At 42.5% G+C, this 124004-nt stretch overlaps 2 protein-coding genes and 1 pseudogene across 3 annotated transcripts; 2 read left to right on the top strand and 1 right to left on the bottom strand.

Moving 5' to 3' along the window:
• Positions 1-1015: 1015 nt before the first annotated feature.
• Positions 1016-4830, top strand: LOC129495335 (protein PET117 homolog, mitochondrial). Its single transcript, XM_055302827.1, is given in 3 exon segments — positions 1016-1328; positions 4683-4789; positions 4791-4830. Coding segments are annotated over 3 exon segments (243 nt in total). The 5' UTR covers positions 1016-1232.
• Positions 4831-5135: 305 nt separating this feature from the next.
• Positions 5136-39756, top strand: KAT14 (lysine acetyltransferase 14). 2 transcript variants are annotated; one of them, XR_008661494.1, is made up of 11 exons: positions 5136-5400; positions 7349-7467; positions 12508-12629; positions 18558-18739; positions 20810-21226; positions 21360-21928; positions 33245-33381; positions 34892-35067; positions 36402-36592; positions 36920-37073; positions 39052-39157. XR_008661494.1 is itself a non-coding variant. In XM_055302825.1 (10 exons), exons 1-10 carry the CDS (start codon positions 5142-5144, stop codon positions 39223-39225), a joined length of 2346 nt encoding a protein of 781 aa, XP_055158800.1. In that variant the 5' UTR covers positions 5136-5141; the 3' UTR covers positions 39226-39756. The 2 variants fall into 2 exon arrangements, 1 of the variants encoding a protein (XP_055158800.1); XM_055302825.1 differs by lacking the exon at positions 36920-37073 and having other exon boundaries at positions 39052-39756.
• Positions 39757-74351: 34595 nt separating this feature from the next.
• Positions 74352-74952, bottom strand: LOC129522510 (trafficking protein particle complex subunit 2-like; annotated as a pseudogene).
• Positions 74953-124004: the final 49052 nt, after the last annotated feature.

Raw genomic sequence — 124004 nt, forward strand, 5'->3', positions numbered from 1 at the left:
AAATGACATGGACAAAATGTGATTCGAAAAGAGTATTTACATTTTTTGTTTCATTACAGTTCTTAAAAGTGATAATCCCCTCGTGCCATTTACGTTGAAATAACAGAAGCTGGAATAGCAAAGCCCCACAGAAATGAACGACAGAGAAGCCCCTGGGTGATGCTGAGCAAGACGCGGCCCTCACACTGTCCACGGCTGTTTCCACAGGAAGCAGCTTGCTGCGTGTGAATCCCAGTGGGAATATCCCACTAACTCCGGTACTTCATTGCCTGCTCTGCCAGATACTTTACAGTTTCTGGAAAGCCACACTTCTTCCCACCACAAGGAAAAGTGAAAATGACGCATCCTATCGTTCATCCCTTCATTCATTTTCCTAGAAACGTGGGAATCAGGAAGCCCGTCTCGCTGGCGCAGGGGCTGAGGCACCCAAGCTGTCCCGGTGACCTCCCGAAGATGGCGAGAGGCAGAGGCGTCGTGGCCGGTTCCTAAGCTCTTTAGCCAGAAGGCTCTTAAGGAAGGTTTCAAGGAAGACCAGAGACTCATCAGCCAGCCCACGGCACCAGGAGGGAATCAGTCTTTTTTTTTTTTTTTTTTTTTTTTTTTTTTTTTTATAAATTAATTTTTATTGGTGTTCAATTTACCAACATACAGAATAACACCCAGTGCTCATCCCGTCAAGTGTCCCCCTCCGTGCCCGTCACCCATTCACCCCCACCCCCCGCCCTCCTCCCCTTCCACCACCCCTAGTTCATTTCCCAGAGTTAGAAGTCTTTATGTTCTGTCTCCCTTTCTGATATCTCCCACACATTTATTCTCCCTTCCCTTATCAGTCTTATTATGAATCTTCAAGCAAAAACTACATCCTCCGGGGGCACCGGCCCCGCCAAAGGGGCAACGAGGCTGCTGCGGAGCGAAGGCCCCGGCGGGTCGGCGTCGCGCTCCGAGGAGGCGGGTCAGCGCGCGCCGGGGGGGGGGGGGGGGGGAGGGGGGGGAGGCCGGGGGGAGGGGAAGCGGCTCTCCGTCGCGTCCCAGGGCCGCACCCGCGGGCCCGCTTTCCGCGGAGCAGGCGCCGCTCGGCTCTCGATTGCTCGCGCCTGGCACGTCGGCGGCGCACCGGGCGGCCGGGGCTCTGCGCTCGAGCGGTCGAGCCTGACCCGCACCCGCGGAGACTAGCTCGGCCACGGCCCCGGGCCCCTGGCGGGGAGGAGGAGGCCGCAGCGGCGGGCGCGGGGATGTCGAGGAGCTCGAAGGCGGTGCTGGGCCTCTCGGTGGTGCTGACGGCGGCCACCGTGGCCGGCGTGCATCTGAAGCAGCGGCTGGACCGGCAGGTCGGTGTCACGTGACCGCCTCTTCCGGGGCCCGCGCGGTGCGGCGGAGACGGCGGTCTCGGGCCCTCGGGTCTGCCTCCGCGTGCTTCTCCGCCGCTCTTCGTCTCTCCCTCCCGCGCTCTCGCGACTGCGGCCGGGCCGCCGCGTCCTGGCCCGGAGCCCGGAGCTCCTGGCTCCCGCTGAGGCGCGCGCGCGCGAGGTGGTCGGCGGCCGCGTCCCCGCGTCCCCGCGTCCCCGCGTCCCGCGTCCCCGCGTCCCCCGTCCCCGCGTCCCCGCGTCCCCGCGTCCCCGCGTCCCCGCGTCCCCCGTCCCCGCGTCCCCGCGTCCCCCGTCCCCGCGTCCCCGCGTCCCCCGTCCCCGCCAGCCTACAGCGGCGCGGATGTCCGGCGTCTCCCCGGGCCGCTGCGGAGTCGAGGCGGGGAAGGGGTTTGCGTGGGTTCCCTCAGCCGGGGGTCGGCTTCGCCCCAGCCCAGCCCCAGCCCCGAGGTTGAGGCGCCATCCTAACGTGTTTCCGTGCCACTGAGATTTTATCCCAGGATTAACGAGGCTTCCCGCATCCACTTTCCGTGCCTTTGCCCAAGGTAACTTGGTGGATTCCCGCCCCCCCCCCCCCCCCCCCCGCCGCCCTCGGTGTTTTAAGGAGCAGTCTGCTAGGGAAGTCCTTTCTGGGAGCTAGAGATGCCGGCCTCCATATTTTCTTTTTTCCGTACCCTTCCTTCTGGAAATAGCCGTGGCTTCCTGATGGGTAGACTGGCCGTCCATTCTGTCTCTCTCAGTTCATACTTTCTCTACTCCGGCTGGCAGATGTCTAATGACCCATCTCTGTGTCGGGCACCACACTAGGCACGTGGGGAAACAAAGATAAGGACCGGCCTTCCTGGGTCTGCGAGTGATGCACAGCAGAGCTGAACGCCGACTGAGCACAGGCACCCAGGCCGGCGCGTCTGTTAGGGTTGAGCCTAGTTTGCCAAGGGTGAAAGTAATGAACGGGGTGAATCACTAGTAAACGGCCTTTTCTTGCATCGAGCTGGTCAGTGTGCTTAGTATGCAGAGATGAAGCAGATGAGGTCCTTGTCCCCCTTCGAAGTCTGGAAATCCGAGAAAGGTGTGATGGTGTAAGGATTTTGGGGAGGGGATATTGAGGTGAATGGTGACAGCGTGAAAGAGGTTAGAGATTTGGGAATAAAGTATGACTTCTAGGGGGGTAGCTTTTGGAGTAGAGGCAGGAGAGTCCTCTTCTAAGAAGTGAAAGGAAACGAGGGTTATCAAAAGAAATTTGAGATGGAGCAGAGAATGGTGTGTCCATTGTAGCGCTGAGGTCCGAGAAGGCAGGAATTTTCAGAGTATGGGTAGCGTGGGTAAGAACTTGGTTCTGGGGATCCCTGGGTGGCGCAGGGATCCCTGGGTGGCGCAGCGGTTTAGCGCCTGCCTTTGGCCCAGGGCGCGATCCTGGAGACCCGGGATCGAATCCCACGTCGGGCTCCCGGTGCATGGAGCCTGCTTCTCCCTCTGCCTTGTGTCTCTGCCTCTCTCTCTCTCTGTGACTATCATAAATAAATAAAAATTAAAAAAAAAAAAAAAAAAGAACTTGGTTCTGAACTAGCTGCGCCTCTCATGTTCCTGGGAAGTTTTTACGACATAATAACCTTCTCCAGATCTTTTAAATCAGAATCTCTTGGAGATGGAATGGGGGGAGGCTTAGGTGCGTTTTAAAAGCTACCTAGAGAATTCTGACATGCAGCCAGAGTTGAGTATCACTATGCTAGAGAGTGGAAGAACAGAAAGATTAAGATATTTGGAAGTTAGATGAAGAAACGATTGACTAGAATAATCTGTGTTTATTTTACGTCTGGTCGTTCATTCACTGTGGACTTTCTCTCTAGCCTGGGAAGGAGTAAAACAAATGATTGACATGGTGGGTGTGTTGGAAGGTTCAAGGAAACAAGAAATAAAATAATGACCATAGTTTTCTCTCTCTTTTTTTTTTTTTTTTTTTTGACTGCCTACTACGTACCAGGCACCGACATTGATCCTTACAGGAACCCTGTGAAACGAGTAGTACATGAGTAATGGTGAAGAGGTCTTCTTGGTGGTTAGTAAGGCGGTTAAGGGGAAGTCACAGGCAATCAGAGTATATTAGAACTTGGAGGAAGATAGCAAATGGTGGCAGGAAAGCAGGTTCCTAAGCTATATGCTGGAGTCTGAGAAAGGAAGGGTAGGATCTCAGAGGCAGGTATGGAAAGAATGATTCCAGCGGATGGCCTGCGCTTTGGGGGGCAGGGTGGGATGTGTGGGTGGGTGTGTCATGGTATAAGGAACACAGGACCCAAGAACTGGAGAGGGAGGAGGCAAATGTCTTTGCACATCTAGCCAAGGAGCGGTGTTCCAAAAAGTTGATTTTTGGTTGTGTTGTCTGTTCCAGCACGCTTAAATTCCCCAACTCCTCCCTAATAATGAATGAAACTCTAGGTCTGAAGGAGGTCTGGCAAGTAGGTATTCTGTGAGTTTTTTAAATAGACCTAATAATTTAAAACAAAAAAACGAAAACCCAGGCCCTGGACTCCACTCTCATTAATTCTACCTCACAAGGCCACTGTTAAAGACATCAGTTTGTGACCTAAAAGACTATAAAATGGTAGTTATTAGTAATGACTGGATTTTTGCTTTGAAAAGTCTCACCTTAGGCGCTAGGTCCATGTTCTGGAATTTTTTTTACCAGTCTTTAGTGCTTATCAAAGTATCACTGATGGGTCTTTATTTTTTCCTCTGCCAGTAGCATTGTATTTTTTTCCATCTCTCTCGGTTATATAATTGGTTAGTAATTCTGTATAATTTTTTACTACTTCTCTTTACACACTAGAAGAAGCCAAGATCTTTCCTTTCTTGTATCCTGACTATTTAAGTTTCTGTAATCTTTTCTTTTTCTTTCTTTGATGTTTTATTATTCAGCTACAATAATTGATGACAGGAAAGTAGTTCATAGAGTTACTATAGTAAATCTCACCAAGTCTTTTAAAACCTAGAATACCAATTAAACTTTTAAAGTTCAACACAGGAGCAGTTTTTTTCTTTCTTTTTGAATTAATGTTATTTCCCATTAAGTTCTATACTGAATGTCCAGTTCAGGAATTTCTTAAAACGTAGGAAATCATTTCTACTGGTGGAACACACTACCAAATTAATCTGATGGTTTATTACATTTTATATTTATACAGAAAGTTGAAATAGTAATTGGGCATTTGGAGTCTGAAAGTTTTAGTGGTTTTTGGTAGCACTGTTATTCCTATTGAATGGCACAAGGATGGGAACCACCTGTTTAGGGTGTTAACTAAAATCTGTTTCTTACGTTTTTAGAGGCTTCACGATGGAGTGATCAGAGACATTGAGAGACAAAATCGGAAAAAAGAAAACATTCGTCTTTTGGGAGAACAGATTATTTTGACTGAGCAACTTGAAGCAGAAAGAGAAGATGTTATTGGCAAAAGGATCTCAAAAAACATGACTTGAAATGAATGTCACATATTAATGGGACAGTGTTGAGTGTGGTTGTGCCACTGTGGATGGAGAATAGCTTAGTGAGGTCTTCCAAGTTTGCTTTGGTCACAGTCCTTTCAAGCTTGGCCAAAGAAAAGGACAGTGGATCATATATTCTAAATTATTGCTTTAAAAGTCCCTTCTCAGTAAATCAGGCAGACACTCTTCTGAAGAATTTCTGTCGGTTTGTGTGATCCTGATAGAAGCCCCTTTGTAAGCTTGGTGTCTAGAGTTTAGGATTATTAGCGAAAAGCACCTTGGAACCTGTGAGAGGAAGGGATGGATAGTAACATCCACCTGAGTAGTTTGATAAGCCGGCATGATGATGAAGCCACCAGAACATCTACCTCAGAAGGGCTGGAGGAGGGGGAGGTGGAGGGGGAGACTCTCCTGATCGTGGAATCGGAGGACCAGGCTTCAGTGGACTTGTCTCATGATCAGAGTGGGGATTCCCTCAACAGTGATGAAGGAGATGTGTCGTGGATGGAGGAGCAGCTGTCCTACTTCTGTGACAAGTGCCAAAAATGGATACCGGCCAGTAAGGAGCTTCTTAATTCCTTTGATTTGTCAATTACTACGTGAAGGTTTGTTTTTTTAACCTGTGAACAAAACATGAATGTAAAATGGACCTAAATAAAAAGATAATTATTATATTTATCATCAGTTTAGTTGGCTAATGACAGATTTATATAAAACATAGATAACATTTGTATTAATAAAAATTACTATCAACCTCTCATGTTAAATTAACATTTTTGATGGCAATCCAATAAAAATCAGAAATTTGGAAATTCTGCGTTATTTAAAGAATTAGCCACATTGTTCTAACAAGATCATGTTATGGATTTGGGACCAAATAATAGGCCCAGTATAGAATTAAAGTTCAAGTTACTCTGGTAATATTTAACTCCCATGGAAAACTATTGTTATATGCTGGAGTCAGAGTTAGCAGATTTAAAGTATTTTGTGCTCTTTTTCTGGGACCATTCTTGTTTTCCACTTGCCGGCCTCCTCGATCTGCTGGCAAGAGATACATACACACACATTCCCCTGATACCACACTCTTTCAGCTTAATCTTTGCATCTGCCAGCTTCTTGGCTCTCAAGGAGCATGCTTTGCCAGCCATCATGAGTCTTACCAAAACAGGATTTTCCCATTAGGCAGAGACTAGTAAAGACATATGTACCAGAAGAATTCTTTGTGTAATAGAGTTTGTAACTGGTCAGAGAAATTTCTGTGTATGTATATGTACGGATACATATACATACACACATATACATATACACATATGTATGCACATGTTGATGTGAAGGGGGTCATCTTCTGGTACGTGGAAATGTGTCTAACATAAATTTAACTATTCAGATTAAGTTACTAATAATAAATTAACATTGTCATAGGAAACCTTCTAGAACTTGCTATGCATTAGCTAGTGTTTGTTTCTGAGCAGTTTCTGATTATTGATTCATGCACCTGCCTGAAGATCTCAGTGACATTCCCCTTGTCCTCTAAGGATGTATTTTAAACTGTCCTTCACAGTTGTCTCCCTGCTAACTTCTTCAGCTTCTCTCTGTGGTGTCCTATCCCCACACAACCAGAACTTTGTATTAGAGTAAGCTTTTAATTCTCCACAAACAACTCTTTTCTTATCCTAAGATCTTAGCATCTCTCAATTTCTTCTCTGGAATATGTGTCTCTCCAGCCCCCTGTGGCCTCCCTGCCATACACACAGGCACCCCTCTTCACCTGGCCAATTCTAGTCATCCTTCAGGTTTCCCGTAGACCCCACTTTTTCTAGCTCTCCCATCTTCCCAGCATGGTTTGGGTCTCCCTTCTGTGTGCCCTCTCGTTTCCCTAAGCCCACACCACATTCTGTTCCCGAGGTTGTCCTGTCTCCCAGAGCATCAGCATCACCTGGGGAACAAAAAAATGCAGAGACTCAGACTCCGCTTTCAGAGATTGATTCATTCTGTGTGGGATAGGCCCAGGCATTTAAAAACAAAACAAAAAAAACACTCCCTGGGTGATTCTGATGCACAGTGAGGATGGAGAACCATTGTGCTATTCTGATGATCTATTTTCTCATCTGTGGCCCTTAGAATTTATAAAATGCCAAGAGCAGGCTTTTGTATTCCAGTTCCTGCACCAGTGCCTGCCATGCAGTGGGAACTCAAATACTGCTTGAAAGAATGTATAAAGACATCCATAGGAGTCAGGAATGTTAACAGTTGGAAAATCCAATGACAGTAATAAAAACTTGCTTTTCCAGTATCTTTCTCCTTAAAATTAGGGAACCATGATCTCAACAGGCATACACTATGTTAGAAAAATAGAAATCTTTTCTTCTGTCTTCCCTGTTCTTATCCTGCTATCATGGGTTGGCTGAAAAAGAAGAAAAACATGGAAAGTGTGGAAAATCTGGTTGATAAACTGATAAGTACTGCTGTAGATAAACCTATGATGTGCCTTTTTGTTTTTCTCCTAGGTCAGCTGAGGGAACAGCTCAGTTACCTTAAGGGTGATAATTTTTTTAGGTTCACTTGTTCTGATTGCTCGGAAGATGGCAAGGAGCAGTATGAAAGGCTGAAGCTCACGTGGCAGCAAGTGAGTAAAAAGCTTTTCCCCTCAAATTCATGAATTCGATCCCCCAAAGAATTCAGTGGAATGAATATTCAGAGAATGAGGACTTCTAGGCTCTTGAGCTGTTTTGGGGTCGTTGAGCTGTTTATTTCACAGTGACAGTGTAATGAAGTTAGACACTTCAAATACATGGAGAAAGGACTTCTTTGTAAAAATACTCAGTGCTAACTTAGTGAATTAGGTTTGAGATTCTTGAAAACCTCAGACACAGAATTTCATTTATATATAATACCAAGTGATTTTATTGGAATTGAAAAGGAGGTCCACATGTTTCTGGCAGCCATGTTTAGAACAATAAAACCATTTTAAAAATATAAAATTGCCACATTAGAAATAGTTTTGGGAGGTATAATGTAGCTCAATTGCAGAAACTGACATAAATCCAGATTTTCTGTATTTAAACCCAGACATGCGTGATTTTTTTTTTTTAAGATTTTACTTATTCAAAAAAAAAAAAAAGATTTTACTTATTCATGAGAGACAGAGAGAGGGGCAGAGACACAGGCAGAGGGAGAAGCAGGCTTCATGCAGGGAGCCCAACGTGGGACTCGATTCTGGGTTTCCAGGATCAGCCCTCAACCGAAAGCAGCGCTAAACCGCTGAGCCACCCAGGCTGCCCTTGAATATATATATATATATATATATTTAATTTATTTTTTATTGGTGTTCAATTTGCTTACATATAGAATAACACCCAGTGCTCATCCCATCAAGTGCCCCCCTCAGTGCCTGTCACCCAGTCACCCCCACCCCCTGCCCACCTCCCTTCCACCACCCCTAGTTCGTTTTCCAGAGTTAGGAGTCTCTCATGTTCTGTCTCCCTTTTTGATATCCTTGAATATTTTTTGTTTGAGGTATACCTTTGTCCACCTTTTAACCATCTCTAGTACCAGCACCCTAATCCAACCCAACTATAGCCTGAACGATAGCTTTTTCGTGATCCCCAGGTTGCCTTAATTTTTTTTTCTTAAATTACTATGTCTATAACAGGGTACCAATGTCAACAGTAAGTTCTAAAAATGAACGAATTATACGTTACTTTCTCGGTATTTATGTTTATTCACTTTAACAAATAGTGCCTACAACAAACCCGGTACTGCTTAGGCCTGGAAACTGCTGTGCTGAGCGAAGCAGCTAGGTAGCTGGCCTTCTAAGCATTTATTTTAGACAATAAGCAGACAAACACGTTAATTACCCATAGCACTTTTTTTTTTTGCCATGAAGGAAATAAACAGGGTAATGAGGAAGAGAGATTAGATGAAATGATCTTAGCCACTTAAGATATTCCTTATAAACTGCAGTTGCTGTAGCAGCTTTGACTGTTATCTCAATTATCAGTGCTTCACTGGGAGATGTGCTAATGAAATCTGTCAGGGGTGAACTTAGGGAGGATTTTTTGACTTAGTTGAAAATATGCAAGTAGAAAATGAAGGGAAGTTTGTACTGAGGATATAGTCTCAAATTTTATAAATGTGATATGTTTTTCCCATCATGTACATGGGATATTATTTCTAGGCAAGGTCAGATTGATATTAACAGATTATTCTGAGGCATATACCCATGGCAGATTTGCTTTTGATCTGCAGGTAGCTTCTCAAAAAGCTGTAAAATGGAAAAATAGCAAATATGTATAGTTCACTTGCAAGAATATGAGTTTTCTGTCTGTGGAAGTTCTTTTGAAAAGGACAACTGGCTTTTGGTTATATTGCTCAGAAGATGTAATGTTGGTTTAGTTTGCATATTTAATTAGGCCAACATCACTTGAAAATTATGTTTTCATTACCAGAAGACAGATTGATGGGAGATAATACCCTGGTATGATGAAGTGGTAGATCAGACACATCTGGTTCTTGGTAAACTACTGAGCATATTTCTAGTTGCACCTAAAAAAGCCAGCCTCTCAAAGAGCTGAAAGAAAAATCAGATGCTTTTGGTTAGAGTCTATTGATGTCAGCAAACGGTGTACTGGGATGTGGGTTTTCTGTCTTTTTAAATCTTAAATTTTGTATTTGTTGATTTATCAAAGTAATAAATGGAAATGCATATTTGATCACAAAATACCATTTGTAAATAGGTCTGGTCTCCTGAACTTTCTTCCGTGCCCTTTCTTTGTGTCCTTTCCACCTTAGTGACTTGTGAACAACAGTTGGAAATTCAGGAGGAACTTTATCCTGTGTTTGGGAAAGATAGGGTACTTGTTACATTCTCATCCTGGACACTTATTCTTACATGGCAGGTGAAGAATGTACCATGATCTGTACTCCTTTTTCTAGGTGTTTTCCAGTAGGGACTTGTGAAGTAGCTACTGAGGCTGTCAGCCCCTGGGCTCAGCAGCCCTGGGGATACCCTGTTACTGATGGGATTGGGTTGGTAAAAAACAAAGTATGAGAGCAGAAGACTGAAGTAGGATTCATTTCTTTAAGATTATAAATTCCAGGAGAGGAGGAAAACCAGGTCTTTCATATATTGAGTTTGCAGTTTGCTCATAAATATTAAGTCATTATAGAAAAAGTTATTTTCAAGTAAATATGTGAATTTCCACTTTTTAAAGTCATGAGATATTTCAAACATACAAAATAAAGTAGCAGACAATGTTTCTACCCCTGAGATTAGCTGGAATACGTGTGTCTTCCCGTCCTCTAGGGGTCTGGGAGTAGGCAGAAGCAGCTCATTTCAGTCTGTCCTTAAAGTATTTCTTGAATAGTAACTGTTTTAAGTTGTGGTAAAATATAAATAACATGAGTTTACCATTTTATCTATTTTTTTTAAAGATTTTTTTAAAATTATTTATTTATTTATGATAGTCACACACACACACAGAGAGAGAGGCAGAGACATAGGCAGAGGGAGAAGCAGGCTCCATGTACCGGGAGCCTGATGTGGGATTCGATCCCCGGTCTCCAGGATCGCGCCCTGGGCCAAAGGCAGGTGCCGATCCACTGCGCCACCCAGGGATCCCTAAAGATTTTTTTTTTATTTATATGACCCAGCACAAGTAGGGGGAGCAGTAGGCAGAGGCAGAGGGAGAAGCAGGCTCCCCATGGAGCAAGGAACCCAACATGGGACTCGATTCCAGGACCCTGCAATCATGACCTGAGCCAAAGGCAGATGCTTAGCTGATTGAGCCACCCAGGCACTCCCATTTTATGTATTTTTAAGCATTTAATTCAGCGGCATTATGTACATTCATGTTGTTTTGCAACCATCACCGCTATCCATTTCCAGAACATTTTTATCTTCCCAAGCTGAAATTCAGTATCTGTTAAGTAGTAAGTCCCTATGGACAATACCTGTTTTAAGGAAGATGTTTGTTGGCTGATACGAACCTGTTGCTAAAGTGCATGAAAGAACTTGAAAACTCCGTTGATGGGATTAATTGTTTGGTGGGCCATCTACAGGATTCCTGAGTCTAAGGAGTGGGGGAGCTCCATTACTGGAAGTGTTAGCATTACCAGGCCCTCGGAGTCAGAGGTCCATTAGGGTTCTTAAGCTGTGGGTATAGGTACTGGGGAGCCTGAGTTGCAGCTTACTAGCCCCCTTACACTTTCAGAATCCTCCTTCTGGAAAGAGGAATCAAGTTAGATTCTTTTTCATGGATTCTCTGTCTCCTTTGTGATTTCAGGGGCCCCAAATCAATCATTGTTTTTATTAGGTTGAAATGTAGTTTTGAATAGGTGATATAGTTTTGTCCATCTACATGACATAATGTAATTCAAAATTGCGGGCAGCCCCGGTGGCTCAGCGGTTTAGCGCTGCCTTCAGCCTGGGGTGTAATCCTGGGGGCCCAGGATAGAGTCCCGCGTCGGGCTCCCTGTGTGGGGCCTGCTACTCCCTCTGCCTGTGTCTCTGCCTCTCTCTCTTTCTCTCTCTCTGTCTCTCACGAATAAATAAAATCTTAAAAAAAGAATTGCATATAGATGTAAGAAGAAATTCCTGAAAAGATAGTAATTAAATATGTCAGAAGTGATTCATTCTTTCTTTTTTTTTTTTTTTTTTTTAAGATTTTATTTATTTATTCATGAGAGATACAGAGGCAGAGACACAGGCAGAGGGAGAAGCAGGCTCCATGTGGGGAGCCTGATGTGGTACTCGATCCCGGGTCTCCAGGATCAGGCCCTGGACTGAAGGCGGCACTAAACCGCTGAGCCACCCAGGCTGCCCGAAGTGATTGTTTCTTGAAGGTATATCTAAAGTGATTTTTACCTTCTTCTTGGTTCTTCTCTCATTATTGAAGTCTTTTACAGGGAACATATGTTAACTTATATTTCTAGAAAACGCTTCCCAATTCGGGGCCATGAATTCATTACCTGTAAACAAGCAAGGCTAAACCAGATGAGAAGTTTTCACATGGAGCTCTTGGAGCCTCTGAAAGTGGGCTGAGCAGCTAGGCCTCTTGCCTCTGGGCCCCTCTTTAATGCTATTACCGTCTGAAGAAAAGTTTCCACAAATGAAAATGGCTAACCACTGCATAGATGGTGACTAACATTATTTTCAGCTTTGAAATTCTGAGAGTCTTTTGTTTCTGCTCTCTAAAGAGCTTAGAAAAATACATAGGCTGGGGTGACTTTCAGAATATTTAATAAAGGTCAGCACCATCAGTCAGAAAATGTGGGTCTAGAGGCCTGCAGGCTGGAGGTTATCTAGAGCTGCATCGTGTAAGATGGAGAGATTCAGGGACAAGGGGTGGGGGGGTGGGGATGGTGTTGGCCAGGTTGCTTAGGATGGTGGTTGTTTATCATCATCGGTTCAACCACACCTCAGCTCTGCGTGTGCAGCATGCCAGCAACAACTGCACGTACTTAAGTGGATTAGTGCTATTCATCTAATGAAAGCAAAACAGGGAATAAAATTCTTTACTGAGTCCATTCCAAGATATTTCTCCCCCCCCCCCCCCCCGTTCCCTGCCATTTCTACTCAGAATAAAAAAACAAGGAACTGATTCCTCTGCAGGGGAACATCCCCAATCATGCTTTTCTCCCAGCCCCTGTTGTGTTTGTGTTCCAGGTTGTCATGTTGGCAATGTACAACTTGTCCCTGGAAGGAAGTGGACGGCAAGGTTACTTCCGATGGAAAGAAGATATCTGCGCTTTTATTGAGAAACATTGGACCTTTTTACTAGGGAATAGGTAATGTGATTTTTTAAAATATTAGACTTGCGTGAACAGGTAAAGAACAAGGTACGTGAGATTTGAGACAGCCTGATGAAGCCCTTTAGGAATGAGTACTTGTGGCAATTACAAAGAATGTTTTAATTCCAGAAAATGTTGTTATTTTTTAAATTAAATAACTTGTTTACTATGGAAAACCGAAGTGGAAGTATATACTATAAAAGTATAGGTTTCCAGGGGGACCTGGGTGGCTCAGTCGGTTAAGCGCCTGCCTTCGCTCAGGTCATGATCTCGAGGTCCTGGGAGTGAGCCCCGAATTGGGCTTCCTGCTCAGCTCCCTCTCCCTCTCTTCTGCTTGTGCTCTCTCATTCTCAAATAAATAAGATCTTTAAAAAAAAAAAAAAAAAAAGATAGCTTTCTAGACTTTTCTCATCCTACTTTATTTTTTTTAAATTATTTATTTATTCATGAGAGACACAGCGGGGGGGGGCGGGGGGGGCAGAGACACAGGCAGAGGGAGAAGCAGGCTCCATGCAGGGAGCCTGACATGGGACTTGATCCCAGGTCTCCAGGATCACTCCCTGGGCCAAAGGCTGCGCTAAACCGCTGAGCCACCCAGGCTGCCCTTCTCATCCTACTTTAGAGGAAACTCTTGGTTTCTACGGAGCATGAAGAGATTCTTAGAAAGTTAAAAAACAGAAAGTTGGATTGCCCGAGGCTGTTTAATAGTTGGATGAGTAACTATGTAATGTAAGGATATAGGATCATTATGTCCTTTTGAAATCAGTGTCTTACAGAAGGTCAGAGGAAGAAACGCAATGGCAGTGACAGGCTGTATCTATTTAAATTGCTCTTTATTAATAGACTCTTATCAGTATTTGTTTTTATTAACTAGAAGGTAGAACCTGTAGATACGTTTCAGTATCACAGCACTTAGCTAAGTCTAGGTGCATTAATACATATACACCTTGTTCATTCATTCCACTACATGATAGTGCATTGACTTACTGCTGAGCACATCTCCTTGGTGGTGGCTTTGGCTCGTCAGACCTATGTATTCCAGTGCACCGATATTGAGACCACATGTTTTAACTAAAGGTCCATGCAGCTCAGCAAGATTTTTATTGCTATTAGGGATCAGTGAGTTTGCAAGTGCATTGGCGAATTGTATGAGATGCTGATTATTAGTTTGCCGTCTGAAGTCCCATGTGAGTTTCATAAACCTTGCCTAATTGGGTCAGTGTAGATGTGCTACAGACTCTGATCACAATCAGAAGAGGGAGTTTGTACCTGCCCTACTCTGAAGGCATTGTAGCCTGTTTCCTTGGGCCCTGAGAGGTCATAGCTCTGCCAGCATCGTTTGGAGCTCAGGGAGGGCAGACGAGAAGAAAGGCAGCTTTCTGAAGGCTCGCTGTGAGGAGAAAATAGAAGAGATTCAGTACATTTTTACAAAAGGGGTTATTTTTGTTCTTGAGTTATTTAGTGCTACTAAGAAAAGAATTGACAGTATAACTGGTTCTTTTCTTAAAGAAAGGAAATCTGTTGTCTTAGTTTAATGATTTAGCACTATTTATGGAACTTAATATACCCCATTTATAAGGCACAAGAAAGGGAAAAAAAAAACGATAAAATTAGATCTTGGAATGTTTTCATGATCTCTCAGTGCCATTCTGCTTAGTAGATTGTCTTCTGGAAGAAATTGGATTTAAATTGCCTGTTTGTAAGGATTTTGTCTTATTTTAATATAAGTTCAGTTGTTTCATTTGTTCATTTGTAGAGCACGTCTAAGAAGAATCAGCCAAGGCTTTTTTTCTTTTTTTTAATACTTTACTGAAAGGCATTAATTACTTTCCAGTTCCTATGTAGTTTAACCATTAAACTCTTGGATTTTGGCTGTGTTAGTGTATCACTTGAATTACCATTTACTTATTTAAATCAAGTCCCTTTTTTTCTGATAAATACATTCATTTTAAAAAGGAACTTTATACTACCATAAGTGGAAAACCCATATCATTTGCCATACATAGAATGACGCTATAAAAATAGATGTGCTAAAAATAAAACAGTGCTATTAAATTATAGCTGGATCCCAAGGCCTGTAAAGGCAATCGAGGCCCTCTGTCTTGACCTAAAAGGGCAGCAGCGTGTGTTAGGGAGAATTTAAAGCAACAAACTTATTCCTTGATCTAATGGAGGAAAAAAAGATCATTAAAAATTACTCTGTGAGGGGCACCTAGATGGCTCAGTTGGTTATGCTTCTGACTCTTGGTTTCAGCTCAGATCATGATCTCAGGGTTGTAAGAACCAGCCCTGCCTGCTCCATCCTGGGAGTGGATTCTCTCTTTGCTCCTCCCCTGCCTGCTTGCACCCATGTGCTTGTGCCTGCACGCTCACACGTGCACACTTTCTCAAAAAAAAATTCCCTGTAATTCCTTGTCAGTTTCCTGCCTCAGTACTGTCCTTCACTTTGGGAACTGCTGTGAACATCAGTGACTGGAAAAGTCACCTGCAACCCCTCACCAGAGGCAGTCACCATGTGCTCATGGTTCTCTGAGAGCATACACAGAATCACTATGCCCCAGGGAAGCGGCCCACAGAGGACATGCACAGTTAGCCTTTTTTCATAGCTACTGAAGATTTTAATTCTGCTATCCACAGAACATTCTTTAAATTCTTAAGGATAAGCATTTCTCATTTGCCATAGGATCTAAGAGTATAGTATATACTGAGTAATGAAGTACAAGATTTGAATACATTTTCTTTCAGATGTTTAGGCTCTTTCAGGCTTTTCTTTTATGGCTTTAAGAAGTTTAAATATGAAAAAAAAAAGTTTAAATATGTAAAGATTTATTTTACTATGTACCTATTGTGGAAACAAATTTAAACATATACAAGAGCTTTAATTAATTGGTGCAGTTTAATTGCCTTTGTATGTGTGATCATTTAAGCTGCTTTTATAATCCTGGCCTTGAATTTTTCCAGCAGGTATAACTTTTTTTTTTTTTAATTCCAGTGTAGTTAACATACATTGTTCTATTAATTTCTGGTATATAGTGTATAGGAGGTATATCTTTGATTAGTGAAGAATACTTTGAATATTTTTCTCTATTACCATATTTCATTGATTCTTAAGATGCACACATTTTAAATTTTTGCATCTTTGGCAGCTGGATACAATTTTACAAGAGGTAGTATGTCATAATTGATGGCTAGTTTTTTTGTTGTGCATAAAATGATGTATCTTAAAGTCAGTGGGTCTTACAGTTGATGAAATATGATAAAACACATTCATAGTATTTAGAAAATTTTAAATGATACAACAAGGATTTCAGGAGGATGGCAGAGTCAGAAGCACCAGAAGTCTTTCCCCACCTAAACTGTAGTTGCAATGGTAGAATCTGTCTCATGTAACTATCTTGGATCTCCGGAGCTATATTGGAGGTTTGCAACTGCCAGGGTGATGCTTGGAAGGTAAATTGCAGTTGATTTTGATGGATTTCATATCTTAGCACAGTGACATTTCCCCATTCCTCACCTCTCAGCCAGCAGCGGTGCACTTGTTCCCCAGATAACTCATACATAGCTTGTGGGATCAGGGTAGACAGAGGGACCCTGTCCTTCAAATATTAGGAATCTGCTCTGATCACTGATTGCTGCTTCTGATCACAAAATGTAGATAAAGAGGTGGGTTGCACCTCCCCTGAATTGTTGCAAACCTTTTTCCCTCTGGCTGAAATGACCTTGAGGGGACATGAAGGGCTGCCACTCTCCTCCCAGCCTTCATTTTTCTCTTTGTCCCATTTTTGGAGTCAGACATTGAAAACTGAGACAATCAAAAGTAACCAGACACACAGAGGGAATTAGAAAGTCACCATGCATGCCCATGGGAAGGCACAGGCTTAGAGATGACCTGAGAAGAACTTAAATTTTTACCTCAGGCTGATCTTTGGTACAGAGACACCCTACAACAATCAAAAACAAAAACCTTTAAATCACAGAGAAGGAAAAGAATCTGATCTCCAGAGTTACTACACTATTAAATTCAAATATCCAGTTTTCAACAAAAAATTATAAGGAATACAAAAACAGGAAAGTATGGCCCAAATCAAAGGAAAAAATAGTAAACAGAAACTGTCCCTGAAAGCCACCTGCTGGTGGATCTGTCAGACAAAGACTTTTAAACAACTGTTAAAGATACCCAGAGAAGTGGTGTGGAAAAAGTCAAGAAAATGATGTATAAACAAAATGGAAATATCAACAGAGAGATTGAAAACCTAAAAAGAAACCAGAAAGAAATTCTGAAGCTGAAAAGTACAGTAGCTGAAATGAAAAACTCCCGGGAGGGATTCAGAAGCAGGTTTGAATGGGCAGAAGAGAGTAAGCTAATCTGAGGGAAGGACAGCGGGAGTTACTAGTGGTCTGAGCCACAGAAAGAAAGTTGGAAGAAAAGCTGGCAGAGCCTGAGGGACCAGGACAGGTACAGGAGGAGGGGGCACAAGCAGCTGGACTACCATACCCACTGTTTGAGGAAGCAAGTGGAACATGCCTCCCCTCCTGGCCCTGCCCTCCCCCCCCCCCAAACCCTTTGGGGAAGAGGGGGCTTGGAAAGGTTAGAAAAAGGTACAAGGACTCCTGGGTGATTCAGTGGTTGAGCATTGCCTTTGGCTCAGGGTGTGATCCCGGGATCCTGAGATCAAGTTCCACATCAGGCTCCCCACAGGGAGCCCACTTCTCCCTCTGCCTATGTCTCTGCCTCTCTCTGTGTGTCTCAGATGAATAAATAAATTCAATCCTAAAAAAATAATAAAGGTACGAATGTGAGAGAGGTGCTCTGGGACCAAACACTGGGGCAGAAGCTAAGGTGTCAAAGAGTGGTCCTGCCTATTAATGTTTATATTTGTGGTTTTTCTTTGTTTTCTAGCACTTCTTTGTCCCTAAGAATGCTTTTTTCTTTTTGCCTCCCTAGCAATATTTTCCAACAGTTAAGTCTGGTCGTCTTAGGAAAGACTGGTTCAGGATTTCTGGTAATTATGTTTTCAAGGTGGAAAGAGAAAAGTTGCCTTTAAAAGAATTTTCAACAGGAATCTGGATAGTTGACATTTTATGTATCATTTAAAATTTTTGTTATATATTTCTTCTTTTTTTTTTTTGTTATATATTTCTTCTTTTTTTGCCCTCCCCCCCCCCCCCAAAGTTCAACTCTGTGGAACATAACATAGTTTTATTCCACTCTCCTACGTACGGGCATATAGGAGCAGACAGAGGTACATCCAACTTCTGAGGTAAATGAACTGTTTACCAGGGCTAAGGATTCTCTTGCTTGCTTTCTTGAGAGCTTAAAAGCAACTCAAGTTCATTTCAGTTAGCCTGTGGAACTCCATAATCATGATGATTGTGATAAGTGTTTTATGAGCTTTGTTTGAATTATTTCATTTTAATCCCCATGGCAACCTTATGAAGTAAGTTCTGTTATCCTGATTTGAAAGAAGAAACTGAGGCATCCAGAAGGTGGTAGAGCAAGGACTTGAAGCTGGACAAGCTCCAGACCCTCTCTCTCTTTTTTTAAAGATTTTATTTATGTATTTTGAAAGTGTATGAGTGCATGCATGAGTGAAGGGACCGAGTGGGGGACAGAGGGAGAGGGAGAGAATCTCAGTCAGACTTACTGCTCAGTGCAGAGTCCCACGCAGGGCTGGTCTCATGACTCCAAGATCATGACCCAAACTGAAACCAAGAATCAGAGGCTCAATGGACTGAGCCACGCAGACACCCCCAGAACCTCTCTCTTGACTCTTAGGCCTTGTTTCTTCAAAAAATTTGAGGTTCTGTAGCATATCATAGGCTTTGAGTCCTAGAGTATATGGAGAATGTTATATTCTCCATATATGTTATACATAACGATAGAATGAAAAGGCCAATAATTTTTGAATTCTTGGACTTTTCCAGGAAAAAGACTTCGACCTGGTGGAGCACAGTAGCGGGTTGCCTCAGTGTGGGAAGTCCGATGTTCTTCCGTTCAGGTGCTCAGGAATTTGGAGAACCAGGGTGGTGGAAGCTTGTTCACAACAAGCCTCCAACAATGAAGCCTGAAGGAGAGAAGCTGTCTGCCTCGACTCTGAAAGTAAAAGGTACTCTTGTGAGAGTGGTACAGGATGTGCTGGCCAGGATGAAGTCAAGCAAGTATGAGCTTATGAGACATCCTGCTTGTACTAGGCAAGCCCATCTGCCTCTCTGGAGCTCCTCTATTTGGCCATTTCATTATGGCGTGTTTTGTGTATGCTATAAATAAATATTCTAAAAAATTTTTTATCATTTCCTAATCAAGTGGCTAGTTGTATATGTGCTCCTGAGGTGAGCATTCAAGTTACAAGTTCTGTAAGTTTCCTTTGGTATCAAAAAGGTTCTCTATTTCCAACCTTATTTTGTTTTACAATTTTTAATATGGAAATGTTTGGTTTTTAATTTTTTTTTAAGATTTTATTTTTTTATTCATGAGAGTGCAGAGAGAGGGCAGAGACATAGGCAGAGGGAGAAGCAGGCTCCCTGCAGGGAACCTGATGCGGAACTTGATCCCAGGACCCTGGGATCACGACCTGAGCCAGAGGCAGATGCTTCACCACTGAGCCACACAGGTGCTCTATGGAAATGTTAAACATATACCAATATGAATAGAATAATGTAATGAATCCCTGTGTACCTTTTACCTCACTTTGGCAGTTAACTGCTACCAGTCTCATTTCATTTAGACTCTTGGGTACCTTCCGTCAACCCTCCACCCATCCCACCCATTGGATTATTTAGAAGCAGATCCCAGGCATCAACATTTAATTCTTAAACATCTCAATCTGTTATCTTTAGAAGATAAGGAGTCTTGTAGCCTAACCATGATGCCACTCTCACACTTAAAAAAAAAAAATTAACTCCTTACAGTCACACATTGATCTGATTTTTTTTTTTAAATCTAAAAAGTTTTAGTGAGCAGGATGCCTAGGTGGCTCAGTCTGTTGATCATCTGCCTTGGGCTCAAGTCATGATCCCAGGATCCAGGGATGGAGCCTGGAGCTCTGGGTCTGGCTCCCTCTTACTCTGCCCCTCCCCCTGCTTGTGTGTGCACATGCTCCATTTCTCCTTCTCTCTCAAATAAATGAAAAATAAAATCTTTAAAAAAAAAAAAGGTTTTAGTGAGCTTTAAATTTTTAAAAATATAATTGAGAAAAAAATCAAATAGAATTGAAAAGTAGAAAGCCTGACAATGTCCCCCTCCACCAGAGTAACCACTGCTGTCTCTTGTGAATGCTGTTAAAAATTATCTCTGCATATTTAAGCTTTTTATTTATTTATTTATTTATTTAGAAAAAATAAACTCATACCGTAATATCTGTTCTCTATTGCCTCTTCCCCTCACTTGGATACCCTGGACATCTTTTCAAAGCAGTACATGTAGATCTACCTCCTTTTCTTTTTTTTTTTTTTTCTCATTGTGTCCCTTTGGGTGGTCTTAATATGGTAATATATAATAAGCCATTCCCCTGTTGATGGATGTTTTGGTTACTTCTTCCTCTTTGCTGTTGTTATTTTAAATAATATTACAATTGTACACATTTTTGTGTAAATTATTTGTGATAAATTCGGGAAATGGTTGCTGTTTCAAAGGGTGTATTCATTCAGAATTTTAATTGGTATTGCCAAATTATCCTGCAAAAAGTTGTGGTAAGACTTCTGCCTTACTAGAAATGCATGAAAGTACCCATTTACCCATATTCTTGCCAAACATTACCAATCTTTTTTTTTTTTTTTAAGATTTTATTTATTTATTCACGAGAGACCCAGAGAGAGAGGCAGAGACATAGGCAGAGGGAGGGGAAGCAGACTCCATGCAGGGAGCCCGATGTGGGACTTAATCCCGGAACTTCAGGATCATGCCCTGAGCCAAAGACAGATGCTCAACTGCTGAGCCACCCAGGCATCCCACCAATCTTTTAATATTAACCAGTTTTGATAGGCACAAGATAATATTTATCATTTAAATTTGCATTATCACTTTTTTCTTAAGAAAGCTCTAAGACTTAGTTTAGGTCCATTCATTGACATTTCTCTATTTTGAACATAGTAGTAAGTTCATAATAATAAATTAGCAAAAGAAACTGAAGTTGAAATATTTATTCTTTAAAATTTAGATATTTATTTTTTCCTGGCAGCCTCAAAGCCAACTTTAGATCCCATCATTACTGTTGAGGGCCTTCGAAAACGGGCAAGTCGAAATCCGGTGGAATCTGCCATGGAATTAAAAGAGAAAAGGTCTCGTACTCAGGAAGCAAAGGACATTAGGAGAGCCCAGAAGGAGGCAGCTGGCTTTCTTGACAGGAGTACTTCTTCAACTCCTGTAAAGTTTATAAGCCGTGGCCGCAGGCCAGATGTGATTCTAGAAAAAGGAGAAGTGATTGACTTCTCATCCTTGAGCTCCTCAGACCGCACCCCACTGACCAGCCCATCTCCGTCTCCATCTCTGGATTTCTCTGCCCCTGGGACCCCTGCCTCTCACTCGGCCACACCCAGCTTGCTTTCAGAAGCGGATCTGATTCCAGACGTGATGCCACCACAAGCCTTGTTTCATGGTAAGACTTGTTCTTGCGTCCTTTGCTTTACGTGTGGGCCATGATATCATGCATGCATTTTCATCTTGTGGGCAGTGTGCCCTGCATTCCTTCCTTCCTTAATCTTGATCATACTGTCTTGCCCTCTGTACAGATGATGATGAGATGGAAGGTGATGGGGTCATAGACCCAGGGATGGAGTATGTTCCACCCCCTGCCGGGGCAGCAGCTTCTGGGGCAGTAGTCGGGGGCAGGAAGAAGGTCAGAGCGCCAGAACAGATAAAGCAGGAGGTTGAGAGTGAGGAGGAAAAGCCAGACAGGATGGACATTGACAGTGAAGACACAGACTCCAACACATCTTTGCAAACCAGGGCTCGAGAGAAGAGGAAGCCTCAGCTGGAAAAGGAGAGGAAAGCTAAAGGGCCCAAGTTCACCCCGGTGAGCATCTATGAGGAGAAATTGCTCCTGAAGCGGCTGGAAGCTTGTCCCAGTGCTGTGGCCATGACACCAGAAGCTCGCAGACTGAAGCGGAAATTGATTGTCAGACAAGCAAAAAGAGATAGAGGATTACCACTTTTTGACTTGGATCAGGTTGTTAATGCTGCTCTTCTGTTAGTTGATGGGATTTATGGAGCCAAAGAAGGAGGAGTTTCTAGGCTTCCAGCTGGACAAGCCACATACAGAACGACCTGTCAGGACTTCAGAATCCTTGACCGATACCAGGTAAGACTCTTGGGGGCGCAGTGGAGGTGGGACAGGCAGCACCATGAAGTGTGCACAGCTGTGCTGGGACTTAAAATTCTGAGTGATTCTGAGAGGGAGGGAAAACAGCAAGGGAGAAACATACAAAAATTACTGGGCTTTATTTTTTGAAACTGAATTATTCATTATGAAAACCCCTTAATACATCTGGGTTTGTTTGTTTCCTTTTGGGTGTTCAAGACAGAGCCTTGACATTTTCTTTGCCTCCTCTAGTCCCTGGCGGGGACTGAATTTACACATGGTTTGTGTCATAGCTCTGAGTGACCTTTTTTTTTTTGAGGACATATGATACACCATTCCATATACTGAGCAAGATTGGAGGACACATAAACATCTATGTAGGTCGGAGACAACACATAGAGGTAGATAAGTGCATGTCAGCGCTGCTTGAGAATATCCAGAGGAATCCAAGTCTGTGAGTGCTCCTGGGAATGATTAATTCCACTCAGAACTTCAAGAATATACCTTTCCACAGCACGAACAAGAGGCCTTATTTTCCTGAATCTTTGCTAGCACTTGTTCATAAGCAGCCTTTAACTACTTCAGTTAATCTCATGGCTGTGAAGTGAAATCTTATTTTTTATTTACATGTCATTATTTACAAATGAGTTTAAACATTTTTCATGTTTCCAAGTTGTTTCTGTGTCAGTGAATTGCCTATTTGGATTATTTGCACATTTTTCTGTCTCCTTTGGAAACTAGTGGGCTGTTATTGCCAGTGTTCTGATCTTATTCTGTGATGTACCATGTGTGGAGCTTTTTCTTCTATTGTGTTGGGCATGTGGTGTGTAGGCCTTTTCAATTTGAAACTCTTCTGGAGTTTTCATTTCCTGTCTTCTATTTTCTCTCTCCTGTCTTTTTAGAGCACACCTATTATTTGAATATTTGACCCTCTAGACCAGGGGTCAGCAGGCTTTCTGTAAGGGGGCAGACAGTAAATGGTTCTGGCTTTGCAGGCCATTATACTCTGAGTTGTAACTACTCAGCTCTGCTGTTGTGTGAAAGCCAGATAAAATGGATGGGCGTGACACATTATTTACTACAACAGGCTGGATCTGGCCTATGAGGTACAGTTTGCTGACAACCCCTACTCTAGATGGATCCCTTAATTTTCTTTTTTTCTCCTGTTTTGCATCTTTCCTTTCCTGGGAAGTACTTACCTACCTGCCTGCCTGCATACTAGGGGTGGGTATAGAGGGCCAGGAGCCTACCATTTAGCTGGCAGACTTCCCTGAGCCTCCCGGTTTTCACTCCCACCCTTGGCTGTGTCCAGAAGAGATTCTGGACACTGGGGCATCGGGCAGTCTAGTCTTCTGCCCATGGAGGAAAAGGTCGTTTTTGGATGTGGGCAGTGGGCGTGTAATCGGAGGCTTTAACCTCTTAAGTAAAGAGACTCTCACCCACAGTCCCTTCACCCACTCTCAGTGTTAGCAGGACCCACTGCCTTGCTGCCTTTCCTGAGGCCCTTCATGTAAATCATGCTGTTCCTGGTCTGTCTTCATTGCTGCCTTAGGCTCTGGTTCTCTGGTTTCAGCTGTTTGCCACTTACTCATAGTCTTTTGTTGTAGTCATCTGTTCATTTTTTCTTTGTTCCTGTGGGTTTGTCTTTTTAATGCCTATACTTAATTTTATAAATTGTGAAATGTGTCCAATGACAATAGAAGGATACATAGAACATATCTGTATGATTTATAGATTAATAAAATAAGTGCTTCTGTGTCTATCTCTTGGGTGAAACAGAACATTACAAGCACGTTGGAGCTTCTGTGTACTGCCTACTCCCTCCTCAAAGGAGCCACTCTGAGTTTTTTATGTCACTAAGTAGGAGGCACTGATCTAGCTGTGTAAGGACTTTGCCACTATTAGAGGAAGGCTTTCAGGAGAGGGTAAGCTGAGCAGTGCCTCCAGGTCATTGTTGTAGAGGGAATTGTGCCCTCCCAAAGGACATATTGACATTTCAGCCCCCGGTACCTGTGAGTGTGACCTTGTTTGGAAATCGGGCCTGGGACACCTGGGTGGCTCAGTGGCTGAGTGTCTGCCTTCAGCTCAGAGCATGATCCTGGAGACCCGGGATTCAGTCCCACATCAGGCTCCCTGCATGGAGCCTGCTTCTTCCTCTGCCTGTGTCTCTGCCTTGCTCTGTGTCTCTCATGAATAAATAATACCTTTAAAAAAACAAACAAAAAAAGGAAATTGGGCCTTTGCAGATACAATTAGCTAAGTTTTTTTTTTTTTTTTTTTTGTCATTTAAAAGATTTTCTTTATTCGTGAAAGACACACAGAGAGAGGCACAATTAGCTAAGTTGAGGTCACATTGGAACAGGGTGGACCCTTCATCTAATCTGACTGGTGTCCTTATAAGAAGAGGAGGAGAGACACAGAGACAGACCCAGGGAGGCCACCATGTGATGGCTGAGGCAGAGCAGTGAAGCTACAAGCTAAGGGACATCGAGGATTGGTGGCATCACCAGGAGGTAAGAGAAAGCTTGGAACAGATTCTCCCTTAGAAATTCAGAGAGAGCACCGCCCTGCTGACACCTTGATTTCTGACTTCTGGCCTCTGGAACTATGGAAGAAGTTTGTTGTTTAAGCTACTGGTTTGTGGGCCATTGACCTAGCAGCCTGGGGAAACTCATAGTCATACTCTGGCTCCAGCTTCCATGACCCCTTTCCAGAGAAGTCAGTATCCCAGGTTATTAGGCAGTCCCAGGAAACATGAGGCTTCTTACAGTCTGACCATCAGGCAGGGCTGCTCTGTGTACCACACAGTGTGGCAGAAATCTGGGCAGGGGCAGCAGGGCCCTCTCTTTCTTGCCTCTGGACTGATGTGCTTCCTTCCAGCTTGTAGGAAGCCAGTGTGGTTATTTGTGGGACCCTCTCCTGATCCAGGGAGTGGGCATGGGGGGAATAGAGGAGTTTTAGAGTACATGGTGAAACCCAGCTGAGCACTGATGATATTCTGAGCTACAAGTCCCTGGGTTTAATAGAGGATCCAGTATACCTTATGATCCAGCAGTCATACTACTGGGTATTTACCCAGAAAGTACAGATACACAAACTCAAAGGGCTACGTGTATCCTGATGTTTATTGCAGTATTACTTACAATACCCAAACTATGGAAGCAGCCCAAGTGTCCATTGATAGATGAGTGGGTAAAGAAGATGCGTTTAAAAAAAAAAAAAAAAGAAGATGGGTTTTACAGGTATACATAGGTGTATATAGATACACACACACACAGAGTAGAATATTACTCAGCCATAAGAATGCCATCTTGCCATTTGCAACAACATAGAGAGTTATAATGCTAAGCAAAATAGGTCAGAGAAAGACAAATACCGTATGATTTCACTCATGTGGAATTTAAGAAAAATGAAGGAGCAAAAAAGGTAAATCAAGAAACAGACTTTTTTTTTTAATGATTTTATTTACTCATGAGAGACACAGAGAGAGGCAGAGACATAGGTAGAGGGAGAAGCAGGCTCCTTATGGGGAGCCTGATGCCATACTTGATCCTAGGAACCTGGGATCATGACCTGAGCTGAAGACAGATGCTCAATGACTGAGCCACCCAGGTGCCCAAGAAAAAGATTCTTAATTACAGAGAACACACTACTGCTTGCCAGAGGGGAGGGGGAAATAGAGGATGGGGAACAAGGAAGGCATTTACAGTGAAAAAAAAATAAAATGACAAAACTAAATAAAAGGTGGTGTGCTGCAGCAGGGACTTAAGATGATGGCCTCATTGTGCATGCCCCTCAAGTGACACTTGTCACTCAGTAGTGCTGGTTACACTTTCTCTAGAGAAAGGACCTCCAGACGTCTCTGGGGAGGCAGCCACCCGGCAGTAGGGGGTTGAGGATTTGAGGATGGAACTGCTGTGCACACAGCTTTTACCTGCTCCATATTCTACCACCCCATTTATCCCTAGCTCCAGAGGAGTCTGGTGCTGCTGCAGAGTTTTAGGAGGATGCTGCAGTACAGATTGGTCTGGTTCTCACCTTACCCAAAAACAACTTGGAATTTTGGCTTTAAAGTAGTATTTGTCCATCTGCTTCCCAGATGTTTCTTCCCATGATCTTTCTATTTTTGTGTGCTACTCTTTTTTTTTTTTTTAAGTCTGATTCTGTAGTTTTAGTGGGTTTTTGGGAAGGAATAAAATTGTGTGATTAATCCCCCATCCTGACCTGTGATTTTCATATCATTTTAATGTGGTGACACATAAGAACAGCTATAAACGTATTTGCTCAACCCATACCCTTTCTTGTTTTCAGATAAATACAGTCATAGCTATAAATGTACCTATAATACTGATTTAGCTATGACTTATGACTTTAGATATACAGAATTTTTAAACTGTCTTTTAGTAATTGATTTAATTTCTAATTAAATTACGTTGTGGTCAGAGAAAATAGTGTATATGATGTTGATTCTTTGCTATAAAGAAAGTTACAGGGATCCCTGGGTGGCGCAGTGGTTTAGCGCCGGTCTTTGGCCCAGGCCGCGATCCTGGAGACCCGGGATCGAATCCCACGTCAGGCTCCCGGTGCATGGAGCCTGCTTCTCCCTCTGCCTGTGTCTCTGCCTCTCTCTCTCTCTCTCTGTGACTGTCATAAAAAAAAAAAAAAAAAAAAATTAAAAAAAAAAAAGAAAGTTACATGCTCTATTTTTATTCTTATAGGCCCTAACTCAGGACATATTTTTCTCTATTGAGTTTTTAATAGTATCATGTAGTCTTCCCTCCAAATAGGATATTTTTGCATGCTTTTATCTGTTTTTTTTTCTTTTGTATTTATTTAAATAACAGTAAACCTCACTAACTTGTTTATTACTCTTATGTGAGTACAACGATCATGAGTAGGAACTTGCCTTCTAATATGTCAAAATACATTATAAAATATATTAATTAAAATAATGTGTTATTGGCATAGAAAGTACAATATACATCAATGAAATAAAAATAACCCAAATATGTGTATATGTACACACAGTATAAATGAATATAAGCCTAGATTAATTTCTTGCTAGACTACTTCCTTTAACAATTTTTAAAAATATGGTTGTTTTGAGGTTAATTTTGAATACCTATATGCCTAAAAATACCTTCATTTCACTCTTGTATTTAAATGATAGTGTAGCTGGATATAAAATTGTCATTTTGGTTTTTCCTTCAACATTTTGAAATTATTACTCTATTATATATATAATGTTGCTGAGAGCAGGCCCCTCTGTTGGTCTTATTGTTTCTTTGTAGGTGGTCTCCTATTTTATTCTCCCATACCCTGGAAGCTTTCAGAATTTTGTCTTTGTTTCTAATCTTTAATTCTTTCTGTGCATTTAAAGTATTTTCGGTCTCCTTTATTTTGTTTGACACCACTTCGCCTTCAGTCACAAGTATCTAATATGCTGATTTGTTGACGAAAACCACTAACCTCTATGCTTCAGAGCCAAGTACAGCACAAAGACAGAGTTTGGGATAAAAAAGGAACAATAGTTTTGTTGCTTTACTAGGCAAAGGAGGTTGCAGCAGGCCAAGGTCTTTAAAACTGCGAGCCCGCCCAGAGAAAAGATCTAGCTGGTTTTGACAGGATTTGTGTATGTGCTGCCAGCCTTGTTGGACATGTCTTCAGGATCGTACTGGGTCCCTAAAACAAAAGGCTGAGAAGGGAGGAGGAGAGGTGTGTGGAAGAGAGGGAGAAGGTTACTTTAAAATCGAGCTTCACTGAAGCGTTAGTGCAACCATTTTGATTTTTGTTCAACTTTATGCTTTTCAGCGGTTTCATCTTGACATTTTTTTTTACATTGCTTTTATTTAAGTTCGATTTGCCAACATACAGTATAACACCCAGTGCTCCTCTCATCAAGTGCCCATCACCCAGTTACCCCAACCCCCTTCCCACCTCCCCTTCCACAACCCTTTGTTCATTTCCCAGAGTTAGGAGTCTCTCAGGGTTTGTCTCCCTCACTAATTTTTCCCACTCAGTTTCCTTCCTTTCACTATTTCTTATATTCCACGTACTCATCTTGACATTTATCCTACTTTTGTTCTTTGAACTTTCCGGATTTGTGATTTTGGTGTGGTATCTGATTAATTTGGTGAAATTCTTCATCGTTACTACTTCAGTTATTTCTTTTCCTTTCTCTTCTTTTTCTGGTATTCCTCTTAAGTGTATTTTACACCTTTTGTGGTTGTAACACAGTTTTCGATATTCTGTTTTGGTTTTTTTTTTTTAATTTTTATTTATTTATGATAGTCACACACACACACAGAGAGAGAGAGAGAGAGAGAGAGGCAGAGACACAGGCAGAGGGAGAAGCAGGCTCCATGCACCGGGAGCCCGACGTGGGACTCGATCCCAGGTCTCCAGGATCGCGCCCTGGGCCAAAGGCAGGCGCTAAACCGCTGTGCCACCCAGGGATCCCCCTGTTCTGTCTTTTTTAGTCCTTTTTTCTCTTTGCTTTTCAGTTTTGTAAGTTCCTTTTGACATATTCTCAAGCTCAGAGGTTCTTTCTTCAGCCCTCTCTAGTCTACCGATGAGCCCACCAAAGACGGTTTTTCATTTCTGTTACAACGTTTTTGCTCCCTAGCATTTCTTCTTGATTCTTTCTTAGAATTTCCATAAATTGCCTATCTATTCTTGGGTATTGTCTGCTTTATCCGTTAGAGCCCTTAACATTTTAGTCATAATTGTTTTATATTCCCAGTCTGATAAGTCCAACATCTCTGCCATGTCTGAGTCTGGTTCTGTCTCTTCAGGTGGTGTTTTTTGCCTTTTAGTGTACCTTGTAATTTTTTATTGAACTCCCGAATATGATATCTTGGGTAAAAGGAACTGAAAAGTAAGCCTTGAGTGGTACAGTGGTGAGGTATAGGGTGAGAAGGGTTCTGTGGTCTTATGATTAGTTCTCAGTCTTTTAGTGAACATGTGCCCCTGGGCTGTGACTATCACAGTGATTCTCAGATTTGCCTCCTCAGGTGACATGGAAGGTCTGGTGGGAGCTGGAGGTGGCTAATTCCCTTTCCACAAGTGGGTTAGGCTCTGGTAAAATAGTTTCTCTTGTGGGCAGACCTTGTTAAGAATAAGGGACTCTGACATATTTTCAAAACAGCTACCTTTTCCCTGCCAGAAGTCCAAGGGGATTTTTCTTTGATCCTTACAATGAGAACCTGGTAGAGCTCCTGGAGGTAAAAGTCACAAAAATGTGCCCCCTTCTCCAAGTTTTTTCTTTCTGCATTATCCACACTGTGCCTCCAGCAATTTGTCCATTGCTGGGTAGGTTTTTCTACCCCAGCACTGGTTCCTGGAGGTTTCTACTCTGCTAAGTTATGATTCCCTGTATTCACCTGTTTGTCTTTCTCTGAGATCCCAATTCTCTGATGGGTCTATGAAGAGTGATTTTCAGTTTGTTCAATTTTTTACTTGTTAGGATACAGTGACAACTTCCATTCTCCTTATATGCTGGTTGGGAAACCAGAAGGCCTTTTACATGTTCTTTAATCTGGGAAATTCTTCATCATTGCTTCTTTAAATATATTCCTCTTTTACTTTTTCCCTCTTTTTCTGGACTTCTTATATGGATATTGACACCATTAATTCTTTCATTTATCTCTTCCTTTGCCTCTTTGAAGAGTTCCTCAATCTATCCCTAACTCATTCACTCAGTGCTTTATTTCAGTGATCATGTATTTAATATCCAGTAATGAATAAGAGATTCTTCATAACTATACTCATTCCTGTTCCCAGGTTCCTTTATTATCTTGGAGTCTACTTATGCTTTTTTTTTTTTTAACAGCCTTTTTGAGATACAACTCCCATACCATACAATTCCCCCCATTCAAAGTGTACAGTTTGGTGGTTTCTGCTATATTCACAGAATTGTATAACTATCATCATAATCAATTTTAAAACATTTTCATCACCCTGAATGGTGTAGCTATTACTGGCCAACCCCCCATACCCAGCCCCCATTAATCTATTTTCTACCTTTATGGATTTACCTGTTCTGGACATTTTGCATAAATAAAATCACATAATAAATGATCTTTTCTGACTGTATTCTTTCACTTAGCATGTTTTCAAGATTCATCCATGTTATAGTATATATTAGAACTCCATTCCTTTTTATGGCTACATAACAGCCCATTGTATGGATGCACTACATTTTGTCTATCCACACATCAATTGATGGACACTTGAGTTGTTTCCAGTTTTTGACTCTTGTGAATAGTGCTGCTTGAACATTGGTGTAAACGTCTTCTTGTGGACATAAGTTTTTATTTCTCTTGGGTATATACCTAGGAGTGGGATTCCTCAGTTAAATGGTAACATATTTAACATTTTGAAGAACTGCCAGACTTTTCCAAATTAGCTGCACCATCTTATATTTGCTCCAGCACTTTATGAAGACCTTGACTTCTCCACATGTCATTACCAGGACTTGATACATCTTTTTGATATAGCCATTTTAGCGGGTGTCAAGTGGTATCTCATTGTTGTCTTAGTTTGCACTTCCCTGTTCACTGTTTATTTGCTTTTTAAAAATTCTTAGTTGACTTGTAAATTAATTCTGCCCTTTTCCAGTACAGTTTGTTTACTTTCTTTTGCACTGCTTGTTGACATATCTTGATTTTTTTTCCCTTGTGAATGAATATTCCCTTAGTATAACCAGGTACCTTTGCTGGTATATACACCTGAGGAAAGGGCAAAAGTCTGGTTCTTAGCTTGTCACCCTCTTGGCAGTTTTAAGGCTCTAGCACTATCCTGTTGTGACCCCTCCAGCTGACACTTGCTGGCAAAGTTGATTGGCAAAGATCCATTCAGAGCAGAGCTTGCAAGAGAAAATGGCCTAACTAGGAAGTGCCCCCATCCCTACCTGTGATGGACAGCCTTTCTCTGCACCAGGCTGCCCTTTGCTGCCTCACCTACCCGGCCATCTTCGGTTGCTCCTGGGGTTTCTCACAGCCTTTTTGTTCCATCTTCCCTCACTCTTGTGGCATCTTTCAGGATGGGTTTGGGAAAGGGACCCAGCAGCCCACCTACTGCTCTATTTTGTTTAGAAGTTTGAAGAAACCCATGTAACATTTTCAAAACTGTTTAGCTTTGGGATGCTTCCCTCCTCCTCGCCCCACACCATTTCATCATTCAGCAAACATAAGTTGAGTACTTGAAGTGTGCCACACACTCCTCTAGTTGGGGACACTGCAGTGAATAAGGGCAGAAGGTGCCTGCTAGATGGAGCAGGGAGATACTCCCATGAACAGGAGATGACGGGACTAACTAAATGGGATCATTTCCTGCAAGGTGGATGCGGCAATGGGTGGGAGAGCAGAAGGCAGTAGTATCACTTGGGACAGGGTGCTTGAGGACAGCCTTTCAGTGGAGGTCTCACTTGACCCCATCCTGGTCCACAAGGAGACCCAGATTGAGGAAGGTTCAAGGCAGAAGGCCCAGGTGCACACTGGAAAGCACCAGATAGTTTGGTGTCTGGAGCTGGAGCATGGTGACTGCAGAGGAAGTGGGTGGGAGATGAAGCCACAGAGGTTAACAGGCAGATCCTGCAGTCGCGGGTAAGGACTATGAATTGTAAGGAAGCTGTGTAGGAATTTTGACGAAGGAAAGGGAATTTATTTATTTTTAAAAGAAACATCTAGCTCTGTGTGGAGAATGGTCAATAAGGGGTGAAAGTGGGAGCAGGGAGACTGATGGGGAGCAGTGGTAGTGATCTAAGCTGAAGTCAAGGAGGGGCTAGATGGAAAGAAGTTAGGGTACTAGATAACGTCTATGGAGTTCCACACAACTCCCCCTGAGACATGAACCAAATTGTCTATTATGGGAAAGTGGTTTGTTGGCTGGTGTTTCAGTTATCTTTTGCTGCATTATAAGCCACTCCACAACTGAGAGGCTTAATATTTAAACTTTCTTCTGATTCTGTGGGTTGACTAAGGCTCAACTGGGGGGTGGTTCTATCCCATATGCTGAAGGCTGAGGTCATTCACATGGCTGCCTTGAGCAGGTAGCTGAGTCAGGATTGGAATGACCAGGATGGCTTCCCTTCCTCCAGAGCCCATCTCTGTAGCCTGTAGACATTCATGGCTCCAGCCTGGACACCATGGCAGCTGGACTCAAAGAGACAGAAGGTGGAAGCTGCTGGTCCTCTTAGGGCCTCGGCTCAAGGTCCCAGAGTGTTGGACGCCTTATGATTGGTCTGGCCCACCCAGATTCAAGGGGTGGGAACAGATTCTGCCGCTTGACATGACATGATGAGCCACACGAACCCACAGGCACAGGAAGAAGTGTCGAGGCTGTGTTTGGAAATTTTATGCCTGGCTCTGAATTTCCCTCTGAAACTTACTGGAAAGTCTTAGAAGAATTTCAGAGTCATCCTTTGAAAGTTTTGGTGTCCAGTTGGGGAAAGTAATGAGAGCAAATTATAAAAGAAGGAATTCTTGCTCTCCTGACAACAAAGTTATTTTCTAGGGTAAGGAGCAAACTGACTCTCCCACAACAACTCAAGTTTCTAAACTTCATCCAGGCCTTGGCAAACCACTTTATAAATGTGCCTTTTAATCTTCCATCTGGGCTCTTTGCTATAAAACCTTAATTGCACATGTTCTGTTACTACATGGTGAGGGCCCTGGAGCAGTACTCCCAGAAGCAGGCGTCTCTAGTCAGGCTTCCAGGGTGAAGCCCACCTGTTCTATTAGGACACCCACCTAAGGAACACAGAGCCACCTCCTCATTCAACCCCTGGTAGGGCCTCTCTGCTCTCATGATTTGTCATAGGAATGATAGTCCTACGCCTGTTAAATTTACTCATCGGAATAGAGGCATTTTTTAATAAATCTGTATACAGGGGCAGCTGTAATTGGTCCCTGCTGCTCTGTGGATAACAGAATACTCCTGCAGCAGAACCCACGTTTTTAGTGTGTTAATATCTGATGACTGTGGATTAGAGATGTTATTAGGCAGAATGAAATTTACAGAAACCGTAAATCCAGTGCTCGGTTTTGAATTTCACTCACTTAAATGACTTAAAATCTTTAGCTTAAAAATTTTTTTAATTATTTCAATTTTAAACTGTTAGAACCAAGATTGGTTTTTCATGTCTAATTTTATGTGGTACCTGTGAGGTTTTTATTGAAATCTGAGCGTTCCAAATAAGTAACACAAAAAGGCCTACTTTCTGACACATTAGAATATGTACATACTAATTATCTGAAATCAAACCAATCCTTTCAGTGACTTTATCTTGATATAACCAGCGTTTCTTTCTCCTAGACTGCCTTGCCATCCAGGAAAGGATTTCGGCACCAGACCACTAGGTTTCTATATCGTTTGGTGGGATCAGAAGATATGGCTATAGACCAGAGTATTGTCAGCCCTTACACCTCTCGGATCTTGAAACCTTATATCAGGTATGTGGAAAAGAGCTGTGATGTTGAGTGTGTTGTGAGGAATGCTATTTGTGGCTTCTGCACCCTGGTTTCCCATTGGAGCAAGTCTAGACCAACCCCTGTGAGCAGGCATTGACACAGACTGAGTCTGTGCTCTGTGTTCAGTCTTTTCTTTTGTTTGCTTCAACTATACATTTTTTGCAGAAATGATGGTCCTTTGAAAGAAATATAAAAAGCAGGGTGCCTGGGTGGCTTAGTCAGTTAAGCATCTGCCTTTGGTTCAGGTCAAGATCCCAGAGTCCTGGGATCAAGCCCCATATCAGGCACCACGCTCAGCAGGGAGTCTGTTTGGGATTCTCTCCCTCTGCCCCTCCCCCTGGCTGTGCTCTCCCTCACTCACTCTTTCTCAAATAAAATCTTTTCTTTTTTCTTTTTTTTTTAAGATCTTACTTATTTATTTATGAGTGAGACACGGAGAGAGGCAGAGACATAGGTGGAGAGAGAAGCAGGCTTTCTGCTGGGAGCCTGATGTGGGACTCGATCCCAGGATCATGCCCTGAGCTGAATGCAGATGCTCAACCACTGAGCCACCAAGGCATCCCTCAAATAAAATCTTTAAAAATAAAAATAGAAGAAATTAAAAAGCAAGGATGTTAACTCCATTAGACTTCATTATGAGTATTATACTCATTATTGAGTTTCTTTAAATTTTAAAGTTATATATATTTAGTAGTCTGTGAAATGAAAAAAAAAATCGGAGAGACATCTCAGTTGGGCTCATATTTGAGGGTGATGATGAGTCTCATGGTCTAGGCAGTGCTGTGGAAGCTAAGCTAACTAGAGAGGCCCCTAGTGCTGTCTTGAGAAAGTTGTGTTGTCTTGTTGACCATGCTTTCTCCAGATCACCTGATCCTCTTTGCCCAGCACCGCCATCCCTGGCAGAGCCTGTGAGAGACCACATGCAAGCCTGCCCCAGCAGCCCCGTTGGACCTGCACCCTCCCTCCTCAGGCTCTTTCCTGGGCCAGAGCACGCAGGCTGGAATCAGGCTGCTGTGTGTTCCCTCATTCTGTCCATTAAGGCTCACCAGCACAAGTAGGGTTCCAGAGTACAGGTACAGAGTGCTTTGGTCTGATGCATGTTAATAGAGAGAATTTTATTTTTAAAGTTTTATTTATTTGAGATAGAAAAGAGTGAGAGAGAACATAAGCAGGGAGCAGGGGGAAGGAGAAGCAGAATCCCTACTGAGCAGGAAGCTGGATGCAGAGCTCTATCTCAGGACCCTGGAATTATGACTTGGGCCGAAGGCAGATGTGTAATTGACTGAGCAACCCAGGCACCCCTAACAGCGAATTTTAAATTTCATTCCAGAAAACTGTCAGACTATCAAGTTACCAAGCTGTCTGCCATAGGAAGTAGCACAAGTTAGCTTAAAAATTTCAGGCAGAATAGTTTAGTTGTGAATGACTTGGCTAGGAATAATAACGGGATATTTTTCTTAACTTGAATTTGTTGTTTTCTGTGATCCTGGAGGCGTGACTATGAAACAAAGCCACCCAAACTGCAGCTCCTGTCACAGATTCGTTCCCATCTGCACAGGAGTGACCCTCACTGGATGCCGGAAGCTGAGGCACCTCTTGATTACTGTTATGTCCGGCCAAATCACATCCCAACGATAAACTCTATGTGTCAGGAGTTTTTTTGGCCTGGTATGTTCCCCTTCAAAACTAAGCAAATCAGTGTTTTGTGTAGTTCACTTTATTGATTTTTTTTTTTAATTAATGTATGTCGTGTGATTCTAAAACCTTTACTCATGATTTCATTTAGTTTGTCTCTACTAAGATAGAAATAATAAAATGTAAACACGTTTTTTTTTCCTGAGATCAAAAAGAAGCCAGCCATTAAAGTAATAAATAGTGTTTTTGTATGTTTCTCTTCCCTGTCTCTGCTTCCAGAATAAAAGTTTCAACCTGTTTTGCTTCTACATAAGTTTAGATACCAAATAATGTCTACCAGTGATACACTGGTAGCTTGGGCATGTCTGGACACTTTTGATTTTTTGCTTAATAATTCTGTGATTTTGTTTATTTAGCTATTCCTTGGGGAGAGTGTTAGTACAGCCAAGGCGTTTTTAAAAAGCCAAATACCCCAATTGCAGACTTTGAAAATAAGAGTAAACCCAGTGTGATTTGTCATTTTATCAGCCTCAATATGTTGTCTCTCTGAAGACCCAAGCCACCAAGTAAAGGAATGAATGCATTTTCGTCACTAAATATAAACATGTTCTTTGTGGATCTGCCTTACTGCGCTGCTTTGAAACGCAAGAGAAATATTACATGTCTTCTAGATGTTAGATAAGATATCATCGGGATTAGTGCTGTGTCATCTTTCTTGTCTGATAGTCAGGTAATAGTGCACGTGGTGGTAGAGTTGTGCTCATTCTTTTAGGAGTGGTATGGGGGCCAAAAGGAACATTCCAGAAGCATCTGCTACTTCTGACCTTACTCTGGGTGCCTTCAACATTATGCATACAATTATTTTGTGTTTATCCCCTTTATTGTAAAATGTAGCATTTGTACAAAAGAGCTTGTCAGCTGTATATGTATAAGGTGAAGAACAGGACAGTATGGGCTCTCAGGATCTTTGCTCCCACCCTGGGAAGTCTAGATGTGCAGACACTGAGGCCCATGTTTAGAAAAGTGCCGGCTGACACATGTTGTAGAGGAGGCTAGGTTCACAGCCAGGTATGTCCAGTTCTAGACCTGTGCGCTCTGTGCTACTCACTGTACCCTGCTTCTCTTCTTTTAAAATGTGGACTTAGAAAAAATGGTGTTAGTTTTGATATTTTCTAAAATTCATTTTTATTTTTATGATCTGAAGGTATGTCTATGCATATATCTTCGTTTTCAGTTTTGTTTTTGGTTTTTTGTTTTGGTTTAGTTTTTAGCATGCAGGTGTAGTTGTAAGTACAGACTGAACAGCTTGATGTTCCTTAATTCCAGAAGGCACACAGTTTGACTCTCCAAATATCTCTTTTCCTTAGGCATTGACCTGTCTGAGTGCCTACAGTATCCAGACTTCAGTGTTGTTGTCCTTTATAAAAAAGTCATCATTGCCTTTGGCTTCATGGTACCTGATGTGAAGTACAATGAAGCTTACATTTCATTTCTGTTTGTCCATCCTGAATGGAGAAGAGCAGGGATTGCAACTTTCATGATTTATCATCTGATTCAGGTATGGCATCTGTGCTACCAGCTTACCTCTGGGCTCCCCTGGAAGACTTGGAGGAAGGATGGAGGGATGACGCCAGCTGAGCCTTCCCAGCACAGCCCGACCGAATGGGCAGGCTCGGAAACCCAGTGAGAAAACACCAGTCACCTTCCCTCCTGAGGCTGTTACACACACCAAAAAAATCTTTGCCCCTTTAAAATAAGATCACTGTTCAGGCCCAGGTTTCAAAGAAACCAGTTTGTAAACATGTATAGTAAAAATGAGAAAGTATCAAAAGTGAGACCCCAAAGCACTTGTATGACCCATATTGGTAACTCTTTCTGCTTTTAGAAACACTACTGCCATGGCTATGAGAAGTAGAAGTGGAACTGTGATCTCTAGAGGTCTTTTCTTACTGAGGTATAACTGACCTACAAAACATGCTCATTTCAGCTGTACAGTGTAATGATTTGATATTTGACTATGTTGCAAAGTGATCACCAAGGTGAGTCTAGTTACCATCCATCACCACACATGGTTACAGACACAGTTACAAACTTAGTTACAAACATTTTTTTTCTTGGGATGAGAACTCTTAAGATCTACTCTCTTAGCAACTTTCAAATATACAGTACAGTATTGTGAGCCGCAGTCTGCATGCTGTACGTGACATCCCCAGGATTGACTGCTTTTATAAACTAGAAATCTGTACCTTTTGACCCCCGTTCAGCCAGTTCACCCACCCCCCAGCTCTGCCTCTGGCAACTGCACCAGTCTGTTCTCTGTATCTGTCTGTTCAGCCTTTCATTGTTTGTTTTTTAGATTCCACATATAAGTGAGATCATACAGTATCTTGTCTGACTTCTTTCACTGAGCATGATACCACCTATGCTGTTGCAAAAGTTTTGGTATTTTTAAACATCTTAGCAAAACTGTATCAACCAGGACTACATATTCTATTACTGCTGATTATTCTTAACTTTACTGTCATTGTATAAGCTGTGTAAGCCTTTGAGACTTGATTTTAATATTGAATTATAATTCATCCTTTGATATATCTGTATGACTGTTGAAGAAAATTTATATACTAATATCGAAAAACATGTAAGGAATTTATTTCTTTAACTTTAATTTAGAAACCATTTGGCATGGAGGATTGTGTATTATGTGGGCAAGATTCTTTTTAAATAGAGGAAGGAGAAGATAAAATATCATTTTCCAATTATTAACGAAACTTGCTCAACGCTTCCCAATGCCGTCAAGAACCTAGAACCGTTTTCTAGAAATTGCTTTCTTCTCTCTCCACACAGCAGTTAGCATGTACTCCCTTGTGTTGTGTTGAGAGTCTCAGTTATCTGTACCTCACCCCATTCCCCACCCCACTCACAGGCTCAACCGCCCCCTGTTCATCCTGCCGTCCTCACCAGCAGCACTGCCACCTTTCCCTTCATCAGCAGGGGCGATACTCCCAGGTTGTGTCTCATAGAAGGTCTGGTGCAGGGTCAGTGCTTACTGAGGGCTCAGCAGGTGGGTGCAGAAGTGTTCATCCTGTGTGTGGGACCCGGCCCTCAGCCAGACCGTAAGCCCCAGGCCCGACGGTACTGCTCAGTCAGGCAGTAGTCCTTGATGGTGCCATGGTTAGACCATGCATCGAAACATGAGCGTCACTCCATGAAATTCATTTAATGCACTCGTAGCAGTCCCGCTGGGTGCACGTGAGAGAAGCAGAGAAAAGAGTGCAGTTGTCTACCTGAGAGGCCCTTACTTAAATCTATGCCTGGGGGAACTGTGGGTTACCAAATCTCAAGGACCCTGTCAACCTCAGTACTTCACTGCCTTCCTCATTAGAAAGCTAGGTCTTGGTTTATATTTATATGACTTTGAGTTCTTTCTTCTGTGTAGCTAATTAAAGAATCTTAAGAACTTGCCTCATATTAATAGAATGAAGATTACTCCAGTAATGTTAGTTTGGGATGGATGGGAGGGGGCCTGTGGGATTCCAAAGGTCCGTACCAAGTCTTCAGGTTTCATAACTAATTAAAAGTCCTAATACCTTCTATCCAGCCTCATACTTAGCATCTTTTCTGGTGGGTCTAGGAAGGGCATTTTTACAAGTTTGAGTACAAGCTAACATCGGTTTTAGAAAGCAGAACATCTCGTCTTATTCTCTCCTTCAGGATTGTCAGTGCTAGGTATTGGTATTTGGAAGTGTAATTGAATTATAAATAAAATAATCTGTTGACAATAAACTATCCCTCTGGGCCCTTTGTCCCAGAGAGCAAAAACACCCAGCACACTATCCTTTCCTTAGTCTCGAACACTTCAGTGAGTGTGTGGCTGGGCCACAGACTGGGGCTCCCAGCTGCTGTCCCGGCTGTCCCCGGTTGTCATAACTACCTACCTACACTTTACAGACTCCCTCACCTACTCATCTCCCTCAGGCTCTTTCCTTCTCACCGGGTACTTTTCCACTCTTTTGGCAGACCTGCATGGGCAAGGATGTGACCCTTCACGTCTCAGCAAGCAACCCCGCTATGCTGCTCTACCAGAAGTTTGGATTCAAGACTGAAGAATACGTCTTAGATTTCTATGATAAATATTACCCGTTGGAGAGTACAGAGTGTAAACACGCATTCTTCCTGAGGCTCCGGCGCTGAGGTGAATGCAGCGCTCCACAGAGACGCAGGTGCTGTTCCAGGCTCCTCATTCTGGCCCACAGGCAGGTGCTCCTGTCTCCCTGGGCCCTAATCTCTGCGATCAGACGGCCATTCAGATCTCTCACCCAAGGCTAGATGGGTGGTGGGACAGTGGAATCAAGAAGCGAGCAGCCCTTCAGCAAACCTGTCCCTTCTGCACAGGCCTTGGCCCCTGTCTCAGGACTCCACAGTTCACTGGAACTGAACAATGCTGTCTATCCGACAGCTTGCAAGAACAAAGGAGTATCTAAACTGATATCCTCCTCGAGAGAATCTCTTCATTGAAAGGATGAGGAAGTGTGGTAGCCATGAACGATTGATGCTCTAGCCGGTCAGGGCTGATGGGAGAGTTAGCGCACGAGGGGAGGCCAGCACTCTCCCAGCCATGAGTGAGCTGTTGTTGAACCCAGGAGGACTTCTCTAGGGCACTGAGATTCTGCTGTCTTTCACTGACTTTGGCCACAGTCCAAATAAACAGAGTATGTGTGTCCACATGTGTGTCACCTGTTCTGCTACATCACCTGTCAGGAGCTTTGGCCGTAGGGTGGAGAACCCTCCTTCCCATGTCTGGGAAGTTGGTTTGGGCTTGGAGTGTCTGAGCTGCCTGCCAGTGAGACTGTGCTCCTGGCTGGAGGTGTGGGTGGTGGAAGTAGAGCCAGCTGGGGACAGAGCCTGTGTGGTCTGCAGGACCAGGCTCTTTGGTTTGTGGAGAGTGTTAGAGATGGACTGTCAGGTGGGGTTTTTTGGATCGAGCAGGAGCTTTTCCAAAAGTATCAGATGTTCTCAAAAATCTTTCCTTGTGACTATCTATGGCCAGAGCTTCAATCTAATTAAGAGCAATGATTCTTAACTTGTGGGAATGTGGGTCCCTGTGAGAATCCAAAGGAAGCCGAATACTCTCTAGAAGACTGTGCGTGCACAGTTAGAATCTGCATCGGAGATCTATGGAGCACAGTCAGAGCCTTTGTTCTAGGGGCTGCACTCAGAGCCAGCTCAGATCCCTCTGTTCAGGAGGTAGGCACTACTCTTCTGCCTGAGGGCTGCCTGGGAGTTCTGCCCTTGGAAAGCAGCCCAGGCTCTGCCGCCTGTGAGGGTGACAGCCAGGAGCGTTACTTCCTTCCTTTTCTTCCTTCCCTCCTTCCCTTCTTCCTGAGAGCTTTTGTACCTTTTAGAGATTTGGGGATTATGACCCCAAGAAGTAAAACGGAGGAAGTGATATTTTCCAAACTTGGAAACTAGCTTGTGATTGTTGTACATGAACATCAAGCATTTGCTGCAAAACCTGGCTGAAGCAACTGTCTCCATAACTTCAAGGAGCTGAGGAGTTCTGTGATTGCCTTAATTGACTTTTTGTCTTACGTTGCTTTTATTTATTTAAGGATTTGATTTTTTTTTTTAAAGGAAGAGCTCCTTTTTTTTTTTTTAATTTTTTAATTTTATTTATGATAGGCACACAGAGAGAGAGAGAGAGGCAGAGACATAGGCAGAGGGAGAAGCAGGCTCCATGCACCGGGAGCCTGATGTGGGATTCGATCCCGGGTCTCCAGGATCGCGCCCTGGGCCAAAGGCAGGCGCCAAACCTCTGCGCCACCCAGGGATCCCCAAGGATTTGATTTTTAAGTGATCTCTATGTAGACCCAATGTGGGAGTCGAACTTCAACCCCAAGATCAAGAGTCACTTGCTCTACCAACAGAGCCAGCCATGTGCCTCACATTTTTAAATTATGGTGCAACACTCGCCCACTACTCATATTCAGTAATTATCAAGACTTTTGCCAATTGCTTCCTCTGTCCTTTGCTAAGTATTTAAGGTAAATCTCAGATATCGTATAATTTCACACCTACTCTGGAGCTATTTCTAAAAAATTAGGGATATTTTCTCAGATAACCTTTTTTTTTTAAAGATTTATTTATTTATTTATGATAGAGAGAGAGAGAGGCAGAGACACAGGAGGGGGGAGAAGCAGGCTCCACGCCAGGAGCCCGACGTGGGACTCAATCCCGGGACTCCAGGATCGCGCCCTGGGCCAAAGGCAGGCTCCAGACTGCTGAGCCACCCAGGGATCCCCCTTCTCAGATAACCTTAATGCTTATTACCCCTCACAAGAAGGTGAGCCCATATTCAGAATTAGCTAGTAGTCAGTATGTAGTCATACTTATGGATTGTCTCAAAAATGCCTTTACAGTTGGTTTAGATCAGCGTCCAAGTGGGAGGTCACACAGGTGACGAGTGACAGATGGCCCTGTCTCCACAGTGTATTCATGTAGATGTGTCCTGCCCCGCTGTAGTCCTGCTCCGGCATCAGGGCTGGGCTACTTCCAGAGATGGGCCTAGTGGCCCCAGTCCAGCAAGCAGCTGCTGGTTTTTGATCTGCCATTGGCCTTCCCCCAGGCTAACGCTATGGGAAACCTCTAACCACCCTCCAAATGAACTACTTAACAATGCATGGGGTAGGGGTTAAGGTGTGGAAGAGTGTTCTCAAATTACTGTGTTTTGGTGGACTTTAAGTTATAATGTATTTTGAATTTCAAATTTCCCAAGTAAGATTAAGGGCCTATTTTTTGTTCTCCAAAAGCGGGTGTGAGTTTTAAAAACTAAAAAGCCTAGGAACCCTACTTCAGCTGTGTGTTCCTGAGGAATCTGGATTGTCCTTGACCTGTAGCCAGGCCTCCCTGCCCCTGGGGAGGTGGCCTGTAGTAGCCGAGTGGGCCTTCAGGGCCCCCATGCAGGTAGGAGTGAGACCAGAATTAACCATATCCTTATCTACCCAGAGTCTTTCTAGGGAGGTTGAGCTTTTTGCAGCAGGATATTTGAGAACAAAAACCATAATTTTGAATTTTGTAAAATTTAGTTAACATGCTTTATGCAAAATGCTCATCACCTAAAAGCCATATTTCTTGGGACCTTCCCTGGAACTGTCTCCTGCTAGTGGGCTCAGTGTCTCCACTAAGCTCTAGCAGGAAGCCTCCCAGGTCCACTCCACAAGGGTCAGTTTACATAGAACACTTTTTGGCTAAGGATGTGCTTCTGGTATCTACTAGCAGGAGACTGGGATAAAAAAGTATGTCTCAGTACTGAGGTTGGCCATGGAGTGGTTGTAAGACTCTAAACTGGTACACGTTTAACTCACATTCTTGAGCTTCATAGCATATACTGGACCCTGAGAAACATGCTAAGTTAACTCATACAATGTCGGACTTCAGCTTGCTCCATTGTAAGACCCACCTGGCAGGTTTGCAGCACTAGGCAACAATAGGCCAAGGAAATCACTAATGGAGGACCCTGAACTCAAAGTCAGGTGCTTGTGTCAGCCTGCAGCCTTCCCTGCTTGGGCCCCGCCCAGGGATGAGGGGTGATAGCTAAGGAGTTCCAGGAGGGGTCAGCATGTGCTCTGTTCACAGCCATCCCCAGTGCCTGGTACCCCCTGAGGCTTGGGTGAGTGAGGAGAAAATGAGGTGTGTTTCTGTGTGCATCTGGGCTTACTTCAATAATGGGGTGTTTTAAAAAAATATTTTATTTATTTGACAGAGAGCAAGCACAAGCAGGGGGAGCAGCAGAGGCAGAGGGAGAAGCATGCTCCCCACCAAGCAGGGAGCCTGACACAAGGCTCTATCCCAGGACCCTGGGATCCTGACCCTGAGCTGAAAGCAGACATTTAACTGACTGAGCCACCCAAGCGTCCCTCTTTTTTTTTTTTCTTTTTCCGCTTTCTAAGTCTCACATATGCAGAATCTGTTTATCACAAAATAAAATTTTCTGACTTCTTGGAGTCTGTGAGCCACAGGCCCCTTCTCTCTGCCTGAATGGGTAAAGGTGGCTCCTACCTCTTAGAACCTCACAATACTCTACACAGTTTCCACCAGGCTAGGGGAGTCCTATTAGAGTAACAAGAGACCATAACCAGATTTGGATTTGATGAGCTAAAGGAGAAGACAGATTGCTCAGGTAAGAGCTGGCAGGGGCTCATGGTTGTACTGCCATGGGTGGTATGGCTTTGGACAAGCCCACGTATGAGGAGGGCAGCTCAGCCTTCTCGTCTGGCTTCACTAGATGATTTCTTACTGTGGGTGACATTACAGCATGTGCCAGTGTTCTAGTGGTTCCAGTGGAATGCCCTCAGCCCTAGGGTAGCTGGAACCCCTAGGTGTTTGTCTCCGGTGGCATGCAGCCAAGGGTGTGCTGATAAACGTTTGACCACTGATGGGGTGAGGTTCAGGGAGAGAGGGGCAGTAAGTCAAGGACTGATTTGCAGCATTTGCTGACTTCCATGGCATAACCACTACCAGTGGTATGGCCGATCCAAAGCTACCAGTGTGATGTCACTGAACCCAGAGTTGGAAAGATGCACGTCACACAGCATCGTACAGCTTTGCTGTCATATAGATAGAATGGATGGAAATCACCTTGACAGCAGAGGGAACAGCCACGCAGTAAAATCAGCCTGTGGTGAGTTTTGAGAAATTATTAGCTTTATTTTTAACATGATTTATGTAATTTTAAGTTCATGTAATTCCACATTTAATAATGGCTCACACAATCCCTGGAAATCTAACCATCAGCTCCTGCACGCAGCTGCCCTGGGCCCTGGAAGAGCAGGGCTGGCAGTTCACCCTGTGGTCCCTTGAGCAGCAGACACAAGAGACATGCAGACACGGCAGCATGAGCCCAGGTGAGGAAGGAGCTGTCTGGAGGCTACCAGGGCCCTCGGTGCCAGCCTTACATGTTGATACATCTGTGCGCACAGCTGCTCTGGCCTCTGAGCTGCTGCAGGGAGACCCCTCTGGAGCTTCTCTGGCACTTAAAAAGATTTGAAAAAAATTCTCTTGGATTCAAATTCCATTCACATTTTCATGATTATCAACATTATGTGTGACTAGGAAAAAAAAACAACAGGCTGCTCGACTATCATTTCAATTATTAGGAATTTTTGAATTAAAAAAAGAGAAGGTGGGGATCCCTGGGTGGCTCAGTGGTTTAGCGCCTGCCTTTGGCCCAAGGCGTGGTCCTGGAGTCCCAGGGATCGAGTCCCACATCGGGCTCCTGGCATGGAGCCTGCTTCTCTCTCTGCCTCTCTCTATCTCTCTATGTCTATCATGAATAAATAAATAAAATCTTTAAAAAAAAAAAAGGTTAAATATCACCTACTTTCCTCAACTATTCTTATGGATGACGGTCAAGAACTAGAGGAGAATTAGTGAACACTCGTGATCAAGAATCATGTGTAATGATTTCAGACAGAATATCTGATATTTTTAAAAATTATGTTCATGGAAGCCAGACCGAATGTTTTCTCATGAAAACGTTTGAAGAGATTTTGCCAGTGGGGGGAACATTGGTGGTGGTATACAGATTCATATTTAGTGTCATATTATTTTATCTTCTATTGATACAAAGATTATTTTCTTCACTAAGCTCCAGGTAGATGTGTCCCATCCCTCCACTGCACCCAGCATGCCATGCAGATGTTCTGTGGTCTGTGTGCCATGACATGAGGGGAGCTGTCACAACAGAAGAACACCCTCAGAACCTTTTGTGTCAGCTGGTCACACAGGCTAATGCCAGAAAGTAACCAGGTCCTGGCAACAACCGCAGAGGGAATGGTCTGTGTTCTGTGCAGTTTACAGCCATTATGAGCTATTTGTTTTTAACATGATTTTCTTTAAGAATGGAAACAACTTGATCAAAATTATATTAAAGAATTTTGAAACCATTGAAATTTAATGTTAGGGGAAAAGCAGACATAAGAAAGTTTGGGAGAGGGATCCCTGGGTGGCGCAGCGGTTTGGCGCCTGCCTTTGGCCCAGGGCGCGATCCTGGAGACCCGGGATCGAGTCCCACGTCGGGCTCCCGGTGCATGGAGCCTGCTTCTCCCTCTGCCTGTGTCTCTGCCTCTCTCTCTCTCTCTCTCTCTCTCTCTCTCTCTCTATCATAAATAAATAAAAAATTAAAAAAAAAAGAAAGTATGGGAGAGGCCATTTGCTGATGCCACCCCACTCTGTGTTTTCACACAGCATACATGAATAGACTTCATAAAATGTTAGCTTGTGTCAGTGCATATGTGACACTTCTGGGTAAGGGTGGGTGCTGTGGTCTCAACTAGGTTTGGGACTCCCTGTGAGCAAAGACCACCATGCGCCATGTTTGTTCTCCCCAGGACTTGGCCCAGGGTTGGACGCATAGAGTCACTCAGTTGCCAACTTCCCCGAAGCCATGATGACTTACTGCCAGAAAATGAGTCCTCTGGACTTTTAATCACCTTCTTCCCCTTTCCAGAAAACTGCACCAGTACTGCCTAGTACCCCACATTACTGGGATCCTTTAAGGTTTAGGTTTTTAGAATTACAGGTATTTTATATTCTACTCTTTAAGTATATCTGTTTTAACGTTGAAGTAACAAGTTTTTTTCCCCCAAAGTTTCAGGTCGAGTTGGCAGTCTAGGCAGATGGGCAGTTTGGAGGTGTGTGCACAACCTGCCGGGGTGTGTGCCTGTGCACCACAGGTCTACAATCTTGTTCTTTTCTCCATGGCAAATACTCCAGGGGGTCAAGACAGACGTGTCTTCACTTTGATGACACCTTAGTATTCATATCATTCTGAGAGAGTTTCAAGGTGAAGATGAGCAGCAGTTGAAAAGCAAATATGCCAGGGGCACCTGGGTGGCACAGTCGGTTAAGTGTCTGCCTTGGCTCAGGTCATGATCTCAGAGTCCTAGAATCAAGCCCCACAGCAGGCTCCCTGCTCAGCGGGAAGCCTGCTTCTTCTCCCTCTGCCACTCCCCTTGCTTGTGCTCGCGCTCCCTCTCAAATAAATAAAAAAATCTTAAAAAAAAAAAAAGAATAAAGCAACCATTCTGCTAATATGTTTACATTTGACCAAAATGTGTAGTGCTCTAGTTAAATTGAATATGGATAAAGGCTAAATTAAATGCAAAAGGGTGTCCCACAAAAGGCATTGGGCTTCAGGTGGAATGAAAAGCAAGAGCTGTAGGCGACTACAGCCTTTGGGGCCTGGGCCTTAGGGGCTCATGTCTGAGTAGTTTGTCACTGAGCAGCTGTATGGTATTGCCAGGGCAACTAGGTACAAGTAGCAAGGTCCATATGGCATTGATCAGACACACAATAGGTGCTAAAGTAGGAAAACAATGACACCTCCCATTTCTGAGCTCTTAATTCTTCCAGTGACTCCATAATGGTGGGGCTGTGATTCCGCTGTTCCATGGCAAACTGAGTCTTGAGGGGCTGAGTAACTCTGTACCAATGGCATGCCGCTAGGAAGCAGAGGACAGCGACCCAGGTCCAAGTTGGAACTGTGTCTGCACCTGCCCTCAGAGGGGAGAGAAATGGAAGAAGAGCTCTTGCTCGGACCAAAGGCTCCTTGGACCTGGAATGCAGCCTGTGGTTCAGAGCCACACCATTCACTTCCACCCTCACTCTGCTGCTTGTGCCTGCTTAGGCTTCCATGTGTGTGGATACTCCTTTTCTGGTCTCCTAGGCCAGGGAGAATAACCAGATGGTGGTTTGCAAAGGCAGGTGAGTGTGTGAGAATGAATGTTTTTCTGGAGAGGGGCCTGAAGCTTCATCAGGTGTTCACAGAGGGGTGCGGGCCAAAAAAAAAAAAGTCACAAGCCTTGTTCAGACTGGAGGAAGGAACTTTCTAGAGCCTGCTTAGGTGGTTGGGACAAAAGTTCAAAAGAAATGACTCATCAAAATTCCTTTAGTGTTTTATTTTTACATTTGACATAATTCTAGGCTTGACATAAAGCTGCAACATAGTACAAGTGTTAATATTTTACACACTCCCCATACACATGAATACACATGTGCACATACACTTTTTTTCTGAACCATTTAAAGGTAAGTTGCAGGGATACATGGCTGGCTCAGTCACTGTGACTCTGAGCCCCACATTGGATGTAGAGATTACTTAAAAATAAAATCTCTAAAAAATAAAAATAAGTTGCAGATATCACACCCCTTTTAATATTACAGTATGTGTTTCTACAAGCAAGGAATATTCTTACCTAATTGCAGTGTAATAACCAAAATCAGGGAAGCTAACATTGACAGCATGCTGTTACCTCATCTACAGACCTAACTCAGATTTCTCTAGTTGTCCTAACACTGCTCTTTTATAGCAGAACAAAATCCAGGCCAAGAGCGCATTCAGTTGTTGTGCTGCTTTGGTCTCATTCAGTCAGGAACTGCCCCCAAGTCTTTGTTAATGTGGACACTTCTGCAGAGTACTGGTTAGTTGATTTGCAGAATGTCCCTGAGTCTGGGGGCAGCTGCTGTTTCCTCCTATTAAGAATCCTATGGCACTTTGACAGGAACATCCTGAATGCAATGCTGAGTTCCTCTTAATGCACTACTGAGGAAGCCCTTGCTGTTCGTTAATCCCATTTCTGGCAAAGTTAATTCTGATCTTTTATTCTTTTTGCAAATAAGTGTTGTATGAGAAGATTGAGAAGGTATAAATATCTTGCTAATCCTCAAACTTTGCGCCACTAATTTTAGAATCCAGTGTCCTTTCAGCCTTCTAGATTCACAACCCCATGAGGAAGCAGCTTTTAGAGCTGAGTCACCACTGCCCGGCACTTTCATGTTGCTGTTCAGTAAGCACTGGTCCTGAATAAGAGCCCGAGTGCACCAAGTAGCTCTTTGACACCCTTCAGTAAAATGGCAGCCACCACTACAGGAACAAACAGCAGAGTGTCATGAGGAGGTAGAGGTACCATAGTCTGGGATTACCTACTCAGTGCATTAGAAGTTGTACATCTCAGCATTTATCAGAATTCTTCTGGTGACAAAGGATGTCTTAGTTACTTAATGCTACATAAGAAACCACCACAAAATCTAGTGGCTCAAAACCCAAGCCATGTAGCAGTGGGTTTTCTGGGTGGTTCTCTTCACATGGTGCTAACCTGGACACTGGGGCAGCTATTGTCATCTGGGAGCTCAGTTGGGACTGCTGGCCAGGGGTCTCAGATCTTAAGTCCACATGGGCCTCTCCACATATTTGCTTGGACTATGTCATGCCATGGTGGCTGGGTTCCAAGAAGGAACATTCTTCCAGCAGTCCAGGAGGACAAAACCTAGCTGGAAATGCTTACTATGCCTCTTCCTGCAAACATGCTTACTGCTGTCCCATTGGCTGGAGCAAGTCCCATGGCCAAATACCTAGACTATGTGGGAGGGCTTCATAGGAGAAATAACAGGTTATGTGGTTCACAAGGGGGGGCCACTAAAGTGTAAAACCAAAAAGTACAGGGATGCCTGGGTGGCTCAATCAGTTAAGTGTCGGACTCTTGATCTCAGCTCAGGGCTTGATCTCAAGGGTCATGAGTGTCAACCCCCATGTTGGGCTCCATACTGGGTGTGGAGCTTACTTTTAAAAAAGTACAAATAGTGGCTCAGCGGTTTAGCGCCTGCCTTTGGCCCAGGGCGTGATCCTGGAGTCCCGGGATCGAGTCCAGCATAGGGCTCCCGGCATGGAGCCTGCTTCTCCCTCTGTGTCTCTGCCTCTCTCTCTCTCTCTCTCTCTCTCTCTCATAAATAAATAAATAAATAAATAAATAAATAAATAAATAAATCTATCTTTAAAAAAATAAAATAAAAAAGTACAAATAATAAAAGAAAGAATTGATAAATTTGACTTAATCAAAATTAAAAACATTTATACTTCAAAAGACACTATCTAGAAAGTGACAAGACAACCCACAGACTGGGAAAAAAATACTTGGAAAAAATATATCAATAAGGTACTTCTATAGAGAATATATAGAGAACTCTTACTACTCAACTATAAAAGGATAAACAACTGCCCACATGGGGTCACTGGTGAATTCTACAAAACATTTAAGAGAGAAATGATACCAGTTTTCTACAATTGGTAGACTGTACAACATCTACAATTGAAACATCTTTTCCAGAAGGCAGAAGTAAAAGGAATACTTCTTAACTCTTCCATGAAGCCAGCACTTCCCTAACAAACACTAAAACCAGAGAAAGACATTTACAAGACAACTATAGACCAATTTGATCTTTCTTGAACATAGATGCAAAAATCCTCAACAAAAAACTTACAAATTAAACAATTTGTAAAAAGAATTATATACCATGACCAAGTGGGATTTTCCTAGGTATGCTAGATTGGTTCAACATTAGAATAACAATGTAATCCATAATATGAATAGGCTAAAGAATTAAAAAATCACATGTCCATATCAATGATACAGAAAAAACTGTTGACAAAATCCAACAGGCAATCACTATAAAAACTCTCAGCAAAATAGGAATAGAGGGGAACATCTTCAACTTGATAAATTAATTCTACAAAAAAAACTACACCTAAGCATCATACTTAATGGGGAGAAACTAGCAGTTGTCCAGCTAAGATCAGGAATAAGGCAAGTATGTCTTCTTACTACTCCTTTTAACATTGTACAGAAAGTCCTAGCTAATGCAATAAGACAAGAAAGTGAAATAAAAAGTATACAGATTGGGAAGGAAGATTTAAACCTCTGCAGGTGACATGATTGTGTAGAAAATCTGAAAGAACTGAACCCCAAAATTAGAACTAATAAGTGAATGGCTGAGGTGCCTGGGTGGCTCTGTTGGTTAAGCGTCTGCCTTTGGGTAAGGTCATAATCTCAGGGTCCTGAGATCAAGCCCTAGTTCAGGCCCTCTGCTCAGTGGGGAGTCTGCTTCTCCCTCTCTGTCTGCTCCTCCCCCACTTGTGCTCTTTCTCTCTCAAATAAATAAATTAAATCTTAAAAAAATAATAAAACTGGAGAAAAATCAGGACACTACACCTAAGAAGATATGCAAAGAGCAAATAAACACATGAAAAGATGCTCCACATCATGACATCAAGGAAATGCAAAATAAAACAACAAAATACCAACACACATCTATTAAAAAGGCTCAAATCCAGAACACTGACAACATCCAATGCTGGTGTGGATGTGGAGCAAGAGGAACTCTCACTGCTGGTGAGAATGCAAAATGGTACAGCCACTTTGGAAGACGTTGGCAGTTTCTTACAAAACTAGACATAATCATATAATCCAGCAGTCATACTCCTTCATATTTACCCAAGTGAGGTGACAGTTTATATCCACACCAACATTATTCACAATTGCCAAAATTTGGAAGCAACCAAGATGTCCTTCAGTAGGTAAATGGAGAAAATACTCTGGTACATTCAGACAATGGAGTATTTTTCAGCCCTAGAAAGACACGAGCCATCAAGCATGAAAAGGACATGGAGGAAAACATAAATACATTTTAATAAGTGAAATAAGTCAATATGAAAAAGCCAGATACTGTATGATTCCAACAATATGATGTTCTGGAAAAGATAAAACTGTGTAAACAATAAATGGGTCAGTGGTTTCTGGAGGCTAGGGATGAATTAGTAAGCAGAACACAGAGGATTTTCAGGATAGAAAAAATACTCTGAAAAAACAGCAAATAGATCCTACACCCAGCAGAAGAAGAGAGTTAATAAAGATTCAAGCAGAACTCAATGAAATAGAGACCAGAAGAATTGTGGAACAGATCAACAAAACCAGGAGTTGGTTCTGTGAAAGAATTAATAAGATAGATAAACCGTTAGCCAGCCTTATTAAAAAGAAGAGAGAGAAGACTCAAATTAATAAAATCATGAATGAGAAAGGAGAGATCACTACCAACACCAAGGAAATACAAACGATTTTAAAAACATATTATGAGCAGCTCTACGCCAATAAATTAGGCAATCTAGAAGAAATGGACGCATTTCTGGAAAAGCACAAACTACCAAAACTGGAACAGGAAGAAATAGAAAACCTGAACAGGCCAATAACCAGGGAGGAAACTGAAGCAGTCATCAAAAACCTCCCAAGACACAAAAGTCCAGGGCCAGATGGCTTCCCAGGGGAATTCTATCAAACATTTAAAGAAGAAACCATACCTATTCTACTAAAGCTGTTTGGAAAGATAGAAAGAGATGGAATACTTCCAAACTCGTTCGATGAGATCAGCATCACCTTAATTCCAAAACCAGAAAAAGACCCCACCAAAAAGGGGAATTATAGACCAATATCCCTGATGAACATGGATGCAAAAATTCTCACTAAGATACTAGCCAATAGGATACAATAATACGTTAAGAAGATTATTCACCATGAACAAGTAGGATTTATCCCTGGGATGCAAGGCTGGTTCAACACTCGTAAAACAATCAATGTGATTCATCATATCAGCAAGAAAAAACAAGAACCATATGATCCTCTCAATAGATGCAGAAAAAGCATTTGATAAAATACAGCATCCATTCCTGATCAAAACTCTTCAGAGTGTAGGGATAGAAGGAACATTCCTCAACATCTTAAAAGCCATCTACGAAAAGCCCACAGCAAATATCATTCTCAATGGGGAAGCACTGGGAGCCTTTCCCCTAAGATCAGGAACACGACAGGGATGTCCACTCTCACCACTGCTATTCAACATAGTACTGGAAGTCCTAGCCTCAGCAATCAGACAACAAAAAGACATTAAAGGCATTCAAATTGGCAAAGAAGAAGTCAAACTCTCCCTCTTTGCAGATGACATGATACTCTACATAGAAAACCCAAAAGCCTCCACCCCAAGATTGCTAGAACTCATACAGCAATTTGGCAGTGTGGCAGGATACAAAATCAATGCCCAGAAGTCAGTGGCATTTCTATACACTAACAATGAGACTGAAGAAAGAGAAATTAAGGAGTCAATCCCATTTACAATTGTACCCAAAAGCATAAGATACCTAGGAATAAACCTAACCAAAGAGGTAAAGGATCTATACCCTAAAAACTATAGAACACTTCTGAAAGAAATTGAGGAAGACACAAAGAGATGGAAAAATATTCCATGCTCATGGATTGGCAAAATTAATATTGTGAAAATGTCAATGCTACCCAGGGCAATTTACACGTTTAATGCAATCCCTATCAAAATAGCATGGACTTTCTTCAGAGAGTTGGAACAAATTATTTTAAGATTTGTGTGGAATCAGAAAAGACCCCGAATAGCCAGGGGAATATTAATAAAGAAAACCATAGCTTGGGGCATTACAATGCCAGATTTCAGGTTGTACTACAAAGCTGTGGCCATCAAGACAGTGTGGTACTGGCACAAAAACAGACACATAGATCAATGGAACAGAATAGAGAACCCAGAAGTGGACCCTGAACTTTATGGTCAACTAATATTCGACAAAGGAGGAAAGACTATCCATTGGAAGAAAGACAGTCTCTTCAATAAATGGTGCTGGGAAAATTGGACATCCACATGCAGAAGAATGAAACTAGACCACTCTCTTGCACCATATAAAAAGATAAACTCAAAATGGATGAAAGATCTAAATGTGAGACAAGATTCCATCAAAATCCTAGAGGAGAACACAGGCAACACCCTTTTTGAACTCGGCCACAGTAACTTCTTGCAAGATACATCCATGAAAGCAAGAGAAACAAAAGCAAAAATGAACTATTGGGGCTTCATCAAGATGAGAAGCTTTTGCACAGCAAAGGATACAGTCAACAAAACTAAAAGACAACCTGCAGAATGGGAGAAGATATTTGCAAATGACGTATCAGATAAAGGGCTAGTTTCCAAGATCTATAAAGAACTTATTAGGGTGCCTGGGTGGCTCAGTTGGTTAAGCATCTGCCTTCAGCTCAGATCATGATCCTGAGGTCCTGGGATCGAGCCCCATGTTGGGCTCCCTCAGCGAGCCTGCTTCTCCCTCTCCCTCTGCTCCTCTCTGCTGCTCATGCTCTTTGCTCTCTCTCTCACTCTCACTCTCTCAAATGAACAAATAAAATCTTTAAAAAAAAACTTATTAAACTAAAAAAAAAAGAATTTATTAAACTCAACAGCAAAGAAACAAACAATCCAATCATGAAATGGGCAAAAGACATGAAGAGAAATCTCACAGAGGAAGACATAGACATGGCCAACACGCACGTGAGAAAATGCTCTGCATCACTTGCCATCAGGGAAATACAAATCAAAACCACAATGAGATACCACCTCACACCAGTGAGAATGGGGAAAATTAACAAGGCAGGAAACAACAAATGTTGGAGAGGATGTGGAGAAAGGGGAACCCTTCTGCACTGTTGGTGGGAATGTGAACTGGTGCAGCCACTCTGGAAAACTGTGTGGAGGTTCCTCAAAGAGTTAAAAATAGACCTGCCCTACGACCCAGCAATTGCACTGCTGGGGATTTACCCCAAAGATACAGATGCAATGAAACGCCGGGACACCTGCACCCCGATGTTTATAGCAGCAATGTCCACAATAGCCAAACTGTGGAAGGAGCCTCGGTGTCCATCAAAAGATGAATGGATAAAGATGTGGTTTATGTATACAATGGAATATTACTCAGCCATTAGAAATGACAAATACCCACCATTTGCTTCGATGTGGATGGAACTGTAGGGTATTATGCTAAGTGAAGCAAGTCAATTGGAGAAGGACAAACATTATATGGGGTCTTATTCATTTGGGGAATATAAAAAATAGTGAAAGGGAATAAAGGGGAAAGGAGAAAAAATGAGTGGGAAATATCAGAGAGGGAGACAGAACATGAGAGACTCCTAACTCTGGGAAACGAACTAGGGGTGGTGGAAGGGGAGTTGGGCGGGGTGTGGGGGTGATTGGGTGACGGGCACTAAGGTGGGCATTTGACGGGATGAGCACTGGGTGTTATTCTATATGTTGGCAAATTGAACACCAATAAAAAATAAATTTATAATAAAAAATACTCTGTATGGTAGCATAATGATGGACATAAGTCATACATTTGTCCAAACCCATGGAATACACAACATCAAAAGTGAACCCTAATGTAAACTATAGACTTTGGATGATAATGATGTGTTGGTATAGGTTATCCTGTAACAGACATAACACTGTGATGTTGGATGTTGATAATGAGGGGAAGCTGTGTGTATATGGGGACAGGGTTATATGGGAAATCTCTTACCTTCTGGTTAATTTTGTATGAACCTAGAACTGCTCTGAAAATTTCAAATCCAGAGGCACTTGGGTGGCTCAGTTGGCTAAGCATCTGCCTTCAATTCAGATCATGATCCCCAGGTCCTAGGATTGGTGTGGGACTCTCTGCTCAGCAGGAAGCCTGCTTATCCCTCTCCCTCTGCCCCCCATCCCCTGCCCCTGCTGGAGCTCTCACACGCTCTCTCTTAAATAAATAAATGCATTCTTTAAAATAAAAATAAAAATGGGCAAATGATTTGAAGAGACAGTTCTCTGAAGAAGATAAACAAATGGCCAATAAGCTCATGAAAAGATGTTCATCATCATTAGTCATTAGGGAAATTCAAATGGTACTCACTAGCATGACTTTAATCAAAGAGACATAATCCGTGTTGGCAAGGCTGTGCAGAAATTGGAGCCTCATATGTTGCTGGTGAGAATGTAAAATGATGCAGTCACGTTGGAAAATAGTTTGGCAGTTTTTCAAAATGTTAAACATGGGATTGCCATATGACTCAGCAGTCTTCGCCAGAGAAATGAAAACATATGTTCACACAAAGACTTGTATATGAATGTTAATTGCAGCATTATTCAGAATAGCCCCCAAATGGAAACAACTCCAGTGTCCATCAACCGATAAATGGATAAACAAATATGGTGTATGCATACAGTGGAACACTACACAACAATAAAAAGAAGCAAACCACTGATAAATGTTTCAACATGGATGAAACCGCCTGCATGAAAGCATTTCAAAACATTATGTTCACTGAAAGAAGCCACACACAAAAGAATACTTATTGCATGACTCCTTTTATATGAAATATCCAGAAAAGGCGAGTCTATGGAGACAGAAAGATTAGGGGTTACTTGGTGTGGATGTAGGAATGGAAGTAGCTGTAAATGACTACATTTCTTTTTGAAATGTTCTAGAATGGGATTGTGGTGGTGTCACACAGCTTTGTAAATAGGCTACAAAATCGACTCCTAAAAAAAAAACAAAAAACAAAAAAAAACAAGAAACAAAATCAACTCCTATACTTAATAATGGGTCAATGTTATGGTATGGAAATTATAGCACAATAAAGGTGTCATTTTTAAAAAGATTTTATCTATTTAAGAGAGAGAGCACAAGCAGAAGGAGTGGCAGGCAGAGGGAGAGGGAGAAGCTATGCAGGGAGCCCGATGCGGGGCTCCATCCCAGGACCTGAGCCCAAGTCAGACACTTAACTGACTGAGCCACCCAGGCACCCCTGCATTTTTTTTTCTTAAAGAAGAGAAAGAAGAGGAGGAGCAGAAGGAAGAAGAAACCTCAGTTCTCTTTACTTGTTGTCTGTTCCCCTTGCTGTGTTTCCCACCGAGAGCAGCTCTGTTACTCAGTGCATTGTCTAGACTCAAACCCCAAGCCTCAGTTTATCCCGTCCCACTCCCTCCTGGCCAATCAGACCGAGTTCTACCATTCTGTTTTCTAAATGTCTCTCCACTCTGACCCGCCCTCCTTCCCCCCACCGCCCCCACCTTTCTATCACCTTCTCTCAGCATCTCTTGCCCGGGTTGCTGTGTGAGCCTTCTCCATGCCCCACTACTCCCATCTGCCTTCCATCTTGCCACCGAGTGGTTGGACTTCTTTAAAAAAAAAAAAAAAAAAAAAAAAGAATGTTTTGTATGTAAATTATTAAAACACAATAGAGAATATTTTTTCAAGAAAGCAAAAAATGATTTTGTGTTCTAAAATTGCCTTCATTTGGGGGGAGTTCATTTCTTTGATTTTTTAAAAAATATTTTATTTATTTATTCATGAGAGACACAGAGAGAGGAGACATAGGCAGAGGGAGAAGCAGGCTCCCTGCAGGGAGCCCAATATGGGACTCGATCCCAAGAGCCCGGGATCACGACCTGAGCGGAAGGCAGAGACAGACACTCAATCGCTGAGCCACCTAGGTGCCCCTCCATTTCCTTTTTAAGCACAGTGTAATCATGATACACATGAAGTTTCGTGTCCTGAGAGCATCATTTAACGTTTTTTCCAATTGCTAAATGGTTTTCATGACCAATTTTCCTAGGCCCTATTTTCCTAGGCCCTCTTGTTCCTCATGAAGATGTGTGCTTTTGTCAATAACCCTGCAGGGACGTATTTGTGCTTAAGAAGTTTTTCCATGGATTGGATTAGTTTAACTTCCAGATAGATTCCCAGACGTGGAATTTCAGGTCAAAGCATATGAGCATCTTACTGCCACTGTCTCCTCATCAATGCGGTTCTTGATGTACTAAGGTGGCAGTCTCAGCACCCAAACTCCCAGGATTGGATATAATCACTCAAAGTGTTTGGGGCTAATTTTTAAATAGGCCACAATGTGCTCGCTTAGGCAGCACATATATTAAATAGGCCATAATTTGTCACTTAAATGGAACATTTTCCATTGTGTGTTTCCTAGTAGCACTTCTTTTAGAAACTCTTTGTGGTCTTTGTTAATCTCAAGGAAATAGGGGAATCTTGGTGCTTCTCCTTATTTATATATATATCTGCTCTTTCTACAACTGAAGTAGTGACTTACTGAGTATGACCAGGCTGGTCCCATCTCAGGAATTGGTGGGGAGGGTCCCCAGAAATTTTCTTTCATATTAAAGAGGGAGGTGGGGGATCCCTGGGCGGCACAGCGGTTTGGCGCCTGCCTTTGGCCCAGGGCGCGATCCTGGAGACCCGGGATCGAGTCCCACGTCAGGCTCCCGGTGCATGGAGCCTGCTTCTCCCTCTGCCTATGTCTCTGCCTCTCTCTCTTTCTCTCTCTGTGACTATCATAAATAAATAAAAATTTAAAAAAATAATAATAAAAATAAAGAGGGAGGTGGTGAAAGGAGGGAGGTCACGGGCGGGGAGGGACCAAAGCAAAAACAAAACAACCCTGAGGGAGGTCTTGGGGCATTTTTTCCAGGCCCTAAGTTGGTCCTCAACCAACCACACTACTTATTTCTGAGTCCAGGGAACAAGGACAAACTGGGCTGCTTAGCCTGATTCCCTTTCCATCTGCTCCCTTTAGGCTTTGAAGGCCACTCCCAGGAATCCAGCTTCTTTCTCTGGGTCCCCTCCAGCCAGCCACAGCAGACTGCTCTTTCTGCCCACCCAGGCCCTGTTTTGAACCTTGTGGAAATTTCTGCCTGATGTCCTAATTCTCAAGTCATTTGAATCACAGAGGCATGTGGCAGGGCTGTAAAAAGCTTGGTCTCTGGGGCACCTGGCCAACTCTGTTGGTACAGTGTGAGTCTCAATCTCAGAGTCCTGAGTTCAAGCCCCACACTGGGTGTGGAGCCTACCTTAAAAAAATTAAAAATAAATAAAAATTTAAAAATAAAGTTCTTCGCCTCTGGACTGTTTGGGCTTGACTCCTGCACCTGCCACTTCTTGCTACCCGTGCCTCAGTTTCCCTATTTGTTAAAAACATGTCATTTGTTGGGGAACACCTGTGATACCATTTAGAGTATCTGGCATGCCGCCTGCTAGCTAGTGGGCACGTGATACTGGTGGCTGCCCTCAGGGCAGAGGAGGAATCCCTAGTTAAAACAGGGCTGGTAAGTCCCAGGGCCGGGGTTCGTCCACAGAGGACTTGATGTAGTGGATTGGGGGTATGGCCAAGGCACAGGGATTGTTAAATGCTTCCCAGCTCTAGTGATTCTAATGGATGGCCAAGGTTGAGAACCACAGGCCAGAGGGACTAACCAAGGTTGGCAATCTGTGTACCTCATGTCCCACCCTCTGCACCCTCAATACAGCACCCTGGCTCTTGCTCTCAGCGCAGCCCTTGAAAGGCTTCGGATATGAGCTTCATCATCGCTCTTTCTGAAATGCGGAACTTCTCCAGCCCTGAAGGCCTGGCGGAGCATTTGGTAACTGACCTACTCTGACAGAAGCCAGAGAAGGACCTGCTTTCTCTTCTTTGGGCCGAAGCTGACTGTTCAGTTTCATCTTATGCTCACAACCCCCTTCCCTTTAGTCTCATAGCCTGTTCTCATCCTCTCTGCCCACCTGCAGACAGGAAATCAAACTCATTGGCTCCTGTGCTCCAAAAGTGTAAACGCTGGGAGCACCTTGGAGGATCCCAGGTGTAAACTAATGTTTGAGGAAAGCAAAGCTTTCTCCCCAAGGTTATCCGAGATTCCCTGGGGCCGGAGAAGATGAGGCCAGGAGGCTGTGCAGGTGGATTGGGCAGGATGCTTAGGCTGCAGGTAAGATAAGACCCAGCTCACAGTGGCTCAAACAACCACCACCACCAATTATTGTCCTTCTAGCACAAATCCAGAGGCAACAGATCCCATGATCACATGACTTATTAGCTTATTAACTAGGTGAAACTGAGCAAGTACCTTAAACTCAGTTTCTTCATCTGTGAAAAAGGATCGTGGCATGTATAGTGACTTAGCAAAACTAAAGGTCTCACCACGATCCCTGAATTGTTTTATAACCATTAGCTACTGTATTTGTCAGTCATTGCTATATAACAAATGCAAAAATCTCAGTGATCTGCAGCAAGAAGTATTTATTTTGTATGTGTTTTCAGGTTGCTAGGGATTGGCTGGGCCACTCTAGATCTGTGTGTGCAGCTGGGTTATGCTCTGGTCAGCCCCACATGTGTTCCTTCTGGGCTCCATGGCAACAGCATCAGGTGCTGGGGGCAAGCGCTTCTTGTGATAATGACAGAGGCACAAGACACTGGAAAAATACAAGGCCTTGGTCAGGAACCAGCACATTCTCAGTCTGGCCCCTTTGCTTTGGCCAAAGCTGGTTACATGTTCCAGCCCAATCTCAGCGGTGAAAGGAACTAACCCTAACCCATTCCAGTGGGCAGGTGTAGACAGGTGTAGACAAAAGCATCCGGTTCTCAATTTCAGCTCAGGTCATGATCTCTGGGTCAGGAGATCCAGCCCTGCATTGGGCTCTCCACTGGGCATGGAGCCTGCTTAAGATTCTCTCCCTCCCTCTGCCTCTCCCCTTCTTCATGCACTTGCAATCTCTCTCAAAAAAAGGTCACATGGTAAAGGACATGAATTATTAACAGTGTATAAAGGAAACATGAATCTGTAGCTTAAATGGAAGTATTATTCTTTAACATTGTTATATTCAAAATATATTCTCATTTCCCCGACTTCTTCTTTGACCCATGGATTATTTAGAAGTAAGTCATTTAATTTCCATATCTTATGGGAAATTTCCATATACCTTTCTGTTATTGATTTCTAGTTGATTCTCTTGTGATCAGAGAACATGCTTAGTATCAGTGTTAAACATCTGAAGCTGATGACTGCACTGTGGTCCTATTCTTAGGAACACAAATACACATCTAGGTATTTACTTAGGGGTAAATTTCCATGGCATATGTAATTTACTCTCTAATGGTTCAGGATAAAACTGTGTGTGGGGTGTGTGTGTGTGTGTGTGTATAGAGATCCCAAGCAAGAGAGAGGGCTGGGGGAGACAAAGTGAGGGATGGGGGTGGGAACATACGTGAATCATTCAGCAAATAAAAAACAAAATGAAAAGAAAAGATAAAGTAACGAGCTTCTCCCACTCCACCTCTCTAGGTGTATATCCTTCCATACCCTCTCCATGCCCTACACAAACTTATACTAATATTTATTCACTTAGATGGAATTTTGTTTTTTTATAAAAATAGGATCACTCTCTGTGTATAAATTATCATGCAGCTTGATTTTCTCCCTTAATAATACATCATAGAGAGTCCCTCCAGGTCAAAAGAGCTAGGTTTAAACACAACTGCATAATATTCCATAGGTGTATGGAATATTTCTCCAACTGCCTCCTTAATGATGGCTACTCCAGCTATTTCCAGTTTTTTGCTGCTACACACAAGGCAGTGAAAACCATCCTTGTACACAGAACCCATTGTGCTGGTGCCGAAGCTGTGACTCACTTCTAAAACTAGAATTAGAGTCAGCACCACAAATTCTTCGTGATCCACTAAAGCTCAAAGCTGTTCAGCAGTGGGAGGAGGGCTGGTCTCCAGGGGCCATCTGCTCTCTTGTCCTGGTGCGTGCAGTTCCAGCCTCTCCCAGAGGAGAGCCAGCACGTCCTCCAGGAAGCTGGGCCCCAGAGAGACTGTAGAAACCTGCCTGCTGGCTGGTGGCAGGTGCTCCATATTTGCATGGCAGGTGAGTCTCACATTACCACGTACTCACCACACTTCACACATCATGTCTCAGCTGGTCCATGGGTGCCTGTTAATTATGTAACTGTAAAAAGTTTTGTCTAGAAATGTTAGGCAGAGCCCAGGCTACTGTAGGTGGGGCTACATATGGTCCATAAGGAGCCTTTTGGATGCTCAGTGGTGTCAACCTCTAGCACCATTAATTTGGTGGGAAATGTAGTTTCCACATGAGATACGAGGCCCCACACTGAGAGTAACAGTTAACATGCATGGAATGTATGTTAGCAAATTGAATTTAAATAAAAACTATTTTTAAATGAAAAATTTAAAAAAATTCATGGAATGTTGCCTTGTGCCATTCACTGAACAAAATGCTTTTACACAGACCATCTCATTTAATTTCCTCCAAAACTCTGTGAGGTTCAAGAGGCCTAGAATCCTGTTACCTGGCTTTCCTCCTGCTGCAATAGTTCTGCTTAAACACACCCCAAAACGTAGCATTTTAAAACAACCACTAATCATTTGCTTGTGGTTTCTGTGAGTGAATAGGTTAGGTTGGGCCATCCTCCTGGTTTTGCCTGCGCTCATCACATGTCACATGTCGGCTACGGGTCAGCCTCTGGGACTTGATTAGCTGCTGTTGTCTGCAGCGATGGGGGATTTGGAGCCACGTGGCCCCCCCTATCCTCCACCCGCCAGCCTGGGCTTGTTTACATAGTGGGGCAGGAGTAAGAGGGGACATGAGGAAGAAGAGAAAGACGAAGGGGTGCCAAGGCTTGTTAGGTCAGCTCCGAATTGACACAACATCCCTTTCGCCACATTCTGTTGTCCAAAGCAAGTCACAAAGCTGGCCCATGTTGGAGGGGTGGCAAACAGGCTCCACCGCTCCATGAGAAAAGCTGCAAAGTCACATGGCAAAGGGTCTGGATACAGGTGGAGTGGAGGTTGGTGGGTAGTTAGGTAATTAACCTCAGTGGCTTTTGCAGGTCAGAAGAGTGAGGAACCTAGAAGTTTCTTAAATTGCCAGGCTCGCAAAGCCAGCAAGTGGTGGATGTGAGCCTCGGCAGTCAGACACCAGTGACCACATTTTCAACCTGCCGCCCCTCTAGGCACCTGGGAAGCCTTCCTGACTATGAAGACAGGCCTCAAGGATGTCATCCTCTCAGGAAACACCCAGCACATGTGGTCAACCTCAAGATGAAAATCATCTCAAAAAGACCCTTTGCTCTCTGCAGGAGGGACAGAGGTTGGAGGTGATGTGCTGGTGGGCTTGTGGATGGGTGACTCTGTAGATGGTCGGGGGCCAGAGAGTGCACGCGATTGGAGGCTGGATGGATAGCTGGTCGGCAGGTACATCATGTGGTGGGTTCAGGACCAAGCAACCTCATCTCCACTTGGGTTCTACTAAAGTTGAGGGGCAGGAAAGAAAGAAATCAGAGCCTCCAGGTGGCCTTTCCTGGGGGTTCCAGCTGAGGGCCTGAGGTCTGAGATCTACACTGGGATGAGATAGCCTTTACAATCAAAGAGACATGAGAAACTGGTCGTCTGAGGTGGGGCCAGCGAGTACAGAGCCTGCCTTCCTTTGGAGGAGGGAGTGCCTAGCCAATTTTTGAAGGTATTTGTTCAGTCCCAAGGCTTGGGCTGATCATTTTCCATGTCTTTTTTTTTTTCCAAGGATTTATTTATTTTTGAGATAGATAGAGAGAGAGAGAGAGAGAGAGAGAGAGAGAGAGTCAGAGAGATCCTGAGTGAGCAGTGGGAGGGGTTAGAGAGAGAGAGAGAGAAAATCTTAAGCAGAATCCCCACTGAGTGCAAAGCCTATCTAGGGGCTTGTTCCCATGACCCTGAGGTCATGACCTGAGCCAAAATCAAGAGCCAGCTCTTCAACTAACTGAACCACCCAGGCACGCCTCCATGTCTCTTTTAAATTTTTCTTTTAAATGTGTATATTTTACTGAGTCAGCTTGATGATTTTTTTTTTTAACCTAGGTACAGCAGACATCTAGATAAAGGTTTCTTGTGCCTGTCCTACTCAGTATGATCCAAGATCACCACCTTTCTCACCTTTATCCCATAGGTGAGTTTACTGGTCACTGACTGCCTTAGAAATGGAATCATATTGAATCCCAGGCTTTCCTGTGTTCACATTTGTTCATTTGCAGGGCTGGAGGAACGTGAGGGTGGAACTAGGTCTTAATCACCTCTGGCCATTCCCTCCTCCAACGCTAATGCAGAGCATGGTTCACGGAGGACGGGCCCTCCATGAAGGCCAGCCTGCCTCTCTACAAGCACATGCTGAAGGGTAAGAGCACACGCTGCTTGCATTCCAATCCTGACATTCACTTACCGCTGTGTGACCTTGGGTAGGTGACCTCACCTCTATACCCAACCGAGGAGAACAATAGCCCTTGCCTTTTCAGGTTATGGTGATAATTAAGTGCATCAATATTTATAAAGCTCTTCCAAAAAAATAAAAAATAAATAAAAAAATAAAAAGCTCTTCCAAATGTCTGGAGCATAATGAGGCTATTTCAGGGTTTGTTAAATGAAAACATGAAGATATGTCTATATTTCCCGACTCAGCAGCTAAAGGCTTCTTTTTAAGCTACCATCTCCTGAGTCACAGTTCAGCAAACTATGCCTTTGTGCCATAAGATTTTGTAAATAAAGTTTTATTGGCATATGGCCACATCCATTGCTTTGTGTATTGTTTATGGCTCTTTTTACACCTACAATGATAGAGTCGAGAGGTTGCAGCAGAGACAATATAGCCCACAACGTCTAAAACATTTACTATCTGGCATTTTCCAGAAGAAGTTTACCAACCTACCCTTGCTCTGGGTTTTCTAAACCCTCCCCCAACAAGGCCAGGTTGTAGCTTTAATGCAAACTGCTTTGGCCTGAGGGAAAAATGGTTTCTATGGATATGGTGGCACCTTTATGCACCTCCAGTATTCTCTCTGTGTGAAAGCCCCTTGACTTCTGAGAGTTTCCTTGGCCTTCATCCTGGTCCTCAAGAACTGAGCCTTTGGAAGCCTTTTGTTTGGGGATGTGGGGTGGGTTTGAACGCATAATCTCCCAGAGTGGAACAGGTGAGAAGAGATCAGACGCGCCCTCTGGGAACGAAAGGCCCACACAGAGAGACAGCCAGCCCCTCCCCACCACAAGGGCCACAGTCACAAAACAATTCTGTTTGAAGTAGGTTATTAAGTGTTGGCCTTAGGGCTGAGCTCTGGCAAGCCTGACATTTCTTCTAGGCTTTCCACCAAGCTTGCATTGGAGATTACTCAGGAAGGCGCCAGAGAGGAGATAATGAGATGCAATTTATTATATAAACCTGGGGCTATGTTAGCAGGCGGCAGAGTTTACGGTGGGCATTGCCCAGGGCCTTGCAGAGTTGCTGTGATGTTATTCCTGGCAACACACCCACCCACAGTTCATAAAATCACTTAACAGACCACTGCCTTTGCACACTCACAAATTTGCCCCATTTTCTAGGACCTATTGCCAACTGAAAAACAAAACAAAACAAAACAGCAAGAAGGTGACGCATACTTGAGGGGAGGCATGCAGTGGGGAAAGAAGACCTTAGTGTGTCTATAGGCAAAATCCAGTCAAATATCAATACGTGGGAAGGAGCATATGTTGCAACAATTTTTCTGGAAAGCAAATTGGCAAAATGCATCAAGAACTTTAAAATAGTCATGGCCTTTGACCAAATCTGCCCAATTAGACTAATGAAAAGACCTTTCTGTTAGTCAGCCACCACTGCAATTCCGCTGCATAACAAACTACTCCCAAACTCGGTGATTTATAGTGATAAATAGTTTCCTTATACATGGGTGTCAAGAACCGTGAAGGATCAGAGGTTTTATCCTCTGCCCAAGTTAATAAGTTCGCCTTGGACGGGCCCCACCAGCAGTGATCAGGAGATTGGAGGCAGTGTCCTCAGAAATTCATCCTCGGGAATCAGAGGTGTCACAGAAGGATTTTGATGAGCTCATCTTCATATTAAATTTAATACACCTTCACTCCAAATATTGATTACTGGAAGACTAAAGGAAGTAGTCTAGAACATGGGAGACATAACTTTTGGCATGTTTCTGCCACTAAACCTCAGGGGGTGATGGAGGGATGGTCATGGGACCGCCATTCCTCTGCTTGTAAAGTGGAAATAATCCTTATGCTATTCCTCAATCTCTGGGAAGACGTCAGGATGATATGGGTCAAGCAAGGACTCTGAGCCTCTCAGAAGGAGAGGCCAGTCCAAGCTCTGTGCCCCCCTGGCTCCAGAGCAAATACCTTGGAACAAGGCACCTTAATCAGTACACACCCAGGAGGGATGGAAGGGGACCAGGAATCTGCAGAATGTCACCCATGAGGGGCGCTTGGTTTCTTTTGTTTGTGTTTTCCACAGTGCCTAGAACCGTGCCTGATATATAATGAGCTCAAAAAGAATTTTTGAATCAGTGAATAATTTCTGATATTTATCCTCAAAATGAAAATGAGGAAATGAAGAACCAAAGCTTTTCTTCCTCATTTTTTCCTGAGCCCATCCCCTCAGTCTATCCTGTGCCCCTGATTCTCTGGGTCAGGCTCTGCTTCAGGCAACCTTATAGAAGATAGCATTTACCCCACTGATAGTTTTCAAGGAGCTCACATCTGCATTTCTCTGATATGCCCAGCCTCCCTGTGAGGGTCCATTGATTTAGCCTCATCTTAAACACTCATAGCACCTTGCTAGGGACATAGTCAGGACTCAGTAAATGTTAGTTGACCTACTTTTTTTTTTTTTTTTTTGGTCTTCTTTCCCATGCTTACCCAATCATCAAGCTACATTAATTAATCTTTGCATATTCCAACTTTTTTTTTTCAGTGAAACTAAAGCTGTAAATTCCTCAATTAATGTTTGTTAGACACTCATAGGCTTTCTAGCAATGCCTCAGCTACCATATAAGAGGGCAAATCCAGGGAGACATAGCCACAAAATTTGATTTATTTTATTTTTTATTTTATTTTAAAAAATTTTTTTTTATTTTTTATTTTTTAAGATTTTATTTATTTATTCATGAGAGACACAGAGAGAGAGGCAGAGACACAGGCAGAGGGAGAAGAAGGCTCCTTGCAGGGAGCCTGATGCAGGACTCGATCCCAGGACTCCAGGATCACGCCTTGAGCTAAAGGTAGATGCTCAACCACTGAGCCACCCAGGCCTCCCTGATTTATTTTATATAAGTCAAGTAGGTCTAAGAAATATCAGCAAACATTATTGCTAGTCATTTCCAAAACCAGATATATCACAGACAGGCCATTTGATTTTGAAGAGCACTAATAAACCCCCCAAAATAGTGCCAACAGGCTAGATGATAATTGCTGTTCTTGCTGACTTTTTCTTGCCTGCAAGCTGGCTTCCCCAAGCTGGCTCTCTAAGTTCAATTTTTTATCTCAAGCTATTAACTTTTCCTTTATATGGATCATACTTGAGTATTTTTCTATACAGTAACAACTTACAAATTACTGTTTCATTCAACTCCTAAATGAGTAACTTCTGAAGACTTCACTTTCCTTGTTTGAGACTTGAGTCCATCCTGATGCTGACTTCATAAACATTGTCATGGATAGTCATGTTACCACAAAAATTAGAGTTCACAACCCTAAGTTTGAGGCTCAATGGCCTGAGGAATTGCCTAGAAAATCTAAGATTCTAAATTGTAATTCTAATAAAATATATTGTTAAATCAAAAAAATGCAAGAAAAGAGAAACTAAGGAGCAAACACCAGATAAGACAAATAAAGAACAAGTGGCAAAATGGTAGATTAAAATCTGGCAATATCAATAATTACATTAAATATAAATGAATCAAATATTTCAATGTTTAACCAACTGAGTCACCCAGGCACTCTGATTTCAGTACATTTTTCTCATTTAGCTTCCAGTTTCCCAGAAATAAAGACAGGGACACCTGGGTGGCTAAGTCAGTTAAGCATCTGCTTCCAGCTTGGGTCCTGATTCCAGGGTCCTGGATTAAGCCTCATGTTGGGCTTCCTGCTCAGCAAGGAGTCTGCTTTTCCGTTTGCCTCTGCTTCTCCCCCCAGCTCATGCTGGCATGCTCTCTCTCTCTCTCTCATAAATAAATAAATAAATAAATAAATAAATAAATAAATAAATAAATAAATTCAATCTTTAAAAAAGAAATGAAAACATAAATGATTATAGAGATATAAAGAAATACAAGAGTTCTCTTATGGTTCTTTTATATTCTTTTTTAAAAAGTAAAACAATACTTCCTTGATAACAAACTCTCTCATTGGGAAAATAAGATCTATCCCAAAAGTTCCAAGTTCAAGTCCATAGTAAACTTAGCATGATCCTAGGATCCTATTCTTGCTATGCAGCTTCCTATCAGCTAACAGAACAATAACAACAAAAAATTAGCTTCAAGGACCCAGAAAGTGAGTGTTATCCTTGCATCACCTGGGAGAGAGTTCTCAAACCTCAGTCTTCATGTTTTTTTGTTGCTTTGCTTTTTGTTGAACACCCTCTGGCTGTTCTGCTGGCTCCCATGGGAAATGTGCTTGGCAGTGCCCTCTCTTATGCTTCTGACAATTTTACTGTGCATAGAGGCAGAGCTGCAGGCTGAGGATCCCAAGGACTGAGATTAAACCAACCATTCATTATCTTCTTCACCCCTGCCTGTAAAATAAGGAAACCTCCTCAATGACAGGTCCTGGCTGAGGGTGATGTTTCCTGGATCATACATATTTTTCTTAGCTGGATGCCAGAGCTAAAACATCCAAAGAACACTTGCAGGGAAAAGTCCCTATGTTTGCTTGCTTTGCTTTCTAATTCTTTCTCATCAAGATTTGAAGTGTCAGGGTTGAGAATAAGCAAATCCAACAACAACCAGGAAAATCAGCTGGTGAGGTGCATTGGCTGGGCCTGCAGGTAAGAAGGCCTTCCAGAGGTGGTGACTTTCTGACTCTTGTTTGCATCCTTAGTGTGTTGTTCCTTCTTTTTCCTTACCTTTCCCAGTCTGGCTTCACAACAAAGGCCCAGAATTGAGGGCTGTTCTGAGTGTAGGTCCCAAGATAAGCAGAGATGTGATCCAAACATTTTCTCTATATCCTAAGGAAAGAGAAATATAAATTCAGATTCATAGATAATTCTTCTGAGGCAAAGAAAGAACATGCATTCTCGGAACTGTTATGTTATGACCCATGGTGTTCGTGCACTGCTCTAGATGTTACTTAAATGGCCAAACAACAAAATAAAACCACAGTATCTAAACTAATTACAGTTTCTAAATGGTGGTGATGTTGAGGTCTGGGATATTATTTGAGTTCTATCATGCAAATATAAATAAATATGTTTTGTTTAATTAGACAGCAGTATTATTTATGTTTCTATTCCAGGACCGGGGCAGGGAAAATCCTAGATGATCCTGAAGCATCATGGGGACCATTAGATAAGGAAAAATTTGGAGAGGATGGGGACATGTCAAAAGGCATAGGAACCAATTTGAAAAAGTTCCTAATGACCAAAGCTGAAATAATAACAAAATAAATAACAAGATAAATAACAGTAATGTTGGATTATAACCTGTAGAATAAAATAAGCATCCATGGGTACATATTGATATAAGCAACTGAGTTTTAAAAATCAGTAAATAAGGATGCCTGGACAGCTCAGTGGTTGAGCATCTGCCTTTGGCTCAGGTCATGATCCCAGGGTCCTAGGATCGAGTCCCACATTGGGCTCCCCACAAGGAACCTGCTTCTCCCTCTGCCTATGCTCTGTCTCTCTGTGTGTGTCTCTCATGAATAAATAAATAAAATCTTAAAAAAATAAAAATAATAAAAATCACTAAATAACTAAATAAGGGAGAAAGAACAGCTCTTCCTTACAGAAGAATTCTAATTAATACATGTAGAAGGCATGAGGAAAACAGAAAACCACCATGAGATAGCTACTGTGACAACTGTCTGAGGGACCAATGAATGCTAAAACCAGTCAGCAAAACTCTGAGGAAAAACAGGGTATTTGCAGTCTTCAGTATCCCTGCCAAGATGTTCATTAATTCCAAACAGGAAATAGTGATTTTACAGTGAGCAAATCCAGTAAATGCCACTTTGATCAAGAGATCAAAAGGAACATTACCCTTAAGAGGATATGTCGGCATGATGTCCCCCAGGTCAAAGCACCAGGGAAGGCACAATGATACCAGCGGTAGGTATCACCTCCAGCTGATCCCGAGACAAACCCAAATTAAGGAATATGCTACTAAATAACTGATCTGTATTTCTCAATAATGTCAAAGTCAGGGAAGACAAGGAGAGACTGAAGAACTGTCACAGATTTGAGGAGTTGAGGATATGGGACATGCAGATGCAAAAGTGGGGAAACTGCTCAAGTTCAAATAATGTCTGCAGTTGGTTAATAGTATTGTACCAATATCAATTTCTTAAATTTGATACAGTTATGTAAGGTGTTACTGTTAGGGGAAGCTGGGAGAATGTAAATGGAAACTCTGTTATTTTTGCAACTTTTCTCCAAATCTAGAATATATATATATATATATTTTTTAATAAAAGGACAGAATAAGGGGCACCTGGCAGCTCAGTTGGCTAAGCATTTGACTCTTGGTTTCGGCTCAAGTCGTGATCTCAGGGTTGTGAGATCAAGCCCCAGCCAGACTCCATGCTCAGCAGTGATCTGCTTGAGATTCTCTCTCCCTCTCTCTCTGCCCCTTCCCTTCACTCACATGAGTATGCTCTTTCTCTCTCTAAAATAAAGAAATAAATCTTTAAAAAATTTTTTCTATAAAAAAGGACAGAATACATTTGAAAGCAGGTCACTTTTATGCTCCACAAAGAGTTTACCTTTACAGTTCAGAATGATCTGGTTTCATAGGCACTTACGGACTTAGGGTGTGTAGAGAGAAGTAGACTTCTGCGTCTATGGAGAAAGAATCAAAAATCAACTGTCAAGGTAACTGAGATTTCTTTCTTGCTTTGCTCCTTGATGACTCAGTATTAATAGGTTGTGGTTCCCCAGGTTTGTACAAATGAACTCCTAGATCATATTATGAATAATCACAATTCTTGGGATCCCTGGGTGGCGCAGCAGTTTGGCGCCTGCCTTTGGCCCAGGGCGCGATCCTGGAGACCCGGGATCGAATCCCACGTCGGGCTCCCGGTGCATGGAGCCTGCTTCTCCCTCTGCCTGTGTCTCTGCCTCTCTCTCTCACTGTGTGCCTATCATAAAAAAAAAAAAAAAAAAAAAAAAATCACAATTCTTTGCATGGGGTAATGTAGCTCATATGACACTTTGTTCTAAAACATAAAGCAAGTACAAAAACTAGTTGGTGTGAATGTTGTTGACTTGAAATCAAATATTGTGTTTACCCTATGACTTCTCTGGCCTCCTGTTGAGCACCAATGTCCTCAGAGCAGATCTAGAAAGACTATATCCCTTAATACAACGCTTTGGTAATAAGGATCCAACTAATGGGAAAGAAAACAGGAAACAAGGGATATTCCCATTCTGACTAAACTCTCAGGACTTTCTGAGACTAAAAATAAAATTTCAAGTAACCAGAAAGGTTTGCAGGTCATCCTGGTTATGAAAATCACAGCAACCAACAATTGCTAGGAAGTTTGGATGGTGCCTTTTGTATTGCATCAATGAAACAGCTGAAAAGAGCAGAATATTCTCTATTTCTACTTTTTTTTTTAAAGTTTTTATTTATTTTTTTTTTTAGGTAATCTCTACACATAATATGGGGCTTGAACTCATAACCTTGAGATCAGGGGTTGCATGCTTTACCAACCAGGCCAGCCAGGCACCCCCTACTTCTATTTTTTGTGTGTTTTAAAAAGAAACATGTATTGGGGTACTTGTGTGGCTCAGTCGGTTAAGCATCCAAGTGCTGATTTCAATTTGGGTCATGATCTCAGGGTCTTGAGATTGAGTCCCATGTTGGGATTCTTTTCCTCTCCCTCTGTCCCTTCACCCCCACTCTCATGCACTCTCTCTCTCAAAAATAAATAAATAAATACATACATACATACAATAGTTTGTTTTTTTTAAAGAAAAAGATGCATTTTTAAATTTGAATTCAATTAATTAACATATAATGTATTATTAGTTTCAGAAGTAGAAGTCACTGATTCATCAGTCTTATATAACACCCAGTGCTCATTACATATGTGCCATCCTTAATGTCATCACCCAGTTACCTTAGCCCCTAACCCCCTCCCCTCCAGTACCCTCAGTTTGTTTCCTATGATTAAGAGTTTCTTATGGTTTGTCTCCCTCTCTGATTTAATGTTTTATTTTTTTCCTCTTTTCCCTACAATTCTCTGAAACATGTATTTTCAAGAAAATTGTATTATTAACAACAGGGGCTATATGTTCTTTCTTAATCTATGAAGAATAACACTGGTCGAGTAGGGAAAAAATGGCTCCGGCCAGGACCACCATGAACATTGTGCATATTGTGCAAGGCAAAAACAGCACCCAGTGGGGCTGAAATCCATCCATAGTTGCATTACTATGCACCTATATCCACCTAAAGGAAAGGATGCCTTTTCCTAATTACACAAAGGTGCTGATTAGGCTAGTGTTAGCTTAACAGTATCTGTGACCATTGAGGGAAATAAATTGGGAAATACACGTTTGTCATGGCAAAAGGGGTTTTGATGACCTATAAGTAGTGAAAATTCTTTACTATTTTATAATAGATATTCCTTTCTAAATTTCTTGTTCTTGTTGAGAAAATGAAGCTCTCTGCCATCCCACTATCACCACCTGTGTATCCTTCAGAAATTTCCTATATACATACAAATATATATATGTATGTGTGTATACACACATGTACACATACATGTATATTAATTAACACAATTGGCAGCTCACTATTATATCCTTTGCTTTTTTTTATCCTTTGTTTTTAAAATTAAAAAACATTTAAATATATCCTTTTTATTATTCTTTCTCTTTTTAAAGATTTTATTTATTTATTCATGATAAACACACACAGAGAGAGGCAGAGACATAGGTAGAGGGAGAAGAAGGCTTCATGCAGGGAGCCCAATGCAGGACTCGATCCCGGGACTCCAGAAACATGCCCTGGGCTAAAGGCAGGTGCTAAACCGCTGAGCCACCCAGGCATCCCACCTTTTCATTATTCTGATAAAATATACATAATATAAAACCTACCATTTTAACCATTTTGAAGTATACAGTTCAATGGCATTAAACACATTCATATTGTTGTCCAACCCTAACCACCATCTATGTTCAGTTTTTTCATCATCCCAAACTGACACTGTCCCCATTAAACAATAACTCCCCACATCCCCATCCTCCTAGTCTCTGCTGACCACCATATTACTTTCTGTCTCTATGAATTTAACTATTCCAGATACCTCACATAAGTGAAATTGTAAACTATTTGTCCTTTGGTGTCTGTCTTATTTCACTTAGCATAATGTCCTCAAGGTTCATCTATGGTGTAGTGTGTATCAGAATATCATTGATTGTCAGGTTGAATAATATTCCACTGTGTGCATATACCACACCCTATTTATCCATTCATCTGTCAGTGGACACTTGGTTTACTTCGACATTTTTGGGTATTGTGAATTATGCTGCTGTGAACACAGGTATACAAGTATCTCCTCAAGACCCTGCTTCCAATTCTTTTGGGTGTGTCCAGAAACAGAATTGCTGGATCATATGGTAATTTTATTTGTAAGTTTTTGAGGAATGACCATAGTGCTTTCCAGAAGTTGCACCATTTTAGATTCCCAACAGTGCACAAGGGTTCTAATTTCTTCACAACCTTGCTAATACCTGTTATTTCTGTTGTTGTTGTTTTTTAAATAGTAGCTATCTTTATAGCTGTGAGATGTCATGTCATTGTAGTTTGATTGTATTTCCATAATAATTAGTGATATTGAACATTGTTTCATGTGCTTATTGGCTATTTGTATATCTTCTTTGGAGAAATGCTTTCCCTGCATTATCTGTTGAAAAGACTGTCCTTTCCCAGGGTGCCTGGGTTAAGTGTCCAACTCTTGATTTCAGGTCAGGTCATGATTTTGGGGTCGTGAGATCGAGTCCCATGTTTGGCTCCGGGCTTGGCACAGAGTCTGCTAGAGATTCTCTCTCTCCTTGTCCCCTTACCCCTCCCCTACTTGCATGCTCTCATTCTCTAAATAGATAATTAAATAAAATCTTAAAAAAAAAAAAAAAGACTGCCCTCTCTATATAATAAGGTCTCAGCACCTTGGTTGAAAATCATTTGACCCTACACATGAGGGTTTGTTTCTGAGCTTTGTATTTTATTCCATTGGTCTATATGTCTTTCTGCTGTATCATACAGTCTGGATTAGCATAGCTTTGTAGAGAGTTCTGAAATCATGAAGCTTTCAAGCCCTCCAACTTTGGTTTCAAACAATTTCAAGATTGTTTTAGCTATTTGGAGTCCCTTGAGATGTAAGGGTAGATTTTTGTATTTTCACAGAAAATGTCATTGGGATTTTGATAGGGATTACATTGACTCTATCACTTTGGGTAATATTAACATTTTAACAATAATTAAGTCTTGCCATCTATGAAAACAGAATGTCTTTCCATTTATTCATGTCTTCTTTAAATTTTTTTAGAAATATTTTGTACTAAAAAAAGAAATATTTTGTACTTTTCATTGTGGATGTCCTTCATCTCCTTGGTTAAGGTAATTCCTAGGTATTTAATTTTTTTGATGCTACTGTTAATGGAATTATTCTCCTCATTTCCTTTTCAAATTGTTTTTTGTTCATGTACAAAAATGCAACTGATATTTGCATGTTGATTTTGTATCCTGCTCCATCTCTTGCTTTTTAGTTTTTTTTTTTTTTTTGGACAAACATCTTTAGATAAGAAATCAAATAAATAGATGGAGTAAAAAAATATGGTAGCAACTTTACACAAGGGTATGAGACCAAACTTAGAATTACTTGCTCACGCTATTCAGAATGGAACAGAATTCTTTAAGTGTTCACAATTAGCACAGAAAATATCTGGTTATAGTACTTGTTTTTAAATAGACATTTACTAGTTTACAGTAAGATCCCCCTTGTTACAGGAGACCACTCCCCACTCCCTTGGTATACAGCCTGAAAAGCTAGGAATGCAAATGTTAATGTAATATAAACTTTTGTTTACAATTCCAGAATTAAAACTTCATATAGTATAACTATGAACAAGTTCACTTACCTTTGGTTTACTGTCTGAGGGAAAGGTAATATAAGAACATAACCTGTCACTTTGGTCTCAGTCTCCCATTTTAAAAAACATGGATCCAGGATTATAGATTTATAGCAGAATTACTATTCCCAGTCTTTGACAGAAGCTGGGATGTGGCATTTGGCACAGCAAAAGGTATTTGCTTTGGCTTCTTGGATAGTGCTATGTATACTGCCTAAATGGTTTTATTACAACATCTCTAGATGTATAGAAGTCCATGTACATGCATCAACTTCATTCCCTACTGCAGAAACTTTTACTTTTAAATCTGTCTGCCAAAATCTGGACAATGACATTGGTTCCAGATTTTGACATCAAGATCAAGCTATCTGAACGAGTAAAGTCAAAAGTTCATTCTTAATTTTTAGAATTTTCAGGGTTATAAAGAGTTTATAAATAACACTGTTCACAAGCAAATAATACTGACCTGTTGATAATCATAAGAGACTGAATATATTGTTTTGAAAAATATAAGGAATTTCATTAGGTTTAGATAAATTCAGACTACAAATAAAACTTTTTCAGACTATTTAATCAAGGTACTTAAAATGTACACATTTTGAGAATACCCCATTACAGTGACATTATTTCTGAATTTTTCTGCATTCAACTTAAAAGGTGTTCTTCCCAAGAAACTGTATTTTTCTGTCAAATGAGCTTGATTAGATAGGCGAATTAGGTTCATAAAATGGATTTATTAGGACGCCTGGGTAGCTCAGTGGTTGAGCATCTGCCTTCAGCTCAGGGCATGATCCTGGAGTCCCGGGATCGAGCCCCGCATCGGGTCTCTGCAGGGAAACTGCTTCTCCTTCTGCCTATGTCTCTGCCTCTCTCTCTCTCTCTGTGTCATGAATAAACAAATAAATCTTTTTAAAAAAAGGATTTACTGCAAACTTTATGTATAAATCATAGACATCAGTATAGAAGTTCATTATTTCATCTCCTTGCCTTATGTCACAAAGCATAATAAATCTCATCTGACCCGCAGTAACAAATGCTGAAACAAACCACTCATTGAACTTGTTCACAGTCTTCAAGTACACATTGACAGCCATGTGTACTCATCTATGAGGTGGAGAAGAGCATGAGCTATGAGTTGGTTCAGATGACCATGATTGTCTTTGGATTCTGCTTTTTTAGCTGGCAAAATTCCATTTCAAAAACTGGATTATCATGGTGGCCAAAAATTATGAAGGAGAAGCTTCCAGACATTTTCTTCAATATATAGCTCCTGTAGGGAGAAGCCAACAATAGAAACAGCCAGTCACTTCCCTCCATCCCTTGCTTTTTAAAATATATGCATTGAGACTTTTCCACACAACCAATATTTAGACATACGTCTTCATACCTTGGATAGCTTTTCATTATGTGGATATTCTAGGCCAGAGACCAAACCCTGCCAGTTTTCACACCTGAGCTGAGAATAGTTTTAAAGTAGTACCTTCATAATAACTTCTATTCTGACTTTAGGCCCACAAAGCCTAAAATACCATCTGACCTTTTAGAAAAAAATTTGTTAATTCTCATCCTAAAATTCTACAGTCGGCCAGTAGCCTACTGAAAGGCCATTTGGAACTGTTTTCAATCCTCTAAATTTCTATCAATAAGAGGGTATGGTATGGGTAAGGGAATTCACATAGTCAGAGCTAATGTTAGGGCTAGAATGCATGCTAAAATGAATATAGACATAGAGGATGTTGAGTGTCATAAGGGCTGTTTGGTGAGAAGTTTTATGGGGTCTGCATTGGGTTGTAGAAGACCTTAGGGGGCCTATCGTATTAGTTGCTTTACGAAGTTGTGTATATCCTAATACTTTCTGTTCTCCTAGTGTTAAGGAGCCTCTGGTGAGAAGGATTGGTATGATGAGTGAAAGGATGTTAAGTATAAACATCATATTAGGGAGAGCGATTGAACCTCTGGGAATAAAGGTTTAAGTTTTAAGCAATTGCCAGGCTCTGCCACCCTAACAAGCCCTTCTCTTGAGCGTAAATTAAGATAAACAAGTTAGATTAAGATAATATTATCTGTTAGTTTTAAGGCACTTTAATAAAGTGAGCCTTATTTCTCTTGTCCTTCTGTTCTGGGAGAAATTATTTAGTAGATAGAAATGGACCTGGATTACTCTGGTCTGAATTCAGATCACACAAGACTTTAATAATCGTTGAGCAAAAGAACACTTAACAGCTGCTGCACCATTAGGATGTCCTGATTCAAACACTGAGGTCGTAAACCCCATTGTCGAAATGAACTCTCAAGTAGGATGACACTGTTATTCCTAGGGTAACTTGTTCCATTGATCAAAATTTTCGGATCAATAAATGATAAGATATTTTGACTTGTAAGTCTAGATTTTTATCACTCAGAGTTTATTTTGTTCCCTCAGGTCACCCCAACCTAAATTGCTAGCCCATAATAGAAAATTGTTATCCCTGATCAGTTGAATTAAGTCAATCTATTTGGGTTAGTTAATTAAAGCTCCATAGGGTCTTCTCATCTTATTATTTTATCCTTGCCTCTTCACGGGAAGGACAATTTCACTGATTGGAAGTAAGAGACAGTTAAACCCTCATGTGGCCATTTATATGAGTCCTTATTTAGAGAGCAAATACTTATGCTACCTTTGCATGGTCAGGATACTGCGACCCTTTAACAAATCTCACTGGGCAGGCAGTGCCTCTGATACTGGAAATGCTGGAGGTGATGTTTTGGTAAAGAGGGATGGTTTATGTTTGCCAAGTTCCTTTTACTTCTTTTAATCTTTCCTTAGTCAAATACCAGTGTTGAATTAACAATGAGTTTGAGAAGTGTTTTATTGTTGGATTAGTTTTATCTTGTCATTAACTATCAGTGGTTATCTGTTCTGATGTAAACTTATGCAAGAATAAATAATTGTTACTCATGTTAGTATTATTGTTTCTATTATTAAATAGATTAACCTAGTATCATGTTAGGAGCTGGCTAAATATTTTTGGTATTAAATTAGGTTCATTGTTGAGCTTTCTTAATTGATGGCTGCTTTTAAGCCTACTGTGATATTATTTATTCTTACTCTCTAAACAAGGTTGTATCCTTTTTTCTGGAAATCTGTACCCTTTTAGATTATATTTTAAACTTACATTAGAATTTTAGGATTTTTTAGGTAAGTTTAAAGTTGAACTGAAATTCTGTTCTGGGTAACCAGCTATTGCCAGGCTTGTTAGGCTTTTCACCTCTATCTATAAATCTTCTCACTGTTTTGCAACCTAGATGAGTTCATCCCAGTGGATTGTTCATAGGTAGCTCATCTGGTTTCAGAGGGTTTAGCTTAAGTTCTCTGTTAAATTATTCTAGTAATAATAGTAATTCATTATGCAAAAGGTAAAAGGGATAATCTGTGCTGTTTATGACTTTTAAGATTTCTTTCACCATTCCCTTATGGTACTTTCTCTTATAGCTCCAATTAAATTTTCTACCTCCTATACTTTTATAATGTAACTGAATGTTTTGTTTGGTTATCTTATGAGAATTTTATTTGTAATTGTCTGGGCTAGCCTTAGTTCAAAGTGGTCATTCCTATATGAAACCTTCTGGGTGTGAGGTGCCTGGGTGGCTCCTGCAGTTAAGCATCTTCCTTCAGCTCAGGTCATGATCCCGGGGTCTTGGGATGGAGCTCTGCATCGGGCTCCCTGCTCAGTGGGGAGCTTGCTTCTCCCTCTCCTGTTGCCCCTGTTTGTTCTCTCTCTTTAAAAACAAAACAAAACAAAAAAGAAATCTTCTGGGTGTAAGCCAGATGCTTTATTTAAGCTACACTTTGATTTACCCAAGCACACTTTCCAGTATGCTTACCTTGTTACAACTTATCTCCTCTTGTGTTTTAGTGCTTTTAATATGTTTAGGTTTTATTACTTGAGGAGGGTGTTGGGCAGTATGTGCGTGCTTCATGGCCCAATTCAATTAAGCTCTCAATTCTTAATTTACTACTAAATCCACCCTTGGTTTTTAGTTTCATAAAAACTTCTGTAGGGTGTTCTTATATAGAAAATGTAGCCCATTTCTTCCCACCCCATGGGTTACACCTCTATCTAACTTCTTTATGTATAATGATTATGCTTACTTTTTTTTCCTTTTAAGGGTTTGCTGAAGATGGCAGTATATAGACTGGATTAGCAAGGGGTGGTGAGATTTATCAGGGTCTATTGATTATAGAACAGTCTCCTCTAGAGAGAGATAAAGCACCACCAAGTCCTTTGAGTTTTAAGCTTTTGCTAATGACTTATGTTTAGGGCTAAGCATAGTGCGATATCTAATGCCAGTCTGGGATTTAGCTGTAGTCAGAAATGTTAAAGTCACTTTCATAGTATATTTTTAGAATAACTGTAGTTTTTTACAGCTTAGTTAAATTTTAACTTTAGTATATAATCATCTTTAATATGCTTTATCCCATAGGCCTATTAATGTGGGTTAATTGTATGACTACGGTGGGCTGGCGCAAAATTTACCAACGCTTTTTAATATAGCTTTGTCAAACTTTCACTCATGGCTTAATTTTTATCACTGTGGTATCCTGTGGGGTGTGGTTGAGCATGGCATCATGAGCTACGTTATTCAGGGTGCTTGATACCTGCTCCTTTCAATCATTTATGATTTGGAGGGCGTTTTCACCGGGGTGCAGAGGCTTGCATGTGTAATCTTATTAAGAACTAATATGAAGGCCTGGACCAAACTTTTATGTTATGGAGTCTTATGACTCATCTAGGCATAGTGCTTTGCTTTATTTTTTTTAAAATATAATTTTTTTTTTTTTTTTTTTTTTTTTTTTTATTTATGATAGTCACAGAGAGAGAGAGAGGCAGAGACACAGGCAGAGGGAGAAGCAGGCTCCATACACCGGGAGCCCGACGTGGGATTCGATCCAGGGTCTCCAGGATCACGCCCTGGGCCAAAGGCAGGCGCCAAACCGCTGCACCACCCAGGGATCCCAGTGCTTTGCTTTATTAATTAAATTACATTAACAGGTACTGTTTTTTAAAATTTGGCTTTATATTTTATGGTGTTAATTTATGTTACTTGTGAAATTTAAGTATTGGTTGTTTTGGGTTTACATGATGAATATATTCAATAGGTGGGAGGTAGACTGAAAGATTATCTATAGATAGATCGTAAAGTATTAGGCCTGTGTTACAAATGATTATTTGATTGGGATTATTTAGTCTATTATGTAAAATTTGTAGACATCTTAACCTTATACATGTTGCATATATTTAGTCCTGTTTTGGGGGTTTGGCAGGACAAGAATTAGTATTTGTATACCTTTTAAGATTATGGGAAGTAAGGAAACTACAAGTTATTTGACTGTGTCAAGACCTTTAGTTTTGGCTGAGTGATACCAGTCCCCCCCACCCCACCAACCAAAATTTAAAAATACCAAATGTAGGGATCCCTGGGTGGCGCAGCGGTTTGGCGCTTGCCTTTGGCCCAGGGCGCGATCCTGGAGATCCGGGATCGAATCCCACGTCGGGCTCCCGGTGCATGGAGCCTGCTTCTCCCTCTGCCTATGTCTCTGCCTCTCTCTCTCTCACTGTGTGACTATCATAAATAAATAAAAAATTAAAAAAAATAAAAATAAAAATACCAAATGTATGACATCACAGTTACGTGTAATCATGGGCTTATTAGTCATTAGTCCATCCAGATGTCCTATTTGAGAAGATTAGCAGGATAGGAGTAAAAATTATTATATTCGTGAGGTAAGAACCAGATGCCAGGTATAGTTTCAGTATAGAAACCCCCACATTGGGATCCCTGGGTGGCGCAGCGGTTTGGCACCTGCCTTTGGCCCAGGGCGCGATCCTGGAGACCCAGGATCGAATCCCACGTCGGGCTCCCGGTGCATGGAGCCTGCTTCTCCCTCTGCCTGTGTCTCTGCCTCTCTCTCTCTCTTTCTCTCTCTCTCTCTGTGTGACTATCATAAATAAATTAAAAAAATTAAAAAAAAAAAAAAAGAAAGAAACCCCCACATTTATATGGACCTGGAGCGAGAAGAGGAATACTTCCCACAAAGGTTGCTGGTCTCTCAAGGCTTGCTGACTAAGCTCTTCTGGACTAAGTGAAGTGCATTATTGCTCTGAAATATTGCTGAGATTAATTTTGACTTACACGTCCCTATGTAAAATTAATAATTACATGTACATGCTTATATGCAAGAGGCATACCATTAATGCACGATAATACACATGGGGGGGTCCTTATTGTATGTATTATTATGCATGGAATATACATGCCCAATGTGGGACTCAATCCCAGGACCTGGAGATCATAACTTGAGCCAGGCAGACACTTAACCATCTGAACCACCCAGGTACCCCAATGCATTTTTTTTTTTTTTTTGGACAAATAATGGAAAATGGCCCTGGAAAGAAATCACAGCCATTTATTTCTTATCAGCTGCGCCTCTTCCCTACATGCTTCCAGTGTAAATACTTTTTTTTTTTTTAAGATTTTACTTATTCACGAGAGACACAGAGACAGAGAGAGAGAGAGAGAGGCAGAGACACAGGCAAGAGGGAGAAGCAGGCTCCATGCAGGGAGCCCAATGTGGGACTCGATCCCAGGTCTCCAGGATCATGTCCTGAGCTGAAGGCAGATGCTTAACCATTGAGCCACCCAGGCATCCCCAGTGTAAATTACTAATCTTTCTAAATTTTGCTGTCCCATTGTTGGAATTTCAATTCCTTTCATCGTAAGTTAGCTTAAGCACTTTTCCTTTTTTCTTTTTTAAAGATTTCATTTCTTCGAGAGAAAGTGAAAGACAGAACACGAGCGGTGGGGAGGGGCTAAGTGAGAGGAAGAAGCAGACTCCCCACTGAACAGGAACCCCAAAATGGGGCTGGATCCCAGGACGCCGGGATCATGACCTGAGCCAAAGCAGACACTTAATCGACTGAGCCACAAGGCACCCTGGCTGAGTACTTTTTCATTTATAAACTGCATGTTCTTGACTTTTGCTCATTTTTCGTTCAGGTGGTTAGGTTATTGGTATTTACCAGCTCTTTTGTTTTATAACAGTTCTTTATATATTAAGGCAACTGGGTTTTGTCCTATGAATAACAAACTTTTTTTCCAAGTTTTTCATTTTCAAAGACTTTTTTAAAAAGGAATTTCCCCTAAATAGACTTTATATGTATATAAATGTTGCAGTCTTTTCCTTTATGGCTTCTGTATTTTATGTCTTACTTAGGAGGATCATCCCTATTTGGAGACAATCAAAAACAACCCTCGACTTTTCTTTTGGTACTTTTATGTTTTTAAAAGTACCTTAATCCATCTGGAATTGACTTTGGTGTAAGGAGTAAGGTATGGCTCCAGCTGGCACTCAGCTGTCCCAAAGCCATTTATTGAATAATCCATCTTTTTTTTCACTGCTTTGAAATGCCACCTTTCCATATGTATTTGGGTCTATTTTGGATCCTCTAATTTGTTCCATTGATCTATCTGTACATTCATATGCTATTTTAAGTTTTTTTAATTAAGTATAGTTTTATGATGCCTTTTATTATTTGGGATGGATAGTCTCCCCTGCTAACCTTCATTTATAGAATTTTTTTGGCTATCCTTGCATTTTTTTACTTTTCTTATGAACTTTAGAATCAGCTTGTCTCATTTAAAAGTAGATATTTGCATTGACATTGCATTAAGTTTCCAGATAAATTCAGAGAGAAAAAAATATAATATGATTTTTTTCTATTTGAAAAGTGTGTTTTCAATTAAAATTAAAAAAGAAAAGATTCTTTGCCAAAGTTTTAAATTTGAGTTTATTTAGATTCATTTTAATTGACTTTATTTCCCAAGTATTCTGACTTCTGTGGGTATTGTAAGTGGAATTTTTCTTCTATTATTTTCTAACCAGGTCTTTGCCCATCAAAAAGGAATTGCTAAAAAAAAAAAAAAAAAAAAAAGCAATTGCTTTTTTGTATATTAAATTTGTAAGTGGCCACATTCCTGAGTTTTCTTACTATTTGCTTTTCAGTTGATTCTCCTGGGTTCCCAGATATGGAAACATATCACCGGCAAATGATAATTTTACTTTCTCATATAAGTGAATCACACTTTTCTTCCAGGATTTGTTGCAGGGCCATGCAAGGAGCTCCTGGGTCTGTCCTGGAAGTCTGTGTCTGCAGCTGAGATATGCCAGCTCCAATGGGTTCTGCTCTCTACTCTGGGTCCCAATGGCTGATTTCCCACCAGCGTAAAACTTCACAGAAAATTGTTTTAAGCAGAGGAATGACAGGATTATATCTGGAGTTAAGATCAAGGATGCACTTTGCCAGGTCACAGAGAGAACAACTTGTCCAAGGGGAAGAGATGGGTTAGCAGAACCGCCCAGCCTTCGTGGTGAGAGCCCCCAGCTACAATGCGGCGGCCCACCCTGAGTGCGACTAAGCACTTAATGAGCATTTACTAAATGCTGGATATTGGCCCGGTCGTCCTGGCCTCTTTGTGCTGCGTTCACAGATGAATGAGTAAGGTGCCCCAGTCTCCCAGGCAGCAGGTGGTGGTGCTGGTGTTGGGACTTGGCTGCTGAATCCCCGTGAGGTGCTGGAAGGACAGAGAAGGAGTCCTGGAAAGGTGAGGTTTTGGGAGGCTGCCGTGCAGCCGGAGAGCCAGCAGGAACAGAGGAGAAGATCTGGTGTGGGACCCAGGAAATTTAACAAAAATCCCCTACCCCAGGACGAGCAGAGCAGGACTGATTCCATTTTGTGCTACACCTGCCACCTCCCCTATGACCCCCACATGACCTGCTTATGGCTTGAGGCGCTGCCCCACCCTAGTCAAGCCGCTGGGCACACGCTCATCGGAAATCGGCTCCTAACAATGTAACCCTGCTTTGTGCCCGCCAAAGCTGCGCGCCGATTCTGACCGCAGTACTAGGCCAGCTCAAGTGGATACTAGAGGCTAAGGTGTCATTCAATCGGCCACCTGCGTGTGGACCGACATGACTGTGCAACTTTCTGCGTATCCCATGGGCCAGTGGCCCCTAGAAAGCTGCTTCGCCTCTTAGTCTCGGGGCCCAAGCCTCTGCTCCGCTGTGTCGGGTGCACTTGGACCCAAGCCCGAGCTTGTAAATCAACCCTCGTGTGTTTGCATCGGTGTCGGCTCCTCGGTGCTTTCTCGGATTCGCAATCCTGGGCACAACACTGGAACTGGAGAGGGTTTCCACTCTGCGCAGGCCAAGTGGAAGTCCAGCAAGCAGATGGCACCACAGGTCCAGGTCAGAGATTTGGGAAGAGTCTTATTTCCCAGATACATCGAGACTTAAGGCCTGCTTCACAGTGGGATTTCTGCTGGGTCCTGGGACATCCTTTCTGGAGCCCTGGGGATGGCGAACCCAAGGATCCGGTGTCATCATTCTCCCAACTGGTGTGAGCCTAACCTCTCCACTATCAGCCATCTCCCCTGTGACATGCCCTGGGCGCTGGTCCCTCTGCCACACTGACTTTCTTCACTGCCTGCCTGACCACTCTGCTATTCACCAGCTGGGAGACCTTGCTCAAGTTTTTTAACCTCTCTGGGCCTCCATCTCCTCATCTGTAAAATGGGCATGCCAAATACCTCCCTCCACTCCAAGGGTGGTTATGAGGATTGAATGAAGTAACATTAATATACGAATGAGTGCTATCTAAGTGTTTAAGTAAGAATGCAAGGAGAGAATTTTGTATGGGACATATTATGAGTTTTAAGGAAGAAGGTCAGTTTTATTTGAGGATGAGACAGTCAAGGACATCCTTGACTGTCCACTGTGCTGTGGAGAAGCAGGCCATGTGATAATTATCATTTTGTCAGCTTCTTCTACTATTAGCCATCAGGTCTTCTCCAGTCATTCTTTTTTTATGATATATATCTTTAGCAGTGAAAAAAAAACACATTTTTATGATGTGTATAATCACATAGAAATGTGTGTGTGTCGTATCCAATGCATTTTCAGAAACTGGACACACTCCATAGGTAGCACCATATCAAGAAACAGAACACGAGCAGCCTTCCCGGTCACTCCCCAAGCACAGGGGAACCACCATCGAGTGGATGCCTGACTTCGTGGTTGCCTGTTGTTACACTGCCCATAAATGGAATCCCACAGCGTGCACACTGCCAGCTCCAGCTTTTTGGGTTCCATGTTTGTGTGTGAGATCCATTCATGCTGCGGAGCTTAGCAGGAGTATGTCCATTCTCATTGTGTGAATTTTTCTTTCAAGTATTTTCATTGTTATAAAAGGTTGTGTCGTGTAAACAAACCACAATGTGTCCATCCTTCTGTTGATGGACAATTGGAGCTGTTTCCAGGCAGAAGACGGTAAAACAGAAGTACTGAGAACATTCTTGCCCATGACCTTGGATGGCTTCAGGCATGCATTTCTCTTGAGTGTACAAACTTGCAAGTGAGATTGCTAGCTCAGAGGGTGTGGGTATGATCGGCCTAGGAAACTGTCAAGCAAGTTTCCCAGGTGGTTATACCAACTCACTCCTGCACAGAGTTAGTTAATTTTAAGGACTGAAAACTTTATTTTTTTAATAGTGAAATAATTCCTGTATTTGAATAATTCGAATGAGGCTTGGTATGGCTTGTGTGATCCCAACTGTCTTCATTTTCAGCAGATGATTGTAAAATGCTGCTCTGGGAATATAATTTGCTTTCTATTTACTGGAAGTAAAAGAGAAAGATTAATTTATTAACCTAAGGGCCCAGAGAACGGTGGAAACAAGCATTCCTTTTGGAGGGAAGGGGCCAAGGGGGAAACCAACATTCTTGAATCACTCCCCATTATATTAAACTATGAATAATTAACAGAGTGCTAGTGAGAATCTTTGGCTCCAGAGCCAATCTCCTGAGTTCAGGTGCTGGCAGTCCCATCAGCTAGCGGGGCATCCCAGGACAAGGGAAATGACCCCTTGCCTCTGTGTCCTCGTTTGTAAAATGGGAGTACAGTAGCACCTACGTCAGAGGGTGGTTGTGGGATTGAATGAGATCGTCTATGTGGAATGCTCAAAGGAGGGAATGGCATATCATACATGCTCAATTAAACACAGGCTATTGTTTTGACATCCTCAAAAGAGTAGTAACCGTTGAACATAGGATTCTGGACAAAATGTATTAAAACAAACAATGCTGTTGTTGGACCCTGGCTCACGGGTGCCAACGTGGCCCGGTGGACGCCCCAGAGACCCAGACCCCAGACAGGCAGATGCAATCAGCAAGAGGGTTTATTGAACGTTTGCGCAAACGGGCTCTCCGCCTCCGAGGAGGAAAAGAGCCCCGATTAGCAATTACAGGGATCTTTTAAAGGCAAAAGGAAAGAAACCGCCTAAAGACAAAAGAACCGCGGGAGTCGCATAGCGTCCAGGTTGATTTCACAGAGGGTCAACTTGAACCTATTCAGGGACATTCCAATCAGGGTGTGGGGGGAAATGGTTTTCTTATTGTGAACAGAATGCTTTTAGTTGCTAAAATTTCAGGAAGGCACCTGGATGGGCTGCCTCTGGGTTAGGGCTGGCCCTACTTACAAGGGGGGAGGTTTCTTCACTGTTAGTTGCTTTTCCTTATTACCACACAGACCTCTCCCAGCCAGAGCCCGCTTAGTCAGAAATACCTCCCAAGAGAGTAAACACAGCAGGCTGTAAGAGGCCAAGGTTGTTTCAGAGTCTTGTACAAAGGCTCAAGTACTGGTAGCCCAGTATCTCAGTCTCCCTGGCATGGGGTGGGGGGTTGGGGGGGGGTAGGGGGTTGAGGGCAAGTCTGGTGAGCAGTGAGTGCAGCCTGCTGCTGGTTGGAGGAGGAGGAGGGTGGCTGCAGGCAGGCCCCAGCCATGGGTGTGCGGCTCTAAGAGCAGAGGCAGAACAGATAGAAAAAGGTTTACAAGCCTCCAGGCACTTCCATGCACTTGGGCCTTGAAAGGGCTCACATCACAGCAGAGAACAAACAGTAACTGATGCTTATGGGATAAACCCAAGGCATGAAGAAAAAGACAAATAACTTTCTCTGCTCTCTGTTTATAAAGTAAGCAATAATTTTTTTTTTTCTGGTAAAGAGATTCAGGATTCTTCAACACATCAGTCATTAAGGAAAAAAGAAACTGAGGGCAAATCTTTAGATTGGGACACTTAAAAATCATATCACTATTGTAATGTGAGCGCCTTATTTGAATCTTTTTTATTTATTTATTTAATTTATTTATTCGTGAGAAACACACAGAGGCAGAAACATAGGCAGGGGGAGAAACAGGCTCCTTGCAGGAAGCTCAATGTGGGACTCAATCCCAGGACCCCAGGATCATACCCTGGGCCGAAGGCAGAGGCTCAACCACTGAGCCATCCAGGGGCCCCTCCTTATTTGAATCTGATTTAAAATATGTATATATATATATATATATATATATATATATATATATATATATTCTTAACAAGGTCAACAGTCTTGGATTTACTCAATAAACTTGCCCCCTCTGTGGAGGCCGAGAAAAATTAAGGCCGTCCCACCTAAAGTTTAGCATTAGCACAAGTACAGCCATCTGAGACCCCTGGGAATAAGAGCTGAACTTTATGGGAAAAAATGCAGAATGTCCTCAATGTTCTTGGCAGGTAATCCCATATCAGAAAGACAACAGAGCCCACCCCCGTGGTAGAAAGTCCCATATTAGAATGAGAATAGAGCTCAATGCCCTTGAAAGCCCCATATCAGAATGTAAACAGAACTTGAGAAATTCCTCCACCCCTTCTAAAAATCCCCTAGACCAGCCTATAAAAAACCCAGCTGTAACCCACTTCGGGGTCCAAGTCCCTGCTCCGCTGTGTGGGTACACTTGGACCCAAGCTCGAGCTTGTAAATAAACCCTTGTGTGCTTGCATTGGTGTCGGCTCCTTGGTGGTTTCTCGGATTTGCAATCTGGGGCACAACATTTGGGGGCTCCTCTGGGATCCGAGAGACTTCCAGGACCCTATCCAGAGGGTTTCACGCTTGGTGAGTGCACTCAACTTTTTCCACCTTTTGCGCGCATATTCTCTGAGAGCTCTAAACTGTACTTTTACCTGTAGCAATTCCAATCTGTATTGGGTCGACATTGGCTTAGGCGGACGCGCTGGCCGGCTGTCGACCGGGGGTCTTGAGGAGACGTCCCTTGCCCTGGCCTGGAGGACGGAGGTCCTCATCTGTGAGGGGGACAGAGGTCCTCATCTGTGAGGGGGACAGAGGTCCTCATCTGTAAGGGGGATGGAGGTGCTCATCTGTAAGGAGGGCCGGCTGCCAGCCCTTCGGATTACTTTCTGTTTTGTCTCTGCAGCCACAAGGGAATGTTTGTCTGTGTTACTATGTCCTTGTTAACTGTTTGTGCATTTGTCTGTATTACTGTGTCTTTGTTAACTGTCATAACTGTTTACATAAGGAGAGGGAAACTTCAAACTTACTGCATGTCAGAATGGCCAACCTTTGCCGTGGGATGGCCCCGAGAAGGAACTTTCCACCTACCTACTACCTTACAGGTTAAGGCCGTGATCTTCAGGGACAAACCAGACGGCCACCCTGACCAGGTGCCCTACATCCTGGTCTGGCAGGACATGAGCGAGAATTCCCCTCCTTGGCTAAAACCATTTTTACTCCCCATAGCGCACAACTCGGCTGAAGGTAAGGAGAGACTCCGGGTCCATCACCAGACTCTAATGGCAGGTCTCCAGGCTGCCCCACGCAAGCCTACCAATCTGGCCGAGATATGGTTATGTAAGACAGGGTAAGGACAAGAGTCCAGCAGCCTTCTTAGAGAGAATACTAGGAAAGAAGAGCTTGCAGGACTTATAGTAGCAGAAAGAGTCAATAATAATAAAGAAAGTCCGGAAGAGCAACAAACCAAACTAAGTGACCGGCAGACCTGAAACCTGGCCAAAATCCTGGCCACAACCATGGATGACCCACAGGAAAGATGGAGGCACCTCAAGAAGCTGGCTTCAGGGACAGGTAAGGAGGATGGCCCTGGTCCCTGTCGGGAGCGCCCTAAACTGAACAAAAACCAATGTGCTTTTTGCAAAGAAAAAAGCCACTGGGTGAAAGACTGTCCTAACAAAAGACCTAAGGCCTCTGCCAAGATCTTGGAGATGGAGGACCTGGACAACTAGGAAAGTCGGGGTTTGGCACCCCTCCCCGAGCCCAGGGTAACTCTCAGAGTGGAGGGGCAACCTGTTGAATTCCTAGTGGACACTGGGGCACAACATTCTGTTTTATTACAACCCCAAGGGAAATTGGCAGACAAGACTTCATGGGTGCAAGGGGCCATGGGCACCAGACAGTACTCATGGACTACCCGAAGAACTGTGGATCTCGGCACGGGCCGGGTATCCCACTCCTTCATGGTCATCCCTGAGTGTCCCTACCCATTGTTAGGTCGAGATTTGCTCACCAAGATGGGGGCACAAATTTGCTTCCACCCCGAAGAGGCGAAAGTCCTAAACAAGGAGGGGCACCCGATTCAGGTGTTGTCCTGAGTTTAGAAGATGAATATCATCTCCACCAAACGCCCTCAGCCCCAATGACTGACATTGACCCTTGGCTGCGGGAATTTCCCCAAGCGTGGGCAGAAACTGGGGGAATTGGGCTGGCCCGGCACCGACCGGCCATATATATAGAACTAAAGCTGGGGGCAGACCCTGTCAGGGTCTGCCAATACCCCATGCCTCTCGTAGCTGTAGGGGAATCACACCCCACATATGGCGACTACTGGACTGGGGCATATTGAGGCCTTGCCAATAGGCATGGAACACTCCCTTGCTGCCGGTTCGGAGACCGCACTCTAACGATTACAGGCCAGTCCAGGACTTAATGGAAGTCAACGGGCGAGTAGAGGATATGCACCCTACGGTCCCAAACCCATAAACCCTCCTCTATTTAAAAGATGCCTTTTGGGATCCCTGGGTGGCGCAGCGGTTTGGCACCTGCCTTTGGCCCAGGGCGCGATCCTGGAGACCCGGGATCGAATCCCACGTCGGGCTCCTGGTGCATGGAGCCTGCTTCTCCCTCTGCCTATGTCTCTGCCTCTCTCTCTCTCTCTCTCTCTCTCTCTCTCTCTCTCTGTGTGTGTGACTATCATAAATAAATAAATAAATAAATAAATAAATAAATAAATAAATAAATAATAAAAAAATAAAAGATGCCTTTTGCACCCAAGAGCCAAGACCTCTTCACCTTTGAATGGACGGATCCTGAGAAAGGCATCAATGGCCATGGCCAGCTCACCTGGACTCGACCACCACAAGGATTCAAAAATTCATTGACCATCTTCAATGAGGCCTTACATGAAGACTTGGGTGAGTTCCATTCGGAGCACCCTCATTTGATATCCTGTTGGTGGCAGAGGACCAGGACACATGCCTGCGAAGCACCAGGGACTTGCTACAAACCATAGCGCCTCTAGGATACCGAGCCTCAACTAAAAAAAGGCCCAGATCTGCAGAGCAGAGGTGACAAATTAAAGGATGGACAAAAATAATAGTAATAATAAAAATAATAAAGGATGGACAAAGATGGTTCATGGATTCACGGAAGGAAACCGTCTTAAGGATCCTACAGCCACAAACAATCCGCCAGGATGGACAGAGGCATTTCCCACCAAACATGAAACAGCACAGACCGTGACCAAGAAACTGCTGGAAGACATCTTACCGAGGTATGGTTTTCCTGTTAAGACTGGATCAGACAACGGCCCAGGATTCATCTCTAAGGTAACACGGGGAGTGGCACTAGTGCTTGGGGCAGATTGGAAATGACATGGTGCATATAGGCCCCAAAGATCAGGACAGGTAGAGAGGATGAACAGAACATTAAAGGGGACCTTAACTAAATTAGCCCTGGAGACTGGCGGGGACTGGGCGACTCTCCTCCCCCTCGCCCTATATAAGGTGAGGAACTCCCCATATAATATGGGACTGACTCCCTATGAGATCATGGTCGGTCTTCTTCCACCTGTTATCCTCAATTTAAAACCTGAGGTGCTTGCTGAGTTGGATGATCACCAACTCCTTTTCTCCCTCCAAATGTCACAACGAACCCATGAGCAGGTGTGGCCTAAGCTGAGGGCCCTCTACGAGACTGGGCCATCCCTGGGCCTCCATCGATACCGGCCAGGTGACTGGGTGTATGTGTGGAGATACCAACACCTGACACTTCAGCCTCACTGGAAGGGACCCTACATCGTGATCCTGACTACTCCCACCGCTCTCAAGGTTAATGGGATTACTCCCTGGGTCCACTACACCCATGTCTGGCCAGCTGACCCACACACCGTTCTCAAGGACTTTGTTAAGACTGCACCATTCTCACTTACCCCGCTAATGTTGCTTATGCTCTGTCTTCTTCATGCCAGAACCAATCCCCTTTAGCCATTTAAAAATGTGCACCCAATTCAGCCTTGCTTTTAAAGTCTTTTAAGGGTTAAAATGATGGGAGCATCTTAACTGTAGAGAGGCTTTTGCAAGCAAGGGGTGGGGGTTATGTGCTGCCCCAAATGAGGAGTGTTGCTTCTTTACTGACCACTCAGGAATAGTCTGGGAATCTATGGCAAAAGTCAGAAAAGGTTTGGCTAGACGTAAACGGGAGTGAGAACAGCAACAAGGTTGGTTTGAATCATGATTTAATCATTCCCACTGGCTCAGTCTGAGATCAACCTGGACCCATGATTGGGTCCTTCCTTAGGTTCCTCTGAGAGGGGGAAATGTGGAGGCTGAGAAAAATTAAGGCCATTCCACCTCAAGTTTAGCATTAGCACAAGTACAGCCATCTGAGGCCCCTGGAATAAGAGCTGAACTTTATGGGAAAAAATGCAGAATGTCCTCAATGTTCTTGGCAGGTAATCCCATATCAGAGAGACAACAGAGCTCAGAATTGCCCTCTTTGGAGAATCCCATATCAGAAAGACAACAGAGCCCACCCCCGTGGTAGAAAGTCCCATATTAGAATGAGAACAGAGCTCAATGCCCTTGAAAGCCCCATATCAGAATGTAAACAGAACTTGAGAAATTCCTCCACCCCTTCTAAAAATCCCCTAGACCAGCCTATAAAAAACCCAGTTGTAACCCACTTCGGGGTCCAAGTCCCTGCTCCACTGTGTCGAGTATACTTAGACCCAAGCTCGAGCTTGCTAATAAACCCTCGTGTGCTTGCATCGGTGTTGGCTCCTTGGTGGTTTCTCGGATTCGCAATCTTGAGCACAACACCTCTACCTCAAAAAGAAAAAAAAAAAAAAAACTGCTTAAAAAAGTCTGAATCTGTGATATAATTGAAAATGTGAACACAACCAGATATATGATGATGATATTAAGAAATCATGATTAATTATTATGTGTAATAACAGTAGGGCAATTATGTTTAAAAAGAACTTTCTTTTTTAGAGATTCATGAAGAAATATCTAGACGTAAAATGATATCATGTCTAGGATTTGCTTCAGAATTGGTGTGGGCAGAAGGTCATGGGGTGGGGTATATTGGGCAGGCGCCCCCACTGGTAGAGGCTGAGGCAAGGTGATGGATGTTGTAGACTCATTCAACTTGGAACTGTTGTATGTCTTCAAAACTCATGATAAAGTTTCTTCTAAGCTGCTCTGGGGGGAAGAAAACATAAGGAAATGTGTATTTTAGAAAAATTTCCATCAAAACTGCTAAAATAAAAATTGGCACTTGAAGAAGCAAAAAAAAAAAAGGCAGGAAAACAGTAATATATTTTACAAAGATGTTAATCCAAAATATGAAGATGTTTTTGCTGCATGGAGGAGTAGAGGGTAAAGTCGTGAGGGATCTAAAGTTGGCTACCTAGAAGAACTGAATGGGCATATTCATCCATCTGCAACTTGCTGACAACCCACTCTGGGTAGACAGTCAGGGGTCCAGGCCCTGGGGAGGGACACCTGCACCCCTCACCTCTGCCACACACCTGTGGCCACACTACTAACCCTCTCCAGACACTAGAGCAGCACTCACTACACTATCTTGGAACACAGTGGAGGAACCCCAAAGCAGTGTGGGGGACAGATTTTCTTCTGGAATGATGCTCTGAGCAGGCAGGGTGAGCCAATGGCAATTCTTCTATAGAAGCACACAGACTCTGAAATTCAGTATGACTTCCAGGGCCTGCCATGAGTTCATGCTATATGGAAGAGTTAGGAGAGCACTTGGCCTGTAGGAGGTGTTTAAAGCAGGCACTCAATAAACTTATTTATTGTTACTGCAATAATAATGCAGCTTGGGATTTATTCTGATACCCCTGGGGCTAGCCTACATTTGCAAAATGGTGAGATTTCTGCCATAAGTAGCTTGAGCATGTTTTTTGCTAAAACCATAATTGGTTAAGGCTGCACCTAATGAACGTAGCTAGGAACTCGGAATTTCAAAATGGCCAAATAGACCTTCAATAGTGTGTTTATAGTTCATGCCCAAGGTCACATGCCACTGTGACACAAACTTCCGTTTTCCTTCCCTGTGAAATGGGCACACCTCCTCTAGGTGGCAGGAAGGAGAAGCCATTCTTATTCGTGCAGAAAAGCCTTTGCATAATGGTGAGAGGTCCCAGGGAGGTGGTCTCAGGTAATTCCTCTCCTTTCCGGGTTTGCCTCAGACACTCCTCCTGCCTCCCTCACTGTGCGATGCTGGGTGATTCATCGGTTCGGTCTGGGAGCAGGCGCTGAGGGTCTTGATGTCCTCAGCTAAGCTCCTGGTACTAGCTGCCAGCCATGGAAGAGTAGAGGACCCCTGGGCTCCTTCCCATGGGGCATAGTTAGGGCATTAGTCACCCAGCAAAGCTCTCACACATTGGTTTAGTTGATGTAGCAACAGACAGGTTCCACGCCAGCAACTTCTTTGGTATTCCAGACTGTCAGCCCAAGAAAGCCTCATCAAGCCATTGCCATTTACTCAAAAGTATGGTGCCCATAAAAGCATAATGCCAGGAACGTGGGCTGTGCGCTTGGCTCCACTGCACTCAGACTGTTTTTTATCTTAAAAAGTCCTCTGCCAGCCTCTTCCCAAATCTTTTGGGCTCAGGATGTCACTGCCCAGTCACACCTAGATTCTTGGCTGACAAGTTTTATGGGGAAAGGTTCCTCTGTATTATTTGCTTAGCAAATACTGTTTGGCCCCTGTTTGGAGCTGATTACAAGAAGTATATGGAGAAGTGGAGGCTCAGTGACATGTACTCCCCAAAGCTGCTCAAGTAAGTTTTCCAAATGCCCGAGAAGCCAGGCAGGGGGCATGTCAGGCTGGTTTGGGGTGAGTCATTCACCTGAAAGATCTAGGCACATAGACAGGTTGAGGGCAATGCTGAACATCCCCACAGAGATCCTAGCAAATTCCTGTGTCCCCCAAGTGAGGCCCCAGGGAGCAGAAGAAATAATGGTGAACAGGAGAATGTTTGCCCCTTCCAGAAAACAGCCTCAGCCTTTTAGCTGACTGTTGCCTCATGGGAATGCCCATGCCGCTTTGCCAGATCTTTTGATTTGTCGAAAGAGGCTGGGAATTTGAAGTTGTGAAATTTCCAGACTTTTCATGTTGGCAACTATCAAAAGAACAACAACAACAACCCCCCCCCCAAACATTATATAAGCACATGAAAAGGTGCTCCACCTTACTAATCATTAGGGAAACGCAATCAAGCTACAATGAGATACCACTTCATACCAACTAGGATGGCTATTATTAAAAAGAGGAGAAAAACAGAAAATGACAAGTGTTGGCAAAAATGTAGACCAATCAGAACTCTTGAGCCCTGTTGATGGGAAGACCAAATTACAGCCAATGTGGGAAGCAGCATAGCTATTCACCAAAAAATTAAAAATAGAACAGCCATATGATCCAGCAATTCTACTTCTGGGTATAGACTCAAAAGAATTGAAAGTGGAGTCTCGAGGGATATTTGGATAGCCACACTCATGGCAGAATGTTCCACATCAGTAAAAACAGCAATGCTCTAAGTGTCCATCGATGGAAAAATGGGTAAGCAAAATGTGATACATGCGCCATGGAATATTACTCAGCCTTAAAAAGGCAGGCTCTTCTGGCACCTGCTACAACGTAACCGGCCTGAGGACTCTGTGCCAAGCAAGGAAGCCAGTCACAGCAAGACAAATACCGCATGATTCCACTCGCATGGGATACTCAGAATTGTTAAATTCATAGAGATTCTACAGAGAGTAGGATGGCTTCCCAGGAGCTGGGGAGGGAAGAGGGAGGAGTTATTCGTTGAACGGGGACCGAGATTCAGTTTTCCAAGATGTATGGTGGGGATGGTTACACAGCAATGTGAATGTGCTTTAAGGCCATTGAACTGTAAAACACTTAAAAATGGTTAAGATGGTAAGTTTTTTGTTATGTACATTTTATCATCACAAAAAAATTTGGAAAAAAATTGTTTAAGACCAGTGCAGACCAAACAAAATTGGTCTCTTGTCCCTATGGGGCTGAGGCTGCTAGCTTGTCCCCTCTGCTCTATGGGATCCTCCAGATAGCCTGCTCACTGTATCTGCTTTCCTGCCCAGCCCAGATCTGGTAGCCAGTCTTCAGGAACTGGGCACCCCTGGGTTTGAATGCCTCTGATTGGTCATGAGATGTTGGATACTTCTATCGACAGCTTGGGGATTAGAAAAACTTTGTCACTGTGTTTGTTTCCTACCTGAAAGTTTCCAGTGCGCCCTGTATGATACCAACAGTGAGCTCAGCTCCTGGCCATGTGAACTGCTTACCAACGCGATGATTTGGAAGGGTGCTTTAGGATTACAGGTTCTCTTTGACCCATAACCCGTGCCTTTAAGAGAGGGGATGCAAGAATCACAAAGGCAAGCAGAGGCCAGGTGTTCAGGGAGGGTCAAATTAAACATTATGGGGATCCCTGGGTGGCGCAGCGGTTTGGCGCCTGCCTTTGGCCCAGGGCGCGATCCTGGAGACCCGGGATCGAATCCCACGTCAGGCTCCCGGTGAATGGAGCCTGCTTCTCCCTCTGCCTGTGTCTCTGCCTCTCTCTCTCTCTGTATGACTATCGTAAAAAAAAAAAAAAATTAAAATTAAAAAAAATTAAAAAAAAATTAAACATTATGGAGAAGAAGAAGAAGAAGAAGGAGGAGGAGGAGAAGTTGTTTTGGAAAACAGTTTTTAAACAATTTCCCCTCACAGTTTCCTTGTAGCATTTTCATTGTTGCCTGTTTTCTCTGAGAGATTCCAACTGACTTGCCTTTTCTGGCACTACAAAATTTAGTCAAAGTAAATTAGTTATTTTGTAAAAGTAAATTTTTAAGTTATATTTTTAAAATGTACCATCTTTTTTTTTTTTTTTCTGGACACTGAGAATTCAAAAACAAGGAGGTTGTGCAGGGTTTCTGCCCCCAAGGAGCTTATGTTTTAGAGGAAAAGACAGAAAATTAACTGTAATTTTTAAACTTCTGGGCAAGAGGGCGCAATGCAGTTTACTTAGGATAGGTAAGTGAGCCAGCTGGAGAAGAGAGGACAGGAGAGTGTCCTGCGGGAGAGGATGCCTGAGCTGACAGGTAAGGGGCGAGCAGGAGTTAGCCCAGTGGGCAAATGGGAGTCAGGCACTGGGATAGCACACAGAGAGGAAACTCTTGTGCCTGTGACATAATGTCTAAAATCAGAGCCAATATTAGTGCCGCCTTGACCTCTGGTGAAACAGGGAAAGCCCCAAATGTCCCAACTGCAAGTTCCCTCCCCACCCTGCTCTCCAGGATAGGGTCCCCTCGCCAAACAGCCCTCCTTGTCAAGGGGCATGGGTACAGCTCCTGTTTATCTCTGAGCCCACGGAATTGTTCAAGCAAGCCAACCACATCCTCCCACTGAGCCAGAGGTCACCCCATCCTCTTGATACTGGGAAGCCAACCTCCAGAGGAAACAGGTGTTTGCTCCTTTCCCAGACCTCCCTGCTGCAGCGGGTGGAGTCCTCCTCCCTGGGCTGTGGGTGTATGCGACTATGATGAACTGCCCTCCGTCTCTGTCCGGTGCCATGAGTATGTACTTGGCCATCCTCACAACCGTGAGACAAAAATCCCTCCTCACCAGCAGGATGAACAGGAGGTAATTAAAACACTGCCCAGAAGGGATGTGTGTGAAGAGCCTTGAATCAGTATTGTGGGAGGCTGAAGCAATGGCATGGCCCACTTGGGGAGTGAGCGGCGACTGTGAGTTCTGGGACCTTTAACTGAGCAATGTGGATCACAGTAGCAGGAGGCACTGGGGGCTGCTGAGCAGCGATGACAGCTGGCCGGCTGATTGATGACCCTGGCTAGGGTATGGACTGGGTTCGGAGGGGATGAGACCAGAGGTAGCAAGTCTGATTAGGGAGCTCCTGCAATGTCCGGTAAGAAATGGTGAGGACCCCCCACACACACCTAGGACAAGGAGTGTGGGGTGCAGAGCCTTGGGAAGTGTTTATAATGTAGAAAATGTAATCCATTTGGCCCCATGTAATCAAAAGGCTGCAAACATGGGGCACCTAGGTGGCTCAGTTGGTGAAGTATCAACTCTTGAGTTGGGCGCAGGTCACAGAATTGAGCCCTGTGTTAGGCTCTGCACTGGGCATGGAGCCTGCTTAAGATCCCCCTCTCTCCCTTCCCTTTGCCTGCATCCTCTCCCTCTCTACAAAAAAAACAAAACAAAACAAAAAAACCCCCAAAACAAAAAATCAAATCAAAACAAAACAAAACAAAACAAAAAAACAAAGCTGCAAACATGTGCTGAACATGTTGGTAAATGAATGTGTACCGATCAAGCTTTTGCTGGGGCCCAGCAGCCCTATAGGGTGAGGTGCTGGTGAGCACTCCCTAGGGTGGCCAGCGTGAACATGAGTGGGTGCTGTGGGACTCACCTCGTGCTCCACTCACTCTATATAACAGGGACGTTGGTAGGAGGTGACAAGGATTGTCCCCTGCCCCCTACCCTGTTCACAACTTCAATGTGTAAACCCAGCGGTGGCTGAACCCAAGCTCACTAACTGAGTCAGGCTGGCCATGCAGAGTTCTGAAAAGGCAAACATCCCTTTCCATTTTTTCATGTGAGATAAGAGTTGAACTTCTAGAAAAATAACAACTTTCATTTCTTCCCTTTATTAACCTTCCATATGCTGACTCAAGTGAATTAACCAATGGGCCCCAATGTGGGATTTTCTCTTATCGGGGCGAGAGAGTGTTACCAGGGTCCTCTGGACTGTTATTGCAAGAGAAAGTCTAGAAAATTGAGAAAGTCAATGAATGAAACACTAATAAGTGTTTAAATAATTAATTAATAAGTGGCTAATGAAGCCACTATTCCAGGGGCTCTCAACCCTGGCTGTCCAGGAGAAACACCTGGGGAGCTTCTCCAACTACTTAAATCAGCTCCACAGCCCAGGGTTGTGATACAGTATCAGAGTATTACGTTTTATCCCCAGAATGGCCCTAGGATTAGGTGCCTGCAGGGTTTTCAGCTCAGGCCCTGTCTAGAGAGGAAATGCACATTGGGAGGCCAACAGCAACATGTTATATTAAAGGACTTTTAAAATCACCAGCTTTCAGGAAGCCTGGGTGGCTCAGCAGTTGAGTGTCTGCCTTCAGCTCAGGGTGTGATCCTGGTCCAGGGATCAAGTCCCACATCAGGCTTCCTGCAAAGAGCCTGCTTCTCCCTCTGTCTATCTCTGCCTCTTTCTCTGTGTGTCTCTAATGAATAAATAAATAAATAAACAAATAAACAAACAAACAAATAAATAAATAAATAAAATCTTTAATAAAATAAAATCACCAGCTTTCACTACCCCATGTCACTCACATATTATGTTACATCAGTGCTCAAAAGTCTTGCTCAGGGGATCCCTGGGTGGCGCAGTGGTTTAGCGCCTGCCTTTGGCCCAGGGCGCGATCCTGGAGACCCAGGATCGAATCCCACATCAGGCTCCCGGTGCATGGGGCCTGCTTCTCCCTCTGCCTATGTCTCTGCCTCTCTCTCTCTCTGTGTGTGTGACTATCATAAATAAATAAAAATTAAAAAAAAATAAGAAAAAAAAAGTCTTGCTCATGTTCTCAGACCAAGCATTTAACATTCAAGTACAGGAAAGCTTCAAGCTGACAAAAACATTCAAGAAGAGTCCATCTGATTGATTCAAACATAAGCACATTATGGAGCACTTTGGAGGACTGGCTGTTGTCTAGCATGTTGGATGGGTTTGGAAAAATTGCCAAATAATTAAGAAAAATACATAAGACACAGGACCGGGAAGCTCTGATAGTTAGGTTGACGTCTTAAATTCTGGTTATTGTTTTTGTTTCATCTTTTCCCCACCCCCCAAAAAATCATAAATCAAGGTTCACAAGGACTTAGAGGATTTTTTTTTCCCCTAGTAAGCCCCCAGAAAGATGTGGCAGTCCGGAGAAACCTGCTTTCTATGTGCTCCTGGGTTCAGCCGCAGATCCTCTTTGTGGCTTTTAGCAATTTCTCGGTTTTCCCATCAATGTAATTAGTGAGAGGCGCCACACTCCCATGGGCCACACCACAGCAACATGAGACCCTACCAAGTATTTTCAAGAACACTGCCATTTCCTCTTTTCTCTACTACCTTCTTTTTGTATTGTTCTAGATATTATAATACAGATTTTATTTTTTATTTTATATTTTAAAGATTTATTTATTTATTCATTCATGAGAGACACAGAGAGAGAAAGAGACAGAGACACAGGCAGAGGGAGAAGCAGGCTCCTTGTAGGGAGCCCGATGCGGGACTCGATCCCGGGTCTCCAGGATCCGGCCCTGGACTGAAGGCTACGCCAAACTGCTGAGCCACCCGGGCTGCCCCATAATACAGATTTTAATTGAAACCCCACTTCAAGTTAATATTGACTGAATTCTGGCAAAATATATCAATTTTTTCCCCAGTATAGACCCATTCCCTTCCCTTCCTTATGATATTATTTTTTTAATTTTACACCTCTCTATGTTAAATAAACGCACATGCTCACACACTCTTTATTATTTTACAATATTTGTTTTAGCATCTTGAGTTAGTGTGGTTCATATGTCGTAATTGATGAACTACTGTTATTACATTATTGTTAACTGAAAGTCCATAATTTACATTAGGTTTCACCTTTTGTGTTGTACAGACTATAGATTTCTGATAAAGCATATGGTCATGTGTCCACCATTATAGTTTCGAAGAGAATACTTTTGCAGCCCTAAAAATCTCCTTTGCTCTAACTATTCATCCCCCTCTCAGCCCCCAAACCTCTGGTGACCACTGGTCTTCTTATCTCCATAGTTTTATCTTTCCCAAATGTCATAGAAGTGGAATCATGCAATATGCAACCTTTTCAGATTGGTTTCTTTTGTGTAGCAATATGCATTTAACGTTCCTCCATGGCTCTTTTTGGCTTTTTTTTTTTTTTTAAGATTTTTATTTACTTATTTGAGAGAGAGAGTGACTGAGAGAGCATGCACGAGCTAGGGGGCAGGGAGGGGCAGAAGGAGAAGGAGGAGCAGAATCTCCTGCTGAGCAGGGAGCCTGATGTGGGGCTCCACTGCAGGATTCCGGGATGGTCACCTGAGCCAAAGGCAGACAGACACTGAACCGACTGAGCCACCCAGGCCCCCCTTTGTGGCTTGATAGCTCATTTCTTTTCATTACTTAATAATATGCCAGTGTATGGAAGTACCACAGTACGTATATTCAGTCACCTACTGAAGATCATCTTGATTGCTTCCACTTTTTGGTGAATATGAATAAAGCTGGTATAAACATTCATGCACAGGTTTTGGTGTAGACATAAGTTTTCAACTTAATTTTGAAATACCTGGAAGTGTGATGGCTGGATTGTATAATAAGATTACATTTAGTTTTGTTAGAAATAGCCAGACTGTCTTCTGAAGTGACTGTGCGTTTTTGTATTCCACTGGCAATGAGGAGAGCTCCTGTTGCTCCTCATCCCCACCAGCATTTGGTGTTGTCAGTGTTTTAGATTTTAGCCGTTCTATCAGGTTTGTAGTGGTATTTAATTGTTGTTTTACTTTTTTTTATTGTTGTTTTAATGTACAATTCCTGCATGATGTATGGTGTTGAGCATTTGTTCATATGTGTGTCATGTATATAACTTCTTTGGTGAGATATTTATTTGAATCTTTTGCCCATTTTAAAAAGTGGGTTCTTTGTTTTCTTATTGTTGACTTTTAAGAGTTCTCTGTATCTTTTGGATAATAGTTTTTCATCAGATATGTGTTTTTGCAAAGTTTTTCTCCTGCTTTGTGACTTGTCTTTTCTTTTAACATAGTCCAACTTACCTATTTTTTTCTTTCACAGATTCTGCTTTTGGTGTTGTATCTAAAGGTCATTTCTGGGAACCCCGGTGACTCAGTCAGTTGAGTATTTGCCTTCAGTTCAGGTCATGATCTCAGGGTCCTAGGATCAAGTCCCACATCAGGCTTTCTGCTCAGGAGTGAGTCTGCCTCTCTCCTTCTGTGATCTCTTTCACTTTAACTCTCTCTCAAATAAATAGATAAATGAAATCTTTTTAAAAATAAATAAAAGCCATTTCCAAATACTTAGCATAATGCCCTCACAGTCTACCTATGTTGTCACAAATGGCAGGATTTCCTTCTTTTTTAAGGCCAAATTATATTCCATCATGCATATATACCACATTTTCTTTCTCCACTCATCTGGTTTTTGTTTTGTTTTGTTTTTCCACTCATCTGTTGATGGGCACTTAGAGTGTTTACGTATCTTGGCTATTGTGAATAAGGCTGTACTGAACATGAGAATGCAGGTATCTCTACAAGATCCTGTTTTCATTTCTTCTGGATATATATCCAGAAGTTAGATTGCTGGATCATAGTTCTATTTTTAACTTTTTGAGGAACTGCCATACCAGTTTCGATAGTGGCGACACCAGTTTACATTCCCACCAACAGTACAATATTCTTGCTGCACGATCCAGTGTTGAGCTAACTTTGCATTTTGGGGATAAATCCCATTTGATCAGGGTGTATTACCCTTTCAATGTTACTGCTGAACTTGGCTTGCTGGGATTTTGTTGAGAATTTTTACATCTATGTTCATCAGAGCTATGGACTTGTAGTTTATTTTTCTTGTAGTGACTTTATCTGCCTGTGATATCAGGGTTATGCTGGCCTCATAAAATGAATGTGAAAGTATTCCCTCCTTTTTAAATTACTGGAAGTGTGAGAAGTACTGGCATTAATTCTTTTCTAGATATTTGGTAGAATTCACCAGTAAAGCCATCTGCTCTTGGGATTTTCTTCCTTTGGAGGTTTTTAATTACTAGTTCAATCTCCTTAGTCATTATTAGTGTGTTTTGATTTTCTATTTCTTCATGACTCAGTCTTGGTAGGTTGCCTGCTTCTAAGAATATATCTGTCTTCTAGGTTGTCCAATTTTTTGGCATGTAATTGTTCAGAAGAATATCTTATGACCCTTTGTATTTCTGTGGTATCTGTTTAATCTCTCTTCTCTCATTTATAACTGTGGGACCCAGAAAATTTAACAAAAATCCCCTACCCCTGGACAAGCAGAGTAGGACTAACTTCATTTTGGGCTACACCCACCACCTCCTGTATCACCCCCACATGACCTGCTTATTGCTTAAGGCGCTGCCCCACCCTAGTCAAGCCGTTGGGCACACCCTTACCAGAAATCAGCTCATAACAATGTAACCCTGCCTTGTGCCCGCCAAAACTGTGCGCCAATTCTGACCAGAGTATAGGCCAACGCCAAAACTGTGCGCCAATTCTGACCAGAGTATAGGCCAGTTCAAATGGATACTATAGGGTAAAATGTAATTCAATTGGCCACCTGCGTGTGGACGGACACGACTGTGCAACTTTCTGTGTATGTTACAATCCCATGGGCCAGTGGCCCCTATAAAGCTGCTACGCCTCTTAGCCTCGGGGTCCAAGTCCCTGCTCCGCTGTGTCGGGTGCACTTGGACCCAAGCTTGAGCTTGTTAATAAACCCTCATGTACTTGCAACGGTGTTGGCTCCTTGGTGGTTTCTCGGATTCGCGATCTTGGGCACAACAATAACTTCATTCATGGACTACTCTCTCTTCTTTCTTCTTGGTAAATCTCACTGATGTTTTGTCCATTGTTTATATTTTCAAAAAAACCAATTCAAAGTTTCATTGACCTTTTCTATTCTTTTTCTATTCTCTATTTCATTTATTTCTGCTCTGATTGTGCCAGCCTGGGGGATGGGATGTTAGCAGCAAAACAGGGCTGTTCTTACTCTTTCTGTGCAGTTATTCTAAGGGTTTTTTTTTGTTCCACTCTGTTGCTGAAACTTCTCAACAAGTGGACTCCTGAGCTTTCTCAGAGCTGTTTTTGTTCATGGATACTCATCTAATTGTTGACCTTTGTCAGAGGATGGAGGTGCTGAGTTTCTTACTTCACCATTCCGGTTACTTATGCATATACCTTTGTGTGTATTTCTTTTTAATTTTGTTTTTAAGTAATCTCGACACCCAACATGGGGCTTGAGGCCACAACCTTGAGATTAAGAGTCATGCTCCCCCAACCGAATCAGTCAGATGTAGTTCCCCAACCTCGCACATACTTTTAAAGAAAAAAAATATACCTACTCAATTTTTATTTAATAAATTACAAACACAGGAATTTAATTTCAGATAAAATTATTCACTCAACAGATATTTACATTCTTCTTATGCATTACTATGCACAGGTACGATACAGAAAACAGATGACCAGTGTGTGGCTTCCAAACAACCTAAATCTTCACACAAATTTGGTCCTTAGCCTGCTGTGAATTAGGGTAAATGATCTCATTTGTGCCATGTTAGTATTTTTAGTGTTTATTTTATGGTGCTTATTAAAAGCTTAATTAAAAACATTAAGGTAATTACAGTACTTATCCCTTAGTTTCTCTTTCTGTGTAATCAGTGTTGGGCAGAATATCTTCCTCAGGGCACGATAAAGATAAATGAAAGACAGATTATAGAGCAAGATATTAAATACCCAAATAATTAGTTTTCCAACTTCAAATTCAAGATTTCATTCTCATCTTGGCATTTAATTAGAGAAGCAACAAGATGCAATTAAAAGAGTGGTTTTTACTTAGAAACTTGCATTAGCATCCCTGCTTTGTCCTAGTGACTGGCTGGCACCCTCAGCAGGTTCCTTGACCCATTGACAGAAAGGATTCTATGGCTGGTCTGGATTCCCTAATCTACTGTGTACGAAGATCTATTTCCTACGGAAGGCTGGAAGGCATTCATATACATCCAGGGCTTACTGACGAGTTTTCCCTCTGCCGGGTAAAGGCTGCAGATATTCAACATGCCCAAACAGGCAAGAGTCTTGGCTCTCCCTGGACGGTACATCAACTTTTGTAAGAGAGGAGTCCCCTTACTTTATTTATTCCCTTTCCCTCCCTCTCAGTTTCCTCATCAAAGAAATGGGATAACAACCCTCCTCCATCAGGATGATTGTGGGGAGGAAGACAAGGCCCAGCACCAAGTAGGTGATCCAGAAGTGCATCAATAAGGTTCAAGCCTATCACCATAGGATTTTATTAGAGACACACCTGGCACACCAGGGTCATTTAAGATGTTTGCTGAGAGAGAGAAAAAAAAAAAAGATGCTTCCTGAGGTTCACAGGCCCACAACCCACCTTTGGTGAAGGCCCAGCATTCTTTCAGCTATGGTCTTCCCAAAAGACTGGCCCACACAGTAAGGCTTCTGGCACTGCTGCCAGAGGGGGTTCTGCAGAGAATGACCAGTACAGCCAGGCTGCTACCATTGCAGATGTAAGGTAGTCGACTGGAGGTATGTGGCAGGTGGCGGTGCTCCAATGAGCACTTTGGGAGTAGAAAGTTCAATGGATGGAGTCCTGCAGGTCCCTTCTTTTCACAGCTGTGTCAAGGTCCCTTTGGAGAAGATGAAGCTGGGTTTACCCAAGTCTGCCTTCTGACCTACCCAGAGGACCCAGACCTGCCACTTAGCTTCAAGGATACAGATGGCTGTAGTGCCTCCCATGTAAGTTTGGGGTTTTAAAGGAAGGACAGGATGAGTCTCTGACATATCCAGCAGGAGCTGGATCTTCTGGAAGGTCAGCATGGTAGTTCTAAGTCCACAAATTCTTTGAAATGCCTCCCCTTGAAAGGTGGACATAGTCACCTCCCTGGCCCTGACTTTGGATATGGGCTTCTGAGCAGAATGTGGTAGAACTGATGAGCTGTCACTTTTGAGGCTGAGTCCTACAGCTTCCTTCTGGCTCTCTTCTTTATTGCTCTTGGAACCCAGTCACCGTGCTGTAAAGCAGCTTGGGCCACATGCCGAGGGGATGTATGGCTGTTTCACTGTGTGCCACAGTTAGGCTCTCAGCCCACAACCAGCATCAATCACCAGATATGTGAGTGAAGGAACTTCCAGATGATTCCAGCCCCAAACCTCTGAGTCTGATAAGCCATCTCCTTTGTGCCCTGTCTGAATTCCTGTCCTCCAGAAACAGTGAGAAATAAGAAATGAACTATGTTGTGAGCTACCAGGGTTTGGTATAATTGGTTATGCAGGAATAGAAAACCAGTATAGCCAGTTTGTTATGACAAGTTAGAGCATCTCTAAAGCTATCCCACAATCGGACCTACTCGCTAACACTTAGATGAGGGTGCAGATGCCTGTCATCCACTTCTTTTCCAAAGGCCCTTGCAGAGTCTAGGCAAGAAAAGAATTTTTCAGCCTGATAAGGTAAAGCAGTGATTCTCAATGGGGTACCATTCCCAGAAGGCATACTGGAAAGCTGTGGGTGGAGCAGTGCGCAAGGCAGTCCTACAAAAGAATTAGCTAACGTCCCACACAGCTTTCAGATGTTCTTCACTCCCTGGGCTCCTGTTGGATCTGGCCAACATGAGGCCCTGAGAAGAGAGCGGAGGGTAGAAGGAAGGAGGTCAGGCTACTTAATATTCTGGTTTCCTCCTGGCCCAGTAGGTGTTGGCAGTGGCCAAACTCCTCTGCCCACAGCTACAGTGTAGGTGGAGCCAGCTCCACAACTCACTGAGTTCCATCCACTGCTGCTTCCCCTTGAACCTGCAGGAACTTTTGCTTCCCTGTTGGTTTCCTGTAAGCCTGCCTATACCTCATGAGACCTCCTTCGCTTCACTTCCTCCTTCAAGTATGCTGTCCGTTTCCTGCCGGGGAGCCCACTGATACTTCGTGTGTCCATATCCCTCTTCAGGAGTATATTTGTCCTAACATGTTATCCCTGCTTGTGTTAAGATTAGTTCCCGATTTCTGTTTTCTTTTCTTTTTTTTTTTTTTTTAGATTTTATTTATCATGAGAAACACAGAGAGAAGCAGAGACATAGGCAGAGGGAGAAGCAGGCTCCATGCAGGGAGCCCAATGTGGGACTTGATCCCAGGACTCTGGGATCACGCCCTGAGCCAAAGGCAGACGCTCAACCACTGAGCCACCCAGGTGCCTCCCACCATTTCTCTTTTCAAATGCAACTAAGTCTGCTCTATCTTACATAAACACTCATTTTCAGTCTATCCTGCACCCTTAAATGTAGCCTTTTATTCTTCTGTCCTTCTCATCCAGAATGTACTCAGAACTTCTCACTTACTTTTAAATCCAAATGTATTCATTACAAGTAGATATAACCGTTTAACTTCTACACATAGGCATTTGCTCTTTTATTATGTTTTCTAGTGTAGTCATGATAGAACAACTGCATATTGAAATACATATTACGTAGTATTTCTTGACAAATTATGTTTTTCTATTATATTTAGGAATATATACATATTTACATATATGTAGTTTGGAATATATATATATGCACATGATATATATGATGTATATGTGATGTGTATGTGTATATATGTATTTAATTATATATATTTATTATCTCTGAATTTCATTTCCAGAGAGCAAAGGGGATTTACCTAATTATAACAGGGGGGTTGTTAGGTCTCATAGGGTTGAGGGCCTCTGACATAAGATAAGAGTTCCACAGTGTCGGAAAAGGACCGAACATACAACGTCTTCCATAACATTGGCCTTGACCACCCCACAGACCCCCTGAGCAACCTGTAAAATCATGTGGCCTTCCAGAGAATGGCTATCTATCAATCCAAGAAAGGCCTTCCATGTGCAGGTGCTTTCATTAGAGCACCTTACCTTCAAATCTTCCAGAAGTCCAATGTGTATTCTGAAACCCATTCAACCACCTGGAAGCCTCAGGGTTGTTCAAGCTGTGGATTGAAGTCAGTCTCGTGGGGCAGAAATGCACAATGTGGCTTCCTCAGCCCGCATTTACTGGTCCTGCTCTCCACTTCCCAAGACATTGGGAAGATGTCCCGACTAAACAAAGCAGTGAAAACAAGGTCATGAGGACTTTCCAAAGTATGTTGCTGAATACAGGAGTGATCACCCTGGACCGTGCCAGTGCCTCTCGGAGAAGACCAGATGTTAAAAATAGTTGTAAGGAAAATGCATGATTATAACACATCGTCCTACACATTGACTGATATTATTAATTTTCTTATCCTTACATGTGCTCATGAAACACCCTCTTCCTTTAGAAAGCTGCTGTTATAATGAAACCAGACAGGGACAAGGGACACTAGAGCAGATCTCACTAAAAACAATTAGACTCCTGACTGCTATAATCATTATGGCTACATGGTATCATCTTCTTCCAAGGAGCTGAAAATCATTTGCAGACATGACCTTATTCATCTATGTGACAAACCTATCCAGGGGTGGTATCATCCCCACATTAGGCCTTATGCAGTTGGGGCTATCTCAAGATCACTTGGAAAAATGGCTGTAAAGAAGAGACTGGAAACAGTCTTGTACTTTTCACTTTCATTATGGACCTGTTAGAGCTTGTGGCCACTGGCTCAAGACATGTGAGATATTTGGGAAAATGCATATGCATATTGCCATCCAAATATGAACATAGCACTATCAAAGCCGAGTCGTTTGAAACACTCTCCAAAAGGGGAAACAAACAATATTCTAACATATCTCTAAAAGAAACTGTAGAATATCTCTGGCTAGCACATCTACCAAGAGCACTTGGGTCTTCTAAGTATCACACCATGAAAATAAGGGGGAAAAATGAAAGAAAAGAAATATGAATTTTAAAAAAAGATAAAATTAAGAAACATTCCTTTTGACGAAACTGCAAGTTATGGAGAGATAGATTCCTTCTGGAGCCCTCTGCTATTAGAGACATTATAATATTCATACATGAAAGAGAATCCAAGAAAAGGAAAGAAATAATTTGCCTTTTTAAGACATCTAATTTTCATCTCCAATGCACTGCAATCTTCTTCCTATTTGGCATATCTCTCAGTGACAATCAAGAATCTGAAGCAGCCCAGGGTCTTCTGGTTAATGCATATTCCCTCAGCACATGTGATGTACTCAGGACCCTGAGTGGTTGACATACATGCCTACCCTTGAGCTGAATGTATCCTAGCCTATTGGTAATCTGAAGCTTATTTTCTAAATCAGAAAAGTTAACTACAACTATAGTAGATCAGAATATAAAAATATTAAAAGCATCTCTCTAATGTATTGAGTGTAGAGTTTGGTTTCCACCTGGCCAGGTAACACAAAGCTTTCCTAGTGTCTTGTCAAGTGGTATGAGGCACTGGACCTGGGTGACCTTGCACACACCATAGTTCCCATGTCTGGGAACTTCATTGTAAAAGAATAGGGCCAAATCAGAAGATGTTTGGAGCCCCTTTCTTGAGCTCCCACCTGCTTATATATGAATTTGCTTGGCTAGACTGCATGCTTTTTTGGCCACACTTGAAGCCTGCTTGTGACCCCCTTTGTGATGTGTAATCCCAGCATCGCCGGATAATTACCTGATTGAACTGTGTGTGCCAACAGAATGTTAAAAAGACCTTTCTACACTCACTACATGGATATGAATATTTCTTTACTTCATCACCTCCCCAATGACACTGAGTATCCTCCCCTTTGAATCCCAGCAACCTAGATGACACAGTGAGTACCCAGTACATGGCTCTCAGTTGTCCATTCGTTAGAGCATTTATCAAAGTAATACAAATATAAAACTAATATATCAAATTACTATAAATAAAAATATATCAAATATATATCAAATAAATATAAATGGATATATTTGTGGGAGATACATATTTATTTTTTAAGTTAATTTACTTAATCATAATCCAAGATAACATTTTTGTTTCTTTTTTTTTTTTTTTTAATTTTTATTTATTTATGATAGTCACACAGAGAGAGAGAGAGAGAGGCAGAGACACAGGCAGAGGGAGAAGCAGGCTCCATGCACCGGGAGCCCGACGTGGGATTCGATCCCGGGTCTCCAGGATCGCGCCCTGGGCCAAAGGCAGGCGCCAAACCGCTGCGCCACCCAGGGATCCCACATTTTTGTTTCTTAAAAAGATATTTCTGGGGGTGCCTGAGTGGCTCAGTTGGCTAAACATCTGGCTTTGGCTCAGGTCCTGATCCCAGGGTCCTGGGATGGAGCCCGCTTTGGGCTTCCTGCTCAGCAGGGAGCCTGCTTCTCCCTCTCCTTCCTCTCCTTCCCTTGCTCGTGCTCTTTCTCTCTTGCTTGCTCTCTGTCTCAAGTAAATAAATAATTTAAAAAATATTTGTTTTTTGCCTAGAAGAAACTGTTTCTAGGCAAAAAGAAAATGTGACATTTCATCAATGAAATTTAAGCAGGCAAGATAATGAGATTCATTCATATTTTATTTTCAGTAGAATCTTGGACTCCGAGGAATTCAAAATGTCTCATATAAGCAAGACTGATTTCACTTTTTAAAAATATTTATTTATTTATTTAATTTATTTAAGACAGAGAGTGAGCTCGCACAAGCAGGGGAAGGGGTGGAGGGAGAGAGAGAGGGAGAAAAGAAGACTCCATGCTGAACATGGAGCCAGATGTGGGGCTAGATCTCAGGACCCTGAGATCACAACCTGAGCTGAAACCAAGGGATGGTTGCCGAACTGACTGAGCCACCCAGGTGCCCCTTGATTTACCTTTTCTAACATTTTTGATTGTTACATTTTGATTGTTGAATTAGTGACCTTTTTTCTTGGTATGTTTTCCTAAACATAATCACTTTACAGTCAACAGTCCAGATCCCTTTATTTCATTTTATAAAGCCCTAGTCGGACAGGGCCTGGAATACCAAGTACACAAAACAGGAAAACATTCTGGGAAAAGTTCTGACTTTGAACACTGAGTTTTCCAGCTCTCTGAATAGCCAAAGGCCAGCCTGGCCACAGCAGTCTCCTCCCTTCTATCTCTGAGGCTCATGGGAAGTTGCCCAACAGTCCCTGCAGTTACCTGCCTATCTCACTGTTCTTATCTTTCCATGTCAAGGTTCCAACCAACTCCTGAGCACTTTCTGAGTGTCAGCTCTGAGGGCATTAGGTGATAACATGAGACCTGGCACCTCTCCTGGGGGAGCTCATTCCTGATGGGAGAGAAAGCCACGAGAAACATGCTGCACCGCACCATGATGAGAAACATCAGGGCAGAGTCTTGTAACATGTGCCAGGAAAGCCACATGAAGAGGGGGTGAGTGGGGAAGCGTCAGAGAAGAGGCAGCACTTGAGTGGGACACTGAAGGATGAACAAGAGTTTGCCAGGGGAAGAGGGTGATATTCTATCCACAGGGTATTGAAAGGTGAGGGGCTCAAAGCAGAATTGTTTTGTTTTTGTTTTTATTTTAAGATTTTATTTATTTATTCATGAAAGACACGGAGAGAGGGGGAGAAACAGGCTCCCTGCGGGGAGCCCAATGTGGGACTCGATCGCAGGACCCCAGGATCACACCCTGAGCCAAAGGCAGATGCTTAACCACTGAGCCACCCAGGTGCCCCAAAGCAGAACATTTTTAGGAAATTTAAGTAGCTTGAAGTGGCAGAGAGTAGCATGAGATGGGCAGGGGGCAGCAAAGAGGACAATGGCTAAAAGTAGGGGCAAGTGGGGTAGACTGGACCAGAGCTGACATGTTATCCTAAGGTGGTGAGGAGCATCTGGAGGTTTGTAAGTAGGTTGGGTGAATGGACAGAGCTCTACTTAGATTAACGGGGAGCAGAGACTGAAAGGAGTGAGAGGCCTTCCAAATGCCAGCGTGCTGGCTCGGAAGCTGTTGCATTTCTCCCTGGAGGCCATGCCACAGACAGACAGACCCTGACAGTTTTAAGAATCTTGGACAGGCAGCAGGTATTTGGTAACTGATGTGATGGCAGGATGAGGGGAAAGAGAGGTGTGGACAAAGACTCCAAGAAGGTGGTTAATTGCTGCAAAAGCTGAGAAGAGAGTAATGGAATCGATGGAGATTAGGGATGAAGGAGATGAAGGACAGGGAAGGACGGGACCCGGGTGGGTCTGAGACATGCTGAGCTACAGGTGCCTGACAGTCACCTGGAGACACGCACCTGACACAGGAGATGAGGTCTGGAGCTCCAGAACATGGAGAAGGGATGAATCTTATGCTATGGGCAGAGTTTGGTTTTGATTCAAGAGATTGCAAGGCTCTCGTAATTCTGGTAATTCTGAGACTCACTCAGAAAATAAATAAGAGCATAAAAACTAATCTGGGGCAGCCCCAGCGGCTCAGCGGTTTAGCACTGCCGTCAGCCCGGGGTGTGATCCTGGAGACCCGGAATCGAGTCCCACGTCAGGCTCCCTGCGTGGCGCCTGCTTCTCCCTCTGCCTGTGTCTCTGCTTCTCTCTCAATATCTCTCTCTCTCTCTCCCCCCTTCTGTGTTTCTCATGAATAAATAAGTAAAATCTTAAAAAAAAAAAAAAAAGCTAATCTGGCAGCCAAAAAAGGTGGCCCCATGCCAGCCCTGATAGGGGTTTTAAAATTTTGTTTAGTTTTGTTTTCTTAAGTGTGTGTGTTTTTTATTTGCTTATTTGTGGTGGCCATCTAGATAGGAGCTGTCTTTTCCCAAAAATGTATTTAATTGCTAGGATCTGGAATAGACTTATTAACCACTGGCATAAAAAATTTAATTTTGGGGACACGATTGAGTATCTGCCTTTGGCTCAGGGAGTCATCCCAGGGTCAGGGATCAAGTCCCACATTGGACTCCCTGCGAGGAGCTTGCTTCTCCCTCTGCCTGTGTCTCTGCCTTCTCTCTGTGTCTCTCATAAATAAATGGATAAAATCTTTAAAAAATTTATGTTTGACTGCAGGTGAGGAGAGCTGGTGGTGAGAAGAAGGGGTAGAAAGAAGGCGATTACAAAAAATGTTATGAAATAAGTTGCTCTCCTGCTCTTCTCTTCAGAGGATTTGATGAGACCTACCAGGAGAGCTGTTTGATACTGCCATACAGGGTGCACACTGAACAAAACCAGAGAGGGCAATTCACATCTTAGACCTTGCAGAAATGGAAACTTAAAGAAGATGGAAGTAAAATACCTTAAGGAAGGGAGCATCTTTTTCTAGAAATTCCTATTGAAGATGGTTCCCTGGTGAGAAATGTAAGAACAGTAACATATACTCATTTCACCCAGATTATCTGAAGGTGGAGGAAACACGATCCAGTCATTCTCTAGTTGCTGGCATCATACTGTAGGGATCAGCCTGAAATTCAGTCTTCAGCTAGAATAAACACAATTCAAGATATAATCAGGTCTAAAATCTTGTCACAAATGCAATGTTCTTTTACCAAAAGAGAAGGTCTAGCATCTCCACCTCCTGTTTCCAAGTGGTGGAAGTGGAGAAGGAAGCCAGAAGATATCTTGATTTCAGTCTTTGTGAGGATTCATGTATCAATTCCTTAAGTGGAAGATGTTTTCCTAGTCCGTTGTGGCTGCTGATATTACAGGCAGGATGGCTTAAACAAGACCATTTACTTCTCACCGTTCTGGATGCGGAAGTCCAAGATCAAGTCACCAGCAGATTCCATGTCTGGTGTGAGCCTACTTCTTGGTTCATAGGCAGTAGTCTTCTCCCTGTGTCCTCACATGGTGGGAAGGGTGAAGTAACTTTCCGGGATCTATTTTGTAAGAGCGCTAATCCCTTTTTTGAGGGCTCTGCCTGCATGACCTAATCACCTCCCAAAGGCCCCACCTCCAATTAAAATTAATTCTAAAGAAACACAACTTCCATACCTTCACTTATTAAAAAAAAAAAAATGTGTTCCCTAGAAATTGAAAGCTCAGAAGAAGGTAGACACCATCTCGTCTATCGCCAAATCCTTTAGGGCCTAGAACAGTGCCAAGCACATAGTAGGTGCTCAATTTTATTTTTAAATTTTTTGCTGACTAAGCAAATTGAAACTAAGGTTTGAAGGAATTTAGTCAGGAGGAAAAGAAATTAGGCCAATTTAAAACTATAATGAGGGGCAGCCCGGGTGACTCAGCAGTTTAGCGCCACCTTCAGCCCAGGTTGTTGTCCTAGAGACCCGGGATGGAGTCCCACTCCGGCTCCCTGCAGGGAGCTTGCTTCTCCCTCTGCCTGTGTCTCTGTCTCTCTCTGGTCTCTCATGAATAAATAAATAAAATATTTTAAAAAATTAAAGACCCGGGATCAAGTCCCATGTCGGGCCCCCGGCAGGAGCCTGCTTCTCTCACTGCCTGTATCTCTGCCTCTCTCTCTCTCTCTCTGTGTGTGTGTGTGTCTCTATGAATAAATAAAATCTTTTTTAAAAATAAAAAAAAAAACTCTAATGATAATCATGTTGATGACTATGGTGAACATTTATTGAGCAATGACCATGTGCCAGGCCACTGTTCTAATGGCTCACGTGCATGGCCCCATGGAATCTTCATGACTCACTGAAGGTGGAATAAGAAATTTCCCCTGAATCAGCCAGTTGGTGAGTAGCAGAGCTGGTATTCAAACTTGAGCAGCCTAAATCCAGAACCTGCACTGCTCACCACTTTAGTTGCTTTAGCTACATGGTTAGTTTGAACACTAATATCGTTCTACCCATGTACTACCTTTGAGACTGATGAATACAAACTGAGCTGGCTTTCTTCTCTTTCTTTTCAGAATATTTTATTTGTGCATTTAACTCATTCAATAGTCAGTTTCTCAATTGCCCCATTTTGCTGGTAGAAAAATTCCTGAATAGATAGCAGACTTTCTACCCCATGAGCAGCTTCCCCTGAATATTATATTGTTTGTAAGGGCCACATCCAGGGTTAGCTCAAATATGACTCCACATATGTATTCTGACACCTGAGATCCTATTTCAGCCCACCCCTTAAAATCCTCACAAAGCATAGGCTTCAATGGGGGCGAGGGCTCTGTTTTGTTAATGCTGTAAACAAATGATGGTTGGCACAAAGTGGACCATCAATAAATATGAATAAAAGAATGAATTCACGTTCTGAGAACCTTGGAACATTATGTGAACTCCGCACCCCCACCCTACCCTCCAAAAAAGACTAGCTATATTACCCAACTCTGTTTAATTTTAGAGCAGTAAATTGCCATAGAGCTATAAGACCAGGAGTCCTTATTTCCATCTCCTTCAATGATATCCAGACTTAAAATACAATGAAATGTTTCTCAACAATATTTGGAAACATACAAAAATCAGCGGATTCCTCTGAGGCCCTAGCTGGCCATCTCGTTCAGAGAGGAGGCTGGCCTCTGGACGCAGAGGGCCGGCTCCCATTGCCCCCTGGCTCCCCAGGGAATGGATCGCCGAGTTTAGGGCTCCCCCTGCTGTTCAGTGGCGCCTCCAGGAGAATCGGACGGGCCTTTCCGTGTGGACAAGCCGCTTGGGTGGAAAGTCGGAGAAGCTTCTGGAAAGGACCTCAGAGGCGAGTAGTTCAAACCCACATATTGCAGATGGGGAAACTGAGGCCCAAAGAGGTCAAATGCCTCACCTCCGGGCACCTAGCTGGGTAAATCTCTTACAGGGGAAGAAGCTGGATTCCCCCACATGTGCGTCCCAAAGAGGGAAATTGAACTTGGAACCCGTCTCTTCTGCCTTTTTAAAAATTTAGACCTTCATAAAAATGACTTGCTGAAATCCAGCCAACAAAAATGTGATATTAATGAAGAACTGACATTTAGAGGAGCTGCAGTAAATGAACTATTATTGAGCACAGAATCCAGTTTAATACAGATCCAAGATGAAGCCACCATGAGAATTACAGGGTAATTGATGTAAACTACGTAAATTTTTATATAATAAAAACACAAAAACTGAGCATTGGGGGAGTGTTTTTTTTTTTTTTTTTGAGACTTTATTTTATTCATGAAATACAGAGAGAGAGAGAGAGAGAGAGAGAGAGACAGAGGGAAAAGCAGGCTCCCTGCAGGGAGCCCAGTGGGACTTGATTCCAGGACCCCAGGATCCAGACCTGAGCCAAAGGCAGCGGCACAACCGCTGAGGCACCCAGGTGCGTGGCGGGCGGCGGGGAGTTTATTTATACGCTGATTTACACATTTCTCACAGTGCTTCAATAGGTATAGCCTAAAAACACAGCCTAAGATTGAAATATGTACTTTTAAAAAATACTCTGTTGACTTGTGTTTTCCATCATCTTTTCCTTATTTTTAGAAGGATAACTTAGGGGCACTAGAGTGGCTTACTCAGTTAAGCATCTGCCTTTGGCTGAGGTTCAGGGTCCTGGGATGGAGCCCCAGTCAGGCTCCCCCATCACCAGGAAGTCCACTTCTCCCTCTCCACCAACTTCTCTCCCTCCCACCTCCCAAAACCCCCATGTGCTCTCTCTCCTCCAAATAAATAAAATCCTAAATAAAAAACTTAGAAGGGTCACATTATGTTTAGCCAATGTTCAAAATTCAATTAGATCTGTTTCATTTCCCCTTTTTCCCCTAAATCCAAGAAAATCTAATGTCTAATTTAAATCATTAAAATTGTATGACTAGGGGCGCCTGGGTGGCTCAGTTGGTTAAGCACCTGCTTTTGGCTCAGGTCATGATCCTAGGATCCTGGAATCAACCCCAACAGACTCTGCTCAGTAGGGAACCTGCTTCTCCTTCTACCTACTTATGGTCTGTCTCTCTGGCAAATAAGTAAATAAATGAAATCTTAAAACAAAACAAAAAGCATGACTAATATAATCCCAATTTTGTAAAACTATAGCCAAGTGGTTAAGAGTCTGAAATTGTGACTCAGATTGCTAGTGAATGAAGGCTGCTTAAATTTTGCTTGGAACTCATCCATAAAATGAGATTAAATAGTCCCCAGTTTGTGGTTAACAGGTAATCCATGTGAAGTTCTTAGTACAGTGTTCAAATGTTAGCTGTATCTCTCCTTCCAGCTCTGTTATTCATATCTGTAATGATATTCACCAAATGTTAGTAATAGTTGTTTCTGAATGATGGAATTTGGGGGATTTCTTTCTTTTTCATGCAATTCTGTATGGCATTGTGTTTGGATGTTTTTCCTTTTTTTACGATGAATGACACAAAGCCGTCCCTTAACCAATAAAGTATGTGTATGTGTATATATATATATATATATATATATATATTTTAAAGTTAAGAATGACTAATCATAAATTTATTATACCCATTTCTGATGATTTATACCTTCCACTTCCCATAATGTGAACTATTCACATTTTCAATATGTGATTTAAAATAAATTATCCATTATTTGTATTTCAAGGGCTCACCAAGAATGGTTCTCCTTACACACTAATGAAGTAAAAACACCTGTTTTTAGCTTAGATATTTCTTTCATTATTTTTCCTTCATAGGTCTCTTATTTTGAAGGGTTTTTTTTTTTTTTTGAAGGTTTTTAATTTACCAAACAACGCACACATTTAGAAGGAAAATGTGTCTTCTGGCTTTTTTTTTTTTTTTTTTTTGGCTCTTTTGTCTTCTGGCTTCTAAAAGCATAGATACACCTACCATGTACAAAATGCGATGCTACTGATTGATATTATCACATGAAATTAGATGTGTAAAGCATTTAAAACAGTGGCTGAGATAGAACAAACATTCTGGAAACATTAGCTATTATGACTACAGAATAACAGCCAAAAACTAAGGGAATTAAAAGCTACTTCTCTCAGCCTGTGCTGCCTTGTGGGAAATTAATCTATCACTTCTACTTGATATTTTGAAATATTAAAAATAAGTGTTCGGAGGTGACCTTGAGGATACCCAGAGGCCTAGGAGCCCCAGACTGGGGCTGACTGCTGTCAGCCATTGAATCTCCCATTCGGCAGGGGACTATGAGGTTCCTTGACTGAGCATGTTGAATGTGTTGATGCACATACTGTGGTTGAAAGGCCTGTGCAACCCTCCAACCTTCCTTACCACTCAACTAAAACAAATATTTCCTATAAATTAATTTTAACAGATGTATATCTGAAGTCTACTTAATGTGCAAGTGTTCGTTAAGACCATAGGCTTCTCAAAAAAAAAAAAAAGCGAATTCTATTTATGTGATCTAGGACAGCAATCACCAATCTAGCAATTACCTCTGAGGCTATGGGGATGAAATAAGACTAGGAAAGAATGTGAGAGATTTTTTTGGAGTGATGGGAACACTCTAGGTCTGGAGAATGGTTTGGGGCATCTGTGATTGTCAAAATTCATTAAACGGTACACCTAAGATTTCTGCATTTCATTTTAAGTCAAATTTACTTAAAGAAAAGGATTATAGGGCAGCCCCGGTGGCTCAGCGGTTTAGCACCGCCTTTGACCCAGGGCGTGATTCTGGAGACCTGGGATCGAGTCCCACGCCGGGCTCCCCACGTGGAGCCTGCTTCTCCCTCTGCCTGTGTCTCTGCCTGTCTCGGTCTCTGTGTGTCTCATGAATAAATAAATAAAATCTTTAACAATTTTTTTTTAAAAAGGACTATAAACAAATACTGACTCTAGTTAATGACGTGGAGGTGGACTGTTTAGAGTTGAAGTGATTGGTATCTGGAACTTTGTAATGCATTACAACTTTAGAAGGACTGATGGATGACAGAGAGGTGTGTGACAAAAGCATACAGTAAAATGTTAACTGCAGTGGGCATCTGGATATTAACTGCACAATTGCCCCAACTTTTATGTTAGAAAATTTTCATAGGAAAATGTTGGGAGGGAGAAAATTAAGGTAAGTTCAATCATTTATTATCTTTAAATATAATGTTACTCAAGCGTATTTCATTCTCAAGATTCTACTTTGTAAAAGGGCATTTATTACAGTTCTAACCAAAGAAGCCTGCAGAGCAGAAACCTAATACCTCGGTGGTACTTTTCCCACATGACTGGATGGGAACTATTCGCAGACACATCCTTCTTCCCTTTGGTCTGTGCTGCTGGAGGGCGGGGAGCACTGTATCCTTTAATGAGCTCCATGTATGGTGCATGGCAGGCATTTCATTAATGTGTGGTAAGAATAAGGTTTTGGAGCCAGACAGGTTCTGCATCTTACATGCTGCCACCAGCTCTGAGCTTCTGTGTTCCCATCTTTAAAAAGGGAGTAATCTCTGGCTGTTCTAAGGCTTCAGTGAGATGATGTAGGTATGGTGCAGTATCTGGCTCCTGAGAATAGCTTTAAAAAAGTAGCACATACCCAAGATCGAGCCACACTTGGGTCATTGAGCCCTCAAGGAACTACGGGAGACCAAAAACCCAATAGATGTAGTGGTGGTGGTGGTGGTGAATGTTCATGCTAATCGAGACTAAGATATCTTGTCATTCCACTGCTCCTTCTATAGTCTGTCTTTATCCACACCCTCCCTGTTATTTATGACATGCCCCCTGGGGACTGAAGCTCTGCATGTAGGCCCCAACCAGGATCATCCTCTTCACCAGGGAGCTGAGGTCCCTGGGTCATGATCTGCATCATATTAGAATTCCCAGCATTTTCTAATTTGAGAAGCTCTAGTCTACATTAGATGGGATTTCTGATGACTCCCAGTTACCCATTGATGACAAATCTTGTTTGTCTTTAGCAGAGCTACCACCCATCCTTTACTCTCTTACTCTTACTTCTTATGGCCCCTAATCTCTTCATTCTTTAGAACTTGCTCTTCACTGCTGTTGCATTCTTGTCATTAAAAAAAAAAATCTGATCATCATGCTCAATCTTGTTAACTCATAAACTTTAAATCATGAGATTTAAAAAATTAACTTCTTAAAGGACAATTGGCTTTTCTGAAAATATTAAATATATGGGTACACGGGTAATTATTTACATAAATAAATCACTACGTTGATAAAGTTCTTTTCTCTACAATTAGGTTTTATTGTTATTCTATAGGCTCACCAAAGTTCAGGTTCGAGTCTGAACAACTCAGCCAGGCAGGTAAGGAAGCATATGGAGCCTCAGCTTCCCTCACCAGCCTTGCTTCCTGCCACCCCTACCCTCACCCCACCTCTGCTCCACTCCCCAAACCCTCACAGCTCCCTGAACCTCTGAAGAGCCCTGGTAACTGAGATCAGGACTATGCACATCAATCTCACACTGCCACCTGAAAACACGGCTTTTTAAAATAACATTCTAGGGATGCCTGGGAGGCTCAGTAGTGATCCTGGGGTCCCAGGAAGGAGCTCTGCATGTTGTCTATGTCCTGCCCCCTCTCTCTCCGCCCCTCCCCCCACTCGTGTTCTCTCTCTCTCTCTCACTCAAATAAATAAGTAAAATCTTTCAATAAATAAAACAGGGCAGCCTGGGTGGCTCAGTGGTTTAGCGCCACCTTCAGTCCAGAGTGTGATCCTGGAGACCCAGGATTCAGTCTTCCTACATGGAGCCTGTTTCTCCCTCTGCCTGTGTCTCTGCCCACCCCCCCACTCTCTCTGCCTCTCATGAATAAATAAATAAAATCTTTAAAAAATAATAAATAAAATAAAACAGCATTTTATTCTAATGCCTAGAGCCAACTGGACAATATGGAAGGGGTGTTGACATTGGAAAATTTTAACTTTGTAACCATGATAGTAAATACTGGTTTAGGCAAGAATGATTAATGGATGTATGGTCTTAAAGTGTTTCCCCAGAGGTAGACTTGGGGAGGAGAGAAAGAAGTGTAACTGTAAAAGGCAGAATCAAGTACCACTTATCCTGATACTCTGTGAAGGACACAACTCACACATGTCAGTGCTCAACCTGAATCTAATTATGTAGGAACTCCCAGCAAGAAACATTCACTTATCAAAAGGAAGGCCCCTCTTCCTTCAAGATGTGATGTGAAAGAAATATTCCAGGTTAAAGGAAAGGAGGGACATAATAACTAAAAGTAAAATCCTAGATTGGATTCTGTACTACAGTGGAGAAATGTATAAAATACATTATCGGCTTACTTGTCAAATTGGAATATGGATGGCAGGTTACGTAAAAGTATCACATCAGTGTTAAATGTCTGAACCTGGTAACTACTGTGCTTGTGGGAGGGATTGTTCTTAGTCTTAGGAAACGCATGCTGACATATCTATAAGGGTCTATAGTATATGCAACCCACCCACAAATGATTCAGGGAAAATGTGTGTGTGTGGGGGGGCGTGTGCGCCCATGTGTGTATAGATGTAGAGAGAGAGAGAGGAGAGAAAGCTAACTCATTTGGACAAATAAAAGCACTTGGGGCCAAATTCAACTATTGGTAAATTTGGGTAAAGCATGTTCTGATGTTCTGTGTATACTTTTGCAATTTTCGATAAGCTTAAAATTATTTCCAAATAAGAAGTCTAAAGTTTAAAAAATATCCTTTCCAAATTAAAAGAGCACTCTACTCAATGACATATTTCTCTAAGCAAAGGTACAGCTACACACTGTCAGGAGCAGAAGTACAATCGGGTTTGTGAAAAACCACCTGCGGAGGGTGAGCGTGGAAAGTGGTTGCAGGGGAGATGCGGGAGCAGCGGTGATGAATCCCAGCTAACAGGTACTGAGCCCTCCTGCACTGTAATCACCTTGCAAGTATAATGACAATTTCACTGTTTCTTCATTCATTCATTTATACCTTTGTGTGTGTGTGTGTGTTTTAAGATTTGTTTATTTATTTCAGTGAGAAAGAATGCAGCAGAGGGGCAGAGGAAGATGATGAAAGAAATGCAAGCAGACTGCACCCTTAACAACCCCACTGGGGGTGATCATATGACCCTGAAATCAGACTGGATCAGACTGGACTCGGTCACTTAACTTTGCCACCCAGGCACCCCACCTTTATGTTTCTTTCTGTTATTTTTTTCTAACTTAGGTTAAAGGCTTTGTTTTCTTACCATTTTCATTTTTTTCTTTCTATAATATAATCATTTAAATCAGCAAATTTGCTATGATCAGAATTCTGGTTTTCATATTAGTGTTGTTTTGTTTCTGATGTGAAATGATGATGAGTGGGGCTTAAGAAAAAGGCTTAGTTTATTATATGCACCACTGGAAAAGTTTCCAAGTTGTTCATTAGTGGAGAAATTTCACGTGTCTTAGAATATTCGGAAATACAGTGTTTCATTGTGGCTGTGTTCATCAAGGACCGACAGCTAGCACTCTGGACATGTTGGAATGAATCCATAAAACTGCTACATAATGAATTAAAAGAGGTTCCATTTTTCAGAGGTCAGGAAAAATTCTTGAGTTAAATCCAGTAAGTTTTTGGCCTAATGGGGTCATTCAAAGTTCATAGTACTTAATAGATTTAGCTGAAAGGGGACAGCATTTAGTTGTTTTCTAGGTAAGTGCTGCTGTAAATAAAATTATTTTCCTTTTACTGTCCCTCCTTTCTCTTCCTAAAATGATGGGATGACCATGCAAATACATAATAGCCAGATGATCAGGTTTTCAGTTCTATACCTCCATACTATTGTTTTTTTTTTTTTAAAGATGTTATTTATTTATTTAAGAGAGAGAGAAAGAGAGAATGAGCATGAGCAGGGGGTAGGGGGTAGAGGGAAAGAGAGAAGCAGACTCTGTGCTGAGCAGGGAGCCTGACTGGCCTCGGGGGCTCAATCCCAGGACACTGAGATCATGACCAGAGCCAAAGGCAGACCCTTTATTGACTGAGACACCCAGGCACCTCTCTATACTGTTTTCAGTGTCATTCTCACCGAATTTCCTTGCTTTTATCAGAGCTGCTTCAATTTCCTTTTGATATAAAAGCATCTGTGGTTTGAACTGATGGGTTGGCAGCTCTGCCAAAGTATTTAATACCTTGTGAACAATACACTTGACAGAAGCAATAATTGGGAACAAGTATGACAACAGCCTAACTAAGATTTGTAGAGGATCCTTCAACCTACTTTCTATTTGGCCAAATCAAGTTATGTAAAAGAGAATTTGATGGTGGAGTTTGTCCTACCTGGGATAACCAAATGGTTTGTTCTTGAACTTTATTATTCAGAAACACGTATCCAAATACAACCAAAAATGATGGCTACCATATAAATGTCAACTTGTTTGGTACGTAAATATGTACAAAGCGATTCCTCTGTCCAGCATCTTTGCAGCAAATGATTTAAGGCTTTTCTGTTGAGTTTGTACAGTAGACACAGATTACATGAGCCATGACTGTTATCGTAAGAGACAGGTTTCACATGTATCCTACCAAGTTCAAGCATTCAAAACCAAGGGAGAAACTGGACACAAAGCAATAGAAATCAGTTATCTCCTGGAAAGACTACACTTCCTCCTGGGAAGTCTGCACTTCAATAGGCACATCAATGAGAGGAGATTACGTCATTTGAGATCTGGGCAAAGAGTATAGATATATTAAACTATATAATGACATAAAACCATTCCTCAGGGGCAGACCTTCCTCTCTCCAAAGCTGACATTATGTGGTCATCATACATTGGCATGAATATATCAAGCCTGGAAGGGTACAGCCAGAGTAAATGACCTAACTATTTCTCAGATGTCTGGAAAATAATGTAACAAAATTTGTGTAAAGTTATAATTTAAAGGTGTAATTAATTAAATCAGAGCAAGAACATTGATTAACTAGTTGAACAAAGTGTTATTAGTTATGTCCTGTACTCTAATAGCACAATTATGTATTACAAGGTATTACAAAAAAGCTAAAATATCATATAGCTGAAATATCTGTGTTGTATTCCCATGGATACTAGTAACACTAGTTACATGCTTTTAAAATTTTCAATCCATTAAACTAACTTATTTTACTTCAAAACTGGTTCCTGAACATTATTAACCTGTGAGGCATTTTTTGGTGAGTTAAAGAGAAACATAATTAGCTTTATTTATGCGGAACTTTATCACAATGGCCACTGAGGATTTTTTTTAGGGTACCCTAGTAAAATGTACCTGACAAATATTCCTGAGAAAAAATGACAAACCAAACACCGATTAAAATTCCTTATATAGGGCAGCCCAGGTGGCTCAGCAGTTTAGCGCTGTCTTCACCCCAGGGCATGATCCTGGAGATCTGGGATCGAGTCCCACATCGGGCTCCCTGCATGGAGCCTGCTTCTCCCTCTACCTGTGTCTCTGCCTCTCTCTCTGTGTCTCTCATGAATAAATAAAATCTTTTTTAAAAAAAATTCCTTATACAGGGATGCTTGGGTGGCTCAGCAGTTGGGTGTCTGCCTTGGACTCAGGGAGTGATCCCGAGGTCCCTGGATCGAGTCCCACATTCAGCTCCCTGCAGGGAGCCTGCTTCTCCCTCTGCCTATGTCTGTGTCTCTCATGAATACATAAAATCTTTTTAAAAAACTCCTTATATAGCCATGGCCTTACTAATTCTTTATTGAGGTGTAACTGGTATACAGGAAACTGCTTATGATTAATGTATACAATTTGGTGAGTTTGGACATGTGTATACACTCATGGTACTATCACCACAACCCAGGTAATAAACATATCCATCATCTGTTTCCTTGTACCACTGTGTGTGTGTGTGTGTGTATGTGTGTGTGTGTCAAGAACACTTCACATTAGATCTACTCTCTTTAACGAAATTTTAAGTACACAATATCTTGCTGTTAACTATACGCACTATGTTATCTGGCAGATCTCTGGAACGTACTTATTGTGTGTTATCACAACTTTATACCCACTGTACAATTCCCCATATCCCCCGCCCCAAGTCCTCTGATAACCATCATTCTATTATCTATTTCTATACTTTTGACTATTTTAAATGCCTCATATCAGGGAAATCATGTAGTATTTGGTAACAGACCTATTTCACTTAACAGAACGTCTTCTAGGTCTATCTGTGTTGCCACAAATGGTAGGGTTTCCTTCTTAAGGCTGAGTGGCCGCATTGATTCTACCAAATTAGTTGCTTATATAAAGTATTACTCTGGGATCGAGTCCTATATCAGGTTCCACACAGGAATTTCTCCCTCTGTCTATGTCTCTGCCTCTCTCTCTGTATCTCTAATGAATAAATAAAATCTTAAAAAAAAAAAGACTGAAAAATTACTGGACATGAAGAAAAACATAGTCAAGAAAAAAAAAGCAGTCAACAAAAATATATCTTGAGATGGCTCTGTGGTTTTAGCAAATAACACAGCTGTTACAAATAAAGGAACATATGTGTATAAGGAGTGAATGGGGGGGGGTGGTGGGAATCTCAGTTGAATGGTGGAAGGTATGAAAAAAGAACCAAGTGGGGATTCTAGAACTGAAAAGCATAATAAAAAAATTTTTTTTTAATTTACCAGAGGGGTTTAAAAGATTGAAAATGACAAAAGGTTGTGTCAGTGAACTTGAAAACAGATCATAAAGATTAACCAATCTGACAAACAGAAAAAAAAAATACTGAAGAAAACTGGGCAGAGCTTCAATAACTGTGGGATAATCAAACAGTCTAACATATGTATAACTGGAGACCCAGAAGGAGAAGAAATTGAGAAAGGGGCGGAAAAGTATTTAAAGATATGATAGCCAAGGTTCCCAAATTTAATGAAAAATATTGGCTTACAGAATAGAGAATCTCAACAAGACTCAAATTGGATAAATACCAAACAACAGGGTCACCTGGGTGGCTCAACAGTTTAGAGCCTGCCTTTGGCCCAGGGCGTGATCCTGGAGTCCTGGGGTCAAGTCCCACATCGGGCTCCCTGCATGGAGCCTGCTTCTCCCTCTACCTGTGTCTCTGCCTCTATCTCTCTCTCTGTTTCTCATTAAAAAAAAAAAAAAAGCCAAACAGCAACAACATCAACTCAATAACATACTACTTAGACACATCAATATCAACTGCTAAAAACTGAAGAGAAAGCAAAACCTCCAGAGCAGTGACAGGACAAAGCAGCATTATATACAGGGGACAGCAGTCTACAGTAAAGCTCACTTCTCATTGAAATAATGGAGGCCAAAATAAAATGGAAGCACGTCTAACGGGCCAAGGAAAAT

The sequence above is a fragment of the Nyctereutes procyonoides genome, unplaced genomic scaffold (genome assembly GCF_905146905.1).
Source record: "Nyctereutes procyonoides isolate TBG_1078 unplaced genomic scaffold, NYPRO_anot_genome, whole genome shotgun sequence".
NCBI lineage: Eukaryota > Metazoa > Chordata > Mammalia > Carnivora > Canidae > Nyctereutes > Nyctereutes procyonoides.

Excerpts from the sequence above, each read along its gene's own strand:
- KAT14 (XM_055302825.1), top strand. The coding sequence starts at position 5,142 with ATGGATAGTAACATCCACCTGAGTAGTTTGATAAGCCGGCATGATGAT. Across the intron at positions 12,630-18,557 it reads ACCTTTTTACTAGGGAATAG|GAAAAAGACTTCGACCTGGT; the intron begins GTAATGTGATTT and ends GGACTTTTCCAG. Across the intron at positions 35,068-36,401 it reads TCAGGAGTTTTTTTGGCCTG|GCATTGACCTGTCTGAGTGC; the intron begins GTATGTTCCCCT and ends TCTTTTCCTTAG.